The sequence below is a fragment of the Histomonas meleagridis genome (genome assembly GCF_020186115.1).
Source record: "Histomonas meleagridis strain 2922-C6/04-10x chromosome Unknown contig_92, whole genome shotgun sequence".
Classification (NCBI taxonomy): Eukaryota; Parabasalia; order Tritrichomonadida; family Dientamoebidae; genus Histomonas; species Histomonas meleagridis.
This window is the reverse complement of record NW_027150925.1, coordinates 34,816-151,760: the sequence shown is the minus strand read 5'-3', so window position 1 is coordinate 151,760 and position 116,945 is coordinate 34,816. Positions and strand designations below refer to the sequence as shown.

Sequence of the window (116,945 nt, the reverse complement as noted above, 5' to 3'; positions counted from 1 at the left end):
GCCTAATAATTTTTACTATAAAATTTTTTAATATTTTAAGTGTATATACTTGAAAAAGTAATTACAAATTTTCTGAAGGGACATCCCCGAGAGTCGGAACCACTCTATTTATATATATGGTCAGTTGGTTGTAACATCAGAACATGGGAAACATTACAATATATAAAAAATTCAATATTCAATTTAAACAAAGAAAATATCATTCAATCTTCAAAATTAATTATAAGTAAATTTGATGATATTCATCCATTCTCTTTTAATTTAATTATTGTTAGGATTACATATGCAATTATATTCATACGAATGAAAAATATTGATTTATATTTGGATTTTCTCAAAGAAATAAAAAAACTAGAAATGAACATTCATCAAGAAATTGATATTTTTGATATTTTGGACATTTTCTTGTTGGAGAAAATACACAAGAATCATATTATCTTCCTGCCAAAATGATTGAAGATAATTTACTTGATAAAAAAATCATTAAAAATATAAAACACTCAATTACTTTTAAAGGATATTTTATACAATACATGCCAAATGAAACAATTAAAGAATTAGGGGATTATAAATTTACTGAATATATTCAAAAAAATTATGAAGAGCTTAAAAAGAATGATTGGGAGCTTCATAAGAAATTAATTAAAGAAGGAGCTAATCCAAATGAAATTGCAAAAATAATTCGAAATGATGAAATAGGAAAACTTCAAGAAATATCATCACAAAATAATTTTAATTTTAATCAAACAATTCCAAAATCAATTTATGAAAGATGTTCATTTATTAATAAAGAAAATGTTACACTAATTGATTATGCAGCATTTTTTGGATCAATTAAATGTTTTAAATTTTTACTTTTAAATAAATCTAATATCGTAAGTACAGGCAAATATGCAATTGCAGGTGGAAATGTAGAAATCATTCATTTGTGTGAACAAAATCATTCATCATTTGAAGATGCATATGAAGCAGCAATTGAATTTCATCGAAATGATATCTTTAAATATATTTATGAGAATAATTTAGAAAAAATACAATCAAAGCCAAAAATGTCTGAAGATACAAATGATTTGATAGGTCTTTGTGTTCAAAAAGATAATTATGATATTTTAGCATTTTTGGAAGAAAAAGGAATTAATGTTAATGCTGATAATATAAATGAATCAGCAATAAATGGAAATTTATATCTTGTTAAATGTTTCCTTCAAAATAATCAAATTCCAAAAAATATTTTGCCATTTGCTTCAGAATCAGGAAATGTTGAACTTGTGAAATATATTTTAGATAAAGAAGGAATTGATGTTAATGCAAAAAATATTCATTTGAATAATTTGGAATATGTTTTAATAATTTTATATATGTTTTAATAATTTGGAATATGTTTTAATAATTTGAAATATGTTTTAATAATTTGGAATATGTTTTAATAATTTGAAACAGCACTTCATATGGCAGTTAAAAATAATAATATAGAAATAGTAAAATTGCTTTTAAATAAAGAAGGAATTGATGTTAATGCAAAAACTATTCATTTGAATAATTTTATATATGTTTTAATAATTTGGAATATGTTTTAATAATTTGAAACAGCACTTCATATAGCAGTTAAAAATAATAATATAGAAATAGTAAAATTACTTTTAGATAAAGGAATTGATGTTAATGCAAAAACTATTCATTTGAATAATTTAAAATATGTTTTAATAATTTGGAATATGTTTTAATAATATTTGACTGCAATTCAAATTGCTCAACAAAACGGTAATAAAGAAATTGTAAATTTACTTCATAAAAAATTATAATTCAGAATCTTTTTCTATAAACACCAAATCTTCATTTCCAATAATGAAGCATATATTACTAATAATCAAAATCAACTCGAAGATCAAATGTTCGCAGAAAACAAAAGTAAGAAAAGTATCAAAACAAAAATCAATATAAAAATACAAACATATGAAAATCATCAAAATTACAATATACATAATAATATTGTTACATATTAACAAATGTATTCACAAAGCAGATGGAAATATGAAAATACAATAATATATTATAAATTGCATTATAAGAAAAAAACTTCAAAAAATTGTTGATAACAACATGACAAATATCATGGTTGGATTTTTTATAATAATCAGTAGCAAGCGCATAAAATAGACATACTATTTACTAAAATAAATCTGAAAATTTTGATAATAATTTAATAGATTTTTTGATTAACAGCTACCTTTGTGAGATTATATTCTTGAAGGTAACAGATAAAATTCATTTTTTATTAAGAACTGAGTTAACTTTCCTGAAATATTGATTGCTTCCTAAATGATATTTATTTTTTAAGGTTTGATTTATTTGGGATAAATGCGCTTTTTCCCATACCTGAAATTTTTAATAAAAAATTGCATGGATAAAATCAGATTTACAGGTTATTAAGTACAACAAAATTTTTGGGCTTAAGAAAAGTGGCATTTTTGGTACACCCCCAGAGATATATCACTTTTACGGTTATTTTGGTGGGGATTTAACGGTCGTTTGGAGCCATTAGTTTGTTTACATTGTTATAACACAAGCTGAGAATGCGAAATAATGTCTTGGCAAAGTAAAGATTATTGAAAATGTTTCTTATTTTTCTGAGAACAATAAATCAATGAATTAAAATATTTTTTTTTTTATAATAATATGAGCAATTTTTACAATAGAAACATTCTTTAGAATAAGGCAAGCTATAAAAATATTTAACTATTTTTATAAAAATTGCAAGTGGAAAAGTTTACGAAATCATGAGCTTATAAATAGCATTTACCTAAATTTTTTTTAATTTATTTTGAATTGTTTCTTTCCATTAATACCATATGAAGACGTTAAGACATTTAGCTTTGGAAAAATGAACGGATTCACAACAGATTCTGTAATAAGTATTTTTATTCAATAACAGTAGTCAATATCGCAATTTCCGATTTCTTTTCTTCGTTGTCAACAAGTCCAAAGAAAGCTGCAAATCTTTTCTTTGGAAATGGAGAGATGATTCTCACAAGAGTTGATGCTAATTCAAGACCCTTAAGCCAAAGGTTTGTGGGCATTGCAAGTGTTTATCAGTTTTTAAAGAAAATACCTATAAATTCTTATTCATTAACTGATTTATGCTGGTTTCCTGAATTTGGGAATAGCAAAACAGATCGAATGATTAGAGTTAACATTGCAGGGATTTCGAAGGAAAATGTACATCAAGTTGAAGCTCCCTTTGAATGTATTTTCATTTTGGGTATCAACGATATTGAACAACGTGCAGGAATTCTGCGACTAGAAATGAAGTTTTATGGAAACAAATAAATTTATGTGTATATTATTTTTTTTTCTTATTCATTTAACTGATTTTAAATTAAAATTGAATTTCTAAATATTAGTGTTTGCTCTTTTTATATGTGTTCACTTAATTAAGAGATGAACATTTTATAATATGAAGGTATAAACATTTTATTTTGGCTCTATTCCCAAAAACGGTACTTCTCTTTTAAAAACGAAGAATCTAATTTTGTATCTATTAATATGAAATTACTTAATTTATTGGAGCACATTATATTTAATTTAAGAGAAAAAAAATCTTAAAGGAATTTAATTTAACATACTTTCTACACTCATCGATTCAAAATCACTACTTGAGATTGGTGTAACATTTATAATTTCTTCTTGCGTGTCAAAATTCATTCCAAAACTTTCAAGACTATAATTTATTCCATTATATACATAATAACCTCCTTCAACCCAAACTTTAAGAATAGCAGAAAGTGGAAGTGTAATATTTATTGTTGGTTGCGATTTATATAAACAAATAATATTTTGTACAAAATTGACTTTAGTACCTGTATTAGGATATACATTAAGCACTTCGATACTTTTTGTCGTGTTGAAATCAAATGTACTAAGTATTTTCCAATTTGTACCATTTCTTTGCGAAAAAACAGAATATGTCAGGTCTTGACCTGATTGAGATCCTGTCCATGAAATCATTTTATTATAATTATCCATTCTCATTTCATTTTGTTGTTAATTTGCTTTGATTTGCGTTTTGCTCACACTCTAATGAAATTATTAAATATTTAAATTATTTAAAAACGCTTGAAACAAACGAAGAAAAAAATTCCCAAATCAATACTAAAATACTAACAGTTTTTACAGACTATATAACTGAAAACAATAAACAAGAATCATAATATATAATTAAGCAAATGATTGAACAAAATTTAATATCTAAAATTATTACAAAAAACATGTCATCAATATATTTTGTACATTATAAAACAGAAGAAGAAATCAAAGCAATCATTGATAAGAATGATGCTAATCATCAGAATAAGTATGGTTTTAAAACTTTTTATCCTAAAGCAAAAACTTTTTTAGATAATTATAAAGACCTTTCAAAGAATGATTGGGAATTACATAAAAAATATTTTAACAGGAGTTAAAGAAGGAATTAATCCATTCGAAATTGCAACATTTATTCTAAATGATAATGTTTAAAAACTTCAAGAATAATCACAAACAAACAAAGTTTAATTATAATCAAAGAATTAAGCCATCGCTTTACGAAAGATGCTCATTTATTAATAATTTCAATGCTACACTTATTGATTATGCAGCATTTTTTGGATCAATAAAATGTTTTAAATATTTTAATATTAAATAAATCTAAATTAACAAACACAGGTAAATATGCAATTGAAGGTGGAAATATTGAGATTATTTATTTATGCAAAATCATTCATCATTTAAAAATTCTTAGAAATTTTCAATTGGATTTCATAGAAATGAAATTTTTAGATATATTTATGATAATAAAATAATAATAGTTAATAATTTAGAAGAATTAAAAATGAAATGCATTTTATTTTATAAATATGAAATATTTACTTTTTTACAAAAAGAAGGAATGAAAATTAACAATAAAATGGTTTATAAATCAGTAAGAATTGGAAATATCTTATTAATTCTTGAACATGAAAGAATGAATGTAAATGCTTTTAATTATATCTAAATGCTGCCAAACAGAAATAGTTAAATTACTTTATGAACAAAAAGTAATTGATATCAATAAAAAAGACATTTATATGTTTTATTTTAAAATTTATTTAAATAATATAATATATCATGATGATATTTGAAAATCCTATAAATATTTTAAAACAGCGCTTGAAATGGTAACTTCAAATAATCACTAAGAAATTGTTAAATTGCTTCTTGACCTTGAAAATTAAGTAAAACGTGAAAATTAGCTAACAAAAAAAATTCAGTTTTAATAGAGTAAAAAAAAATATTTATTCACATAATGTTATTTACAAATATTTATTGCTCTTCAATTGTTAACATATTCCTTATTTCTTCAAGCAAAGAAGCAGCTTCTTCTCCTGTAACTTCAATCCCATTTAGTAAATCAACATCACTTAGTTGTTCCTTTGTTTGTTCGCTTGTAACTTCGCAAGTTAAACACCTATACAATGACTTCATGAATTCAAATACAATTTGTTCATCAACTGTGCACATAAAATCCAAAATATGTGGAATGAAGAAACCTGATCCAACAAGAAACTCAACAACGCCTTCATCACAGTGAATACAGCTTTCGGTCATACTAAGTAATATTAACAATTTATCATCAAAAGGCGCTGAAACGAAAACTCGACTCATTGTATTAAAAACATCGTTTTCCAAAAGTGATGGAACAAGGTGTGGACAGTTTGTAGCAATGCTATTTACAACATGTATAGAAGCACGGCTAATTTTAGGATCTGGATCTTTAATATATCTTACAAGATTTTTTAAACTAAGTTTTTCATGGAACTCTTCAATAGGACCTTCTCCTCTTGCAAGGGCTTGATAAAGAACACTTATGATAAGAAGAGAATGGTAAAGAGAGGTTTCTGTAGTTTCGTGGAAACCAAAAAGTGCTACATCGAGAACGTTAAATGGCAAATTGAGTTTGCATAAACTTGGGGTCCCCCGAATCAAAACATAAAAACCGCCAAGAATATCTGAATAAGTGGAAGCGATTTGCCTTGATATGAGCTCTGAGAATGAAGAGACGAGAGTCATTTTCAGTGAAGGGGTAAGAATATCTGTACGGTACGCAATACGAGAAAGAAGCCAAGAACCAGATGATTCACGTATTCCATCATCTGAATGATCGATTTCATTAAATGCAACGTCAATTATTTGATCAAGAGAGCATGATGCAATTGATTTTGTAGAAATAAGGTTCCCAAGGATATTAATGGCTGATTCATGAAGATCTTCTGGAAATTCAGGCAAAAGTTCGCATAGGAGAGTTGGAAGATTTAGCTGAACAAAAAGCTCTGAGATCTGGTATGAATAATATGTGAATTGTTGAATTGATTTAAGAACTGTTAAGAAAAGTTTATCATATGTGAAAATTTTAAATGATTTTTCGATTACATCATCATCACTAGCATTATTCATTGAAGCCAGTATTTCGGTTAAAGCTTGCGGAATTTCTTTTGAAATAAATAATTCAGAGATTGAATCATTTGTTGAAAGATTTGCTTCATTTGAGATATCTATAATTGACTTGATTAAATTGGGTTCATTGGGAGAGTTTCTCTTGAAACACTCAATAAAAAAATCGCACTTTGCAAGAAATGCTCCAATAATTGGATCAGGAATTTCTTGGCCAAAAACATATTCTTTTTTTTCTATTTCTTCATCCACAGACGTAATAAATTTTTTTTTCCTAGAGTCATATCTTATTTTATTTGGTTTCCTTTTGTATGCAACATCCATTTGTTGATGATGAACGTTTATTATTTTTTTTCACCAAAATTTGAAAAAAGTCTTAATTCTGATGATGAATCATTAAGTAAATTTCCATTTACTTCTACAATAGCTTCAGCTGGTAAAAAGAAATTAAAACAAATAATGAATTTGTTTCATTCTTCGCAAATTCACAAAGTTCGTTCGATTTTTGATGGCGATGATATTTTACTCAGAAGAGAGCCTTGCCTTTAAAGTGATTCTTGATTGCTGCAAATGGCCAAATGCCAAGCTTGCCATCATTAGAGCATGTTGTGAATTGATCTTTGACAACACGAATTCCGAGAATGATATTGTTGTGGATACCTTCGCTCTTGGTGACGGCCTTTCCACCGAAAGCAGCAGCCTTTGAAGCGAATCCACTTGATGCTGCTCCTGATGCCTTTTCACGAATTTCTGGGATATCAATTAATCCAAGATCAGTCCAGTCATCTCCTTCCAAAACAAAGAGACGTGGAGCACAATCGAACCCACCACCAACTAAAGCCTTATTGCTGATAAAGCAAAGGGAAAGTAATGGGAGACCATTGATATTATGTTGTCTAACTGGAGCATCCTTCTGATCGATTTCGCTGGCTTTGATGAATCTAATGTATGAATCTTGTGAGGTAAAAGCTATCCATTCACCATCTGGAGATCTTGCTGTTGCATTGCACCATCCTTGGCATGAGTATGTTTGAAGTGCGTACTCCAATTTCTTTCCTCCGCCACTTGCCTTCTTAGCTTCTTTGTCGTCAGTTGTGAAATATGTCATATGACGATCAGTGCAAGAGCAAATAACATGTTCACCATCTGGCATGAAGTCAACTGTGAGTGATGTTGGGTGCTTGTGATCATATGTTCTTGATTGCCACCAATTTTGAGCTGCGTCGTATTGGCAAACACGTAATTTCTTAGATCCTGTTGCGCAAACAAACTTTGTGCCATCTGGTGACCATCTAACAAATGTAGCTGCTCTATCTAACTTAAGAAGAACCAATTGTTTCTTCCATTCTTTCTTATCATCAGATAATTTCCAAACGTAAGCATTACGATCATGGGAGCATGTAACAATTGAATCATCGACTGGGTTCCAGTCGCAGCTGCTGATGAGTTGAGTGTGTTCTTTGAGGGTATAAACAAGTTCTGTTGTTTTGCCATTAACCTTGTAAATCAAAAGATCTGAGGTATTGGGGCAAATAGCAACCATTGTTCCATCCTTGTTCCAGGCATGGCAGGAGATTGGTGCATCGCAGAAATCAAGGGAGTAAGCCATTGCAAATGAAGCCGACGGTTTATTTACTTTTTCTTATAAATTTCATGTAATGTCATATGAAATGGACTTTGTGTGGTGGTGAGGTTTTCAATTTTTCAAAGGTTAATATTTTACAATCATGAAGACAGTAAGTTTTTATGGAAGAAATAGTATAAAAGCTTATTTAAAAACCATAAACACCAGATAAAAAATAAATAGAAAGCTTAGAGAGTGTAATTCGTATATGTTCTCTATAATATTTTTAGAGAAAAAATTTGTAAAAATGCTATTTCAATATTCCTATATTCTTTACGAAAAAAAAACTAGAAATCATTGTTTGTAACAAAATTTATTTGAGATGTCATTTGGACAATTATTTGAAGTTTGCAAAAAAAGAGATTTTTGCCAACAGAAATTTGAATATAACCGTTTAAAATGTATTTTACAGTTTTCTGTAAAAAATTAAACCTTAAAAAATCAAGTCGAAGAAATTTGTTTGTTTTAATAATGTATAATTTCTATTCCCTATTATATGCATTTGTGATATCCAGAAAATAATGTCAATATTACTTAAAAAGAAATATATGTGATCAAAATTTTCTCAGCAAAATGGATAAATTTTACACATCGTTTACCAATGTACTTAAGTTGAGACTCATTTCATTCACCAAAAACATTGTTTTCCAAATAAATTCTGGTTTCACAGTTTGTACAGCAATTTTTCATCGACAAAAACTTTTTCAATTTATTTATCGCGTTCACATGTTAACATCTTAAAAACGAATAGAAATCTAATCTAACATTTATTCAAACATTTAATTTTTTTTTCCAAGTGAATTCCAATTGGAATCGCAATTTTATTTCTGTATAATCAATTGGAATTCGATGTTTTCGTTATCCAATGGTACATCTGGTGATTCTTCTATCATAATCTTATCCAAGTCTTTGACTCTATACTTGGAAGCAGCCACTTGTTCTTCGATTAGCCACAATGGCAATATCACTCTTCTGTTATTTTGTTCATTCGTATCAAGTGGATAAAACTCCTCAACAACAATCTCATTCTCATTCACAGATAAAATCGAAGCGCTATTATTACATCCACAATAATCACAATTACTAAAAATTGTATAACAGATTTCTGTTTTGAATGGGAGGTTAAATCCGTTTTGACACATTTGATGAGACCTTATCAAAATTTTCAATGAGTTCTCTCTCAAAAATTTCTGAAGAACATCTTCACCATAAAACGCGCCAACTCCGCGCGTGTTCGGGGCAAAGCCATGAATTGTAGGGCTAGGGTCACTCCACAATAAATCTGATATTATTTTGTCTTCATCAATATCTTCTATTTTTGATTTTTGTGAAAGATCTGTTATCGAATGTAAATCTTGTGATATCCCTCCATGAACACAAAAAATATGTTCGTTAACAATGGCAACAATTGGGAGGTATTGAAATAAGTCTGTGAATTCATGATATAGAATTACATTGTATTTTGAACAACATTCCCTAAAAAATCCATACATTTTTGGTATTATTGCGGTCTCATGATTCCCTCTAAGGAGATAAATAGAATTGGGATACTTTGCTTTGAGTGATAACAATAAGATTAATACTTCAATTCCAAATTTCCCACGATCAATGTAATCACCTAAAAATAAATACTTGGTATATGGTGGATATCCTGATTTCTCAAATATCCGAAGAAGGTCATCTATGTTTCCATGAATATCGCCGACTATTTTAAGTTTGGCGTTGAGATTTAAAACAATTGGTTCATCTTTTAAAATTGGTTTAACATATGAAACTAAATCAACGATTTTATCATAACAAATTAGTTTGTTGATAGGTTTGCAATTGCCAGTTCGCGATTGAAGAACCTGGTAAATTAAATCATTCATAATAGAGTCCATCATTTTTCTGATTTCAGAAAATGAAACACTTTATTTGAATTTTCTGAGGTGAATAATGGTTTTCTGAGCAAGAAGCATCGTTTTCAGAAAAACCTTTGGCCAAATAACCGTCTCACGATCTTCAGCGATAAAATTAGACAATTTATTGACAGTTATAGTTGTTTTGTGTTTTTGTGTGAAGAAACGAATTCGATTCGATTAAAGTCTTAGTACGAGAAAAAATCATGTTTTAAAATTTGATTGACAAATTTTGATTTATTGCTCAAATAAATCCATTTAGTATCCTTTATTCATTACCTTCTTAGTTAGTATGAACTTGTTCTTTGAAAAAAACTGTGTGGATACTCGTTAAAGCTTTTGTTCAATTACATATAACAAATTCAACTATTTTTTCATTTCAAATCAATTATTCCAAATAAAATTCCTTCAACACATATCTCATCTTAAAACAAACGCAAAGTTCATGTTTGAAACAAGAATATTCTAATAATGATTTCAATCAAAATTTTTTATTTAAATCCTTAGAATGGTATAGGATCAAATGCTTTATTGTAACAATTAGTTTATTATCTAAATTTTACAAGGCAATTCAGATAGTACATCACCTTTTCAGCGTTTTTTTTCTTTAAATTTTTGAAATCACAAATTTAACAAACGGTTACTCAAATTTATGCCACAAATTTTGAATTGTCCACTTCATTTTTCATTCAATTTCATATTTAACACATCAAAAAATCACATCAATTCTTTTTGTTTATTTCAATGTTTCAAGAATCGATTTCGCGAGTTTTTCATGGAGAAGTGTCGTGAACACGTAAACGCCACCATGTTCGAAGCAGTCTGGTGAGCTAGGAACGATTAATGATCCATCAGCACCATCAACTGCTTCACCAGTCGGCATGTTTCCATAAGCGGCATATCTCACCATCCAATCCAAGCGACTTTGATAATCAATTCCTAACGCATCTTCGGACCAAGCAGCATAAGCAGTAACTACTGACCAAACAGGCTCAGCTTGCGAAGCTTCTTTTATTCCTTCACCGCATGGGTTCCAAGCCGAGTCATAGAAGTAAGGATCATTTTCATATCTCGCTAATCCACTACCCAAGTGAGTTAATTTTGATACAATATAATTCAAATGACTATGAGCCATTTCGCCAGTAATCATACCAGTGAATATGGTTGACAATGTTGCAGATTCAGCTCTAGTGTCAGGCTCGAAGTTATCTGCCCATCTTCCCCTATAAAATCGCTTTTCTTCTTCGTCCCAAAGGTATTTAATTGACGCATCTTTAATTTCATTTGCGCGATTCACCAAAACTTCAGCTTCATCACTTGAACCGAAAACTTTTTCAAGTTTCGATAATGCGATTAATCCTCCATAAGAACATCCTTGCGTGAATGGGTAATATTGTTCAGCGATTGGTTCCTTTGTATGATGATCAGTTGATTCTTCCCACGGCGCTCGATCTGACGGCCCTAAGTTATGTTTGTACGCATGACTCTTTAACAGCTGTGCCAATCTTCTTGCTGACGAAAGCTTTTCTTTGACCCATGAATCATCGCCGAAGCATTGGTAATGATAATTCAGCGCCATCAATATTAACCCGTTTGCGTCATATTGCGGCTCAACAAACCCGACAACATCGCCTGTGATAGTGCTATAACACGTGTGGAATCCTCCTTTCGAGTCGAGTTCTGCTGTCATCGCCCAATCCATAAATAACTTAAACTCTTCGTGGTGCCCGGCAGTGTCGAGCATGAAAGCGGCCATTGAAGCGTCGCGCATCCAGTTCTTATACTCATATTTGACATGTAACGATGACGAAATTGGTCCGACTTTTGGGTTCTGTGAGTTCTTTAAGACTAACAACGACTTGTAGTATAGGTCTAAGTGGTCGCCTTCGATGTTTGGGATAATTCCAATATCATACCATTGTTGGATGACTGATTTGGTCTGCGCGATAATTGCGTCCATTCCGAGCTCTTTGGCTTCTGCTGCGAGAGATACAGCATCATCGATATTACGGCCGAAGCATCTGACTGATGAAATTGAAACTGCAGAATTAATGTCGACATTGAGTGTGTAAAGTGCGCCATATGAAACAGATGTGCCATTGAGCGACGTGGCTCCTTCAATGGTGCCTTTGTCTTGGAACATCTTAAGAACATTTGTATCAGATGTCCAATCGCTAGACCCAATTGCGACTGTGTAACTGTCAGATGGAACTAATTGCGAAATGACAATCGACGCGCGATCCGTTTGTTGTAATTTGCAGATTCCTTCTTCACATGTGGCAACCGTTTCACCAGCCGTCAATAAAAAGTCTAAAATTTTAACTTCGTGCTCTTTGCCGTCCGTTGATTGCACTGTGTACTTAACGGCGTAATATGTCGTGTGTGGGATATTGTATATTGAGCGGCGGATTGATATCGGGAGTGTGTTGTAGTTGTACGTTGTGTACTCGACCCAAAGTTCGCCATCGGCTTCTTGGACGCAGCCGCCTAAGTGAGTGCTGTTAAGTTTCATTGGATCGCCATAGACAGTTCCATCAATTGACACAGCAAATGAATCATCAGTTAATACACTCGTAGAAAGGTCATCGAATAAAACAACTTTCTGAACACCAGGACGATACTCTGGTGGTACAGTCCATGAATTTTGGGAGCCTGACCAGTAGCCAATCATTGTGTTGCGCTTGTCCCAGTTGTTGATCCACCAGCCGGGTATTGCCCGATCTGTTGCTGAGAGAGCCACAGAAAGGAAGAGAGAAAACATTTGACCTGATAATTCATCAACTCAAAGCGATCGGACTTTACACAGTATGAAAATGTAATTTTTGGATTAACAATTTGATATAATTATTTGATTATATGTTTATAAGGTATATAATTTATGGTTATTAGTTGTTTAAATTTATGTTCGAATATATTTGATGTATTTGAAGAAAAATCGATTTGATCGGAAATTTGGGAAAGCGGTTAATGAACTTCCAAAAAAAATGGAAACAGTTCACATCACCAAACAAAAGCGCATGTCAAATAGATGGCAAATTGAATTGAATTAGGAAATAAATAAAAATTAAAATAATATTTTATATATTTTATATTTTTTAATAAGTTCAATAAATAAATCTATTTTTAGACTTTAAATAATATGAATATATAAAAAAACAAGGATATCGCACCTTATTATTTCAGATTGATTGTCTTTCCCATTATAAATAAAGTATATCGAGATACGTTCAAATCAACTTTTATTGCATATATATGTACTTTATGATAAATAGTAATATTTTCTTGGAAACATTTTTCGTAATTTCACATTTTCTCCAAAACGTACATAAGAAATTCAAAGAAAATGTGTTCATAGATATTTGAAGGTATGTCATACCTCTATCTATGAAATAAGTTTCAAGAAATTTCGCTTCGAAAAAATTTTTTTGACTGCACCTCTATTGAACGTTAAATCATACCATTGAATGGGAAACAGTCAAAGTCATACTACAAAATACAGAAAAAATATTCGAATATTAAGGCATATTGAGGAAATTATATTCAATTTAAGTGAGGATAACATTGATGCATATGTTGAGTATTCATTAAGGTACTTTACTACTGAATTATCATATACATTTATAGTTATTACATGCAGAATTATCTATGCGTACTTTGTTGCAAAAGGTTTCGATAAGTTATGCCTCGAGTTTATAAAGAAAATGGATACAAAAATTAAAGGAATCAAAACAAATGTTAATGTTATCGATGTATTCACTAAACTTCTATTATCTGTACGTATCAAAAGAGACATTTTTGACTCTGTTCACAGTCAGGAAGCAGTTTATCTTCTTGAAAAAATGATACAGAGCAAAATGATTGGACCAAAAACATGCAAATACTTGCCAATGATATACTTTTCACATTATAAATTGCCTCAGCAAATTGACAAACTCAAACACAAACAATTTTACGGATACATTTTGGAGAATTACAAAGAACTTTCAAAGAATGATTGGGAACTTCATAAAAGGTATATTAAAGAAGGACATAATCAAAATGAAATTGCGAAAATAATTCGAAATGATGAAATCGAAAAACTTCAAGAAATATCATCACAAACAAATTTTGATTTTAATCAAATAATTGAACCATCACTTTATGAAAGATGTTCATTTATTAATGAAGACAATGTAACATTAATTGATTATGCAGCATTTTTTTCTTCTGTTAAATGTTTTAAATATTTACTTATGAACAATGCAAATGTAATTAACACAGGTAAATATGCAATTGCAGGTGGAAATGAAGAAATTATTCATTTATGTGAACAAAATCATTCATCTTTTCAAAATGCATATGAAGCAGCAATTATGTTTCATCGAAATGATATCTTTAAATATCTGTATGAAAATAGAACTCAAAATTGTAATTTAAGTGAATTAGGAAAGAAATGTATTTTGTATCAAAACTATGAAATATTTTCATGTTTAGAAAAGAAAGGAATTACAATCGATAATTCCATTGTTATATTATCGATTGACACAGCGAATTTGTATCTATTGCAGTATCTTTTCCAAAAGCATCCGAACGTTTCATTAAATTTTTTGGATATAAAAACAGTTTCTTACAACGAAGAACTCTTTAAGAACGTTACTAACAATGAGCGTATTGATTGTAACAATGTAACTTTTACTCCTAATGACCTTTTCGATGCTTCATACCATGGTTATGTTATTATATTTAAAATACTTCTTGCACAAGAAGGAACTGATATTAATGCTAAAGATAGTATTTACTTCGAATGTTTTATGTTTTTTTATATATTTTGGAAATTGTTTCGAATGTTCTGTACGCCGCTGATATTTGCATCGCAAAATGGACATTATGAAATAGTGAAATTACTTCTTGAGCAAAATGGAATTGAAGTAAACACTAAAAATAATTACATTTAACTAAAACATTTGGAAATTATATAAATCATTTAGAACGGCACTAATTTACGCAGCTATGAATGAGCACATCGAAGTAGTTAAGCTACTTCTTGAGTATAATGGAATTGATGTCAACGCTGATGATATGTTATATTTCGTACTTGTGATAATTGTTTCATTTGTTTGCTAACGCGCTTATTTACGCAGTGAAAAATGGAAATAAGGAAATAGTGAAGTTGCTTCTTGAGCATAATGGAATTGACGTCAATGCAAAAATCGTTTGTATGTATTGTTTGACGTTTCGTAATGTGATTTTTGGTACGTTCGATGTGTTTTGTTGTGCACTTGTGATCGCCGTGGAAAGGAATTACTGCGGAATTGTGAAGTTACTTCTGATGCATAAGGAAATTGACGTGAATGCGAAATGTGTAAATTTGTTTTATGTGGAGTTCGGCTGAAATGTTTGGAATTTGTTCGGTGTATTTAAAACGGCTCTTCGGTGTGCGAAATGGAATGACAATGATGAAATAATTAAATTACTTGAAGAGAAAGGAGCTATGAAATGAAATTTGTCGTGTGAAAGTAAAATGTGATATTTATTGCAAATCTAAAACATTTTTTTTTTCAGAATAAAAATATTTTTATCAAAAACTTAAACACAATGGAAAAACGCCTCCTGTAATAATTTATTTAGAAACGCTTCAAAAATATAAAAGATTTCGATATTTGTGTAAATTGAAAGAATTCATATAGTTATTAATTTTTGACACATTTAAATCAATTTTGTAAAAATGATGAAAAAATGGTGCACTTGAAAAAAAATTACTTATATCTATATTTTATTACTAAAAGCCACAAATAAATAAATAAAGAAAATCATTTTAACACATGCAAAGCTTTTCGAAAAAAATAATTGCTAGCAACGGAATTTCGTATTTTTTAACTATCAAATTCTGAGAAATATTTCTGAAATTTGGTCTATGCTATTGTTTTTTTAAAGGAAAATGAATCAAATTGATATTATGTAAGTAAACGAAAAATTATTATACATAAATCACTCAAAAACTTTTCGTTCAGTGAAACAAATACTTATCACAAAACATTAGAGTTAAAATTTAGTATGAGGTGATTTTTTTTAATTATTTCTTTTTTCACCAGATATTGCAATTATTACCTTCATTTCCTTCATTTCGGTCACTATCAATTGCTCCATGCTCGAGAAGCATCTGAATCAATTCAGGAGAGTAGTAAGGTGGCTTTCGTAGTATCATAATAGCAGTATTAAATAAACCAAATAAATACCAAATATTATTTTGAAACTTCAAATTATTTAAATGAATTTTAAATAAAACTTATGAATATCTTTAGCATTAACATCTATTCCTTCATGATCAAGAAGTAACTTAAATACTTTTGGATTATGGCTTATGGTTGCTTCAATAAGTGCTGTTTCAAACATTTTAAATAAATTCCAAATATTATTTTGAAAATCTAAATTATCAAAATAAATACTAAGTAAAACAAATGAATATTTTTAGCATTAATATTAATTCCTTTTTGTTGAAGAAGTAATTTAACGACTTTTGGTTTACCAAATGCAGATGATAACATGAGTGCTGTATCAAATAATTTAAATAATTTCCAAATATTAAAATGAAATATAAAGTTATTAATACAAATATTAAATAAAACTTATAAATGTTTGTAGCATTAACATCAATAACACCTTTTTCAAGAAGTAATTTAACAATTTCTATATTACCACTTTCTGCTGCATGTATAAATGGAGTATTAAATAAGTTAAATAATTTCCAAATATTATTTTGAATTATTAAATAATTTTAATCAACTTTATATTAAACAAAATAAATATCTTTAGCATTAATATCAATACCTTTTTCCTCCAAAAGTAATTTAGTTATTTCAATATTATTATTACAAACTGCACATATAAGTGCTGTTGAAAATACATTACAAAAACTCCAAATAATATATTAAAACAGAAAATATTTCGAAAAAACATTAAATAAAATTAATAAAAATCTTTATCATTAATATTATATCCTTTCTTTTGAAGAATATATTGAACCATTTCTATAGAATTATTTTTAACTGAAAGAATTAATGGTGTTCTAAATTAAACAAATAAATTCCAAAAACATTTTTAAAACTAAAAATTAGTTTAATAAACATTAAAACAATTAAATAAATATCGCGCATATTAACGTCAAATCCTTTTTGATTAAGGATGAATTTCATAAATTCAACATTTAAAGATTCGATTGAAAAGAACATGAAATTCTTTGGGATTTCTTTTCCTTCAATGAAATGCATTACTAATAATGCATTACCAGTTCTTGCTGATTCATTAATGATCATATTATTTATTTCCATGTTTTCGTTTTCTAATATCGAAAGATATTCATAATTATCATATTGAATACACTTCAATCCTAAATAAGTTAAATTTGTTATTGTTTCAAGTTGATTATCTGAAATATAATTTACAATTTCATTTTGATGGAATTCAAGTGCTGTTTCAGTTGCATCTTTAAATGATGTATGATTTTGTTCACATAAATGAATGATTTCTATGTTTCCACCTGCAATTGCATATTTAATAGATTGTAATTTTGCACCATTAGCAAGTAAATATTTAAAACATTTAACTGCACCAAAATATGCTGCATAATCAATTAATGGAACTTTACTTTGATTAATAAATGAATATCGTTCATAAAGTGATGGCTTAATGAATTGATTTAAATCGAAATTGGATTGTGTCACGATTTCTTGGAATTTTTCTATATCATCATTTCGTATTACTCGTGCAAGTTCATTTGGAGCATGTCCTTCTTCAATATATTTCTTATGAAGTTCCCAATCATTTTTAGATAGGTCATCATAGCCATTTACGAAATCCTCCTCAATATAACTAGTAGCTCGTACTGGTTTGCCTAGATTTTGTTTACGATGTACAAAATAAAATGATTGAATTTTATTAGTAACATCTGGTTCAACTAAATGATTTTTAATCAGTTGTTCAATGATATAAAATGATTCTTGAGTTTGTTTAGGTATAAGATAATTAGTAAATACATTAATTAACCTGTTGGAAGCGTCAATTTGAAATTCTTCTTCTTTAGCTTCAATTGATTTAATGTAATCAATATATACTTTAAAGTCTTTCCTTTGAGAAATAAAAGAAATTAATAGTATTCGACTGAGTGCATAGTTAAATGAATATGGAAAAAATAAATTAATAAGTTTTATTGTAGATTCAATTGAATCAGAAATATTACTTTCCTCTAAACCAAAAACAATATTATCAAGCGAATTTAATATATGAATGCATTCGCTGCTTGGAATTGATTCAACATTATTTGTGCTCATGGCTCGAAAATTTTCCCTCTCGAAAAAAATTTGAACCCGCAAATCTCGTTTCAATTTTGACGGAAACCGGGGAGTGGTGCTCAGAAATTTGGCCGGTTTTATCGCAGCAATTGAATTTGGCGTGAATTGTATATCAAAAAGTTCCATCGTCTTTAACTGGCACCAACTTAATTTTGGAGATAAATGTGTTTTATTTTTAGGTGATTATAAAAAATGACAACTTCTTTCCTAGTGAATACTCTTTGATTGTATCAGGAAAAGGCAATACAGTGATAAACTCGATTCTTTTTATATCTGAAAGTTAATATTATCACATAATGAATTTTAGCAACATAATTTTATATAATTTTTTATGTCATAAGCTTTATAAATTCATTAAGAATAAAAAATTCGAATCAATACGCTATTTATGCAATTGGAACGCAAGCCATTGATGCAACACCACATTGGTTGTTCTTGTCCTTGATCATACGGATGTAGCCATCTTCACCCCATGAAGTGCCCCATGAGTTACGAACGATCCAATAGTTTGTTGTACCTTCTGTTCCATAGCCAACGCAGCCAACGCCGTGATCGAGTGATGTTGATGAGCAACGTGTTTCATCATAGATACCACTTGAATAAAGTTGGAAGCTGAAGTGTGAAGCATCGATAGCAATGCATGTTGGGCCATAGTTTGTTACCTTAGCAGCGAGATCTTCTTCATCATATTCAGCAACTTCGACATAGCTTGAGATTGAACCGACAGCCTTTGATGCATCGAATTTGCATGTTCCTTGAACTGCCTTGTATGGATAATCATCTTCAAGCATGAATTTACCATCTTGGTATTTGATAACATAATCATATGCAGATGTCATGAGACCGCCATTGCATCCATAGCATGTTGTAACGCAATCAACAAGGTTTTGTTCGGATAATGAATGGAGTTTACCTGTCTTTAAGAAGTATGCGCCTTCAGCACCTTGGATAGCAGAGAATGCCCAGCATGAACCGCAGCTAGCTTGATCCTTGATATCATTAACAGCACCTTTTTCACGCCAGTCGAGGGAACCATTGGTCTTGAAGTTTGATTTCTTAGCTTTGCTAGTTTTGATTTGTGGAACAAATCCAAGAAGTGATTTGTATTCAGATGGTGTATAAGCAGAGAATTTGTTCATTGAGAGCTTGAAGGTAGAGGCTTGGTTGTGTTCTTGAACAAGACGTTGGTTGGCCATCCAGACACCAAAACGTGTTTGATATTCATCACCAGTATAGATTTGGTTGGTTGAACGCATCCATGAAACAAAAGATTTTTCTTCGTGTTCTCGGTAATAAGCTGAGAATGCAGCAGATAAGAGCAAACTTAACATTTTGTGAAGCAAAAAGCCCCTCAACTGGTGCCATCAAAATTTGAACCAAGTGGTTAACTCCCCTTCATTGAAAAAACAAACCGAAACTATTGAATTTTAGTTATGAAAAAGTCGGATGATATGAAGAATTATCGACACATCGTAATGATTTTTATCTACTGATATGGTCTTCTTTAAAGCTTAATAATTATCAACATTTAATTATTACATAAGCACAACATAAAGAGAGGATGAAAATAAACTTTATTATAGTCAAATTATGATACTACTAATAAATATGATTTTATTTACTATGAGAGATTTCATTTTAACTATTGCATCTAAAAGCCTGGATTTGTTAATTTATTACCAAATTGTGATTATTATGTTTCTCAACTTTTATCATAAATTTATCATTTAAATTTGGAATATGAAACCAATAAATTAACGTCAATATGAACATTCAAAATATAGGACAAATAATCGTTTTATCTGCCTTATGAATAATTTTCTTGAAATCCAATTTGATTATGCACAATGACACCACTTAACAAATTAGAATATAATATTTATTGAATTTATTTTTATTGACATAACTATTACTATTACCACGTTGTTTTCACCATTTCGTTGTACTTATTCAATGTTTTCAACAGCATTGAAATAGCCGAACAAAACACCGTTAAGCATTGAATGTCAGCCCCAGAAACGATAGAAAACAAATTTTCGTTACTTAACAAAAAGTGGTCAACAAATTTACCCAAACCGTAAATGTGTTTCACTTTTGTTGACAACAGAACCCACATAACGAACAAGTCGAAACTGATTTTAGTTTCCTCTTTCAAATCTCTCAAAAAGTTGATTGTGTACGATAGATAATATATCGTTATCGCAATTCCAGAGGTTTGTCTGATGTGGCCCAACGTATCTGCGGCTCTTTTTAGGAACTTTTGGACAAGTTCAAATCCAGCGCCGATCTCATTTTCGATTTCGGCTAAAATTTTTTTGGAATGTTCATCAATGACTTTTGTCACGATTACAGATCTTTTCCAAAATGTCTTTTCATTATGTAAAAACCTTTTAAGTGTTATGTGCTCTGTCATCCGATTAAATAGTATCCGTGTAACTTCGAATTGTTGTTCATTTGTTAACTTAATGATGTCTGTTAACGTTTCGGCCATTGTCGTTACATTTTTGGTAGCACTTGTAAAGATTTTTGGATCAGTTATAAACAACGCGCTGTTGGACATTGAGTTCTTGAATGGTCCATTGATATCGGTTTTAATCATCGCGGTTGAAATTGCAATTAATATATGACCTTGGACATTAGCTCTCATTGTTTTAACTATTTCTAACGCCGAATTTAAGCGCTGCATTTGTGTCCGTAATGAAGAAGTTTTATCTGCTTCATTCATAATCATTTGATTTCGTATATCTGCTGTTGATTTAATGTCTTTAAGTAACTTGTCGAATGAACTTATGTTTGATATCGCATGATATAACACTGTATCAAATCTAATGAAGTTTTGTTCAGGGACAAAATGATTTAATAACAATCGAATGTAACTTAAAAAAGATGGTACGTCATCAGAAGGAAACATATTTAATATTTTTTCAAATGACGGTAAGGCAGATATTGTGTCGCAAAAGAATTGCGCGTAATCGTCATTCGTTTTCTCGGGCAACTTGCCAGCGGTTATCACCGGTGAATTGCTCGAGAAAAGTGACGACCCAGATGAAGCGTATTGTTTTGCGCTTATTGTAATTTCTTTCTGTCTTTGGAGGACTATTCGGAAATGTTCATATGAAAGTTGGTTCTTAGCAATTACATTATCGAGTAATACAATCAATTTTTTTAACTCTGGACTAGCTACAATATCTGGTATAGTTAAAATGGCCTTATGAAGATAACGCAAATCGATTCCATTTATAATAATTTCCTTTTGGAAGTTCGGATTAGTACTTAAAAGTTCTTTTTCCATAATTAATGTAGTCCTTGGAATCTTATCATCTACTAAAGCATCAAGAAATACATTCATATCAATCGTGGCATATGATGGAAACGAAACTAATATCTTTTCTAGTGGCTGATAAGTCTTCGTCTTGAATAAATAACAATATTTCGATCGGAATACTGATGTGATATCATGAGTAGGCGACCATTCGGCTGTTCCTGGATTCCATGGAACTATGCCTAAGATCGATGGGTTATCAAGCGCTTGATTGATGAATGCTTCGAAAAATAGTAAAATGCATTTGTCATTTCCATTTTCGGTTTGCCGAATATATGAAAATAAGCGTGGTACTCCTGCAGGGAGAAGCTCTAGACAACGCATTAATGAGTTAAAACATAATGCAGCGTTATCACAAATGACTCGCCAATAATTAAATGACGAAAATAATCGGGTTTCTAAATCAAGTTGAAAGGTATTACGCATATCTCGAAGAGCTGGTAATGAGTTTAAGATGGTTATTACTTGGCTAAGTGAGTTTTGGAGATATGCAAATGACGAACAATTAAATAGATAGGATGTAACAAAGGATGTGAGTGGCTCCAGGCCAGAAAGAATATACTCAGGAGAAGAAAGTGGGCTCTTAAGAGAATTTGGTGGATCCTTAACTGTGATTCTTACATTTTTTTCGAATTGAATTTTTGCAAGCTCTATCAAAGTATTGCATAAATATTGATCTTCCTCTTGGCACCAACCTTGTTGGAATATACCAGTGAAGGTGGAATAAGCAAATCGTGCAATCTTTTGTGGATAATTTAATGTATAATAATAGATGCATTGAGCAAGAATTTGTGGTTTGTATCTGAGTAAGGAAAGGAGATTAACAAAATGATTTAGTTTGTTAGTTTCTATAAAAATTGGACAATATTCAAAAACTGAAAATTTTAGTCCTTGTAAGTATTGATGATATTTTAACATATCCTTCTTCTTTGAGATGATTTTAGAACGAACAATTGATAATAGTTTTAGTTCACATATCAGATTACCAATGCTTGAAATTATGTTCGAAGAAAATTGTTCCTGCTTTGAAAGTTGTGAATCCAAGAGTTGCTCAACAACAAATAACTTTGATTGGATCTTTGCTAATTTTTGAAGAGATGTTTTTTCATTGGATTCCATATTTTTTGCTTAATTGACGCCGTTCTGAAATGTAATCTTTCAAACAACAAAATTGTAAACCATTTACAAAAAATTCACTGAACTTTGTTCGAATTGCTGTCAGCATCAAAATCGATTATTGAGATAAGAATATTTTTACTAGCATTCAAATACAATTAGCAGAAAATATGAAAAAATATTAGCATTATTTTTGTGATCAGAAAATGTTTTTAGAGAAAAAGAAACTTTTGCTGATTATACTAACCGTTGTTGTAAAAAAATTCAAAATTTGACAACTTATTAACGGTTATGACGAAAATCAGACTAATATTATCTAAAAGTGAATCATTCTATAAAAGAATTTAAGTACCGTTAAAAGTAACGTCCAGAAAAAATGATATCTATGCAATAATTGAATTTATGAATCTTCGTCTGTAGCAAAGAGAGATCTGCATTTTGATGACAGTTTCATCTAAACTTGAAAGGATTGCGATGACCATTCGTCGTTTCATTGTTTTTATGCACAGAATTACATTAACTACAAAAACATTTCACATGTTTCAAACTATTTAATCAAGTGTTGTGTATCCATCGTCGTCATCCACAACTTCATTTTCCATTTCAACATTTGCAGCTGGTGGTGCATATGATACATTTTGTTGCTCATTTTGTACAATTTGTTTATGTTCCTTTAACTCGCGTTCGCTCTCCTTAATGGAATTGTATAAATTCGACTTTGCGCCCGTCTTAGTCACAAATGGATTCGGGCGCGGTGCATCGTCGTCGTCGCTTTCGTCGTCCGCGGGCAGCACAACATTCGCATCAGCATCGTCGTCATCGTCATCATCATCGCCCCAAAAGTCGTCGTCGTCGTCATCTGCAATTTCTTCCTTTTTCACTGTTTCATTATTAGTCTTTACGAATGGATTTGGCTTCGGCTGTTCATTATTTGCTTTAGCTGTTTCGTTGTTGGCTTTGACGAATGGATTTGGCTTCGGCTGCTCATTATTTGCTTTAACAGTTTCGTTGTTGGCTTTGACGAATGGATTTGGCTTCGGCTGTTCGCTGTCATCGTCGTCGCTTCCCCAGAAATCTTTTTCTTCGTCATCTGATTTATTATTGCTCGTAACTTTCTGCTTTGGTAATTTGTTTTCTTTTTCCTCAGCCTTTTGTGGTTTCACAAATGGGTTTTGTTTCGGCGTTTCCTTTTTCTCGCTCTCTTCGATGTGCGCACTGCTTCTTCGCGGCTTCACAAGCGGATTTGGCTTCAGAACTTCTTCGTCACTGTCGTCCAAGTGTGCACTGATTCTCCTTTGCTGCGTAATCGGTTTCGGCTTTGGCTCTTCCTCTTCTTGGCTTTCGTGATGCGCTTGTCTTCGAACGACTTTTCTTCGAATTACTTTCTTTTGCTTTTGCGGTTGTTGTGTTGTTTCTATTGAGCCATTTGGTGTCTGTTGTTGTTGTTGCTGTTGTGCTGTTTGTTGTGGATTTGCATTTTGTTGTTTGTGGATTTGTACTGGAACTTTTGGCATGTGCGATGCAGCAGTCTCTGGATCAATGAAATATTGTGCTGACGATGCGTAGTCAGCAATTTTGACTTCGAGATCGGATTCAAGGCTTTTGAATAAGTTGTAGTACATGCGCTTCTTGGATGAAATGAGTGGAAGATTTAGCCATGAGGCTATCATAGATAAGCCTTGAGATAGTTTAAGACTACCTGGGACATAGAAGTAACGACCAATATATTCTCGAAGTGGAATTGGAATGGTTGGATCTGAATTATCAACATCCATAAAATTCGAGAAAATAAGTATGGGAATGGATGGTGGGGCTTCCTTGAGAATGTTGACAGCAAGAGTAACAGTATCTGGAAAACGATGATCAATCATTATTATTAATCCATCAGCTCGTTTGAAAGTATCAATGGTAGTTGAGTCAGGGCAATCAAACTTTTCATGGGCGTCAACTGGGAGAAGAGCTTTTTCAACAACATCCCAAGATGTAATATTGACGTTCTCGCCTTGAGGAGTTTTCCATAGAAATTCTGTGGCTTCAAGGTGAGGAGTGGCTGTGTATTCTTCATTGAAATCAAGGCCTCTCATGCAAGTGATGAGAGTACTCTTACCAGTTCGCCTCATGCCACGAACTACTATCAATAATTCATGATCTGTTTTTGGGCGCACGGGCGCAGGCCTTTGTACTGATGGGTTACTTTGAGATTGATTTGGAATACTAGGTTTTTGTTGCTGAATCCCAGCAGCAGTTGATTCTTCGTTTCCCATTATAAATAAACGGTCGTAATGATCGTTCAACGGAAATATAAAAAACAAATTATTAAAATATAAAAAAACATAAATCAAATCATTTTACGCCCATGCATAAACATTACTTCCTTCTTTCCTTTAAAAAAGGTGCACTAAAACCTGAAACAATAATAAATGTTACATGTTTAAATTGATTGATGAATCCAGTTTCAAAAAAAAAGTAATTAAAAAATTATTTTATTAACATCTGTATATTGTTTTTTGGTTGCAAGTCCTACTGGCGAAGAAAAAAAACCATTAATAACAGAAGTGATATTGGAAAAATTGTTAATGCGACATCAAACCACCTATTTTCTTCTGTATTTTCTAAAAGCATTTGAAGTATACTAGGATTTTTTTGTTTTTGTTCATTTGCATTATTTAATGGTTTTGGTAAATGCCGTACTTCTTGGTTTGAATCAAATGTATGTCCATATACAGGTGTAAGCATTTCTTCATCAATTTTGGAATTGCATATTGGACATTTATTATTATATTTTAAATGTCGTGTTATGCACGAACAACAAAAAATATGGCCACATTGCGTTACAACAGGGGACCTTAATGAATTATTGCATATTTGGCAGCACCATTTTTTCTTTCCCATTAGGTCTCCAAATGAAATTAAAACCGCTATTTCTTTTCAAAAAATGATCGTAAATTATTTCAAAAAGTCATAACTTTTTCAAAAAAGGACAGTTTAAAAAAATTAGAAATTGGTAAATTTACCATTTTGTACAAAGAAAGTTATTAATCTAATTGATTTATCTCTTAATTTCATTGACTGTTAATGATCTTTAAATTTATAAAAATTATTTTATTAACATTCAAAAATCACCAAAATTAAAATTATCATTAAAAAACAAGTTTTCCTGATTTTGCTCTTCGAAGGCATCTTCAAATCCATCAAAATTATCATCTTTGCCATTATAATCAATGAAAAAGTCTATTGAAGGTTCTTTATCTTCAAATGATTTGAAATCATCAAAATTGTCTTGGAATTGAAAAGGCATAAATTCTGGACTTTTAAGTTTGTTTTCCTTTGCTCTTTTTTCGTTTTTTGTTTCTTTATTTTGATCATCTTTTTGAATAATTTCTTTTTGTTCTTCTTCTTCTTCAGCAATGAAATGACATGGTACTCTTCTTTTTTCTGCATATGTTTTTGTATGAGAGAAACTTCTAAAACGATTCGGTCTCATTATTGTGAAATGATAACGTGAACCTAATTCATAGTAAAATCTTTAATATAAAATTGAATTGGACAAGATTTTGGGTTATTTTTTAAAAATTTTGGTATCTCTTGTTTTATGCAGAATAAAGAAAAAGTAAAGTTTAATCAATTTAGCGAAATACATTCAGATAAATGATAATCAGAATACTGGTAGCATTGTATTATGTTTAATATAAGCTCGAAATATAGTGTTAAAGTAAAATTATTATTGTTGTTCCCCAGTAATATGGCAATTTTATCCAAAAAGAGTTACACATTAAATATATAATTCAAGATATTTTATAATTCATGATATTCAATTTGAATTTGCTTGGCACGAACCAATGTTATTTACTCATTATACCATGTGTTTAGCTATAAATTTTCTTTCACATTTCAACACTGATAATTATTTTTAAAAAAGATTTATTAATTTAATAATAGAACATTTAAAAGTAGGGCTCATTGGAAAAAACAAATGTAATATAAAGTACTTAAAATGTATTTACTCTGCATTGAATTTAGCAACAGCTTTTCCTCCTTCTGATACAGCATGCTTAGCAAGATCTCCTGGAAGAACAAGACGAACAGCTGTTTGTATTTCACGAGATCCAAGTGTGTTTCGATCATTCATATCAACAAGACGGGCACCTTCTCTTGCAATACGTTCAAAGATATCAGTAACAAAGTTGTTCATTACTAGCATTGCCTTGTTTGAGATACCAATGTCTGGGTGAACTTGTTTAAGAACTTTGAAAATGTAAGATGAGAAAGATTCATTTCTCTTCTTATGACGTTGCTTCTTTTCTTTTTCGGTTTCAGCTGGAGCTTCTCCTTCAACGGCTGGCTTCTTTTCTGTTGGTGTCTTTGATGCTGGTTTTTTAGTTGACATAATATAAAAATGAAAAATTTTACCCGCGCTTCACCATGATCAATTTTTTCAATGCTGTCGTTTTACTCCTGCAATATTTCAATACATGCCAAGGGCGCCTTTTTCTGTATGAACCGCGGGAAAAAAATAAGTTCATAATTTTAGATGCCAGCTAAGAAAGGTGTTAAGAAAACAGCTACAAAGACAGCAGTTGATGGAGAACGTGCTCATCCAAAGACAAGATCAAGTCGTGCAGGTCTTCAATTTCCAGTAGGTCGTTTACATCGTTTCCTTCGTGAAGGTCGTTATGGAGATCGTGTTGGTGCAGGCGCTCCAGTCTTCATGGCAGCAGTTCTTGAATATCTTACAGTCGAAGTTCTTGAACTTGCCGGAAATGCAGCTCGCGATAATAAGAAGACAAGAATTTCACCACGTCACATTATGCTTGCAATACGCAATGATGAAGAATTGAACCAACTTCTTTCTAATATCACAATTGCATCTGCAGGTGTTGTTCCACATATTCACAAGGTTCTTCTTGGTCAAACAAAGAAGAAGGAAGAATAAACATGTTTTTCGCCTAATATAGTAAAAAAATTGGTTGATTATTTGTTGCATATTTTGGTTAACCAAAAGCAGCTTGTAAACATTTTCTTTAGAGTCAGAGTAATCAATTAGAAAAAGTTTTTGACTAAGAAATATTAAAAAAAATAATATGATAATCATTTATTAAAATTTGATACTCTGTATAACATAATGCTCAAATTACAACAACTTTTTTTAAAAGAAAAGAGAATTCTTATTTAGATTTAACAAGTAATTTGTTAAATGTTATTTTAACATATAACTGATTATATTGGTATGAATTCGTTTTCATTTCTGAATATAAAAATTTGTTTCCTTCAAACTTCATCTAAATTTTCAGTTTCTGTTTTAAATTGTTCTTCTTTGATCTGTTTTTGAAGCTTAAAGTGATAAAATAAGAAACCGCCTAAGCAACAAATGAAAACCACACCATTAGAAATATAGGGTGTTCAAAAAGTCATGACCCCCCCTCCTATCTCAATGAATAAACAATTTTAGATATTCTTGTTTATTTATGTGATATAGTATTCTCCATTGTTTTCTATTATCCACTTCAATCTTTTGATCCATTCCAAGAACACGCTTTGAAGCTCTTCAAAATTGACGTGTTCCCATGCCGTTAAAATTTGAGTTTTTAATTGATGTTTCGATTTTATCTCTTTATCTTCCAAATATTTTTTTAAATAACCAAATAACCAAAAGTCGCATGGGCTGATGTCAGGAGAATAAGGTGGGTGCGGAATGGATTTAAGCTTTATTTGATTTAATTTTTGTTGAACTAAATTTCCTTTGTGAACTTTACAATTGTCCATATGAATCATCATTTGATCTAAGTCCAATTGATCCTCATCCTCATTTGTATTTTTAATTATTTCTTCAATAATATTATCGATGAAATAGCGTTGATTATATTTTTTTGCCTTTTGGTAGAAAATCAATGCATAATAGGGAATTTCCATTGAAGAACATTGTCAGCATGATTTTTTTCACTGTCAATTTTCTATTCGGTACGGGTTGGCACTTCATCTCGTGATGCTGCATACATATAAGAACTTTGATAATTAAAATAAAACCATGACTCATCCCCAGTCATTATATTAATGAAATTTTTTCTTTTCCGCTTTTTTCTAATATTTTTTAAAATTGATTTTGACATATCGACTCTTTCCAATTTTTGTTCTTCCGTCAAATCATGGGGGACCCATTTCCTAGTGAAGCGCCTCAACCCCATGTCCTCATAAAGAACTTTTAATACAGTATTTGGAGTCACTGATAATTGCTTTGCAATTAAGCGGGCTGAAATAAATGGTTGCTTTTGAAGAATTTTTGAAATTGGATGAACAAGATCAGATGGGGGGTCTCCCCGTACGTTCCTCATCAAGGCATGAAAAGTCACCATTTTTTTTTTTTTTTCACCACCTTTTGACTGTACTTATATGAACTGTATTATTTCCCAAGACAGTGAACATTTCTCTGTATATGGCTTTGTATCTTTTTCCTGAGAGGAAGAGAAATTTAATAATGAATCTTTGTTCGACGGCATCCATGAAAAAAAGTGACGGTTCTTCTCAAATTTTTTGCGTCACCAAAATTTAAATTAAATTTTTCTCGATATGCAATTAATCAAAAATCACATATTTCACATATATAAGATCTTCATTAACTATATTTTAATATTATATGAATATTTTATTTATAAACTAATCACAGCCCATAATAGGAGGGGGGGTCAGGACTTTTTGAACACCCTATATTGTATGAATGCATGACTAACTTTGTGTTTCCTGTTTTTTTAAGCAATGTAGCTCCAACACAAATCAATACCATTTGAAGCGTAATATTTATAAGACTTAAAATAGGTTTTCCAATTACAATTAAAAACATACATATTATAATTGAAAGTGCATTTAAAAAAGAAGTATAAAAAGGAATTGGTAAAATTTGACTTGCATAATTAATTGCTTCTTCTGTATTTAAAAACAATTTAATTATTGCTTTGGGTGAAGATACAACAACAACAGTAAATAAACCAACCCAAATAAATGAAAATAATAATGTCCACCCTAGTAATTTATAAATTCTTTCATAATTTTTGGCACCAAATGCATAAGTAGCACCAGAAAGAAAACCACAAAGGAATATACTAACAGCAGCTAACTCAAGAGAAGAAAGAGTACTATATGTTGAATACATAGAACCAATTAGATCACTATGATCAGGATCTGCACTTGTTAATGACTTTAATATAATTGACGGTGGAATAATCGCATATAAAAGTTGTAAAGCAATTGGCAATCCAAGTAGAATACCTTTAAATGTTTCTTTTATTGGTTTCTCTAATAACATTTTAAAATTAAGCTTTAATGAAAATTTGCCTTTATACATAAGTACAAATAAAATTATTGATAAAAGTATTCTTGAAATTCCAGCAGGATATTTTAAATATTTAGATGTTGTCTTAAATCCAAATACAAATATAACAGTAAGAATTATAGTAATTATACTTGTTGCTATACCAACAAGACCGCTAAGAATTGAGCGTCCAATGCTTTGAATATAATTTGTTTCTGCTACAATTAAAGAATAAAATGGAAGTAAATAAATAACTGGAAGAACATATTCAAATGAATCTTGAAGCGAATCACTAGGGCAATTACAAAATTTAAGGAATGGCTTGATAACAAAAGCATACCCAACAGCATAAAATATAGATAAAACAGTTGTAAAACGAACAACATCATTAGTAAGTTTGGCAGCTATATCACGTTTCCCTGCTCCGATTAATTTTGAAGAATAAGCAGTTATTGCTTGTCCAAAAATTGTTCCAAACGACGTTGCTGGAACAACACATGTAGATGCGAAACCTATTATTTCTGTTACATCTGGTTGAATATTTTTAAGTCCTTTTGATATAATTATCAAATTTACAGACTCAATTGCTGCAGAAACAAGAGATCCAATCGCACCTAAACTTAAAAATAATAATGTTACTAAAGGTGAATGACCTGTGAACCTTTCGTTTTCTTTTTCTTCCTCAGTTTCCTTATGTTCAACTGAACTTTCATTTTCATGAAGGGGCTCGTAAATAGACATTTTAGATTTGATTTGTGAAGTCAAAGACCACCGTAATAGCTACCCATAGCGTAATTCAAAAGGTTAATTAAATCATTGAAAATTAAAATATTCAGAGGAACACCACTTGTTGTTTAAATCCGGTGATAATTGAATTGAGTTATTTTGTTTTTTGGTAATTCAAAAACTTCTATCGTATTATGTCAAAAATTTTTTGCCATTCAAATTTGATTAGGTATACGCAAATAGAAGGTTATCATCCCAATGATTAGGAATTGCATCATATGTACGAAAAATAAGTTACCATAAAAGATTCAATTTATGAAGACAACCTAAAATATGTTGATTCTTGAATAGTAAAAAAACTAGTAGTTATTGCAAAAGCATTCTGAAAACTCTCTCAAATTTATTTTTTTAATGATGAAGAATCAACATATTTTGATATCTTTATGCAGACATAGTAACAAAAAGACAACAAAACACTGATGGTATATGTTACTGCGATTATTATTTTCTATATTTTCTTCAAATATGAAAAATAGAGGCAATAAATAAAAAAAATTATTGCTTTGGATGGGGCTCTTTATTTATTTATATGATCCTTCGAGGTTATTATGTTTTCTTCTATTCGTTAGCAACTCTTCCTTCCGCAGGAACGAGATTACTATGTTTTCTTCGACTTCTTTTCCTTCTTCGTTTTCTGGGACTTTTCGGTTGGCTTATTTCTTGATGTACCTCTTCTGATTTCTCTTCTTCTTCCACGTCTGTTTGGTTATTCGGGATTTCTCCTTGAAAGCTTTCTTCTTCGATACTGTCTTCAATTTCTGTTGATGTTAATGATTCTTCGCCTTCACTTTCATCGGTCTGGACGCCTCTACCTTCATTCACGTTACGATTCCTTGGTTGTGGGTTGATAGCATTCCAGAAAAATTTTCATAGAATGAATTAATGTACATTCACTGCATCTTTTACATGTTTCTGAAGTAATGATTTCATTATTATTACATAATTTTAAGATATCCGAATAAGTTTCGAATGGTATTGCTCCAAGAGATGAAATAACAATGATATAGTATTTAACTTTAATTTGATAAGTGTCAGTAATATCTTGAATCAAAGTTTCATATTTCTTATTTTTAATGTAACGACTATAATTTAATGAGTTGGAAATCTCTTCGTCTGGTAATGTGTTAATGTTCGAGATTTCACCATAAGGTATAGTTATTTCGATTATATTAAGATTGCCTTTTTTGTCATCCAAATACCATATGTCTGGTTTAAGTCTTTTAGATCTATCAGGTAAATGAAAGTCATTAATTTTAACTTCTTGTGATCTATGGAAAATAAATTTAGATTTATTTGATTTTTCGATAGATTTAATAATAATTTCACCAACATCATTGTGTCTTCGAGTATATTTGGAGTATTGAGGAACACAATGATTTAGAATATGTTTCAGTGATTCAATCTCGTTTTGGTTTCTACAATATGGGCAAATTTTGGATGTATTTGGATTCTTTTTACTTAAAATTTCCTTAGTAGGTAAGTTATTACATCTTGCATTGATACAAAAACGTTGAATACTATCTGAAGTTTTTCTTGTATAGGTACCGAAAAAAGAGTTAGAGTATTTAGAGTTTTCAAGAGTAAAAAAAGAGTGACCATGAAGTTTAAATTCTTGAAGTTTATTAAGATGACGTTTTTGAAGTAACGTAATTAACGATCTGTTAAAATTATTGATCGAGTTACATTCAATAATTTCATCATTATCAAGATTCTTCATGGAAAGAGAGTTATTATTAAAGTTGATACCTATATTTAATTTACGTGATGCATCGATTGCTCGAATGAATAAATTATTAGTTTTATTCTCTGATTCTTGTGCTATTTGGTTTTCATATTCAGTGATATTGTTAAATCTTTGAGGAACTTCTGAGATAATTATTCTTCTAAAAATTAATTTCATCTTCTGCCATTTGTTGTATGAAGTGTTTGACTGTTTCATTTTTCGAGTAAAATAAAGATAAATAATTTTTAATTTGTAAATAGAGATATCTTTCTTTAAGAGAAGGCCTTCCAAGTCCTCCATCTTTCCAATTACAATAAAAAGAAATGTTTAGGTGTACTATTGCTTTTGATATGATTATTAATTAAGTTTCGAATTATTTGATCTAAGTGTTTAAGTTTTGTAAGACTAATTTGTCCATTTATCATAATAAAATCTAATTGTGGAATTATAAATCGTTTAAGAGCATCTAATTTTTGATTTAATCTTAGTTTTGATTCACCAATTAATTCGATTTTCCTTATAACTTCATTAATAGTTCGATCTGCGAATTTCATACGTTGTCTTTTTAGTAACTGAAATTGCTGAACCTAGATATTGAATATTAGCTAAAACATCATTATTTTGGATTGGGACATTATTTATAATCAAAGGTTCTTGTAAAGGAATTCTACGATTACCATCTAAAATGTATGAAAATGATTGGCATTTTTGTGGTGCTAATTGAATTTTAGCATAATTACAATATTTTGTTGTAGTATTAATTAATTCTTCCATTTTTTTCTCGTTCATCTGAAATTAACATTACATCATCTGCATATACTTGGATTCCCATGTTAATATTATCATTTAATTCTTGAATATAGATATCTGTTCCTTTTCGTTCTTCATTAATCTTTCTAATTAGAGGTTCGAGACAAAGATTAAATAAAAAGAGGCGATAGAGGGCATCCTTGTCTAACTCCTCTTCTTATTCTAATATCATTTGATTTGATTCCATTGATAACAATGTTTGTGGAAATATTTTGATACATAGAATGAATAATTTCGATTATATTATTGTTAAAAGCCTAATTGTTTCATATTATTAAAGATAAATTTATGTGGAATTGAACCGAATGCATTAGCAAAGTCTAGAGTTGTAATAATAATATTCCTATTTTTCCTATAAGCATCAGATATTAATTCATTGGCTGTGACTGTATGTTCAGTGCAACCATTACAACCTTTAATGAATCCTTTTTGTTGTGGTGAGAAAATATGTTTTGATTTGTTTACTATTTGAATACTATCTGCTAATAATGTAGTAAAAATTCTGTAAATTGTATCTGAAATACTTATTGGTCTCCAATTCTTTGGTATTGATGGGTCATCTTTTTTGAATATTAAAATAGTTTTGGATTGTTTCCATTGTTCTGGTATTTTTTGAAATTTAATAATGTTTTTTAATAATTAGAGATAATAAAATTGCTGTATTTTTTGGATTACTTTTCCAAACAGAATTAGGAATTCCATCTGGACCACATGCAGATAAATTGTCTTTAATTTTAATTGTATTAATGATATTCTTTTCATCTGTAATATAATCAATAATAAATTTGTTGTCTTCATTAGATAAAAGTTTAGGTAGATACCATGTATCATCTTCTATAATATGTTCTTTATTAGCCCATTCATTATTAAAATGTTTTTCAAGTTGTTCGATTGGTATATTACATGAAGGTGTTGTATTGGCTAAAAGTTTCCATCGGATACATCTTTTAGGATCTTCATCATAAAATTTACGTAGTTTTTCACTTCCTTTTATATCATTTGGGTTTAATTTATCAATATAATTTCTAAGTATTGTTCTAATCCATTTAAATCTTTCTTCACGATGTTCTTCGTCTTCATTAATTAAATTATCTATATCTTCAACTGATCGAATATTAAATATGTTTTTTTAAATCATCTTCACTAAATTTACTTAATGATTTGATTAAACCTTCTTTAATATTAGCAATAGCATTTAATGCGTTTTGGTTATTGTTTAAATCTTCTTGATGTGCATTAATAATATCTATGATTTTATAAATGTAATCAATAATTTTATCGATTTCAATAATTTTATTTTGATATAAGTATAGTTTTTCTTTTCTTATGATTTGTTTCTCATCGTATTTAATATTTATTTGATTGAGATTGGGGAATGTATTTGTTAATAGCTTTTGAATTCTATGTGTTGTTTTAATTAAAAATCCATCCATAATGTTCCATGTAATGTTATCTTTGTCTAATAAGAATTTAGCTTCTTTGATAATAATATTTTTTAAATAATTCATTGATTTTCGGCTGAATAGATTTTCGCTTTGTGCTTTGTTTAATCTTTTGAAACTAACGTTTTGATTTCGATATTTATTTCTCCATTTGTTACATTTGTCATTATAAAATTGAAGTTGGTTATTGTTTAACATTTTAACTGTGTTTTTGGTATTATGATTTAGTTGTTTTTCTTCTTCAATTACTGATGAATTAGATTCTTCCCTGTTTTGAGTTTCGATGTTTAATGGATGCAATTCTTCGACTTCTTGAGTTTCTGATTCTTGTTGACTAGTTTCTGTTATGTCTTTAGTCTCTTCTTGATTTATAGTTATATGCTCATTATCTGAAGAAGATTCACTTTGTTGTTTTTCAATAGAGCTATCTTCTTCTGAATCTTTATAATTTTGGCTATTTGCGATTTCAATTTCTTTTAGTGAACCATTGATTATTTGAATTTCTTGGATATTATTTGGTCTAGAACCTCTTATTGTTTGTCTTGAATTGATATGAGTTTGGGAATTATGAAGTCTCATAGCTTGGACTGAACTAACTACTTGTTCCCACATATTGTACATTTAAAAACAATCTCTAGGTCTTAATAATTCATAAATTGTAGGTAATGTAGTATTTTTCTTTAACATAACTCATAATTAACCCCCAAAAAGGGCCTGCATCTTTCCCCGCCATTTGAGGTCCTAATTTGTTATAAGTATTATTTGTATGATCATATTCATACCACTCAGTATCTTTTTCTAATAAATATCCAATGATTTCTGATGATAGACAATTGTGTTTTTGATATTGTTCTTGATGAGTATTGAATAAATGTGAATCAATTTGTTGGTGATGGTTGGTTCCATAATTGCAGTTATGATATTTACAACAATAAATATAAGGTTGTGGGAACCAGTTCCTCAGAATCATAAGCTGAATTAAATTAAGTTCCATTCTATCAAAAAATCTGAATAGTTGTCAAAAACTGATTGGTTGAGCGTATCAATGTATTCTTTAAGTTGCTTGGTATCTGTGATTGTTTTGAGCTTGTTAATAACTTTATTTGAAATATCTTCTTGTTCATTGACTTTATCGACTGTCTGAATGTTAACATTAAATTGAATCGGGTTTTTCATCGTCGTCGTCTTCTGGATTTCTAAGGAATTTATCTGTAGATTCTGAAAATTGATCGTTTTGTGGCTGAATCTCGCTGCTATCCGTCTCCTCAAAAGAAAATTCAGAGGAATCATCGGAATCTTCAGAATTTATAAGATCAGGGTCAGAAATTTCCGGTTTTCTAAGAAAAAGTCCTTTGAATAGTCTCACATTTGGAAGGTTTTTTGAGATGGTCAAAAGCGGTTTTATCAGCGGCGTAGATGATGTCTTCTTCCAAAGCTTCGGGGCTAAGTTTTGGAGATATCGAAGCTCCTAAGGGTGTAGAATGTGCGGGAGAAGGAGTAGAGTCAACTGGGGTAGGTAAAGTCAAAAGATCTTCTGAATCATTAGATGATAATCGATCTCGTGGATTTAAAATTCGTATCCCTCCTGGCTGAGGACTTCTGTTTCCTTCCTGCGAGCACGTAGCTGCATTTTCAGGGGAAAAAAACAAAAAATGATCCATTTTGCTTTGGATGGGGCTCGAACCCACGACCTCAGGATTATGAGACCTGCGCTCTGCCGATTGAGCTACCAAAGCCTGTTTCCCTCACTTTAATAATGTTATTTAGTATTAAACAGATACTTTTATTGATATTGAGCATCATCAAACGGTTTTGGGAGTTTGGTCATCCCTTTTGCTTAATGCCAACTCGCTTTAAGAAGTCAAGGAAACTTCGTGGCCAAGAATCTATGGGTTACGGTCGTGTTGGAAAACACAGGAAATCACCAGGAGGTTGCGGTAATGCAGGTGGTCAACACCATCAAAGAACTTGGTTCGATCGTTATCACCCAGGTTACTTTGGAAAAGTTGGTATGCGCCGCCTCCATATTTTCAAATGCCGTGAATGGGAACCAATCATCAATATTGACAAACTTTGGACATTAGTCCCAGAAGAAGTTCGCAATCAAGCTGCTTCTAAAAAGCAAGGCGATGCAGTTCCAGTCATTGATTGCGTTGCCAATGGTTATTTCAAGGTTGTTGGCCGTGGCGAGCTTCCACAAATTCCATTAATAGTTCGTGCCAAAGATTTTTCAAAGTCAGCCGAAGCCAAGATCAAAGCAGCTGGCGGTGCATGTGAAAAAGTCAAGTAAACGCATAACTTATATCTAATCAATTTATTAAATCTTTTTTAAATAATTTCCAAATAACATTTTGAGATATCAAATTACTAAAACATTGATGGTAATATCAATACTGTATAATTTCCGAATATTACTTTAGTATTTCAAATTCCATTGATAGACAAAATGTAAAGATTTAAACGTGCTCTTGTTAGAACACTAACTTTTTGATTTCAAGAACGATTAAAATGCATAGAAAACAAATGCCAGTTCCTCGCTGATCTAATGGATGGCCAACAAAGCATTAACGAATTTAATTTAAACTTATTACAAAAATTACAAAATATAATTATAAAGCTAAGTGCAGAAAATATGGAAGAATCTATCCAATCGACAATGAATTTGATTGATTTTGAATTACAACAATCTTTTATTATTATCATATGTCATATGGTATTTACATCATTTATCTCACGAAAAAAAGAAGAAGACATATATTTTCAATTTTTAAAAACTATAGAAGAAAAAATTAACTCCAAAAACAAAACAAAAATAAATATTTTTTCTGTTTTTTATCTATGTATTCTCAAGTTTAAAATACAAGAAACATATTATCTTATTGAAAAGCTGATAGAAAAAGAATTAATTAGTTCTAAATTATATTTATCATCACCATATTTTGCACATCGAATGACTCAAGAAGAACTTCGCACTTCTTATAAAGAATTGAGTTTCCGTGAATATAAATTATGTAGATTATTTTTTCACGATCGAAATAATCTTCAAGAAGATAATTGGAAACTTCAAAAAGAGTTAGTTCATAATGGAGTTAATCCATCAGAAGTATTAACAGCTATTCGAAATAATGATGTAGAAAAACTTCAAGAAATTACATCACGAGAAAAGTTTAACTTTAATCAAATTATTGAACCTTCTATATATGAAAGATGTTCTTTTATTACAGATGATAAACATCTTCCGACATTAGGTGATTATGCTGCATTTTTCGGCTCTATAAATTGTTTCAAATTCTTACAAATGAATGATCCTAATTTTACATGTAATGGAAAATATGCTGTTGCAGGTGGAAATCTTGAAATATTTCGTTTTTGTAGACAAAACAATTCATCGTTTTCTGGTTCGCTTAATGCAGCAATTGAATTCCATCAAAATGATATCTTTACTTTCCTTTATGAAAATCGATTGGAAAATTTAACGAATTTGGTAAGTGAATGTATAACTTATGATAATTATGAGATTTTATCATTCTTAGAGAAGAAAAATGTTAAAATTCCAAATTATATTATAAATGAATCTGCAAATATTGGAAATATTTTCCTTTTAAAACATTTCCATTTAAAATATAAATTACCGAATGAAATTTTAATTTTTGCTCTGAAATCTGGAAATATTGATGTTGTAAATTATGTTTTAGAGCAAAAAAATGTCGATTTAAATGCAAAAGAAATAAATTCTATATGTTTAAAGTTTGTTTTATAATTTTGATATTTTTAAATAAAATTTGGAATTGATTTAATTTGTTTACAACTTCACTCATTTTGGCTTCTGAGAATAATTACACATCGATAGTAAAATTTCTTGTTGAAAATGGTGTTGATATAAATGCTGCATCAATTTATTTATTTTATTTAAAAATTATTCGAATAATTTGATAATTGTAAATAATATTTGGAATTTAATATAAATATTTTTTAATGGACTTATTATTGCATCACAATATGGGTATATAGATATTGTTAAATTCCTTCTTGAACAAAATGATATTGATATAAATTGCGAAACTTTTTATTATTCTAATATAAAGTTTATTCTACTAATTTGATATTTAAATATAATTTATGGTTTTAGTTTTGATGATTTTATTCTGCATTAATATATGCAGCTAAAAATGATCATTTTGATATCGTTAAATTATTACTTAATCATGAAAAAATCGATATTAACATTAAAAGCATTTCTTTTACAAAGAATTTGTTTCTATTTATATTTTAATGTTTATCTAAATTTCATTTGTTACCTTTAATCATATGCTCTAAAGGAAATGTGGAAATTCTTAAGATACTTTTTGATAAGTTTCATATTAATCCAAATGCAAAATATGTTCAACAAATTTATTTAATTTTTCATATCAATATTTGGCGTTACTTATAATTTATTAAAAATTTACTTATATATTCATGTGGTAAAGATTCCACTGAAATTGTTGAACTTCTTCTTGAACAAGAAGGAATTAATATCAATTTTAAGTATGTTCTTTGATATTTGTTAATGTTTACTTTTAAAATTTGTTATAACAAAAATTTTTGGAGTTACTATCAAAATATTATAACAGCATTAATGAAAGGATGTATGAAAAATAAAATTAATAATGTAAAATTACTTCTTAATCAAGAAAACATTGATATAAACATTATGAACATATATTTATTTTATTTAAAGATTCATAATATAATTTGCAATTTCAAAATAATATATAAAATATATTAAATATATTTAAAAATGCTTTAATGATGGCGTGTGAAAATGGAAATTTGGATATTGTTAAATTACTTCTAGTGAAAGGATGTAAGAATATTAATGCTAAAGATAATTATTTTATATATTTTGTGTTTGTTTAAATTAAATAATGTTACATATAAATATTTGGTATTTCATTAATGATTTTACGACTGCGTTTATTTATGCATCTAAAGGAGGTTCATTAGAACTTATAAAGTTTCTTATGGAAAATGAAAAAATTAATATAAATAATCAAAATATTCATAAATATTATTTGACGTTTAATTAATCAAATTTTTATTTAAATTAAATATTTGGAATTATTTCATATAATATGAAACACCACTTATCTCAGCAGCATCAAATGGTCATTATGATATAGTAAGCTTTCTTCTGGAACAAAAGAAATTAAATATTAATATTAAAAATGTTAAATATTTATATTTCGAAATGATGTTTAAAAAGAATAATTGGAATTTCCTTCGAATATAAAAAACAATTTTTATGATTGCAGCAGAAAAAAATCAAATTGATTTATTAAAGTTACTTCTTCAAAATAAGAAAATTAATATTAATACTAAATCGATATATTTATTTTATTTGATGTTTCTTATAAAAATATAATATTTCATTAAATTGTATGGGAAATATTTAAATTATTTAGTACTGCACTTATATTAGCAGTTGAAAAAGGTTTAACTGAAATCGTGAGTTTACTTCTTGAACAAGAAGGAATTGATGTAAATGCAAAAACTATTTATTTGTTTTATTTTTGGTTTGTTTTTATGATTTTATCATGTTTCACAATGATATTTAGTAATTTTTCCATTTGTTTGTAACAGCGCTTATTATCGCATCTCAAAATGGTTATACAGAAATAGTTAAATTACTTCTTGAACAAGAAGATATTGATATTAATGCTAAAGATATTTATTTGTTTTATTTAATATTTATTTTAATAATAAAGAATTTCAAATGACTATTCGAAAATTATTTTGATCATTTAATACAGCACTTATAATAGCAGCTGAAAAAGGTTATATTGAAATAGTTAAATTACTTTTAGGAAAAGAAGGAATTGATGTTAATATAAAAAATTTTTATTCATTTTATAAGAAATTTATTTTGATAATTTGAAATTTTAAAATAATATTTGGAATTTACTTAAATTATTTTTCACAACACTTATGATAGCATCTTTATGCGGTTATACAGTAATAGTTCAATTACTTCTTAATACAGAAAATATTAAAATTAATGCTAAAAATATTTTACAATTTTTGTTGATGTTCATTTTTATAGTTTAATGTATTATAATAATTTTTGATATTTCTATAAATTACCCGAAACAGCACTAATGTTAGCATCAATAAGAGGTCATACGCAAATTGTTAAAATGCTTCTTGAACATAAGGATATTAATGTAAATGCTAAAAATGTTAATTTGTTTTATTTTTAGTTTAATTTATACTTTTTTTATTTATAAATTAAATTTGGAATTTTTTTAAATAATTCGAAACAGCACTTATGTACGCAGCAAAACAAGGTTATTTAGGTGTAATTAGCTTACTTGTTGAACATCCTGAAATCGATGTTAATGTTACAGATGCAGATTTAATAAATTTTTTGTTTTTATTAATTAAATAGTGTTTCAAAATTATATTTGGAATGCATTTGAATTATATAGAACAGCATTTACTTATGCATCTCAATGTGGTCATCCAGACGTTGTTAGTTTATTAAAAAAATATATAACATAATATGAAAATTAATATAATATAAATAATATAATAAAAAACATTTTAATTATATTTATGGTTCTGTGAAATTAAAGTATTTATTCTTATCTATACTATTGATGTTTTCTTTCACAATTCAATGTGAAATCATTGTGGAATATATCTTATAAGTTATCAAGCTTTAAATAAAGTTATAACTATTTTGATTTCAGACATTTTCTAATCGAATCTAAACTACCATTCGAACCATTTAAAGCAATACCATTAAAGATATATGCATTAAAATGTTTAATATACTTGAACCTTTGTCACAACGGATTTGTTTTCTGCATATGTCAATGCATTTAATATCATTACTATTCATGAAATGCGTTCAAATTGGTAAAAATTAACCTTCGATGTAATCATTATTATCAAAATCTTTTTAATGGCTTTTTATTCAGGAAATTCTCGAGTCCATTGATGGTTGATAAATCTTTACTTCGACATTTCCGTATTTTAAGTTGTTTAAATTCGGTTTTATTCTACGTCATAGTGGAAAAAATATGATTAGCAATAAATCAACTTGAACATATGTCTGATGTTTTAATGATCTTACTAAATGGTATTAGTAAAATTAATTATTCTAATGTTATAGGTACAATAACATTTCGAATATATAATTCATATAACTAATTGAGTACTAATTTCACTAAGTGAAAACCATTTCAGTCTCAAAACACTGTATATCTCCTTCCAACATCACATAGCAAAACATTAAACATAATACATATTCTTCATAATATAACACAGTCATTCGCAATTCATTTCGAATTAATATTAAACATTATGGATATGAATTCATTTATTTATTCATCCTCGTCTTCCTCTTCGTTTGTCGCCTCTTTCAGCATTACGAATCCGTGGAACACCTGACCCGTAATTGGTTTATATCTTTTATTAAAGTTCAAGTCTATTCCTGACAATTGGTTCAATGTAACTCTCGACGGGTTCTTTAGCACTTCTATTTCGTCATCTTCGTCCTCTTCTTCTTCTTCTATTTCCATTTCCTTCTTAATATTTTCTTCTTCATTTGCAGCCATTTTCTTTGTGATTGATAACACAGCAGCTTTACCGAGTTGAATTTCTTCTTTTTCGCTATCGAACGACGGCGGGTTTGCGTATAACTTTCGACTTCCTCTACTAAGTATTTCCCAGTCGACGATGTTTAAGTTCTTATCCAATCCGATTACTGCTGTTGGATGAAAAGCTAAAGGCAACATCAATGCCAACGGGTGCCAATAAAAGTAATTACAGAACAAAGCTATAGCAACTGTTGCGAGAACAGAATTTTCGCCACGTAATGAGTTACAAGAGATCACCACGTTACGTCCGCCAGCATTTAATATGCCATAAGCTAAACACATACCAAAGACTTGTAAATCATTTCGTTTCTTTGTGATTAATTTCCTTAGATATGCTCTGAACTCTTTCGTATACGGAACAGCTTTATCACTTTGCTGTTGTAATACCATCGCCATTGCGATCATTGCGCTTTGCTTGACGAAGTCTTCTAAGTCATTAAGTAATGGCTCGAGTATATTAATAGCTTCAGTCATCCCTGTGCCTGCACAAGCTATACCTAACGCTAAAGCTGCGCCACTTCGTACATGTGGATGATAACTTTTCGCTAATAAGTCGACCATTCCTGGAACTTCTTTATAGCTTCGTGATAATACAAATCCGACGCCTATAACTGCAGCTCTTCGTACGTCCGGATTTACGTCACTTACGGCTAAATGTAATAATCGTTGTAACGCAGTATTAGATGCAGTACCGACATAAGCTAATGCTGTTACCCAAGCAGCACTTTCACGCATTAATGGAATACGACTTTGTAATAACCTTTCGACTAACTTTTCACTCTTTTCTTCTAAGCCATACATCATTAACGCTAAGCCCATTGCACAACCTCTTGTGATTTTTTCATGTTCTGTAGTCGACGCTAATTTTTCTAAATCATTTAATTCGTCACATTCTCCACATCCTAACATTATCATTCCGATTGCATAACCTGCCGCTTCTCCTGCTTCTGGTGATGGTGATAGTGATACTTCTTTAGCTATTCGATAATACTCTTGGTTTTGTGACCCCATAGAGATCAAACCTAATGCTAAACATCCGCCATGTTTAACTACAATCGATTGTGAGCTATTCATTAACGTCGTTATCTTGTCGAGTACTGTTTGATTCCATGTATAATTTGCATAGATTAATCCTAACGCAAATAACCCTCCGCCTAATGCATATTGTGGAGTTGATTTATTTAAAAAGGATTGAAGCACTTGTAACGCGGCCTTCAAATGTCCAATATGAATTGCTCCGACTGCTGCTATTGTCATAAATAATGCCCAATTCTTACCAGTAGAAAACCATTGTGTATTATTACGATAAAAGTTATCATCACCAGTGCCTGCATACATAAATGAATAAGCCATAATTACTGATGAATGAACTAACATGCGCGAATTATTTAATGTGTCTTTTAGTGCAACAATTACATGAATGTCTGTCTTGTTGTTCTTGAATAAAAATTGTAAATATTGATCTAATAATACTTGACGACAGATAATGTTCTTTAACGTGTCGAATTCGGGATCTTCTGGTAATGAACTATTAACTTCGGAAATGAATTTTTGTGATGCATTCTCAGCTAACTCAAAACCAATTTGATACGCTAATAACGTGTGGTCATCAACATGACTTTGAATTAATGCAGTAAGGAGATCAGCAACACTTTTTGGCTTTTGAAGTGCTTGATATAATTGTGATAATTGAAACTTGTTACAATGACTTTGGGCAAAATTAACAAATTCTTGAAGAAGTTGTTGTCGATATGATGAATCTGCAACTGTGTTCATGGTTAAAATTATGGCATGTCCAACTAATGATGGTTGAAGTTGAATAGAACGTTGAACATAGTCTAAAAATCGTGTCTCAATGGCTATGCATAAGCATTGTGATATTTTATTTTGTTGAATTAAGTCATCTAATAAATTTTGGATAATTCTTTTGAGTGCATCTAGTGGTGTTTGACCCGAATTAATAAGCTTAATATACTCTTGAATGGATTGGGATACAACTGTGGACGTATATTCGGATTTATAAGCAGGATTAAATTCTTCTTCTGCTAGTATGGCATAATGAACAGCTTCTGCAAGATTACCTAAATGATAAAACATACGAGAGACAAGTAATGCTGCATTTTTATGTGCTACAAAACTTTGATCTTTTGCAAGTTTTATCAAAAGTAATTCTTGGTCAGCAATTAATGGCCATTCATTCTCCATAATTTGATGAAGCATCTGGAGACCGTAAATCCTAAGATTAATATTTTTTTCATTCAACATTGCAAGAAAAGCAGGTGCTGATCCCCACATTTTTTTTAGGTAAACGAGTCAAACAAACTTTCTCAAAAAAGTGTTACAGAGAAACCGTTAATATAAGTAAAGTTAACAAAACACGTTTAAAGTATTCAAAAGTCATAATATTTTTATTAGTTATTAACAAACAAAGGAATACACACTTAAAATTGCAAATTAAATCAATTTCCAGTGGACCGGGATTCCCAAAGAAGTGGAAGATTAGTAGTAGATGGACTTGTTGCGGAAATATCTGATATTGTTGTTGTACTCGTTTTCTGTTCTTCTGGCCTCTCAGTGAATTGAACAAATGCCTTTATTAATTTTTGATGACTGTGATGATTTCCTTCAATTCTTCTATACAAAATGTCTTTGATTCTGAGCCTTTCGTCTAATAACACATTTTGGATTGATTTCCTTTTTTTAGCCAATTTAGAAAGCTCGCCTGTTGGATTTTTTTCTTGTATCATATTCTTATTTTGATGATATATGTACAAATGATCTTCATTTTTTATTCCATAAAACAAGAAAGAAAATGCTCGTGATAAAATGATACCATTAAATATTAGCTGATGTGAATCTTGAATATTAAGAACATCATTAAGTTTTCCTATGTTGTCATTACCGAAAACTTCTATTTTTATTTCGGTATTCGATGGCATATCATGAACATTAATCTTAATCTTGTCCATTTTTGATGAATGAAGTGGTTGATCAACTTCATTTTACGTCGGATAACTTTTGAATGCGTTGGATTCATTTGAATTTCAAAGAAGCCGTTGCAAACAACACAATCAATATGAAAAAATAACTGCTAAGAAATCGATGTTCACTATTGAAACAAGTTTTTCAAACCAATTTGTGTTCAAATTCGAACCCACCACAGAAATTTGGGTTTTTTATAGAAAGACGAAGAATTTATCTGAAATTTCAATTCGTGTAATCAGCAGATTCCATAAACAAAAACGAAACATTGCTCAGTGGTCTTTCTTGGTGAATTTTATCTTATCATGTAAGTCCTTAAAAAAATTCGCCTTTTAGGACAGGACATTATTAAAAATGATAAATGAAAATATTATTTTAAAACATAAGTTTGTTTTGAAATTTAAATCTACAAAATTATTTTTAGAATAAAAATCCAACAATTTAATTTTTTGTTTTTTCTCGAAAGACACCTTCTTTAAATTAATAAGCAAATAAGCAGATTTTAAAAAATATTTATTAACAAACAAAATCTATTCAAAAAAGGAACTCAGGATGTAAAGTTAAAAAATGGACTGTCTGTGTGTGTGGCAATTGGTGAAATTAATAATAAAACTTTAACTTGGAGAACAAGATTTAGAATGTCCCAAAGCGTAATAATTAATGAAAGTGCTTTGTTTATGGTTTCACCAAACCTAATAGCAACAATGGCATAGCCAATTCCAATTATGCCGCTTCCAGGAATTCCAATCACAAAAAAGAAAAACACGAAGATAGTAAAAAATTGAAATATTATCAATGCCTTATTTTTTGTGCCTTCGCGTGCTGCATTGTAAATAGGGAAATATTGTCCATAAATTAGTGAAACTGGACATATGATTAAAATGAAAAATGAAAGAATTATCTCGCGCCATCGGTAAATTAAAGATGAATTGATTTTATTGGAAAATATTTGAGCTATAAACATTAGAAGTATGCTGAAAAAGAAGGAGAAAAAACTAATCAAGCAAAACTTGACTGCATATGAGTATCTTTTTGGAATATCATGTGAAATGTTATGATAAACAACTGGGAAGAAAAAAGGGAAATTTGGTTTTCTACTTTGTTTAATTTCTGAAACATGAGCTGATATATCTTCATCAACTAATTCACTATTAAATACAACAGGATCAATAGACATATCAAATGGATTTGGTAGTAAAGACTTTTCGCTTTCAGGTATATTTTCAGTCATTCCATAAGTTTGGTGTTGGGGTACCCCTCGAGCAGGTCAGCATGCGATAATTTTTTAGCAATTGAATAAAATCATCTGATCAGAAACAATTTTTGTAGTTAAGATGATTAAATACTATGAGCTCAAGTTCATACGTTTTTGTTATAAAATTTTCTTAGAAATGAACATTAAATTTCAATTTCCATACATGAAAATTTTTTCCAATAACTTTATAAATCCATCAAATGATGAATAGCAATTACAAGAAAATAAAAAGTTTCACATTTTCTATAAAAGAAAAAATTTATCAACAAATTAAATTTGATTAAAATTAACAAATGTTCATTTATTGTGCCTCTTTACAATGGTCAATCAGTGGCTCCATCATTGATCTAAATGCGTGCATATCATATATTGTCTCATTCGAATTCATCATTGGTATCACCAATGGATTTCCATTGAATGAGAACCTCACATAATATTTCTGATCCTTTTCGAATAGCTCAACAGCTATATGAGATGCGTATGGTGGTACAGAGTTAACGTTCTGTCCTAAAGCGGTTAACATTGCAACAACCGACGTATCGTGTGCTGAGTGAAGTGCGAACTTCACCGGTGAAACTCCGGAAAGTGCCTCATCGATGACGCGGAAAATTTCCCTCATTCCAGTGGAGAAAGCAATTCCACGTGTTTTGTTATTATCACCGCCGTAAGCTCCAAACATAAAGCTACCAGAAATGGTCCGACATTTGGAAATCATTTGAGAGGTAACACTTGGACCTATTTCACGTTCATCACATGATAATGTATTGACCCAATCGCAAACTTTTTCAAGAGAACTTCTGTCGGTAATGCTAATGTCAAGATATTTGCCTAGTTCGCCAAACATTTCTTGTCCTTCTTTAAGTTGATTCTTAAATGAATCCGTATTTAAAAAATCTGTTTCGAGTTGCTTGATTTCGGGACAATATGAAGAGGATGGACGGAGAACATCATAGGTGGATCCAATAATGACGGATATTATTTCATCTGGACGGGCTGGTGGATATAAACCATTAAGAAATGAAATTGCACTTCTGTAGGTACGATCATATGTAGTAGCTCGAACAAACATTTCATCTGGATTGATGTAGTCGGTACTAAGGAATTTCTTGTCAACCAAATATTTTCGATATGATGCGCCAAGTAGTTTGTGTTGATTCATACCTTCTAAAGTGAGTTCGCCCACAGCACAACTTGGAGGATAATCTGTTAAACGAGGATCCATTAGATGGCGAATTCTTCTTGGCTTGTTGAGATTTGCAACGTTTATACGGCCTGAAACGGCATCATCTGAATCGCAATTCCATTGGCCTCTTTGTGTCCGATTTAAGAGGGCATTTAATGGTGATCTAGCACCATGACGAGTTAAAACTTGAATTTGAACTAGCTTATATCCTTCTGGCGGTTCTGGTGGAGTCGATGTTGATGCTACACATGTTTGATCAAATGAAAACGCAAATGACAACAGGAAGAAAAACATCTTTGCAAAACGGTTATAAAGAATTTTTCTGTATCGATAACCGTTGATCTAACGGTGGTTAAAATTCAACATAAATAAACGTTTTTTCATGGATTTGCTTTCTCAACTCAATGCAGCGTTTAATGAAAAAGATAAACAAATTGAAGAATTAGAAAATAAAATTAAAGGTATTACAAATGAAATAGCAAAAAATATTGATTTGATCCAACAAAGGGATGAAGAGATTTATCGATTAAATGAAGCATTAAGGCAAGCTAAACAACAAAACGAAGCATTAAAAAGTAACGAAGAAAAAATAGAATTAAAAACAAAACGAATTGAGGAAAGATGTCATGAACTTGAACAAAGAATATCAGAACATTTGATCGAAAAAGAAAATCTTCAAACAGTTTTAAACACATCTAAATCAGAATTAGAATCTACTCAAAAACAATTTCAAGAAAACCAACGGAGACTACAAGAAGAAGAATTTAAACGAAATCAAGAATTAGAAGAACGAAAAAATTCACTTATTTATTCAATACAATCCAATGAGCAAAGTATATTAGAGCTACAAAAAGTTGCCAAGCAAATGCGTGATACCGTTTCTGGAATTCTAAATGAAATGTATTCCAAACATAATTTAGAAATGAATGAAATGAATCAAAAAATAAAAGAACTTGAAATTTCAAATGAAGAATTAATTGAATCATTACGTGATGCCCAACAACGTAATCGATCTGAGATCACTGAAAGGGAGAAACAACTTCAAATATTAATGGAACAAAAAGCGCAAATTCAAGAAGAAGAAAATATATTAATGAAATCGAAATATGAAAAATTAATAAATGAAATTGAAACAAAACAAAAACAGAAGAAAACACTTGAAACCGAAATCGAAGAAATTATAACATTACGAAAATCACGTGAAGAGGTGATAGAACAACTTCGATTACGATATGAAGAAATCGAATTAAAATCGAAGAAGCAAAGAGAAAAAATAATGAAAACAAGAAAAGAGCAGAAACAAGAAATAAATTCTCTTAAAGAAAAATTGGAACAAGCAAAACAACTTGAAAAAGAACAACAACAAAAAATACAACAACTTCAAACATTAAAATTTAATGGGCAGAAAGAATATATTAAAAATAAAGAACTAATCGAAGAACATAAAAAGAAACTTGAAATAGAAGTTAATAAAATTAAACAAAAAACAGAAAACGCAATAATAAAACTTCATGATGCAGAACATATATTAGAAGAATTAAATGAAAAAGAATTAAACCTAAAAAATAGAGCAAAATCAGCTGCTGAAGAATTACAGAGACAACATAACGAAGCTATGCGAACAAAGAAAATTGTTGATGAAAAGAAAGCAGCAATAATTGAAATAAAAACAAATATCGCAAAGATTCGCGCGGAAAGAAAAATGAAAATTCAACAACAAAATAAAATAACAGTTGTTGAAATGCCATCAAAACAAAATAATGAAATAAAATCTGCAACAAACATCGAATCTGTTTTTGAAATTCCAAATCCTTCAACAGATGTATTCGAGTTATCGCCAATAAGTTCAATGAATGTAAAAGATGACGACTCAAATGATGAAGTAATTAATGAGTTAAAATCTCAATTGGATGAAATGAAGGAAATTTATAATACATATTTAAACCAATTAAAACAAAAAACAGAAATTTATGAAAAGGAAAAAGAAGAACTCGAAGAATTAAAAGAAAAAAACATTAAACTGAAAGAAATGAAAAAGGAAATGGATCAAATGAAAGAAGATATAAACAAAATGAGACAAGTGAGACATATGTAAGTTTGTTTATGTATTAAAATATAGAGTTAATAATCATTTAAATGTTTTTTCATATATAGAATTGCATGATCTGATAAATTGTTTTAATAACATTGAATTGTAATGTTAAATTTTCATAGCTTTATTCATATCGCTTATAAGTATGCGCCAAATGCATTGCTAAATATACTGTATAGTATTGAGAAAGGTTATGCGTTATAATAGGTCATGTCACGATATCACATGATTTTTATAAAGATAGTCAAGAAAAGGGATATTTCCGATACGCAAACTATTTGGCATCTACTCAACAGTCGTCTCCATTTGATTTCATTTCCTCATTTTTGGCAATTGCTTCTTGTAGTATCTGATTAAACTCTTGTTTTGTTGTGGCGTTGTTTAATTTGTCGATATACTCTTGTTGCAAATCGCCCAAATTCTCCAACTTTCCGATGTCTTGTTGTATCGTTTCTTTTTTGTCTATTTTTATTTCTTCATTTTGTGATTGCGCTTTTGCAACAATTTCATTTAATTCTGCTACTGATTTTGCATTTGTTATTTGCGCAGTGTAATCCGCTTTGTTTTCTTCACCCAAAAACATTATCTCATCAATTTTATTCTTTGCTAACGCTTTTTTTGCTTCTCTGTTTTTGTTTGATGCAGCTTCTGCACTTGAAACAATTTCATTTAATTCTTTTGGAGATTTTGCATTTGAAATTTTCGTAACATTATCCGCTTTGTTTTCTCATCTAAAAACATTAATTCATTAATTTTGCTCGATGCTTTCGCTTTAAAATCACCAAGGAAATCGTCGATATCAGAAAATGCCTTTTTCCCACATAATTGAATTGATCCCAATTTGTCTCTGCATTTTTCGTATTTAATATTCTTTACATTATAAAATGTGTAATCACCAATAGACGTAACGCCTTCTTCAACCTTAAGATCTGTAATATTATCAAAGAAGTTCTTCCACGGAACAAGTTTTTCACTTTCGAAATTGCGCATTGGACCATTTCCTTTAATAGTAAGAAGCCCTTTCTTCAATGTCCATCTAAGATGCTACCAGAGTCTGTCGCTTCCATTTGATATAATATTAGCTTAATTTTAGGTCCAATAAGTTCATGTTTCTTATACTTATAGTCATAATCAGTCATTGGTAAGCCCCAATATAATTCGCCACCAGTGTATTTATATTCCTTCTTGTGATATTCAGCTTTGATTCCCATTAAGAACAATCCTTCTCGTGAATTTGTGCTGTCGAATGCATACCAATCTTCCCCAAGATGGACCCAATTGCATGCGTGTTTACTTGACGTCTCTCCAATTACAGAAAAGCCTTCAACGCCTGCGCGATTGAAGAAGAGTGTTGCTAGAGCTGAGTAGCCTTGGCATACAGTTTTATTTTTGAAGAGTGCTGTATAGACTGAATTTCCGTTTTGAGGTATCCCGGCATATTCAACATTATCACGAATCCACCACCACAAAACAACTTGTTTTTCGTAATCGGTGTGTAGATCATTGTCAGCACAATACCCGGTAAAATTACCTGTTGCAAACATTCGATCAACTTCTTGACGAGAAATACGTTCATGGTCATGAGAGAAGCTGTATAGCCCATGTTAATTGTGTAGTAACCTGGATATTGATTATATTGATGTTCAGGTTGGAACCACTGACTCGAAAGTGTCGAACCATTACCAGATACTTTTAAATAGCTATAATATGACAAGTCAACTTGTTTCATACATGCGATTGAATCATTATATGCTCGTGTGAAATATTCTTTCCAGTAATCTCCGGCAACACAAAAATCTACTCCTTCAGGAAGGTTTGTCAATTTAGCATGCTCTTCAGGAGTCATAGTGAGAGTTATTTTTACATTCATCCTCCATGTCACCAAGTTTCGAAGGAGAAATTCTAAAATTTCATCATACCGATCATGTATATAGTTCAGAATGAGAAAATTATTTTATTCTTCGCGGCCTAGGATGTCTATTGACCATAAATCTTCAACAGTATAATTAAGATTTATAACAGAATGAGCATGTGTTGGAAAAATTATAGATGTGAATATTATCATAAGAATTTTCGTAATCATAGTCAGAAACAATTATAAATTTGAACAATCTCGATTAAATTGGTTTCAAATTCTGAGGTTTTTGTGAGAATTTCTTGACAAACAAATTTTGCTGGTAGATCTAGCGTTTAGATTCTGAGACCATTACTAAAAAACAGTTTTTGTGTGCGAGGTTTTCGTGTGATCTACGGCTAATTTAAAACAAGAAGGAATTGACATTAATGCTAAAGATATTTCATATAAAATTAATAATTTTTTGTTTCATAATCATACTTTATAATTATTCAAATTATTTAATATAGTACTTATTGAAGCAACTCAAAAAGGTTATAGATATATCTGGAATTTATTTAAATTATGATACACAGCACTTATTTGTGTATATGAAAACGGTAATTAAATTACTTCTTGTACATAAAGGAATAGATATTAATGCTAAAAATATTTCTATATTTTATTTTGGTTTTATTTATGCATTTTTATGTCTTTGAATGTTATTTGAAATTGTTTAAACTATTTAAATCTGCGCTTACAATGCACTTAAATTAACTAAATCAGGTTATGTAGAGATAATCAAATTGAATACAGAACGCAAATAAACCGAATTTTAAATGTTTCAAAATGTATGTTTCATTTTCAAGAAAAATAAATATAACAAAATATAACAAAATTTTCTAAATTAAATCAACTTTGTTTATATTTTTCAAATTTTACTTAATGAATATTATGTTTTTATTAATTCATGTCACAGTACATGAAAAACTTCAGAGTACTTTTCTCGACTTAACAGAGAAAGTATTTGATACAAATCTTGAAAAATTTACTTCAATAAATTTTGTTCAAAAAGTTTATTAACTTTGATCGTTGTTCAAATTATATAGAAAAATCATCTTTGAATTATCTTTAATTATGACAATGGCATGAATTGGTTAATTCGATTTAAAAAGTTACTAAAACTTATTCAAATTATTTATTGCATTATCATCGATGAAGAATTTGTTTCTGAGCCTTGTCAATGTGTTGCCAATTTTAATAACTTTGATTGAATATATAATGACAATATAAATTTAGTATGGTCATATATATTTTTTTGTTATGTAAATTATCTGGAGAAATTAAACTCGAAGCAAATGTAAATTTAACACTAGGTGAAGGGAAAGGAGGTGTACATCTTCGATGGGGTAACAATTCAAAACCCGACCACATATTTTATAGAATATTTCAGAAGTCCTCTGAAAATGATGAATGGCAAACTGTAGGAACCCACAAAAAAGACACATTTATTAATGTTTTGAATATTTATCCAACAAACAGCACAGAAGGTCAAATAAGAACGACTGCGAAAAGTTTCCCCACTTATAATGTTACAATGAGTTTTGCAACTGATCCAAATGGGCAAGAATATATATATCCTAAATCTGCCTCACTAAAATCATGGATGGAAGGAGGTACTGTTGATGGGATCAATTTCTCACCAATAGGTGTTGATATCAATACGAAGCAGCAATTAATGAACATAACACTTAAATCAATTGACGAATTTGAAGTTACAATTAGACAGAATCCATCGTGGATCTATCAGTTTGATGTTATTGTCCATGGTTTTTGGGATGCCAATGCTAACTTTTCTTTATCAACAAACAGTTCAAATACCACAATAAGAGATTATATTAATCGAGGTTATGGATTCATTGCAGGTCATGATATTTTATGTCTTGCATTTGTTAAAGATAAAATTGAACCCACTAGTTTAATAGCAATAAGAGATCTGTTTGGCATTAAATTACAACCAATTGATAACGGTAAATTTATGACCATTTATTCAACAAATATATCAATACAAAAAAGAGGCAACATCCTTAAATATCCATGGGACATTGATGGTGAAATAAATACTACATATGATATATATAATACACACACAACAAGTAATGCAGCGATTGGAGATGTTTGGTTTTCATTAGGTAATACTGGAGTACAATTTGATGGAGAACTTAAACATAATTTTTATCTCACAACATATAATAATACTGCGATGATACAACTAGGTCATAGTGAATGTAATGCAACTGAAACAGAAATGAAAATTTTGGCAAATACAATTTTTTATCTTAAACAAAGAATAACTGAGGAAGAATTCGATGATTATTTATTTTCAAATGATGTAGTACCACCAAAAATAGGAAATATTATATTTGATGAAAATAATTATTTGGTTAAAATTAATGCAGAAGATTATGGATCAGAATATACTTATAAAGTTTGCGCTTATAATGAGAATGGTGATTTGATTAATGAATCTAATAATGTAACTGTAAATGTGATCACAGGAATTATGAAATACATGTATATAATAAATGAAAACGTAAATTGTAATATATCGGAATTACTATATGAAACATTTGATGATAATATAAAAATAACAAATAATGAAATTATAAAACAATTGTATGTTCATGTAGCAGCTGTTGATTGTGCTGGTAACATTGGAGAAATAAAGAGCTTCCAAATGCCAATTATATCTACAAAAACATTCACTGAATCAAATTCTTTCACTAAATCAAATACATTCTCTAATTCAAACACATTCACTCAATCAAATTCATTTAGGAACTCAAATACATTTTTTAATTCAAACACATTTACAAAATCAAATTCATTTAGTGACTCAAATACATTTACAAGATCAAATTTATTCACTGAATTATTTTCATTCATTTCATCAAATGCGGTTTCAGAGTTTTCACCTGATTTTACATTTTCTTATTCATATTTGATAACATATTTAATATCAATTGCCAAAACATTTTTCAACTATACATATATGTCAAATTCTTATACATTTACTTTTATTGGATCTAAAATTACATATTTTAATACAAAGTTTATATACTACAAATATACTATAATATTTTATACCACATATTTTAGTTTTTATTCCGAATTCTTTACCATTTTCCAACAAACATCTCTATTAGCAAACAAAAGTAAAACAAACGTAATTATTATTTCAATTGTAGTTGCGATTTTAGTTGCAATTATAATAGTTATTGCATTACTTTATGCATTAATTTTCCATAATCGAAACATAAAACACACTATTGAAAGTGAAATCACAAGCGAAGTATCTGATCAACAAAATGTTGAAGTTTTGAGTGATTTTACTAGTAAAGTGAGCGTGCATAACATTGAAGAAGATCCATTTGCAGCTGATTTCCAAGAAGATAAAAATGTGAATAATAACATATTTCATTAAAAAATGTTTTTTATCATTCCTTCGAAATATATGTCAATAAACATTTTTTAGTGTGAAAAATTTGTTTATTCTGTTTTAATAATGTACCAAAACACATTTTTTTGTGACGTTGATTCTAAAAGTTTTGTTCTGTCAAAATGTAACAAACTCCAAAATAAAGATGCTGTATTCCAAGTATCATTTTACATTCTGAATAAAGGTCAAAAGAAAAATTCAATTGTATCTTTTTTCATAAACGCAAAATCTTATCAGATAGAACAGAAATAATATATTTTGACACCACTTAAATTCTTGATCACGTGTTAATAAAAAATTTTATATCACATTATTTAAATTCTTAAAAAAAAAATAACTTATAAACTATAGAACCGTTTAACACTTAAAGTCTGTATCTGCATCGATTTTCAGTGTCTTCTGGAACGATTTATACAATTCTTCAACCGATCCAATCAACTTGTCCAACGCCTTTTTTATCTCAACCTTGTAATCCTCATTTTTTCCCTGTCTATTTTGTGGGAAGAACATCAAAAAATTCTTCGAAATTTGTTTTTTGTTCAAGAACTCCTCAATGAACTTAGCGTGCGATTCATAAAACGTCAAATGTTGTAACACCGAAATCGGAATCTTCAAGTTCATTGGGTTATATTCGATCAAACTTGATACCATATAAACGATGAATAAACTTTCAGATTCGATATTCGATGTATCCAAAATAATTCTCATGACTTTTAATGCTAAGTTATAATAATCATTAACATTTGAACATGCACAAAATTCCAAAATTTCATTTTGATTAAAAACTTCGATAATATCATTAAATGAAATTTGATGAATATTATCATCCAAATTATTCGGGATATTATTAATCGTAATAAAAATATTTTCGAACAATACTCTAAAAAACTTAAAAATTCCAAACTCAGTCGATATCATATTAAATATCGAATTCAACAAGTTTGATATATATTTCGATGGATTTATATGGAATTTTAATGAAACGATTTTAAAGAACCATAAAAATTGTTTAAAAAAGCTCAAGTTAGACTCAAAGATTAATATCAAGAAATTATATACAAAGTTATTCTCAGAGTATTTCAAAAACAAAAATAAACACCAAGGCAATGAAAATCGATTACTAATTATTAACTTTTGTTTTGTTTTTAAGTCGTTTAAAACTTCTTTTAGAAAATCTTCTTCAAAAAATTGTGTTAATAATATTAACATTGTTAAATGAAATACATAATGATCAGCTAAAGACATAATTTTAGTTTTGATTGAAAAGAAATCATTTTTCGTAAATAAATCATTTTTACAAAAATCGAAATTTTTCGAATCATTTAATTTCTTATAAAAAGTATAAAACAATAAATTAAAGTTATTCCTTAACATATTAATAATTACATCAGTTTCGGCTTGACAAAAAAATGAAAATCCAAGTTCAAGTATTAATTCGTCGTTATTATTTTGTGAGAAGTTTATTACTTCATTAATAATTTCTTCATCAGCAGTTTGAGTGAAAATGATTTTAAAGAATTTCCATAAAAATTTTCGATATTTTATATCTTCTTCAGGAATTAATTTTAATATATTTAAAGGATGTAAATATTGTATATATTTAGAGTTTGTTGCTATAATGTTTAATCCATATTTTGATATTAAACATTGATATAATTCTAAATTTATACTTTTCCAAAAATTTAAATCTAATAAATAATATACGAAAAAATGTATTTTATATTCTTCTATTTTAAATGTATCAAATAAATTAATGATTGAAGGAATTACTGTTTTATCATAAGCATTCGGATCAACAGATTTAAATGAATTAATATAAACATTTAAAGGATTTATAGAAAATATTTTCTTTTCAAGTTTAGGTTGGATATCAAGTATATTCTTTATTAAATTCATAATAAAGATAAATGAATTTGGCGTTTTCGTTTTCTTTATAAGTTTTAATAATCCATTTTGTTCAATTAATGTTTGGAATATATTTGTAGCTTGTGAACATATATAACCTTTCGCATATATGAAATGTGATGTTTTTTGATTAACTAAATTCGACAATATTTGATCCTTATGTTCAAATGGTATCATTTTTAATTCAAGTTGTGCTTCATCACCAAAATTCATTGATAATGTTAATCGCGCTTCGATTTTAGAGATTGATATTAAATCATGTTCCAAAATGTTATGTTTAAAGATATATATCGATGATATCATTCCATTTAAGTTATGTCCGAAAATTGCTTTTACTTGTTGATCTTTAGGGAATTCAAATGTGGACAAATTTGCTTCTAAATATTTTGCACCACCTATAGCTGCTGTTAACTTATGATTAAAGATAGAAGAAGCCAAGAAATACCATTTTTGAGTCTTTAAGAATTCGGGTGATTCAGATATTAATTGATTATTTATATATAATTGAAGTTTACCTTGATTAACCTTTAAAGAAAATCGTAAATTATTTGGGTTATTACTATTATTATTTGAGTCATTTATATCATCAAATGTAAAGAATTCATATAACGTTTGATTAGAATGTGAAAAAGAATCAATACAAAATGATATTAATATTGCATGTCGACCATTAATTATATAAGTCGGAATACCTTTTATTATAATACCCGATTTTTCTTGACTTAAGAATATAAATGCACGAGGAAATTCATATGATTCACGTGTAATTACATTAGTTAAGATCATTTTAATTTGTTCATCTGATTGACTTTCAATTAATTCATTAAATACAAATGGTGGAAAGTTCCATTGAAGCATTGGCTTTAAGATACTTAAGAATGATGAAGTTATTGTTGTAACATTATGTTCAATAATATATTGATAAGCAAATCGATAAAATTCAGATCGATATACAGTTAATTGATTTTCGAATAATTCATTCACTGCATTAGCTAAAAACCTAAAAAGAATTTCATGGAAATTATCATTCATTGTAATATAATGTGCTAAACATATCCCATCAACATTAGTAATTAAATGACGCGATATTGGTATATTAGTTCCATCAATTAAAATCTCTTTATTAAATATTAAATATGTAATTGATTTAATTAAATTAGGAGTGATTTTAATATTATCAAAACTTTCAAAATCAGTTTGATAAAAACGAACTGAATTTAATTTCTTTTGGATTTCAGGAAATGTTGATAACGAACCAATCATATGTATAATCGAAAAGACAATTCCTTCTTTTTCAGGATCTCTTAATATTGTTAATAAATTCGAAATATGATTCGAATCAACAAACAATGATAACAAATCAATGTTTTTATTCTTAATTATTTCATCGAAAATAATTGGTAATTGTTGAGCAATTTTAATCCAATTATTAGAATTCGATTTATAATTCGATAATATTCGAATTATAGTTTGAATTAAGTTATTAAATATTGTTGAATTATTAATTCTTCCAATAGTTTTTAATAATAACTTTAATATGAACTCATTCATTTCAAAATCAAATAATTTCCGAAATAAATTTTCTACAAATATTATATTAACAAAAAAATAATCGACAATTATATCATTTTCAAATAATTTTGTTATTAAATAATAAAATCGTTTTTGTGATACTGTATTTCCATGAATTGAATTACTATAAAATGTTAATGATTCAACAAATGATTTAGATGGGAAACATTCAGCAAAACGAACACTATTTTCTTCATATAATAAAATCAAAACAGAAATTATTTCATCACATATAATAATATCATTAAATATCGATGCTAATTTCTCAAATAATACATAAGCAATTTCATCTGATAATTGATATAATTTATATGTTAAATTATATAATTCAAATCGTGCCAAATATGATAATTCTAATTCTTCTCCATTATCTTCAATAGTTAATATATTTGGATGGAACAAAAATGAAAAATCTAATGAATTATCAATTTTAATATTTATATTCGAAAATATTACAGATATTTCATAAATAATTTCAATAATTTCATTTTTAGTTTTGTTCTGATTATTAATAAATTGTTGCGCAAAACTTAATACTGACTTATTAAACTCTCGATCATTTATAGCATTTAATAAGTTATAAAATAAACTAATGCTTGAAACTATTGATTGATTAACTTGATTGTTTGATTGGATTTGGAATTTCGGTAGATTTTCATCATAAACAAATGGTTCGCCTTCTCGAAATGAATAATCAAAACTCATGTTTTCCCTTATAACTTTACGACTTAGAATCGATGAAATATCATGTTTTATTGTCTTAGGCTCATAAAACTTTTGGAAACTCCATAATGGATATAAGATAATTGAAGCACATAAATCACTCATAACAAAAACAGAATAAAAATTCTTGTTTTTGTCCCATAAAATTAACCTCTCAAATGCAATTAAGATGTTGTTACAAAGTAATTTTAAGATGTTCTCATTACATGGAATAGTAGATAAGTTATTGATAATTAATAAACAATCTTGAATGAAATGTGAAAAAATGTCGTTCTGAGGAATTGCTAAAAGACCATACCCATAGATAGTAACCTCTTCTAAAAATAATATAATATAGTTATATTCATGTTGATTTAATTGGGAAATTCGTCGACTTAAAAATTCAAAGTAACAAACGGTCAACTGAAAAAGTGACTTCCTGACTGCTAAATTATCGTGAGTACAAATCTTGGGTTTTATGGTAATTGCAAGAGAAATGTTGAATTCTTTAAGTTTAGGATGCTCAAAAATTGATGCATCAAATTTACATTGTGGAAGATTTAAAATAAAATCATTTAAAATAAGATTTAAATCTGAAGATGTGATCTCTAAAGCCAATCTTATAACAGTAATATAACGATTGGTATCAATTAATGAACAAGTATCAATGTTTTTAAGTATATTACGAAAGTAAACAATAAATTGAATAAAAATACGTATGAAATAGGGAACAAGAAATTGTGTAGCTTTGTGGGTTTTGTGGAATAAAATATGTTTATTGATATCTAAGAATTCAACAAATTTAATTTGTGTTTCTGTTAAACTTTGATTTAGTTGAAAGATTTCTATAACGCGTTCTTCATTGTTCAAGTCACTTCTTGATGTTTTTTTCTTGGAAAGTGAAGATTTGGTTGAATATAACTTTTGGCAAATAAGGGCAAAATCTGGATCCAAATTCGATGTAGAAATCCACGAATCATTTTCTTTTGCCGTGAGATATTTAACCCACAGTTTTAAAGTCGAATAGTCTTTTTTATCTTTTCTTCTCATTATTTGCTATCGGGGCACCCAAAAAAAATTGATTTTCCAAGGAAAAAAGAAAAAAAAAAACAAGACTATTAAAACAATTTTTTTTATATGTAACAACATTAAAAAGAAATTTAAAGAGTGCGCTATTCATCATTTGTTGGATTAAAAAAATCAACAAGAATTTTAAGTTGTTCACTAGGTTTGAGAGGAAACTGAGACCACGAACATAAGGGTGCTTGTAGCGATGGTGAATCCCATGGAATAATTTCATCACTTTCACATTGAGCAATTTCATCTTTGGTAAAAAATCCGTCTTGGGGAACAAACTGCGTACTTGCATCTGCATGTTCTACATTTTCATTTGGTGGATCGATTTTCTCTTTATGAATGGATAGACGTACCTTTTTTAATCCTGCGGACATTTGATGTGAAAATAATCTTTATCGCTTAGATAAACTTTGTGGAAGCAATAAAAATAGTTTTACAAAACATCAATCTTCCAATACATTTTTGAAAATAAATTTGAAGGAACATGTGTATATTAATATTTATCGCAATTTTGATATTAAATTTAGAAATTCTGATTTTATAATTATTTCATTTTTGAAAAAGAAAAAAAATGAAATAATGTAAATATTATAAATGAATCAGCAAAAATTAGCAATATATATTTTGATAAATAATATATATTCAGAATTTTAAGATAAAAATGTTGGCAAAATTTTTTTTCGTGATCGTTAACAATTCAATTAATATTCAATTTTCTAATCGGCAAGAAATGGTTTCATATAACCAAAGTCCTCCTTCACATAAACATGATATTTTTCGTAAGAAATATTTACAGAAGGAATCATAGCTAATATTTTAATATAGGAGCATAATTACAATACTTGCGACTAAAGAATTTTAAGGGATTTTCATGATAGAACATTCCCCGCCAAAAAAGTGAACAATAACCGTTGGTTATACCCCACAAACGAAAAAATCGACAACTTTTTCATCAAAAACCGCTGCCGTTTGACCTATCGTTGAATGAAGACTTTGTCCGCTGTCCTTTCATGTGGTTTCATTTCACTTCTTTCTAATGGCTGAAGACGAAGTTCAAACATTAGTTATCGATAATGGTTCCGGTATGTGCAAAGCTGGTTTCGCTGGTGATGAAGCACCACGCTCAGTTTTCCCATCAATTGTTGGTCGTCCAAAGTATGTCCAAACAATCGCAGGTGGTCAAAACAAGGATACATATGTTGGTGATGAAGCATGCGCTAAGGCAGGTATCCTTATCCTCAAGTACCCAATTGAACACGGTATCGTTACCAACTGGGACGATATGGAAAAGATCTGGCACCACACCTTCTACAACGAATTACGTGTTGACCCAGCTGAACACCCAGTTCTTCTTACAGAAGCCCCAATGAACCCAAAGGCCAACCGTGAAAAGATGATCCAACTCCAATTCGAAACATTCAACGTTCCAGCATTCTATGTTGGTATCCAAGCCGTTCTTTCCCTTTACTCATCAGGTCGTACAACCGGTATCGTTTTCGATGCAGGTGATGGTGTTTCCCACACAGTTCCAATCTACGAAGGTTACTCCCTTCCACACGCCATCATGCGTATCAACCTTGCTGGTCGTGATCTCACAGCCTACCTCCAAAAGATCCTCAACGAACGTGGTTACACCTTCACAACATCCGCCGAAAAGGAAATTGTTCGTGACATCAAGGAGAAGCACGCATATGTTGCTCTTGATTTCGATGAAGAAATGAACAAGGCCGCCACAACATCCGAATGCGACATCTCATACACACTTCCAGATGGCAACGTCATCACCATCGCCAACGAGCGCTTCAGGTGCCCAGAACTTCTTTTCAAGCCACACTTCAACGGCTTCGAATTCGAAGGTATTGACCAAACCCTCTTCAACTCCATCATGGCATGCGATATTGATGTCCGTAAGGATCTCTACGCTAACATTGTTCTCTCTGGTGGTACCACAATGTTCGAAGGTCTCCCAGAACGTATGGAGAAGGAAATGGTCCGCCTCGCACCACCAACAATGAAGATCAAAGTCGTCGCTCCACCAGAACGTAAGTACGCAGTTTGGATCGGTGGCTCCATCCTCGCCTCCCTTGCCACATTCCCACAAATGGTTATCACACGTGACGAATACAACGAAGCTGGACCAGGAATTGTTCACCGCAAGTGCTTCTAAACAATATGAATTTTCAAGTTTTATTTGTTTTATCCCACATGATACGTAATTGAACTGTGGTAAAGATCAAAAGTTTTCAGAATAATTTGATATCCTGTCGTGTGTTAAATGAAATGATTGTTGTAAATATTTAATTACTTTTTGAAAATTAAAATTTTGATATTTATTATGATAACGCAGAGTTTTAAGTTTTTTCCATGTTGTTGAAGAGAAAATCTTCTGACAATATTTTCATTTGAACGATAAATTATTGAAAAATTCTCTCCGTAAAATGATTGGAATCCACTTTAGATTTTTTGATTAGTAAAAACTATTTAATATATGATATAAATTAAATATGTACTCATTTGGTAAATGGAATTTTTATTAATATATGAGTTAATATTATATTTATGCTTTACATAAAGCAAAGGAATTTGTTTATCATTATTATCAATTTATTTATTTTTGGATGATCAGGTGAAGATGCTTTCATATGTACCGTATTAAATAATATGAATAATTTCATAATATTATTTGAAAACATAAAATATAACATCTAAATTTTTTTTTGGAATGATCATCATTTGTTTTAGTTTAATTTAATAACTGTATATTAATTATCTAAAATTCATCAGACTTCCTCCCTAACTCAGTTGGTTAGAGTGTCAGACTGTTAATCTGGAAGTCGTGTGTTCGAGCCACACGGGAGGAGATTTTTTTGTTTTTTTTGTGGATTGATTCATTTCTTTGCTTTAAATGGCGAAAGTTCTTGTAACAAATCCATTTCCATCTCATTATCTTCAAGAGCTCCAAAATTTTGGCTTAGAAGTAACCCACAAAACAAATTTATCTCATGAAGAACTTTTGAAAATAATTCCTAATTTTTCAATTTTATTATGCAACTTAACCGAAATCACTGAAGATGTTATAAATTTAGGAACAAAACTAAATATTATTATACGTTGCGGTACAGGTCCTGGCAAAATTGATATCAAAGCTGCTTCAAAAAGAGGAATTATTGTTTGTGATACTCCAAATATGTGTGATGATGCCATAGCAGAACTAACTCTTGCCCATATATTAGCTTGTAGTCGGTCAATTGTACAAAATACAGATCATTTAAGAAGAGGTGAGTGGCGACAAAAATTTTTTATGAACTGTAATGGTCTTTCAGGTCGTGTTGCAGGTTTAATTGGCACTGGCAATGCTGCAAGAACACTTATTAAACATCTTCAATCCATGAATATGAAAATCAAAGTTTGGGATAAAATCGATTCCAGCTCATCCAACAATATTCAAGGCGTTGAGTATGTCACTGACTTAAATGACATTGCCAAAACATGTGATGTAATTTCAGTTCATATTGATAATTCAAATAATTCCAATTATCATTTGATCAACAAAACTTTTTTTGATTTTGTCCAAGAAGATTCTATATTTGTTAACACTTCATGCGCTAGCGTTGTAGATACGCAAGCTTTAATGGGTGCCGTCGAAGAGAAATATTTACTCGTTGGCTTGGACACATATGACGAAGAACCAATTGCAACAAACGCTGACTTTTCGCTGACAGAAGTTGCCGAAATAGCATCGAGTGCGACATGTCATATTGCATCATATACTAAGCAATCGTTCGAAATGATTGCAAAAGAAGCGACAAAAATTGTTGTTAATTTTGTTAAATATGGGAAAATTTTAAATCAAATAAATTCGGCAATTGTTAATCAGCAAATGAAAAACATAACTTTAATGATAAGACATAGTGATGCACTTGGAAAAATCGTAAATTGTTGCACGGAAAATAAAATTAATATTGTCGAGATTAAAAATTCGAATTTAACAGAGAACGAAGATATTCAAAATTGTTTGTTAACAATTGATGAAAATCAAATAGACTTCCAAGAAACTATCGGGAAATTGGAAGGAGTAATTGGCGTTGGAATAATAAAGCATTAATAAATAAAGATATTAGTTTACTTTTTAGTATTATGATATATTAATTCATTTCATTAAATGACATATTTTCAGGAAATTTGAAATATTTAAAAAGTATTTTGGAACTAGCAAATCAGCAATTCAGTCAAAGAAAAAATTATCCAGTCTTCGTTGTGCGACTTTAAAATATATAATATATTTTAACAAGTGAAAACAAGAAAACATTAATCACAATTTAGAAAAATTGTAGAAAAAATTAACGTTCTCTTTAGATGACGATCATAATCAATTCAAATATCTGGGTTCAGATTTTTAAAAAGTGCAAAAAATTATTGGCGGTTAGGTGCGGTTTGTTCGACTAATTATAAAATGCCCGAAGTTGAACAGGTCCAAGCATCAACAGACGAAATCTTGGTTGCTAAATTACGTGATAATGTTGAAATTTTATGCAAAGGAAATCTTGAAGAGCGAATTCAAGCAGTTGATTTTCTCATTGATGAATTAAAAAAGTCAACATCATCAATGGCTTCAGTTCCCAAACCCATGAAACACCTTGTTCCTTATCTTGATGATATGATCAATTCATATAACACATTTTCAAACGATGAATTTAAGAGGAAGTTAGCTGATCTTCTTTCCCTTCTTTCCATTATCAAAATCGAAACCAGTTATGATATTCTCATTTACCGTCTTGCTTGTCCCATTGAAAACATCGGAAGTTGGGGTCATGAATATGTGAGATGTCTTACACTCGTTTTAACTCGCGCATATGATCATCCCGAAGACGTCCCAGCAGGCGTTGATTTAAACCCATTAATTGCCCAAATTGCTAAATATTACATGGATCATAACGATGAACCAGATGCATGTGATCTTCTTCTCAATGTTGAAAAACTTGATGACATTATTGCTCTTGTTGATGAAGAATCTCATGTACGTGTATGTACTTATCTTTTACAATGTTATAATTATCTTCCAGATCCAGTCAATAGTCAAGTTCTCCATACTGTTGAAAAGATCTATGCCAATCTCCACAAGACTGTTCAAAGCATGGTTATTGCCCTTAAATTAAATGATCATGAACTAATGCATGACATATTCACAAATTGTACTGACGAAAGTGAAAAGAAACAATTAGCATTTCTTCTTGCTCGTCAATTAATAGTCTTTGATGACATGGATAGCGAACTTGTCGACATTGCGACAAACACAGAGCTCTATCGTCGCTTCATTGAAGTGTCAAACCGTTTGGGGCGGTCCAAACCGAAAACCCCCGATGATGTCCTTCAGCTTCAAGCCACTATTGGGAATCGTAATGCACGCCAAGATAAGACATGGCCAATGCTTGCCAAGTCCTTTGTTGCCGCCTTTCATAACGCTGGTATCAAAGAAGATTTGTATTATACCACAAACCGAGGTGATGAAAGTATATTACGTAATAGAGGAATATATCGATCGGTACCAGTAGCAGGCATAGGTATGTTAAACTTATGGGACATTGAAGAAGGACTTAATGTATTAGATAAGTATACTCGCTCAGAAGATGAAAATATTATAATGGGAGCCTTAACAGGAATAGGTATTATCTCTTCAGCAGTCCGTAGTGAGTTTGATCCAGCGATTGCACTTATTGGAGATTCACTCAAATCAAACAAAGACAATATCTTAGTTGGCGCCATCTTTGGCTTGGCCATGGCCTATGCCGGGTCGGTACGCCGAGATATCTTTGAATTATTACTACCATTATTACAGTCAGATAATCCCCGGATCTATTCATATGTTGCCCTAGCATCCGGCTTAATATTTGTTGGCTCTCCAGATGACGAAGTCTTAAATACCCTGTTAAATATTGTCACAAACATTGAAGATGACTCATTTCCATCGAAGTACATTCCATTATTATCGTTAGGCTTAGGCTTAATGTTTATGGGCAAGCAAAGTCAATGTAAGAGCATCATCCAATGCATCCAAGCTTCATCCAAGGACACCACTTTATCCAAATTTGTGCAAACCACAATCACAGCGTGTGCGTATGCCGGCACAGGTAATGTCCTCATCATCCAAGAGTTATTACGCATTTGCACGGGCGAAGATTCGATACAACACTCTGCAGCAGTCTTAGGCATAGCCATGATCGCATTAGGTGACTCAGTCAGTTGCCAAATGGCGCAACGAATGTTCGAGCACATACTACAATACGGCAAGCCAAGCGCGCGCCTTATGGTGCCCATTGCGTACGCATTGACATCTATCTCTAATCCTTTGCCTGAATTAGTCGACACGTTACACCGCATCGGCCATGACACTGACACTAACATATGCTGTAACGCTGCGATAGCCATTGGCTTGTTGGCCGCCGGCACGCAAAACAGCAGAGCGATCAATGTGCTGAGGGCATTAGCTTCGTTCCATAAGAGTAATCAGCAAATTGTTTGCTTGTTACAAATTGCTGAAGGTTTGACTCAACTAGGACAAGGATTAATGACACTCGCGCCGACTTATGGTGACTCAACATTGTTACATCCGGTCGCGTTGGGTTCACTTTTGGCTGTAGCATTCTCTTGCATAAACACAACAGAGCTGGTGCTGAACCAGGACCCGTTACTGATGTTCTTCGTGGCGCCGGCTATCGGCCAGCGGTTTCTGGTGACGTTAGATGAGGACCTTAACGTCCTCCCGCTGCAGGTCAGAGTCGGTACAGCTATAGACGTAGTGGGTCAGGCAGGTAGACCAAGGACTATCACGGGATTCCAGACATTGGATACGCCAGTGATATTGGCATCGGGCCAAAGAGCAGAATTCGTGGACGAGACTTATGAACCATTGTCACCGATTTTGGAGGGATTTGTAATTGTTCGTAAGAGAACAAATAGCGCAAAAGAATGAATAAATTGGAATTTGATCAAATTTTAACGGTCTCTGCAAAAACGAAAGTGAATTTTCTTCGGATTTCTTCGGATGGTATTAATGAGACAAATTTTATGAACAAAAACGCAAAGATGTCATATGCAGACGGATGTTTATTGTGAGAAATAAGAAATAAAAAGATGAACATCTCCAAAAGTCCGTTGTTGGCACGACCGTTTATTTCTGTCTGGCCACTTTTAAAATGTCGCTGGCGTTTGACGAACGTGGTAACCCTTTTATTGTTATCCGAGACCAGGGAACAAAGGAACGTCTTAAAGGAATTGAAGCACTCCGTGCAAACATCCAAGCTGCTACAGCCACAACATCAGTTCTCAAAACTTCTCTAGGTCCTCGTGGCTTAGATAAAATTATTATTACTCCACATAATGAAGTTATTGTAACTAATGATGGTGCTACAATCATGAAAGAAATGGACGTAGAACATCAAGTTGCAAAATTACTTGTCGACTTATCTAAATCAATGGATAATGAAATAGGTGATGGTACAACATCCGTTGTTGTTCTTGCTGGCTGTCTTTTAGAAGCAGCTCTTGGTTTACTAGATCGTGGACTTCATCCATTACGAATTGCTGAAGGTTTTGAACGTGCATGTGATATAGCAACAAAAAGACTTGAAGAAATTTCAGAAAAATTAGAATTTACACCAGAAGATCACAGACTTCTTGATGAAGTATGTGAAACTACACTTAACAGCAAAATCGTCTCAAGATTTAGAAACGAACTTGCTGCCATGTCAGTCGATGCCGTCCTTCGCGTCGCAGACCTTAAACGTAATGACGTCAACCTCGAGCGCATCAAATTGGTCAGTAGGGTCGGCGGCCGTTTAGAGGACACGAAATTGCTTAACGGTCTCGTTATCGATAAGACATGGAGTCATTCCCAAATGCCACGTAATCTTGAGAATGCTAAAGTTGCCATTTTGACATGTCCATTTGAACCACCCAAACCAAAGACAAAGATCAATGTTACAATATCAACAGCAGAGGAATATGCACAATTACACAAACAAGAGCAAGAATACTTCATACAACAAATTAAGAAGCTTCAAGAAGCAGGAGCTACAGCTGTTATGTGTCAATGGGGATTTGATGATGAAGCCAATCATCTTTTATGCATGCATCATCTCCCAGCTGTTCGTTGGGTTCTTGGAGGTGATATTGAGAAGCTTGCCATTACCACAGGTGCCAGGATCATCCAACGATTTGAAGATATTGATTCTTCCAAACTTGGTACAGCATCAAAGATCACTGAATTATCATTTGGCACCAGTGGCGAACATCTTCTTCTTATCGAGGCAGCCGAGAAAGAGCCATGTGTCACATTTTTGATTCGTGGCGGTAACAAACTTATGCTTGCAGAGGCCGAACGTTCTATCCATGACTCGTTATGTGTTGCGCGTAACCTCATTCGCGATAATCGTATTGTCTATGGCGGTGGCGCAAGTGAAATTGCAGCGGCTGCAGCAGTGCGTAAGGCAGCAGAGGCCGACAGCACTATACATCAATACGCAATGCGCGCGTTCGCTAATGCACTCGAAGGTATTCCACAGGCATTGGCAATGAACTCCGGACTCGCGCCAATCGAAACAGTAGAGAACGTGAAGAAGATGCAGGCAGAGACAGGAAAGACATCGCTCGGAATTGACGCACTGTTTACAGGTACAAATGATATGAAAGAACAGAAAGTTATTGAAACATTACATGGAAAATCAGAACAATTCATTTTGGCAACACAAATAGCGAAAATGGTTCTCAAAATTGATGATGTTATCGAAGACATTCCACTCTAAACACAAAGAATAATTGAATTTTTGTTTTGGCTTTTTACCGATTTTATCATTTTCGTGTACATGAAAATTTGTGTTTTTATTGTTGTTCTAAGTAACAATGCTTATTTAATATTAAGTAATGTTAATTTAAATTAAGAATTACCAAAATGTATTCGAAATTAATCGATTTTTCATTTACAAGTTGATTCACCGGATTAATCCTCGTGATGGAAGGAAAAGAGGCAGAATATGCTCACAACAGCACACTCATATGACTACTTCACATTGAGATTAAGCTTTGTGATCTTTTAACAAATTTATGTAATGATAAACTGATTATGATCTCACATAGCCCAAAAAAACTCAATATAAATAAACTCAAATACCCATAATTATGCAATTTTGGTTGATCTTTTTTTTAAACTTTGAGAATATTGGTGATTTTTTGTGTTTTTCTTTACCAAGAAATTGGTGGATAGGGGATTAATCCTGTTACAATACCTTTGTGCATAAGATGCTGTATTACAAAACAGTAATGAACATGATAATCTCAAAACGTATGCACATTCTTCAATCACATGAAGCTGTGATGATGTTTCTGAAGTGAAGGATTTACAAATGCTACGTAATTTATAGAAGACCTTTAGTAAAATTCATCAGTTACAAGGAGCGGCTCGTCGGAATCGGTGTTTTTAGCTCTTCGGGTCTTAATCCTATACACAGTGTATATAACCACCGCAACAAGCACAAAGCCAATTACGCCGACTCCGAACATCGTTGACTTCAAGTTGTCGTTTTGCTCGCTTTTGCCGTACCTGCCATAGTTTAGCGTGGCCGTCTCCTTGTCGTCGTCCTTTTCTTTGTCGTCTTCGTCATCGTCGTCATCGTCGTCATCTTCATCACTTTCTTTGTCTTTTTGCGTTTTTTCTTTGTCCTCTGCATCATTTTCTTTTTGCTTCTTGTTGATTTGATCCTGTTCTTTGTCTTTATTATCTTCACCTTCTTTATCTTTCTGCTCTTTCTGTTCCTTATCTTTATCTATTTGTTCATTTTCCTTATCTTCTTTGTCTTTCTGTTCTTTCTGTTCCTTATCTTTATTCTCTTCATCTGTTTTATCTTTCTGCTCTTTTTTTTCCTTATCTTTATCTATTTGTTCATTTTCCTTATCTTCTTTGTCTTTCTGTTCCTTAACTTTATCTTCTTTATCTTTCTGTTCTTTCTGTTCTTTCTGTTCCTTATCTTTATTCTCTTCATCTGTTTTATCTTTCTGCTCTTTCTGTTCCTTATCTTTATCTATTTGTTCATTTTCCTTATCTTCTTTGTCTTTCTGTTCCTTATCTTTATCTTCTTTATCTTTCTGTTCTTTCTGTTCCTTATCTTTATTCTCTTCATCTGTTTTATCTTTCTGCTCTTTCTGTTCCTTATCTTTATCTATTTGTTCATTTTCCTTATCTTCTTTGTCTTTCTGTTCCTTAACTTTATCTTCTTTATCTTTCTGTTCTTTCTGTTCTTTCTGTTCCTTATCTTTATTCTCTTCATCTGTTTTATCTTTCTGCTCTTTCTGTTCCTTATCTTTATCTATTTGTTCATTTTCCTTATCTTCTTTGTCTTTCTGTTCCTTATCTTTATCTTCTTTATCTTTCTGTTCTTTCTGTTCCTTATCTTTATTCTCTTCATCTTCTTTATCTTTTTGTTTCTTATCTTTATTCTCTTCATCTGTTTTATCTTTCTGCTCTTTCTGTTCCTTATCTTTATTCTCTTTATCTTCTTCATCTTTTTGTTTCTTATCTTTATTCTCTTCATCTGTTTTATCTTTCTGCTCTTTCTGTTCCTTATCTTTATCTATTTGTTCATTTTCCTTATCTTCTTTGTCTTTCTGTTCCTTATCTTTATCTTCTTTATCTTTCTGTTCTTTCTGTTCCTTATCTTTATTCTCTTCATCTTCTTTATCTTTTTGTTTCTTATCTTTATTCTCTTCATCTGTTTTATCTTTCTGCTCTTTCTGTTCCTTATCTTTATCTATTTGTTCATTTTCCTTATCTTCTTTGTCTTTCTGTTCCTTATCTTTATCTTCTTTATCTTTCTGTTCTTTCTGTTCCTTATCTTTATTCTCTTCATCTTCTTTATCTTTTTGTTTCTTATCTTTATTCTCTTCATCTTCTTTATCTTTCTGTTCTTTCTGTTCCTTATCTTTATTCTCTTTATCTTCTTCATCTTTTTGTTTCTTGTCTTTATCTTTTTGTTCATTTCCTTTATCTTCTTTATCTTTCTTTTCCTTATCTTTATTCTCTTTATCTTCTTCATCTTTTTGTTTCTTGTCTTTATCTTTTTGTTCATTTCCTTTATCTTCTTTATCTTTCTGTTCTTTCTGTTCCTTATCTTTATTCTCTTTATCTTCTTCATCTTTTTGTTTCTTGTCTTTATCTTTTTGTTCATTTCCTTTATCTTCTTTATCTTTCTTTTCCTTATCTTTATTCTCTTTATCTTCTTCATCTTTTTGTTTCTTGTCTTTATCTTTTTGTTCATTTCCTTTATCTTCTTTATCTTTCTTTTCCTTATCTTTATTCTCTTTATCTTCTTCATCTTTTTGTTTCTTGTCTTTATCTTTTTGTTCATTTTCCTTATCATCTTTATCTTTTTTATCCTTTTGTCTCTTATCTTCTTTATCTTCTTCTTCATTATCTTTTTGTTCATTTTCTTTATCTTCTTTATCTTTCTGTTCTTTTTGTTTCTTATCTTTATTCTCTTTATCTTCTTTGTCTTTTTGTTCATTTCCTTTATCTTCTTCACTTTCTTTGCCTTTATCTTTTTTATCATTTTTCTTGTCTTCTTCTTCATTATCTTTTTGTTTCTTATCTTTATCTTTTTGTTCATTTTCCTTATCATCTTTATCTTTTTGTTCATTTTCCTTATCTTTTTGTTTCTTGTCTTTATCTTTTTGTTTCTTGTCTTTATCTTTTTGTTCATTTTCTTTATCTTCTTCTTCATTATCTTTTTGTTTCTTGTCTTTATCTATTTGTTCATTTCCTTTATCTTCTTCTTCATTATCTTTTTGTTCATTTTCCTTATCATCTTTATCTTTTTGTTTCTTGTCTTTATCTTCTTCTTCATTATCTTTTTGTTCATTTTCCTTATCATCTTTATCTTTTTGTTCATTTTCCTTATCATCTTTATCTTTTTGTTTCTTGTCTTTATCTTTTTGTTTCTTGTCTTTATCTTTTTGTTCATTTTCTTTATCTTCTTCTTCATTATCTTTTTGTTTCTTGTCTTTATCTATTTGTTCATTTCCTTTATCTTCTTCTTCATTATCTTTTTGTTCCTTATCTTTATCTTTTTGTTCATTTTCCTTATCATCTTTATCTTTTTGTTTCTTGTCTTTATCTATTTGTTCATTTCCTTTATCTTTTTTATCTTTTTGTTTCTTATCATCTTTATCTTTTTGTTCCTTTTCTTTATCTTCATTGTTATCTTTTGCTTTACCTTTTTTATTCTCAGTTTCTTTATCTTCTTCACTTTGCTTACCTTTATTTCCTTGATTTACTTCTGTTTCATTTTCTTTGTTTACTTCTGTGGCGTTTTCTTTGGTTATATTTATTGTATTTTCTTTACTTACTTCTGTTTCGTTTTCTTTGGTTGTATTTGTTGGTGTGCGTTTCTTGTTGTTCTTTACTGTTTTCCTTTTGCTTTCTTTACTTACTTCTGTTTCGTTTTCTTTGGTTATGTTTATTGTATTTTCTTTACTTACTTCTGTTTCATTTTCTTTGGTTATGTTTATTGTATTTTCTTTACTTACTTCTGTTTCATTTTCTTTGGTTATATTTATTGTATTTTCTTTACTTACTTCTGTTTCGTTTTCTTTGGTTAACTCTGTTGCATCATTTTTTTCATTTCTTTTATCTAATTGATTTGTGCTTTCTCCATCTACTTCCGTTGTGTTTTCTTTGTTTAATTCAATTATATCTTCTGTTGTTAAATCTGTGATGGTTCGAATCCTTTTTCTTTCAGGTAATTGACTTTTACTTTCTCCGTCTATTTCCGTCATATTTTCTTTCTTTATTTCAGTTGTATTTCCTTCAATTTCTTGCATTTTTTGATTATTAATTGTTTCTGTTGAATTGTGTATTTCACTATTGTTGACTACATTTACACTAGCATTTCCATTATTCTCTTTTTCCACAGTTGAAATTATTTTCTTTTTATCAAAAACATTTTGGTTATCGTTTTGTTGAGTAGAAGTTTTATTTAATGGGTAAGGCGTTTTTTCATCTGAAGAAACATTTTGTTGCAGGATGAAAAGAACTCCGAACAACAACAACATTGCCTCGTGCCTGAATATATAAATAAACCTATCAATTCATTCAAAAAAAACTTCCATTTTATAACCGTTAAAATCTGTGGCCACAAAAGAAACCAGAAATGGTAATAATTTATGTAGTTGAGAATCATACAATATGGGTAGGAAAGGATCAGTTTGAAAATGAAGAGCTTATTCATTTTTCACAACGTTTTATGGAAGAAACAGGAATAACTCTTATTTGGCATCACGCTGATAAGTATTCTAGTCCCCATGCTTATGTTCGTTTAAACCCAGGTGAAACAGTCGTCCCAAAGAGTTTGGCAAATATATGTTGTCAAATTTGTAAAGATGGTTCAATTGAAGGTGTAAAGCATCCTGCAATTGATGTAGTTTACACACCTGCTTCCAATCTGATGAAAACAAAAACTATGAATCCTGGTCAGGTTTCATTTCATGACAGGAAGAAAATCGGTGTTTATAGAGGAGTAAGAAAAGATGCAGCAATTTTAAAGTCACTTGAAAAGATTTATTCAGAAGCTTCAATGAGTGACTTAGAAATAGAACTTCAAGACATTGTTGCCAATAAAAAGAACAAGAGTAAGTCCAAAAAACAAAAAGAAGATTGGGATGATTTCGATGATGATTGGGGAGATGCTCCAGCCAAGCCACATACTCAAAACAAAAAGAAGTCGGGTCATATTGACATGTTTGGTGACATACCAAAGGCTGAATTCAATCCAAATATGGAAGATGACTTTATGTAATAAAATCACAATTGAGTTTTAAATTGTCTTTCAGGTTGCGTTTTTATTTTTTGTTCTAAGAAATTGTTGTGAATACTTTAAATAAATAAAATGAAAAATTATCAGCATTTTAAATTTGAGGCACCCTGAAAGTAAATAAACTTTTGAATAAATACACTTTTTAATAAACATCTGATATAAAATTGAATCAAAACTGCGGTTTGGTCAACCCTTTTTCATCATGACAGCCCACAAGACACTGCGCATGAAACGTATCCTTGCAAAGAAGATCAAACAAAATCGCCCAATGCCACAATTCATTAGACAAATGACTGGCGTTCGCCATGTCCAAAACCCAATGCGCCGTCATTGGAGACGTAGGAAGTTGAATATCTAAAGGGAACTAAACATACAATTTTTCTTTTTATAATACCTTTTTTTAGAAACATCTTATTAAAATTTGCTAAATTTATTTTTTATGATGATATCAGAATTTAAAAAAATTAATGTACAAGAAATATGTGTTTATTGAAGTAACCTTCTTTGTTCGTTAAGTATTTCTGTGAAGTTTTCGACAACGTCATCATCCCAATCGTCAAGATAATCACCTTGTTGTGCATTTGTTATTTCAGGCTTAACACCAAATCCTACCTTGAAATCTTCGAATTCGTCATCATGTTGGGTATCGAAATCTTGAAATGTATTTTTCTCCTTTTGTTCAGACATTTTTGAAAATGACCAACTATAAAAGTGTCATTGGTGACTTTTTGTTCGAACAAACATAGTTAATTACAAAAACGTTTTTTATGTTTTGCTAAGATAATTTATTTTTTCCTTAACATTATTTAATTTTAGAAAACCTTTTTTTCCAAAAGAGTTGAGTATATTGCATAACAATTTACATAGAATAGTTTACACAAAAACTGATCGCTCTTTTTTTAAAATATGTTTTTGGAAGGAAAAATATGAATCAAAATTTTCGGGGCGAAATGGAAACTTTAACATCACTTGAATAAATAATATTTAATTCAAATAAAGAAAATATTTCTTATGTATCAAATCTTATGATTCACAAAAATATAAAAATTACCCATTGTCATCAAATATGTTGATCATTGAAATGATTTACATAAACGATATCTTTTGTTATGAAAATTAAAAGACTGTGATCTTTTATAGGAAATAAAAACATTAGAAGATCATAACAAAAGCATTTCCAAAACATATATTGTATTGGCAACAAATGTAATGTGTTTGCCTTGAGTAAAACTGCATTTATCTTTGATAATTCTAATTCATTGTTTTTTATATGGGAAAAGAAACATATTAACGTACAAAAAAGACGATAAGCCATTTCAATTTACCTGGTCATATGAAAACTTTAATTGAAGCACCTTCCAAACGAAGAACCTGATCAAAGTCACATAACTTATTCAGAAGAATTAGTAGAACATACCATATTCAACGGATCTCCAAAACCATTACCAGCTCCATTTGATTTAGATGATTCTACTCCATTATCATTCGACTTCAATTTAGATAATTTTCAAAGAGAATCCATTAAATCTATCAATACAGGATGCACTACAGTTGTTGTTGCAAGCACTTCAGCCGGAAAATCAGTTGTTGCATATCATGCCATAGCAAAATCAATAGAAAAAGGTAAAATGGCTATATATACAGCGCCTGTTAAATCGCTTGCAAATCAAAAATATGTAGAGCTTTGTGAAAAATTTGATGATGTTGGATTAATAACAGGAGATGTAACAACCAATCCCACTGCTCAATGCTTAGTTATGACAGCTGAAGTTCTTCGGAATCAGCTTTTTACTCAATCACCTAATATATCACAATTTTATTATGTTATTTTAGATGAAGCTCATTACATTCGTGACCCACAAAGAGGATTCATTTGGGAACAAATCATAATTCAATGTCCACCAGATGTTAGGTTTGTTTTACTTACAGCTACTTTACCAAATTATTACATTCTTGCGCAATGGATTTATTCAATCAAACAAACACCAGTTCATTGTGTTTATCAACAAAAACGTCCAGTTCCACTTCGTATATATGGCTTAAGTGATAATAGCCAACCAATTTTACTTAAAGATGGAGACTCTCCCCTTAATCACAAAGAACTTGCAACACTTTGTGACTTCAAGTACACTAACATTGGGTCACCATATCAAATTTCATCGCTTCCCAAAGATCCACCATATTATATAATTTCCAATCATGCAAATTTACTGGTATCCAAAGGAGAGATGCCACTTCTTCTCTTTTGCTTATCACGTAAACGCTGTATGAAAGTTGCGAAGCATCTTGACGGCATTCCTGATAGCATTGATGCGTTAACGTTCTTTGATGCAGCCTCTGAAAATTGGGAAAGTGACGTTCTGAATTCAAAGCAATTTGAATTTATTCGAAACTTAGTTTCGCGTGGCATTGGTGTACATCATAGTGGTATCTTACCAATCATAAGGGAAACAATTGAGTTATTGTTTTCTACTGGTAAATTAGTAGTTCTTGTAGCTACTGAGACTTTTGCATTAGGAGTTAATGCACCAGCACGATCAGTAATGTTCTCATCAATCATTAAATGGGGTGGAACATCATTTAGATCGATAACGACATCGGAATTTCTACAAATGGCTGGTCGAGCCGGTCGAAGAGGCTATGACAAATATGGAAATGTATATATTTACATACCAGAAAACACAGATCCTAATTTGATCTCAACTATAATTGGTTCGTTACCTGAGAAACTTATTTCCCGATTTCGAATCACGTCATCATTAATTCTTTCATGTATATCGATTAATATTAACACCTCCGAATTTATATCGAAGTCATTGTTACTTTATATGAATCAACTTAAGTTACCATATTTAAAGCGGAAACTTGAACAAATCGAAGATGATGAAACTAATGGAAATAATAACATTAATGAGTTTGCTAAAATGCTTGAACAACTTAAGAAAATTGCGTTATCACCACAATACATTAAAAGTATACTTGTGCCAGGACGACTTCTATATATATCATATAAGAAATTAACTTGGGGATGGTGCTCATTAGTATCATATGAATCCAAAAGTATAACAGTAATTACGACGGCAATTAAAAACGAAAATTATCAAAATGTTCCATCGAATGATATTTCGAATTCGTTTATTATTACAATTAAATTCCCAATAAGTTCAATCATTGCAATATCAGAAATTATCATCAAAAATCCAATAACTAACTCGGGAACAAGGTCATCATTTTTGATTAGTTTAATTAATCGAATAAAATCAAAATATAATAATAACATTCCATTGCTAAAGTTTAAGTCATTGATACAAAGTCAATCATTAAAATCTTTAATAAAAAAATTCGAAATCATCGAAAAAAGTTTGGCTAATATAAATAATTTACTTGATATTTGCGTAAAATTTAAAAAGCAAATTTTAATCGAAGCTAAAATTAACGAAATTGTAAACCCTTCATTTAATTTCATAATAGAAAATTACTACAAATTGTTTACTGAATTAAATTATATTAATGATTTAAACGTTCTCCAAATTAGGGGATTAACCGCTGTTTCCTTACATATCGATGACCCGTTACCGGCGGTTGAATTGTTGTTTAACGGTTTCTTCATGAATTTGGACCCCATCAAAATTTGTGTTGCGGTCGCCGGTTTCATTGAATCGCCACCAAAAGTGAAACAACAAATTTCAACCGTCGTAATTGACTTGTGGACTTCTATGAAAAAAAGTTTAGAAAATTTGAATACGAAATTGCAAGAAAACGGTTTGGTTAAATTGGGGTGCCCCAAAAAACGTTATTTGCAATTTGTATATACGTTTTTGTTAAAGAAATCAATAGCCGAATCTATAGCAAATATAGATGGGTTGTCTGAAGGAGTTGCAGTAAGAGCTTTAAAAAGACTTAAGGAATTGTTGATACAATTTGGTAATGCAGCAGTTGCAATGAAAGTACCTGAATTAACTGAAAGGTTCCAAAAGGCAGTGGAAAAACTTGACGAAGGTGAAAAGTTTGATGCTTCTTTGTATAAAGTAGAATAGAGTGTAATCTTTATAAAAATGTTTTAAAATAAATGGTATTTCTTATGTTTTGGTTTGAATTTCTACTTATCTTTAGTTATAATAACATTTTTAATTCCCATTTTTTTTTTTTCATTATTATTTTCAATTTTATGTTGTTGAAATATTATTCCAAAATTAATTTGTAACTCATCTTTAAAGAATATTTTGCACAAATGACATAACTTTTTAGCTTATCATATGTGTATTTTTTTACATTCTTCGTTTATTAAGTTTTTAATGTATGTTTAAGTAAGTTATATCTAAACTTTTACATGAATAGTTACACCATTTTATATATTAACCATAATACTTCGGATCCATTTTTTCGATCAATTGAATTGTGCGAACTTTAGACTTTCATTAAAAATTTGGTTCTGTCTTGAATGGATAATTTCTAATGAATGAGTTAAAATTTCCTTAAAGAAAGAACATCATTCCCTCTGAAAGGAACTATGTATTCTCGAGTAACTGTAATTGATTCTTTCTCATTTGCATGTACATAAAAATTCCACATCAAAAAGTATGAGTTGCTTCATTAAAAAATCACTCCAATTCTGTATTACACATTTTCAAATGCTTTTATCAAATAGTATTTTTCAAATTTTCAAAAAAAAGTTTTAATTGTAATAAGCAATCTTGACACAAACATTGAAATAAGATTATTGTCTTAAATATTTCCTTGTAATGAATTGTTCATATTCTTTTATATCAGAAAATCAGTTTATTATTTACTTTCAGATTTATTTAATACTTATTTAGTCATTCGTTGTCAATATTAGTTCTCCGTTGAAGTCAATTGTCGAAAGGATGAGCTGCAAATTCTTTGCATGGTTTGTGTCTTTCTGTGTTAAAAGGAAGAATCTATATGGAGGTGCCTTCTCTTGGAGTTGAAACACGCTTATTGCGCTTTTCTCCATAAGTGACCGATCACAAATGCGGTTGTCAAGATCATTCCATTTGACCTTATCGTTTGATCCTTGTAAAACCCAAGACTGTGGGCCTCCGGCCTTTGGAGGCGCTTGGAGTTTGTACGATGTCATTGATATTTGAATAAATGGAGGAAATTCAATTAATAAATTTGCATTTGGGAATGGTTTGGATTGGAAAAAATCATTGGGATTTCCTGAAAAAAGATTAACTAACTTGAAGTTTGGTAATTCCAGCGCACAATTAGAACTAGCAGTGATGATTTGATTTGTCATCGGATTTTCATATTCGTGTCTTCCACCACCAGTTGCAAGTAGGTAAATAATGTTTTCAAGTTCCGTGTTTATGACATTGCTGGGATTGAAAATTGCATCAATAAATTGAATTAATTTATCTTTTCCTACAATTTTACTAACAAATAGATAGGATCGGATTTTGGTAAGATTCTGTTCTTGAATTGAAATCCAACCACGAATGATATCGACATATATATCATCAGGAATCCAATCACTATCTTCGAAAGTTTCAATTTCATCAAATGATAACTTATTAAAATCAAGGGTTTTGATTTTCTCAACTCCTTCTTCGACAGAGATTTGATTTGACTTGACTTTTTCTGATATTTCTTGAAATTGTTCGAGGATTTCCTTGCTCATTTGCTTGGCATGTCAAAACCGCTCATCGGCCTGAGAAACCGTTTATTATGCTTCATTACAATTTTTTCTGCTTCATAATGAAATTTTCTATTTTTTAATAGGTGGATTTATAAAACTAACAGTATAGTTGGCGGTGAATGTGCATCTAACCACAAGAACAACATTATATCCAATTTCATTAAATAATATTTAAGCAATTGCTTTATGATAATGCTAAAGATTAATTTGATTTTAAAATTTGTTGTCAAAAAAGCACAATTTCGAAATTAAGTCGCTAGAGATTTACCAAGAATGAGAAAACGCAATTTGTTTAAACAAATTTATATTGATTGACATTAAATAAATCATTACTTATATTTAGGAATAATTTATAGACATGTAAACATAAATTTATTGTTCGAATTTAGCCAAGTTGAACACGAGAGGTGCGCCTTGTTGTGTAATTGATTCTATTTTGACCACTCCATTTCTTACAGTGCACAAAGCTATGTTTGGCTCGAATTCATTCTGTATACATGTGTCCAAACACTTAATGAAGAGATGTCCCGTTCGTATGATGAGAAGTGCCTTATCCAAATTTATAGGAAGAAGTTGGCCTGCTAATTCTCTAATTCCATCAGACCATTTCTTTTTGATTATAGTCTCCGCCATAACGCGTATCATCCTTCGATGCCCATGCATGTCACGTTTTGTGATTCCGATTTCAAGTGGAATGCGGACCCCTTTGTTTGCTCTTGAGTCCATTTCTCGAGCAAAGCCAATTTCAGATAGAATCATTGCACCGGTGCAAAGTGATGTACAATACGAAAAAGTGGCAGGAAACGGTTCGCTGTTTGGCGGCTTTCTCAAATCGACAATGATCTTACTGACGACCTCCTTGAGTGCATTAAATTCACTAAGATCACGACCTTCAATGAGTTCACAATAGACATTAACGAGTTCGTCTAAAAGATAGGCGAGTGATGCATCATAAACTATTGGTTTTGAACCAATTTCCGAAAATTCAGTGATCTCTTTCTTGAAATGTGCAAAAGTCATATATTTGGCACGCTGGGCTGGAAGAACTTTCTCTAAATTCATTGACCACCTTGACATCATTTGGAGTTTTTCTTTCCTGAGTTGAATAGCTCTTTCTATGAGACGATTGACGATTATGGGATGAACTAAATTTGGATTTTGTGAGTATGTTTCGAGAATTAATGTACCACCATTCCCATAAATAGCACACATCTCTAACTGTATCATCGGTGAAGAAAACGCCGTGCTATCTGCCCCATTTGTCATAAAATATCGAAGTGCATTTGAATTTCTTACAATTTCTATGTCAAGCATGCAATGGCGGTCTTCTATTTCTTCGAGAGATTCATTAACTTGAGGTATTATAGCGGTATGTTTCCGAGAATCATCGCTTTGATATTCGCATGCTATCCAATCGTAATTGCATACACTTCCATCGTTTTTGGACTGCCCCGTTTTCAGCGGTTTCCCAATAGGGTACTCCAATTTTGTGTAGCTTCCTTCTCGTGAATTTGTTTTCCAACCAATAGTAATAGGTATGTTTAAAGGATCAAAAATTAATCCAGGAAATTTAGCAGATGAGTATTGTAGTAGTTGACAAAATTTTCTGAGATCATCTGGTTGATATCTTAGAATTAATGGTATAAATTCATCCATTCGATTTGGAATACCACGTAATCTTAAAAATTCAAAAATCCATTCAAATTCTACAAGATCTTGTTTTGGAGAATCATTAGTTGGTGGATCAGGAAATTTAATTCTAGATGGTATCATAAAGTTAGTAATTCTAGATGCAACAGGATTATTGGAGGAATGAATTTTATTATTTAAATTTATATTTTGCTTTTTAAAGCTTTTGAATAATTGATGAATAGGATAATTAGAATTTAATATTTTTGTAGCATCATTTTTTGTAATTTTTTGATTGAAATGAGAATACATATCTTGAAGTAAATTATAACAATATTGATGATATTTTGAATGATTAATAATTTCTTGGTTCATGTTGTTTGACACTTTTTTGCAATCATAACGGTCGCTATGGAATAATCGACCAAAGATTGTCAATAGTTATTGACGGATAATAAAACAATGGATGATCTATCTCCACTTCTTCAGCACGAAAATAACTTCACATTCAAAATTGTGTCAATTATCTATAGTGCTCTTATAGTTGTATTCTCAATCTTTACATTATTTTTTTCAGATCTCAATATTTTATCGAAAAAATCTTTTCATTTAATTTTTCCTTTCTTTACCAACATTTTTGTTGAAAATGATTTCCCTATGTTTGCTGTTAGTACTGTTTTAACATTTCTATTATTCAATATTTTATTACAAAGTTGGGAACTTAAAACAATTATTCTTTATTCTTACATAGTTTCTTTTTTATGCAACACGGTTATTTTCTTCATACTTTTTTTGTTTAGTCCAAGCATATGTCAAGTTAATGGTGCTCTTTCTCTTCTTGTATCTCTTTCATTTGCGACCGTTTATGCATTCAATCAAAAACTGAAAATATTTGGGAACTTTACAGCGCAGCCGATACACATTTTCTATGCTGTTGGAATTTGGGTAATTTTATGTATTCGAAGATATATTGGAACAATGCTTTCAGGTGTTCTTTCTTTTGTTGTTTCTTATGTTTTCTTGAGCAAACTCCAAAAATTCTTTGGCTTCCCACGAAATGAAAATTTCACATTGAAGATGTTATATCAAATTCATAAAGAAGATGATGAAGAAATACTTCAACAGCCATCAATTATAGATTCTTTGGGATTGGCACAAAATCAAAATCTATCTGAAGCTGAACAGAACAGAAGACTTAGAGCATTACGTGCAATAGAAGAAAGACTTGAATCGATTTAATATGAATTTTATTATTAAATAAAAAATTTTTGTGTTAAGAAATTAAATTAATAAAAAAAATAAATTTTTCTTTATTCTATTTATAAAAATGAAAATATGAAAATATTTTTTGCATTTTTTATTTTTAGCTGATGATATTTTACCTTATTGGACCTAATGAATCAGATAGGAATATATTTAATACAGCACTTATTCTTGAAACTTCAAAAGGTTATATAGAAATTGTTAAATTACTTCTTGAACAAAAAGGAATTGATATTAATGCTAAAAATATAATTTATTTTAATAATTTGATGTTTCAAAATAATATTTGGAATTTATTTATGACAGCATTTATTATAGCATCTTGGAATAATAATACAAAAATAGTTAAAATACTTCTTGAACAGGAAGGAATTGATATTAATGCCAAAGATATATATTTGTTTTATTTGATATTTTTCTTAAAATTTTGATGTTTTTTAAAAGTTTTTGGAAATTAATTAATTTATTTGAAGCACATATTATTGCAGCTAAACATGGTTTTGCTGAAATATGTGAATTTCTAAATATAGAAGTAAATGACAACAAAAATAAAAAAATTGTATACAATTATGTTAATTGATGAAGCTTCACTGTTAATATATATATATATATATATATATAATTAAAGCAATTTTTAAATAAATTATCTTTATTTAAAACAATAGTTTATCTATATGGATTATATCATCCTTTGTGGGAAGAAACTCAAGAAAACCACAAACCAGCTAATACCTTTCTTGTATTTAATGCTGCTTTTTAGCATTAACCAAGCAATTATTTGTTTTGATGCACAAAACGTATTCGTAAAAGAATGGGATGTATATGAAGGAACATCTCGTGAAATTCTTTATTCTTTTGAATTTCATTAAACAATTTCCATATGGAAAAGTAACGAAAAGCAAAAATTAATTTCGACAAGAAGACTAACTCATGTTTTGGACAATTTGAAATTTCATATACTTCTGAGAATTCTGGAAATTTCATTACAAAAACCAACCAGTTTTTCTTTTGCAACAGATGATTTTTCACAATACTCAACTAATTTTTTTATATTCCAATTACATTTTCAAAGTTATTTTTATTTCAGAAAAAATTTTTGAAACAACAGTAAGCGACGTGAAAAATGAGTCTGCAGATTGTTGAATTTGCTTCTGAACCAATTGAGGAAACAAAGATTGATCCACTATTTGATAAAATGCGTAACAAGATGTTAACAATATGGATAAAGGGTATTATAAGGTAATTCAAATGTATTAATGCGGAAAATAGTTTTCATGAAAGTGAAATTATTTAATTAAAAAAAGCTCCTTTAAATGCAAAGTCAAACACATTTATTACAGAAAATTTGGGTTTTAGCCGAATCAACAAATCTAAGTATTTCAGTTTTCAGAGCTATCTTCCTCTTCTATTGCCAGGATTTCCATTTCTCTGGATTCTTTATAAAGTGGTGGTACAGGTTTTCCCTGAGTATAAAAATCTTCCCATTGTTGTACTCTCAGCATTACTTGTTCATCTGTTACTTCGGCAATCTTCATTGACATTCCCATTTTTTGGTTATGCTCAGGAGAGTTAAGGTGTCTGAGGTAAACTGTAGAGTTTCGAAAATATAACTGACAAATTGGACATGAAAATTGACCTATTTTAGAAATTGGTACATTTTCACCAATCATTTTTACTTTATTAATTCCTTTGTTAACATCAACAAATGTAACGTGTGGTGCTAAACTTGAAAGTTGATCTGGATCAACTTTTTTTACTGCTAATGCTTCACGTTCTTTCTTTTCTGCTGCTTCTTTTCTTTTTCTTTCAACAAATCTTCTTTGAAATTCTTCTTCATCCCATTCATATCTTCCATATTCATCTCTTCTTACAGACATTTAATTTTAAAAAGAAACGAGGGGAAAAACCGAAACAAAGCCGTTCAAAATCATTTCATCGACACAAATAAAAGTACTGAATTTTGGAACAATTTGTGAGAAAATATAAGCAAAATTTCAAAGAGGCCGGCCAAAGCTTTTATTTAACTTTTATGCCTGCAAAAGGAAAGGCTGCAGAACAGCAGAAAGTTAACATAACATCATTTGCAAATGATGAAGTATTGAAAGCACGTGTTGCTACTCTTGCTCCAATTGAAAAGGAAGTTCATGAAAACTGGGAAAAGAATCATACATTTGAAGTTGATGCTCCAGTTGAACCAGTTGACCATTCCAAAAAATTCTTTGTTACATTCCCATTCCCATATATGAATGGTCGTATCCATCTTGGACATCTTTACTCATTTTCAAAATGTGAATTTGCAGTTCGTTATAACCGTATGAAGGGCAAATACTCATTACTTCCATTTGGTTTCCATTGCACAGGTATGCCAATTAAAGCCTCAGCAGATAAACTTGCTCTCGAAATTGATAATGGAATTATTGTAACAGGAACAACTGGCCGTGGTTCCAAAGCAAGTGCTAAAGCTGAACAAGGCGTCTCTCAATTTGACATTCTTCGTCATATGGGTGTTCCAGAAGAAGAGATTCCAGAATTCCGTGATCCAATCAAATGGCTTAAGTATTTCCCACCTCTTGGTATGGAAGACCTTAAAGCTTACGGCTCAGCTGTTGACTGGCGTCGATCTTTCATCACCACTGAGTTCAATCCATACTTTGATCATTTTGTTACATGGCAATTCCGCATTCTCAAACGTCTTGGATTAGTTACATTTGGCAAACGCCCAACCATTTGCTCAATTAAGGATCAACAACCATGTATGGATCATGATCGTGCAAGTGGCGAAGGTGTTCAACCACAAGAATATACACTTATTAAGCTTCAGCTTGTTGATCCAAAGCATATTGATGAACGCTTTGGAGATTATCCCGTATTTCTATTAGCTGCGACATTACGTCCCGAAACAATGGTTGGCCAAACAAATTATTGGATCAAACCTGGCGTCAAATACGAAGTTGCACGATCCAAAGATGGCAAAGAATTATATGTTTGTGGAGCACGTTCATTACGTAACTTAGCAGCTCAAGAACTTGTTGAAAGTTTTGATCCATTATTTGAAATCGAAAGTGATAAATTCCTTTTAGCCGAATGCACACACAACACAATTGATCATAAAATCAAAGGATTACCACTTCCAGGAATTAAGATGAACAAAGGAACAGGCATTGTTACATGTGTACCATCTGATGCACCAGCAGACTATAAAGGAATCATTGATCTTCAAAAGAATGCTGAATTACGTAAGAAATATAATATCAATTTAGAAGATGTTGCTGACATTAAGCCAATCTTAATCATCACCACAAAGAAATATGGCGATTGTACAGCTAAGGCAGTTCTTGATGAACTTAAAGATGTTAAAATGCCAATGGAAGAAAAACTTGAAGAAGCTAAACAACGTGCATATAAAGAAGGATTTTATCATGGCACAATGATATTAGGGCCATTTAAAGGACAAAAAGTTACGGAAGCTAAAGAAAAGGCTAAACTTAAAATGGTTGAAGAAAACGCAGCATTAACATATTATGAACCAGAAAAAGAAGTTATTTCACGTTCAGGTGATGAATGTGTTGTCATGAATTGTGATCAATGGTATATGGAATATGGCCGTGAAGATTGGAAGAAGAAACTTACTGATTACTTCGACAAAGTTAATGTATTCCATGATGAAATCCGTGAAAAGTTTAAGTCCACATTTGAATGGCTTGGGCCACATGCATGTTCACGTCAATTTGGATTAGGTACACATATGCCATTTGCGCCCGAGTTCCTTATTGATTCATTAAGTGATTCCACTATTTATCCTGCGTATTATACAATTGCACATTTATTACAAGGATGTATCACAGGTGCAATTCCAGGAATCGCTAAGTTAACGCCCGACAAAATTAATGATGAATTCTTTAATTGCGTCTTCTTAAATGGGCCATTACCTGAAGGAATCCCCGAAGAAACAATGAAAGTATTCCGAAGAGAATTTGAGTTTTGGTATCCATGTGATGTCCGAGCATCTGGTAAAGATCTTGTACAAAACCATTTAACAATGTATTTATATAATCATATTGCGATCTTTCCAGAAGATAAATGGCCATTAGGAATCCGAGTTAATGGACATGTTAAATTAAACAATGCGAAGATGTCAAAATCAACCGGAAACTTCTTAACAGCAGTTGAAGCAATTAACATGTTCTCTGTTACAGGTGTACGTATTGGATTAGCAGATGCATCAGATGGTAGTGATGAAGCTAACTTCGATGGCACTGTTGTTAAAAGCGCATTACTTAGATTACAATCATTTACTGAACTTGTTAAAAATCCACCAGAGAATATGCATGAAGGTATCCAAGGATTTGCGGATGAATTATTCGACGCAAGAATATCGAAGGCTATAATCGAAGCTAACAAAGCATACGAGAAGATGATGTTCAAGGCAGCACTTAAGTCATCATTCTTCGAGTTACAAAACTTTTGGACAGAATATTGTGGAATGTCAGAGACATCAATTAGCTCAACATTACGTCAACGTTACATTGAAACATTTTTACTCTTATTAACACCAATCATTCCTGAATACACTGATTACATTTGGACTCATGTCCTCCAAAAGAAATCGGATATAGTTAACGAGAAATTCCCAGAACCTAATCCATTCAAACCAGATTTGTTCTACATGGAAAGGTTATTAAGGAAGACTGCTGATGTAATTAAGTTTAGAGTTAGAGCATTACGTAAAGCTAAAGGTTTGAATTCAGCTACAATATTTATAAGAACAAAGTTTAACGAAATTCAATTACATGTTTTGTCAATTTTGCGTAAGCATTTCAATGAAGAAGAAAATAAATTTAATGAAGAAGAACTTAATAAAGAAATTAGTGAAGACCAAAAATTAAATGAAATTAAGAAGTCAAGTAAAAATGGTGCACAACAATTCATGCCTTTCTTACAGTTTTATAGAGCTTCTGTTCCTGAATTCGGAGCATTTTTGTTACAGGATACACCAGACGTAGATCAAAAGGAATTGTTCTTGTCAAACAAGAACTGGTTCTTGAGACAATTGCCGGGTTATAAGTCATTGGACGTAATAAACGTAGACGAGCCTTTCGAGGCGCCTGGCTTAGATCAAAAAATTGCTTTACAAGCACAAGTTTACATGCCTACAGCCGATCTTTGTTCAAAGCCAAACTAGAAATAATCAAATAAACAAAATCTAAACTAATAACGTTTTCATTTTTTGTAGCGAATTAATTCCTAAAAACGCATTGGGAACATTTGGAAAATGCTTTTGAAAAAAAAGGCGAATTCTGGTTTTACTTGTTGAATATTTTTTTTTTAAGATTTCGATCAAACAGAGCTCTGATGTGAGGTCATGTGATTTACTGAATAGTCAAAAATTCTTTGAAATATTTCTATAAGCATTTGATTTTTCTATAGGATGAATTTCTTTTTTCATGCTAAAAGTTATAGGAATAAATGGAAGCCCAAGAAAAGGATGGAATACACACATGGTGGTAGAAAAGGCTCTTGAAGGTGCTCGTGATGCAGGCGCCATCACAAAGCTTTATCATATTTCTGATTTCAAGATTCAACCATGCTTAAGCTGTTTAACCTGTAAAAAAACTCCAGATTCCGCGGGGAAATGCGCAATTAAGGATGATCTTACACCACTCCTCCAAGAAATAAAAACTGCAGATGCACTTGTTATTGGATCCCCAATATATTGGAGCCATATTTCATCTTATCTCCATACTGCTCTCGAAAGAATGTGGTTCTCCAACTTGAGATACATGCCAGAACATTCTTCTCTTCCAAAACCAATTAAAACACTTATGATCTATACAATGAACGTAACACCTGAATTATCAAAAGAATTTCATTATCCAAAATATTTTGATGAAATCAAGCGAATCAATGAATACATGTTTCGCGGAAAATCCGAAAGATTATGTGTATATGATACTCAACAAGTTGACGATTACTCTAAATATGCGCTTACTGTGTTCGATGCTAAAGAAAAGGAAAGAAGGAGAAAAGAAGAATTTCCAAAGGATCTTGAAAAGGCTTTTCAACTTGGACGAGAATTAGTAACTAAAAATTAAATTTTCTTTTTTTTTTTAACAATTTGTGCAATATCTTTTAATATGAAATAATATTTAAATTTTGTTTAAAATAAAAATAATGGTAATCGTAATTGATACCAAATGTGACACTTGTGTAGGCGAAACGAAAATTTTATTACTCTTTACCAATTCATACATTCCCACAATTAAATTTCACAGTTGTGGGCCAAATGTTTGCTCAACTGAACGAATCATATGTATTTTACATAAAACAATAATTGTTTCAGGCATTATTTCTCTTATAGCTAATTCCTGTGATTTTAATCTATCGACTATAATAACTTTTTGTAATCCATTTTTATCATGTCACTTCGATTTCTTTATTTTTGCAATTGATCTAACCAATCGATGTTCAAATCTTCTTGTTTGTACACATCCAACATGGAACAGATCTATCGGAATTGGAATTTATATTAAACTTTATCATGCCGAATGGCGATGATATAGTCGATGTATCATATGAATGTGACGAGTCGCAATATGTAATGTGTATGTTATGAACCATTACCTTAGAAAAAAATGGAAGAAAAAGCTGAATTACTAAAAATATTGAATATTTTTTAAAATAGCATGATTAATTGTAATTGATCAAAAATTTTAAAAAATTGGATAAACAATGAGAAACTTTATCTAATGTAGATCAAGAATTTATGATATTCATAGAGTTTAAATAAACCCACCCACAAACCGAGTTGTAATGAATTTAGAAAAATTTAATATTTTATTGATTTTTTGAACTAAATATATTAGATATTTATTAATATTATATATATATATATATATATATTAGGTAACTTTAAGCTATAATATTATTCATTATTTGGATCTTAATATTAGACAAATAAGGGAAAAATGTATTTTTCGCCGAGAAAAAACCGATAATTTTTCATTATTTATAAAAAGTTTATTTAACAAGATTAATACAATAAATATTGTTGGTAATCAAATAATTTTATCCATTATTTACACAAGAAATCGTTAATTAAAAAAATGATGTTTAAAAAAGTGACAAAAAATATTTATTTTCAAGATTTATCCAAAATAAGACAGGTTCAAAAGATTAGCATAAATAAATTTAAATTATGTTATTAATTTGTAATTTGTTAAACTTGGAATAAATTTAATATATTGATTATTGATCGAAATAAAAAAGGGTTAAATTTTTAACATTTTTTTTTTTTGATAACCTGTTATCTGCTTTGAATTTTTTATTATAATTTATATACATGATTAACATGAATAAATGCTTTATATTTTTATATGTTTGGGTATTCATACTTTTATCAAAATATAAAAAAAATCATTTTTATTAATAATTTATTTTAAACGTACGGAACCAACTTAATTGAATTCACAGCTGTAAAGTAAATTGGAATTATTTTCATATCAAATCAATTTAATATATGTTAAAAAGTATCTCATCAATTTTTATACTGAACAAATTTAATGTAAATGAAAATTTAATAAACTAATTTCCCGAAATTTGTTATTTTGCGATACTCAATTTTTATCTGGTTTATAGGAATTAATTAAAGATTTACAACTCCCTGAAGGCATTCAAAAAGTGAACAGTAAACCAAATTTCTGTTTTTTTGTGTGGGTGCGCACTCGAAAAAAAAAAATGGATCCACTTGAAGAAATAATAATACATTTTAACCAAATGTTGGAAAAGCACCCAGTGACGGAAAGTAATGTTATGGCAACCAAAGAAGTGGATGCTGAAAGCTATTTAGAAAAACATTTTTCCAAAGTATTACTTGTTATAAAACATTTTAGCAGGAAAAGAATTGATAGCATTTTGCTACTATTTTTGACGCAAGCAGAAAATATTCTAAAGAACAACGCGGGAAAAGATTGGAGATTCCAAAATTTATTTTCACTTTCTTTATACTATTTATTGGCGAAACAATCTTGTCAGTATTATAATGATCAAAATATACAAGCTGATCCTACAGATGATTCTATAAATCGTTTAATAATTAACCAATCACTTACAATTTTTGGAAGTGAATTTTCAGGATATGCAAAATATATTCGTAAGTTCTTCAAATCATTTCTTGTTACTGTTGGATCTATGTCTAATGAATTATATCGAGCTTTTTGTTCTAGTTTAATTTCAACAATAGCCACAAAAACATTCTCCACTCATCTAATCCCCATCAAATATCTTGCAGGAAGAGTTGACAGAATTGAACCTCTTATTGAAGAATTACTTCAAATTACTCAACCAATTATTAAAAAAAAGCAAAAAGATTTCTGTGAAATTTTACGTGATTCCATACTTTTTTCATGTAAAAATGATACTCCAAGTTTTATACAATTTTTAGACAAACATAATAATATTGAAGGAGCATCACATTTTTTTACAATTGTTGATGATTGGAGTAAAGAATCCAAGGAAATCAAAACATCATTTTTATCCACACAAATGGCATTACTAATTTTACAACCAGCAAGAATCAGTGGATGCCAAGATCCATTTTTAGATAAACTATTGAAAATTAACGAACTCAAGGGCACCCCAAAGGATGCATTATATACTACGATATTATATGGCTTAAAATTCTTATCATTATCACATAATCATCATGTATTAAATGAATTTATGAGTCAATTTTATAGTATAACGACCAATTATTATATTCAAGGTAAACATTCAATTTTTGGGAATTCATTATCATCCATTGATTTTCCTACATGTGTTTATTATTATAATCGCGCATTTTTTTCGGAAAAAATAATACCAATTTTAACCACGAATAAAACAGAAGGCATTATATGTTTTTGTAAAATTGTATATAATTTATTACGTCAAATTTCACAAATATCAAAAGTACAAATACCACATTTAACTATTGAAGATTTACAAATATTTGTACCAATAATTATAACAATCTTTGAAAAAGCAGTAACAGATCAACAATGTTCCACATATTTTTTATATTTGTTAAAAGGGTTTCAACTTTATCCATTATTTTTTAATCATTTAATATTTACACAAGAGAATATATTAAATAATTTAACAAAAATCATATCAAAACATATTGATTTTCCAGCTCAACATTTGTTTATAGGCTTTTTTGAGAATTCTTCATTTGATATTACTGATCATAATGAATCATTATGGGAATCGATTAAATTTATTATTGATTTCTTAATGGATTATTATAATTCTATAGGCTTATATAAGCCATCACAATTTTCTAATTCTGTTCCAAAGATATTTTTAAGTGCTGCTAATTTCTTACATACATTTTTCCAATTACCTAATTCGAGGAATATTCCAGAAAATAGTTTACCAAATATATATTCAATTGTATCAAATTTAGAAGCAATTTCATTATTATTTTTCGGCCCTTCTAAAAAACGAATTCGTAACATCGGTAAAATTATATTATCTAATTTAATTGAAATTGTAGATACGAATTTACCTGATTTAATATTTCCTGTCGAAAATTATCAATCATTAATAGCAGAAGTACGAAAAATTCGTACATTAACTACAGGTCATCAATGTATTCGTAATTCATTAAGATTATTACCAACAATTTCCGATGGAATTAAAATCGCTTATAATTATATATTTAAATATTTCATATCATTAACATATAATATTAATTCTTCATTAATAGATGAAGAAATGAAACCAAAGAAAAATATTCCTTTAACTAAAGAACAAGTTACTAATGAATGGATTGGTATTTCTAGTGTATTATATTCATTAATAGCTGTAGAAAAAACGAAACTTTATTCAGTTACTAAAAGTATTATTAGTGATTCTGGTGATTTAACTCAAATTTTAGTATCTATGATACCTATCTCTTTACATATTAATCATTTTATGCCTTTTGTTACATATTTATCTTCATGGGTATATTTAATACGTAATGAGCAAGGTTTAAATGAACAAGAAAAAGAAAATTTAATTATCTTTAAAAACATAATGAAAATTTTTAAAGGAATTTTAACACAAAAACTTTGGGAACCTCAAATGATTAAATTACAAACATTTTCTGATTTTTCATTAAATTTAATGATATTTTCTGATATGGTTACAGGTGAAGAATTCCGATTATTATATTCACAATGTTTAATAGCATTATATAATTTATTAAAAGAAAATGATTTATATTTATCACCAAATGTACGTAATAATATATCAAAAACTTTAATTGGTTGGTTACCAAGTTCAAATGAACATTCTAAACAATATGTAACTACTGTACAAAATGCTTTAGCTTCAATGTTAGATAACTTAAATTTATTTGATTGTATTGATAATTCTTTACCTACACCAGCTAAAGAACAAGCGAGTTCTTTATTTATGTTTTATTTCGCAGCAATTAAATCACGTTTAGATTCAATAAATGATCAAAATGTTATAGAACTTGTACCAGTATTAGCAAGTTTATTAAAGCAAAATATGGATATAGGTATGGAACATTGTTTATCAATGGGATTTGCAGAAAAGGATAAAGTTAGAGCAGTATTTATGAGTGCTTTAGCTTCTGTCTTTAAAGTCCCAGAAGCTAAAATAGTTGAAGCAGATAAATATCAAAATTTAGATTTAATTGATATATTATTTGATAATGGATTCGAAATAATTGAATTTGTTTCTAGTTTAATACCATTTTCTAGAGCAGAAATATTTGCTAATGCATTATTAGATGCTTCGATTTATAAGAAATGTCAAGATAGACTTATAACTAAAATGATAGAAATCGAATTAAAAAATGTCGAAGAATCTACAAAAACTACATTATTTAGAGGTAATAGTGTACCTGCTAAAGTTGTAAGTTTATATCCTCGAATTGTAGGTACTGAATGGATGAAGAATTTATTAAAACCGATTTTTAATAATATAATTAAATCGTGTAATGAAGGTAAACATTATACAATTGAAAAAAGAAAACTTTCACCTAATGAAGACATTGAAGAAAATCGAATTAATTTCAGGAATTTAATCAATGAAATTATTGATTCAATAGATCAATATACTAAAGATTTACCAATTGGAATTATTGATGAAATACAATTAATATATAAAATGGTGTTTGAAAAATATGGAAATTTTGTTTTCCAAATATTAAATGGGTTTTTCTTTTTACGATTTTTATTACCTACATTTACTAATCCTAAATTTATAGGTTTTACTGACGATTTATCAAAACAAGTACAAAACACATTATTAGATACTTCTTCGTTTTTAATGGCTTCTACATTAAAAGGTGATATAGGTGAACGAGGTCAAGATTATCAATGTTTTAATGATTTAGCACAACAAGTACATAAAACATTTTCACAAATGTTCGAACGAATTATTAATATTGATTTAATTGAAACAACACAAAATATTCAAGTGAATGAAATAACTGTACGGAAAACTTTACATGCAGAACTTTGGCCTGTACAACAACAATTAATTAAAGCAGTAAATGAAATGAAAGATGAAACAATCATAAAAAATAATATCGAAGGATTATTAAGTAAAATCCAATCGATGGGTCAACCTAAGACTACAATTCGACCACGATGTAATACTATGGCTAATATTAAAGATCCACAATCGAATAAATTAACAAATCTTTTAAACATGAGTTTCACAGAAGATCAATTAGAACAAGTTTCCGGATTTTTCATACCTGAAAGTCATAATGCTAATGATGGGTCATTAATATATTATTTATATACTTCAAAAATTGGTAATATTACTAATACTATGATTATACCTTATGTAATTTTAAACGCTTTAAATGAAATATCTGATGATAAAGTTACTATTGTCGTATTTTTAGATTCTTTCGATGAAAATAAATTCCCTACTGCACAATTATTAAGAAGTTTTGTCGAAATGAAACCTGCATTAAAGATTACTCGTTATATATTCTTTGAACCTAATCAAACATTTTCGAATTTCGTATCACGAAATCAATCATTATTTGATCAACAATATCGATTTTTCTTTATAAATGACTTAATAGAATTTAATGAAATTTTAGGTCCACCTTCAGAACATATACCAATTTCTACAATCGAATCATTAACTAAACCAAATACAATTTATAAAGCAATTGTTAATGGACAAAAAACTAATGTCCAATTACATCAAAAGTCAATACAATTTGTTAGTGAAATTAAGAAATATAAAACATTTGAATTCGCAACTATAAAAGTTTTAATGACAAGAGATATAGAGAAATATACTCGACCACATGAATATAAACAAGATTTAAAAGAATTTGTTGTAAGCACATCTAAAAATGTATATACGTTTTTATCACCATCAAATTCTACATTATATGAAGCTATAATTAATGTTACACAAAGAAGTTTAACTTTAGATAATCTTAAAGATAAAGTTAAAATCGATTCTTCGACATTACAATGGTTAATGTTAAATATGTCATTCTTAAGTATGATTAATGATCATGTATCAAGTCATTTAAAAAAAGCAGCAATTGATTTAATTCAAGCTGTTTATACATCATTTTCTTTTAAACATAATTTTAAGGTATTAAAAGCACCGAAAGAATTAGTTCCGGAAAATTTATTAGGTTATGTTAAATCTTTATCTTATGATGTGGCGAATAATAATCCGAATTGTTATTATGAGTTTTTAGTTGAGTATTTTAATATTTTCGAATATATCGAAGAAAGAGTTAAACCAATTTCTTTCATATATTTAGAGCCTTGGATTAAAAATTGGGTTAATAACATAAATTCACATGTTGAATTCATTGATAATTTTATTGATATTTATAAAACTTTACCAAATAATTCATCAATATTTTCGAATATTATTTGGCATCAATTTTCTTGTAATGAGAAAGCTATTGAGTTATTATTCGAAAATATATTTAATCGTAATGATGAAACATTAATAGAAATTGTGATAATTTTAGCAATAAATAATAAGAAATTAGTAACTAAAATATGGTTAAATATATTACAAAAATGTTATGAAACTTTTAATGATAAAATTTTATATGTTTCGAATATAATTTCTTCATTGTTAGCAAATCATTCATTTAATAATGAAGATTTGAACATATTAATATATTGTTTAACTAATATTCGAATGATATATCAAACACATATTTTAACTAATCTAAAAAGTTTATTCTCAAATGTATTACATTCATTAATATTAAACTCGAAACAAAATGTTGAAATTGATTTTCCAAAAGTATTTGAAATATTTATAAATAATGATATATCTCAATCTAAAACTATTGCTATATTACTTAAAAATTTAATAAATGATAAAGAAATATTATTCAAAAAACATATGGAAAACATTGATAATACACAAGACATATTACAAATTTGTAATTCTTTAATTTTCGCTGCTGCTTTTAGTACTGAGTTAGAAAATGAGAAAATTATTAACAAGTCGATAAAAATAATTAAAGACTTTAAAGAAGAAATAATTTTAGTATCCGTATGTGAAGCATTAAGTTTAATTGATATAAAGAATGAGGAAATTGCATGTAAATTATATTTTTTAAGTATTTTAATTCTTTTTAAGTTAAAAAACCCTTCAACATTAAATTTGATTGTTTCTTCTTTTAATTACATAAAAGATAAATCAAATATTAATAAATATATTTCAAATGATATTATTGATGTTATTAATGATCAATCTAAACTTGATTTTAATGAAAACAATTTTTATTCAATATTAATATTATTCGGAGCTTATATTAACTCAATTGATATGTTTTCATCTTTAGAAAAATTTGTTAAAAATGAAAACGAAAATATTACAAAAGTTTTCTCTTTGTTGTTTAAAGATAAATTAAACGAAAATGAAGAAAATATAATTTATGACTTCAAGAATAACAATGGTAATGTCGCTGTTGCTTTATTACTTTTGTTAAGATTCGCTCCTAAATCAGCTTTGAAAAGTTATTTGTTAAATTGGATTAATAAAGATAGTGCACCATTTCGTTGCTTCGATGTTAGTGAACAAAACTTAAATATGTTGACAAATATAAATAGTCCGTATTTCGTTGCAACGATAATAAGTGCTCAAACAGGTAAAAGATCAAATTATAAAGTATCTCCTTTGTTAATGGCTGCGTTAGAAGGTAAAACGTTCGGTATTAGCGAAGGTGTATTCAATGAATTAATTAATAAAATTTGCAATTAAGGGTTTTGTGTAATTTTTCAAAAAATTTTCGGAATGTGAAATGAAAAAATGTTTTCAATCAAAACACAAATGACATTTATTTTTGAATGAAACGAAAATTGACACAATGTTCCATACGATTAAAATGATGTCTAAAAGTGAGACATACTATTGACAGAGTTTGTTCGACTAAAAATTGGACCCCCCTAAGTTGACCAAATTTATTAAATCTTAATGGCCGATATCCTTGATAATAGCGATGATTTGTCATTTTCTCAAGTACCAACCAACCCTATACCAACAGAAACAACACCGTTTTTAAGCAATCAGAATGAAAATCAACCCAAAAGTAATTCAAAGTTTTCTTTAGATTATTATAAAAATTTTTTCGATGTTACCACTCAAGACTTCGTAGATAGGATTTTTGCAGCAGCTAATCCAATGGGAACCAATTTCTTGGGATCATTAAATAAAAAAGATTTGTATGGTCCAATCTGGATAACAGCAACAGTATCATTTCTCACATTTGCATTTGGTACAATCAACATTTGGATTAAAGACAAATCTAATTTTACATATCATTTCTCATATCTTGTATGGACGTTTATCATATTATGTGCTTTTGTTTTTGGTTCACCATTTCTTATATGGTATCTTGACAAAGTTCATTCTCCACAAATAATCAAAATGATAACATTATTTGGATACTCCGTGATTTATTTAATCCCATCCTCTTTCATAGTCATCATTTTCAGATTTCGAGCAAACATAATTTTTTCAATTGGGTTTGCGCTGTTGGGTGGATACTCTATAGTAAACAAGATGAAAAACAGAGATCAAATAACAGTAAATGGGCCAAAATCTGATCTTGTGGCCGCAGCTTTGTATGTAGTTGCTCACGTTATTGTTCATTTAATATGTTTTGCCTAAATGTCCAATTTATTTTTTGTTTTTTGCAAAATCAACTTTGAAATCGAAAAGTGACATATGATCATATATTTATGTTTTAAATGTGCTGCTCCGAGGTCTGTAGCTAGAATCTTTGATCGGTAGAGCCTTAAAGTTCATAACAATTTACTGTTACCATGTATGCGATGTGTGGATCTTGAAATGAGATTTTCTAGTTCGCTGAGATTTTTGCGTTGCAAGCTCTAGGCACTACAGCCTTCAAACCGTCAAATATTTGATTGAAAAAGTTGGCGCCGATAAAAATGCACTCGATTATTTCTGTAGCTCGCCATTTTATCATGCGTGCGAAAATGGATATTTTCGAATAGTTAATATCTTGCTAAAAGCAAATGTTAATGTACATCAGTATGAAGGTGCATCATATTCTCCTTTATTAGTAGCATGTAAAAACGGACATTTTGAAATCATAAATATTTGATTGAAAAATGCCATGCAAATCCAAACACTTATAACACAGATGGTGAGGCGCCTTTGAAGTTTGCTTGCTTAATCAATAGATTCGACATTGAACAATGTTTAATCACCAATGGCGCAGATCAATATTTGTCTGATCGAAATGATACGATTCCTTTACAATTCGCTTGCGAAGGGAAATGTCTCGAAATTGTTCAGTATTTAATTGACATTGAAAAAGATAAGAATAAAAAGAATAAGCTTCTAATAAAAGCAGTAAAAATTGCTTGTTCAATTGGATGGCTTCAATTTTTGAAGCAAGTTTTTGAAAAAGAAAATATTAATATTCACGAAAATGGATTTACTTTTTTACATTTAGCTTGTTTGAGCAAAGATTTGTCAGTTGTTAAATATTTGGTTCTAAAAGGTTTGGATAAAAATGCTGAAAATAATGAAGGAAAAACTATTTTGCATTTTGCTTATAATTCTCTTCCAATTATTGAATATCTTGTTGAAAATTTAGGTTTGGATGTTAATGTTGAAGATAATAAAGGAAATTCTCCTTTGAATTATGCTGCTAAGCATAGGGATTGATCCATTATTTTGGATAAAAAGCAATTTTACGGTTATTTAGACATAAACAAACCATGTGAAAAAAGATATTGTTTGACAAAGTCTGTTCCATTTTTCATTAAACCGATAGTAATCAAGAATTTAAACGTTCAAAAAAATCCCTTGTTCAGCAAAATACACTAAATTTCTGGGGATGCCGAGTATCTATTCATGTTGAACAAACGTAAAACCACTACTTTTGAATATGTCAGGTGCATGATTTGAAAAATATTTTTCAAAATCACATGATCTCAATCTGGGTTCTTAATCCAATCTATACGTTTCTAAAATGTTCAACAACTTGAAGAATTTTGTATGTAACAACACATTTATTCCTTTATGTTTGTAATGTACAATTGACATACATTTTTTCAAAGTATGATATATTCATTTTGATTCATTTTCTAGCAACAACAATAGTTAGAAACAGTATCGTTTTTATTATTTTATATTTTTTCACTCCAAAACTATTCTAATCTATTTATTTTTTTGAACACGTAAAACATTCTAAATTTTGAAGAAATGCATCTCATTAATTAAAGCTTTATTTTATATTAAAATAAATCAAGTTAAATCTTTTTCGAAACACAAATTCATGATGACGAAAAAACACAAAATCTTTTTTTGTTCAAGAAATTAAAGATAAAGAAAATAATTTATCGAACAATTCTAATTCTTTGTTAACACATTGTAGATGATTATTTTTATTCATTCGTTCACTTCAGTTCATAAAAAATTGTTGTCAAAACGGAGAGATTTGTTTAACTTTTATAAAACTTCCATTTTTATACAAACAGTCAAATGGAACGACATGAATTACACATCAAATTTAAGCTCTAATTCAGCTCTATAGCACGTATTCATTATCTTATTTAAAAGTGGTCGCGCTGCATTATGAGCATTTCTTTTCTTGTTATCATTAAATGTTGCTTAAAAGGTTTTAAGGGCAAATTGAAAAACTCCGATAAAACAACAATTTTTTAATGTTTAACCGTGAAATTTTTAACTTTTGTATTGGCCGATGCGTATTTGGTACGAGTCTTCAGCTATATTTCAGATTGAAGCATGAAAATCCTTCATTTACTTGTCGTTTCGAATCTAGCAAAGCAATATAGAACTGACACAATGTTAAAGGCATCATTTTTCCCCCAAATAGAAATATTAAAGATATCAAACAACAACAACAGCAAAGAGCTGACTCATCCACACTATGCAGAAGTTCCAATTTTTCAAACTATGAGAAAAAACTTTAATATATTTATCAATAATTACAAAGTTTTGATAAACCATTTATTTTTAACCCACATGACTAACAGCAAATGTGCATCATTAGGGCATGATAATTATGATAACAAGCTTAAATTTTTCAAATCAGATTTTCCAATTGTTACAAAAAGATACATTAAAACCAGGATAATTGTTAAAAAAGATATACCCCTGCAAGCCCTGGACAAATCTCACGGTTATGCATCTGTAATACGTTGGGGATTTTCATGCTTTTCCTTTATTCAAGAAGAGGGAACATCCAAATTCAATGTTTTACTTCATTTAACCGTCTTTTTTTCAATGATATTTCCAGTTATTTATATCAAATTTTATCAGAAAAATACAATTTCAGTTCAGAAAATGTTAACGACCAAATATACATTGAAAATAAAAGATAAGAAAAAAACTGAAAATATTTTTGTTTATATTTTTGTAATGTTTTTCATGAACTCTTATCAAATATATAGTGAAGATAATTTAACAATTACAATCATAAATTCAAATGAATTTAATGAAATTTCTCAATATAAAAATATAGCAAAATTTATAATTATCAGTGAAAATATTTATGCAATTCCAGGTGATGCATTTTCAGAATGGCCTTCAGTCGTTTCAGTTAATTTTGGTAATTCAGTATCAAATATTGGAGGTAATGTGTTTTCGTCATGCTTAAGTTTAGAAACGATTATATTTGGAGAAAATGTTACAACGATTGGTGGTGGAGCATTTTCATTGTGTTCATCAATCAAAAACATTAAAGTTCCAAATTCAGTATCAGCAATTGGAAATTATGCATTTTCATCATGTTTTAACTTAACGATATTAACACTTGGATATGGAATAAGAGAAATTGGAGTTTCAGCATTTGGGAATTGTTATAATCTTCAATGCATTTATTATTATGGAGATTCAGAACCAGATATTGGAGTAAATGCATTTTATAATGTATCAACATGTGTTATCACATATCCAACATTCAAAGACAAACAATTTGGACAATTAGATGTTGTTATCGAATCCACAGAAGGAATATGCAAATCACTTCCAACACATTCATTTAGTCAGTCGAATACACTCACACAGTCAAATTCGTTTAGTCAATCAAATACATTTTCTAATTCGAACACATTTACTGCATCACTTCAAAGTGATATTTCATTATCATTATCATTTTCATATACATTAACAGTTACATTATCAATTACACATTCATTAACTATTTATGAAACAAAAACGAAAACATTTTCATTATATATAAATCATTCGACATTTTCATATATTGAAACAGAATTTATTTATTACAATTACACGATTGTTATTTATTCGACTTATTGTAATTATTATTCCAATTTCTTTACAATGTTTCATACTTCCAATGAAAATTCGCCAAATGGAATTACGACAAATGCTTTGATTGGAATTATTTGCGGATCATTTGCATTTGTTTTGATCATTGTTGGAATTGTTATATTTTTAGTGAGAAGTAATAATAAGAAAGAAAAATCGAATTCAAAGTTACAATTTAAGGACACGACAACGTCAAGTACAAAGCAAATCGAAGAAGTAAATAGTTTAGTTGAAGATATTGCGAAAGAAGATGAAGACAATTGGCTATGAATAAAATGTGTAATAATAAACATTTTTTAATTTAATTTTTATATGAAATTATTTTGTTGTTGTATAAAATAAAATGAAATCATATTAACGATAATATCGTTTTGACTTTTTAATGATTTTAATTTTTTTATATATATATTTTAAATTTTGATATATAAAAATTACTGACTTTTAATATAACAAAATTAGTATTGTTGAACAACAAAAAATAATTTTGGGTTATAAATACATTAACATTAAATGATGAACGATTAAATAAAATTGGACTATCTTTTCTTTACTTTGTTTCAATAATCTTAAAGCCAAAAAATATTATTATGATCAAAGATGCATTGAAAAGCATTAGTAGATGAAGAACTTCTTATGTTATGTTTATTTTAAATAAAATAATAAACATAAAAACATGAAATAGCCTAATGTTTTGGTTGTTCATTAATTTCTATTTCCAAATAATTGGCAGTATTTTGGTTGATCTCTACATGGAGCATGCTAATAAGTAAATAAACTATAAATGATTTTAAAAAGTATAAAATTATTTAAGAAATTATCTTGTTCTTTCTTTCAAGAAATAATTTAACAATTTCTGTGGAACCACTTTGAGCTGCCAGAATAAGTAGTGACCAAAATAAACAAAACAAATACAAACATCATATAAAAAACACCAAAATTGAAAAAGATACTCCAATAGAGCAAAATAAGCATTTGAAGCAGTAATACTTTATTGGAAATATTTTTGTAAGAGGTGTTGTATGATACCTGATGACATTTCCTCTAAATCCAACAAAGTTCATTTCAAGCTCAGATTTTCTATGTTGTATTTCAATGTCTTCATCGATTGTTTTAAATTTATATTCATAAATATATTTAAAGATGTTATTTCTATGAAACATAATTGCTGATTCATATGCACTTTCAAATTTAACATGATTTTGTTCGTAAAAAATGAACAATATCAAGATTTCATCTTGTAATTGCATATTTGCCTGTATTATCTATTTTAGCAACATTTAATAATAAACATTTAAAGCATTTTATTGCCCCTAAAAATGCAGCATTCTCAATCAATGAAATATTCCATTTGTTAATGAATGAACAAGTTTCATATATTGATGGTTTAATTACCTTATTATAATCAAAATTATTTTGTGGAGATATTTCTTGAAGTTTTTCGACATTGTCATTTGGGATTTCAGATTCATTAATTCCTTCTGAGATATATTTCTTATGAAGTTCATAATCGTTTACTGTAAGTTTATCATAATAACATCACTATAAAGTGTAAATGGTGGATAAAAGATCTCAAAGAATTACATATTACAGTCTTTTTGCTGGCTTCATTTACTTAATGTAAGTTGCCTTGCAAAGTTGTTCCTTTTGGCCAACTTTGGACCTGTCTCTCGATTTTCCAATAGCAACAGCCATACGTAACTTTCCTTCTCCAATGCCTAAGAACTTTTCCAGACCTTTTGTATTACCCCAAAGTAATGAGCCAAGGCATAAGGTGTCCAAACCAAAAGCACGAACAGAACCCATTATTGACATGCTAATGATTCCTGCATCGATATCCTTGAAAAGTGGATCAGTAGCTCGTTCATTTTCCACCAAGAAGATAACGCAAGGAGCATCGCCTGTGATGACGTTTGTGCATCCATATTCTTGAATTCGTTTGTTGAAGCTATCTTGCATGTTTTTATCCCACGAGTCAAAAATGATCTTTGTCGCTTCATTAATCTTTTGCCTGTTTGTTACAACTAGGAGGTCAATGTCTTGATAATTACATGCAGTTGGGGAAGAAAGAACAACTTCAATGATTTTTTGAAGATCTTCTTCAGGTATTTCATAGTTTGCATCAAAGTTGCGGTAACTCCTTCTTGATCTTAGTGCTTCAAGAACATCCATGAATAAAAATGAATAAACAATAAATCACATCACTCATGTGGGAAAATATCGTAACTTCTCAATTATTGGCATGTCACTTCACGTCAATACCAATTCAAAATTCAAAGAACTCACAAAATTTGATAGTGTCCACTTTTTCTTAATCAACGTCAAAAATATCGTTCTGTGGGATCGAACAAAAGTTAAATAGAAATCCAAAATAACCTATCAGATTAGCATCTTGAAAAGTAATTTAAATATTTGAGAATGTTCAACAGTTGTAACTTAATTGATGATATAAAAATCAACTTAATTGAAAATTAAATGAAACAAAGTATATATATTAGTTTTATTGAATGAAATATCAAGATTAAGCTTTTTTTCAATATATATTAACCGTATTTAAATCTTCTATATGATATTATACAATAATTTTATGCATCAAGTGTATTAAGAACATTGAGTATTATTAAACTTTATATGTTTTATATTGCAAGCAAAAAAAAATATTAAAATTGATTGAAAAAATCTAATGATCATATTTCAAAACAAATTTGTTATCATTGGGATATTAGAAATGCATTATTGTTTAAGCAAAGAAAGTATTGCAATCCTGCTGGTGAAGTGTCTAGCCGATAGAGAAATTGACGTCAATTAGCAAACGATTGTTTTCTATTCAATTTTTGAATTGCTGAATTTCAGTATTTACAAAAAATTTAATTTTTATTCAATAACAATATAATGACAAAATGTAACATTAGAAGCGAGCCATGTTATAACTTACATTCCTTCCAATTTCGGCTGCTTCATATCGCATAGATATCTCTCGAGCATCACAAGCATATTGTCGTTCTTCTCCTTCGTCAGCTCGAGCCATTCTTTCCAATATCTTTCGTGCTCTCTCATTTCTTCTCTCATTTTTGGTACCCTATATGACTTTATTGGCGCGTTATATTGGTCAAGAACTTCCTGTAACCTTTTAGTGTATTTACGACTTATTTCTTTCCTTCGCATTTTATCTTTTATTTCTGCTTTTCGCATCTCTTCATGTTTTTTCTGTTTCTTTATACAACATTCTTTCTTAAGCTGAGATGCTCGAGTAGGTCTATCACTAAATAGCTTGTCCTTATACTTCTGATATGCAAGCCGCTTAAGACGAAGTTCTTCTTGCGCTTGGATGCGGCGGTTCTCCTCGGCTTTTTCTAAACGTTCTCTACGGTTTTGATCGACGCGCTCTTTTTCGTGGGAAAAGTAATCGTTGAGAGCTTCGTCTTTCATAGCCTGTTTTTGAATCCTTCTCTGATCTTTCCGGTAGGCTTTTTCACGGCGCTTATGGATAGCTTCTTCATTACGTTTGTAGATTTCTGGAATATCTTCAGGTATTAGTTCTTTCGGTATGTACAATTGATTGAGCTCAAATTCTTGGTGTTGTTTCTCTTGCATTTGTATTTGTTTTTGCACTTGATTAGATTTTTCAGTTTCTTTAATTATTTGTTTGATTCGCTGATGAAGTGGTTTAGTTGCTAGCTCTCGATGGATTTCGGAAACATTACTTATGTTAATTTTTCTTGGTGATTTTTTCTCCACAGGTGGAACATATTCTTCTTTGGGAGATGGGGTTTTTTTAGCATAATAAACAGAAGGAATATGGTTTTTAATTGGTTTTCTTTGAAATTTAGGATATTTAGATATTGGTTTGTCTTTGGGATATTCATAATCTTTTGTCTGAATGACAGTATAATCATTCAAATCGTTGGAACTCGAAGAAGAGCTGGTGTTATCGCTACTATCATTGTAAAACACCTCCTTGATGACATCGATTGGAATATCCCCTTCTTTCTCCATGGAGCGCGCTAAAACCGTTTAAAATCCAATAATGCCACTTTTTGAAATTGAGAGGTTTGGAAGTGTCATTTTTTGATCGGCTTCGGTGGAAATATATTTCAAAAGTGGAATAATTGATTGCAAAAAATAAGGATCCTTGTAATCAATGGTATTAATTGTATATTTATTCAACTTCATAAGATATAATTGACAAAACCATATACACTATAAAATATCAAACATTTTTTATGCACAATTTTTTCTTCTTCAACCTATCAATGATATTTTTCTAAAAACAATTTTGAGTTTATTGATGCGTTCTATGATTTTTTTGTTGAGTAATGAATTGGACAAATTGAAGCTCAATAGTGAACAAATTGAAAAATCTTTAATAGACAAAATGAGGTATATGTATATAAATATTATAATTCAAAACAAAGCTTCAATGAATGACTTTCTTATCAAGTTCGACAGTTTTTCATTGTGTTTATAGATATCATATTACAAAACAGATTTACTTAAATATCGTATAGTATTGAGCCGCCTCATGGATATCCATTACGTTCCTTGTGTAACTTCTCCAAATTCTAAGTTAACTTTTTTGTTGTCATCTTGTTATCTTTTTTATTTGATAGATAATTTTTAAATGTAAGAATACCTTCCATTACTTACACTTGATCTTTAACAGGAATTTCATTTTGTTGTTGAATTCTTTGTTTGAGGCTTTTGATTCTATCTATCGATTGAACATCAAATTGTAATGTTTCACCTTTTACAGTATTCTATTGACTAAATATGTTAGTGGAGATAAATTTTTTCATGTGTGTTCTTAGCTAAAATAATTAAATCAAACTGTAGAACTGTTCTAAAATTCGGAAAATGTTTGAAGTATTCACAAATATTGTGGAAAAATATTTAATTTCGATTTCACAGGATCATTAAACACAACAAAAATGAAAGAAAACGTTTAAATATTTTTATATTTTCCTTTTTATAGATAAAACAAAAGTTAATATTAACTTTTATGTTACATATTTCACAATTTCACCAGACAAATAATCGTCGGTTAATTTTTCTAATTTTTCTTCAGACAAAAACACCTCAAACCCATTACCAAATCCAATATTTTCATTTCCGAGTAAGTCCACGTATACAGATGGCACGTTATACTTATATTGATATCTTTTATATCTACATAACAATAAAACATTTGAATTTTCTATATTTAAAGCCAAAAAAAGATGGAAATCATCATTTGAATTCGCATAACTTTGAAAATATTTACTGGTTAATATATTTCCATCATCCAAACATATGTAATATTCTTTTATATCCGACAAAATTTCTTGACATAAATTATATGGCTCTTTTCCTAAATACAAAAAATTCTTTGGCAATTTAATAAATTCGAATTTTTCAAATGTATACTCATTTCTATTATATTTTATTTTATATCTTTTACATAATTTTTCATTTGTTAATTCTATTTCCCAATGAATATCTTCTTCATAATTTAAAACAAAATACTCAGTTAACCTGATGCGTCTTAAGAATAAATTTAATTCTTTATCATTAAGTTTAATTATATATTTATTTATAATTTCATGAAATTTTGTTTCAGGTGAATCACATTTTATTAAATCGAATATAAATTCTTGGAAAATTGAATTCGGTTCTATATTAAACTCAGTGTTTTTCATATAAATAACTTTCAAATTTAAAAATAAGTTTCGTGCTAAATAAAAATATTTTTTATTCTCTAAACATAATACATTTGATCTTAATCGAACTTCATAGATAATAAACACACTACAAAATGATAAAAATATTTGATTCATATTCACAAAATTTTTCTCAAATTCATTCACAGCATTAATAACTATTTCATTATTCAAATCATTTCGATTATCAAGTTTCGGTAGAGATAAATTCCTAATAAATCTATCAATAGGACATTTAAAGTTTAAACATTTCGAATGCATTAAATGTGTACATAATGTAAAACATTGGATTTCATTAGCAACATAATTATCATATTTAAGAGGTATAGAAGACGAATACATATAAAGTGGATAACTTAAAATTTCGTTTTCATTAATAATTGTTTTACATAAACAACATTCATCAAAACCATTTCCGTCAATTTCAAAATTATTTTCTTGTTCAAATTGTTCCATTTTTGTATTAAATGAATTTAAAATTGATGACTTTAAATTATTTATTTTATTATTCGAAGTTTTCGTTTCGTTATTATTATTATTTGTTTTAGGTATTTCATATGATATATTCATTTGTTCAAGTGCATTTTGTCCAATTATTCCTAAACCACTTATTAAATCGACAAATGATTTTTCGGAATAATTTTGGAATTGATATTTTTGGTACATTAATGATTCGAAATCATTTGGAATTTTTGTAGTTAATTCTTCAATAGTATTAATTTTAATTGTATTTTTTATAATTCTATTTGAAGTTTTAGTGTAAAATTTCGATGTTGTTAATAAAAGATTTATTATAAGTTGATTTATTTCTTGTGAATTTTTACATAATAAAATATAATATTCGATAGCTAATAATGTCGGAGTGAATAATAACGAATGCAAATCCATTCCATATAGTTCATCATTAAATGGTTTAAAAGGCATTAATTCATTTGGATATTTAGAGATATATTTGGTATAAATCGACAATATTTTATTTGATTCATAATTCGGTGATAATGGATCCCATAAAGTTTTCGACTTTAACTTAAAATATATACCATTTGGGGATTGAGAAGAAGTTGAAATTTCGTCTAAATGAATTTTAACAAATTTAAGGTTTACATTTTCATCGCCTTTAAAAATTGATTTCAATGATTTAAATAATTTTTGTTTAAATAATAACTTTGAAATTATCTTTTGATTAGTTTTTTCTTTTTTGTCATTAATAATTTCTGATCTATCAAATATTAACGTTGAAATGAAATGTATGAAAATGAAATAAATTAAATCATTTTTCTCATTATCATTATCAAAAATTCCAATTGTATTAGCAATAGTTTTAATCATTTTTTCTTTATCTCGTATAAATCCAATACAAAATTGCATTAGTACAAACAAAGGAGAAAATATATCTTTTCTTTTCATAGTTAAAAATTTTTTTAATCCAAAACAACTTCGTAATATTTCATGATAACATAAATCCATTGATAACAAAACACGTTGTACATTTATAGAAGTCATTAATAAAAAGTTATCAATTTCATCATTAAATATATCATTCAGAATTGTTTTAATATTTTCTTTCGATTGCATAAACAATGACTTTAATGTTACATATGGCATAACAAAAAGAGAAATTGAAGCGCCATCAAATAATGAGTTCTTCGAAAATGATTCATCCATAACATATATTTCTTTAAAATATTTATCATATTTAATAAGCGAATCTTTAATATCCAAATTTTTGATTTTTTCAATTCTTTCATTAGGATCAGTAAATAATTTTACTTCACTAAAGAAACCATAATGAATAAATGAATTAAAATCATTACTTTGTGAATCTTGGAAAATGTTTGTGAATAAAATGGCATTTTTATCTAAAAATATATCGATAAGTCCATCTAATAATTGTTGAAAATCTTTACTAAAATATTCACTCGAAAGAAATTGCTCTAAAATGTGAAAAGGTATACAATAATAACAAAAGATTCTCCATCTGCATATTGAGTTTTGATCAAGTGAATATGATAATTGTAATTTTTGATATTTTTTAAACTCTTCTAAAATGCATTTACAAAAATCAAAATTATATTTTTTGGAAATCTCAACTAAAACATAATTATAAGTAAAATGAAAACCTAAATTTAGCAAAAAATCTCCTTCTATCTTCATGTCATAAGTATATTGATAAACATCAAGAATTTTATTAAAATACGCATGGCCAAATTCAACTTTAAATAAAATATTGTTGACAAAATGACCAAAAAAATCCATAAGTACATCAACAACATTTTTTTGAGAGATGAAAAAGTGATCAATAATACTATAAAACACATTGTATTTGCTCATTGAAGTGATTATTAAATTTTGATATTTATCCCCAATTTCACAGAATTTGATCAAAAATTTTAATATTTGAATTGAATTAAATGAATACAATTCAAGAAAGTATGGAAGCTTTGATAAAGCAGAATCAAAAATTTGCGAAAGAAGTTCTGATATTGATGGAGGAATTTCAGATTCTTTCTGGAAATCATGAATATGAAGTTTACATGCACCTGATGGCTTCCATTGATAATGGTCACCACAATCACAATTCCCTATGCAATTTGTATGAACAAAAATCGAATGTCCTTCATGGTTACCATTTAAATAGCAATTTAAACAAATACATCCTCTATCATTATTGGCGCAATCAGCACAATAAATTGATATTCGTGGTTTAGGCCATGCTTCTTGACATTTTGAAACATAAGTATTTGCACATAAATAATTAATAAGATCATCAAAACTAGTGAAATTTGAGTGTTGACATAGAATAGATTCAAGATTTAGGATTGGATCGTCTATTGTTTTATCTTCTTCGTTGCTTTCTTTCATTATTCTAAGTTGAAAACGATCACTATTCTAAGAATCTTATAGAAGAAGAAAAACACAAATTTTTTTAATTTACCTTATCGCTTATGTTTAACTTAACAAATAATGATTATTAATTCATTCGATTTACTAATAAAATTTAAGAAAATAGCACAATAGACGAGATTTTTCTCAAGGGAAAAAATCATCCTTCAAAATTGAATTATTTTGTACGTTAAGCCAACAGAAAAGTGCGTATCACTTTTAATAAAAAGTGGCATTTTTTGAGCTAAATACGATTAAAGCCAATTCAATAAGTATTAATAAGAAAATAAATTTTTTGCTATATTTACCCCTTTAATGCGAATTTTTTCTTGTGGTTTCAATAAGATATTATTACATAATTATAATTTTAAAAAGAATATAACAACTCTTCGGGATGTGTATGGTCGTCAATTTAATTTCATTTGGAAACGACTCCTAAATTAAGAGTAAGGGTATTTTGCATTATTAAATTTATCATAATATAAAAAAAAATGAACCTGAATGAATTTACTTCAAATTACTTTGTTAACTGATGGATATTGTTTGTTACTTAGGATTTGGATATTTTTCAATTCCATCAATTGATAGAAGTGCGTTGTATATATCTTTGTGTCCATATATATATGCTTTTTTAATCGCTGTACTATATAATTTATACAAATATCAAATATAATTAATAAATTATAAGTTAACTAAATAAATATTAAAATAACAGAACAAATATCTCTCGCATTGACATCAATTCCATCATTTTGAAGTAGTAATTTTACAATTTCTGTATAACCTTTTTCAGATGCAATTATAAGTGATGTTTTATATGTTTTAAATAATTTTCAAATATTATTTTGAAATATTATTTTATTAAATTAAATTTTATATAAAACAAATAAATATCTCTCGCATTGACATCAATTCCATCATTTTGAAGTAGTAATTTTACAATTTCTGTATAACCTTTTTCAGATGCAATTATAAGTGATGTTTTATATGTTTTAAATAATTTCCAAATATTATTTTGAAATATTATTTTATTAAAATAAATTTTATATAAAACAAATAAATATCTCTCGCATTGACATCAATTCCATCATTTTGAAGTAGTAATTTTACAATTTCTGTATAACCTTTTTCAGATGCAATTATAAGTGATGTTTTATATGTTTTAAATAATTTTCAAATATTATTTTTAATCATTATGTTGTTATTAAAACAAATTTTAGATGAAACAAGTAAATATGTTTAGCATTAACATCAATTCCATTTTGATTTAAAAGTAATTTAACTAATTCGATACGAGATTTTTTACAAGCAACCATAAGTACTGTTTTAAATGATTTAAATAATTTATATATATTATTATGAATCATCAAATTATTATGAAAACAAATTTTATATAAAATAAATAAACATCTCTAGTATTAACATCAATTCCTTTATGATTTAACAATAATTTAACCATTTCAATTTTATTTTCTTCACAAGCAATATAAAATAATGGATTAAATAATTATAATAATTTCCAAATATTATTTTGAAATATAAAATTATTATAATAAATTTCATATAAAACAAATAAACTTCTTTAACATTAACATCAATTCCTTTATGATTTAACAGCATTTTAAATAATTCGATTTTATTTTCTCGGTAAGCAATAAAAAGTGCTGATCTAAATAATTTAAATGAATTTTAAATATTATTTTGATATAGGAAAAAATAATTAAAATAAATTTGGAATTAAACATATAAATATTATCTTTCGCATTTACATCAATTCCTTCTTGTTCAAGAAGACATTTAATAATTTCTACATTGTTCTTATTAGTTTCATTATATAAATAAGCTGCTATAATAAGTGCTGTTTTAAATAATTTGAATAAATTCCAAAAATAATTTTTAAATTTCAAATCATTAAAATAAAATTTAAATAAAACAAATAAATATCTTTAACATTTACATCAATTCCTTTTTGATTAACAAGAATTTGAACTATTTCTAAGTTGCTATTTGCAGTAGCATAAATAAGTGCTGTTTTAAATAAATTGAATATTTTCCAAAAATAATTTTTTAACATTAAATATTGATAACATACTTTAGTTAAAATAAATAAATATCTTTATCATTAACATTAGTTTCTTTTAATTCAAGTAATATTTTAACTGTTTCAACAAAACCTTTTTCACATGCATATATTAGCATTGATTTATATAATTAAAATGAATATCAAAAACATTTTTGAAACGCCAAAAAATAAAATTGAACATTAGTTATAAATAAATATTTTTAATATTCTTATCAAGTCCATCCAGTTTGCAAAGGAAACGTAATGTGTTTACAGAACCATTTATTACAGCCAAATAGAAAGCATTTTTAAATATTTAGAATAATTTCCAAATTTTATATTGAAACATCAAAATATTAATACAATATTTCTATAAAATAAAAAAAACATCAATAGTATTATATTCTAATCCTTTTTGTTTATAAAGACATTCGACTGTTTCTAAATGGTCATTTTGAGCTGCATACATAAATGCTGTTCTAAATAATTTAAATAATTTCCAAATATTATTTAGAATTATCAAATTATTAAAATAAATTTTAAATTAAACAAAAAAATGTCTTTTTCATTGATATTAAAACTTTCGTTCTCTAAAAGATATTTGATGATTTCTAAGCAGCCTTTTGTAGCAGCCCTAATAAATATATTACAAAATAATTCAAATAATTTCCAATTATACTTTTGAAATATTAAATCACCACAATAAACTTTATATAAAACAGATAAATATCTTTAACATTAATATCAACGCCTTTTTGTTTAAGAAGTAATTTCAACATTTCTACATTGCCATATTCAGATGCATACATAAGTGCTGTATTAAATATTTTAAATAATTTCCAAATATTATTTTGAAGCATCAAATTATTCAAATAAATTTTATATAAAACAAAAAAATATCTTTAGTATTAATATCAATTCCTTTTTGTTCAAGAAGTAAATTGACTATTGTTGAACGACCACAATCAAATGCATACATAAAAGCTGTTTTAAATATTTTGATTAATTTCCAAATATTATTTTGAAATAGAAAATTATTAAAATAAATATTAAATAAAACAAATAAATATCTTTAACATTAACATCAATTCCTTCTTGTTCAAGAAGTAATTTGAATATTTCCATATAATTTTTTTCAATTACATACATAAGTGCTGTATAAAATAATTCAAATAATTTCCAATTGCTATTTTAAAATATTAAATTATTTTAACAAATCTTATTAATAATAAATAAATATCTTTAGAATTAACATTAATTCCTTTTTGATTAAGAAGTAATTTAACTATATTTATTTTGCCAAATTGAGATGCTAAAATAAGTGCTGTTTTAAATATTTTATATAATTTCCAAATATTATTTTGAAATAGAAAATTATTAAAATAAATATTAAATAAAACAAATAAATATCTTTAGCATTAATATCAATTCCTTTTTGTTCAAGAAGTAATTTAACAATTTCTGTTCGAAAACATCCAGATGCTTCAGTAAGTGCTGTATCAAATAAATTAAATAATTTCCAAATATTATTTTGAAGCATTAAATTATTAAAATAAATTTTATATAAAATAAATAAATATCTTTAATATTAACATCAATTCCTTCTTTCTCAAGAAGTAATTTAACCATTTCTGTGTTTCCTTTTACAGTAGCTTTTATAAGTGCTGTTTGAAATAATTTAAATAATTTCCAAATATTGTGTTGAAATATTCCGAAATTATTAATATAAATTTTATATATAATAAATAAATATCTTTAATATTAACATCAATTCCTTCATATTTAAGAATTAATTTAAATATTTCCAAATCATTTTTTTCAATTACAATCATAAGTACTGTAAAAAATATTTTTAATAATTTCCAAATATTATTTTAAAATTTCAAATTATTGAAACAAATTTTAAATAAACCATAAAAATATTTTTAGTGTTAATATCAATTCCTTTTAGTTCAAGAATGTATTTAATCATATCTGTATAATTATTTTGAATTGCAATGAAAAGAATAGTTTGAAATATTTTAAACAATTTTCAAATATTTCAAATAATTTTTAAATATATAAAATAAACTCGATATAGAGTAAATAAATATAATCTTTATCATTTATATCAATACCCTTTTCTATAAATAGTTTTACTATTTCTAAATTATTATTTTGAGCTGCATACATAATTGGTGTTACAAATCATTTAAACAAATTTCAAGTTTTCTTTTGAAACATCGTATCAAAGAAACGAACATAAAATACTCAAAATATATATCACATGAATACATGTCAATTTTTTCTTGATCAAGAAGTAATTTGGCAATTTCTAAGTTACCTTTCATAGCAGCATATGTAAGTGCTGAATAAAAACCATTTAATAATCACCAAATATTATAAAAAAACATAATATTAATTTAACAAATTTCTTATAAATAAATTAAACATCTTTTACATTAATATCAATTCCTTTTTGTTCAACAAGTAATTTAACTATATCAACATATTCACAAGCTGCAGCAATAGTAAGTGCTGGATTAAATATTTTATATAATTTCTAAATATGAAATATGAAACGTCAAATTATTAAAATAAATATTTTATAGAATAAAATTAACACCTCGAGCATTTATATTAATACATTCTTGATCAAGAAGCATTTTAACAATTTCGATTTGACCTTGTGAAACTGCATAAATAAGTGTTGTATTAAATTATTTGAACAAATTCGAAAAATTAATATTTAATCCAAAACTATGAAAATAAACATAAAATAAAACAAATAAATATCTTTATAATTAAGACCAAGTTCATTATTTTCAAGTAAAAAACTTAAAAGATCAATATTTAATACTTGGCAATCAGCAAATAAAAAAGTTGTCATGATTTTAATATTATATGATATGATTTTCTTTTCAAATATATAATGAAATATATCATTTTGATAATATTCATATGCTGCTTCATATGCACCTTCAAATGTTGAATGTTTTTCTTCACATAAATGAATGATTTCAATGTTTCCTCCTGCAACAGCATATTTACCGGTGCTTGTTACATTAGCATCATTCATAAGTAAAAACTTAAAACAATTAATTGACCCAAAGAATGCTGCATAATCAATTAATGAAGCCCATTTATTAACAAATGAATATCGTTCATAAATTGATGGTTCAATCTTTTGATTAAAATCAAAGTTTGGTTGTGATGAAATTTCTTGAAGTTTAGTAATTTCATCATTTCGAATGATGTTAGCAATCTCTGAAGGATTAACTCCTTCTTTAACATATTTCTTATGAAGTTCCCAATTATTCTTCGAAAGTTCTTCATAGTTTTTATTGAAATAATCTGGAAATGCTCCTTTTTGATTTCTTAATTCTTTAATCATATCATTCGATATATATTGTGCAAAATAAAGTGAATAATAATCTTTAACAAAATCAGTTGATATTAATTTTTCTTCGATCATTTTCTCGAGAAGAAACTTAGATTCTTCTGTATATATATCATGAAGAAATTTCGCAAATGTATTAATCATATCATAACTACTTAGGTCGTTTTCTCTTTCTTTTTCTTCAATTTCCTTTACGATTCTAAAACAAAGAGTATAATCTTTATTACGTGAAAGAAAATATGAATATATAAGTCGACTGACAGAAAGATTAAAGTTAAGTGGATAGTATTCAATAAGATTTAATAATGTATTAATAGACTCATCGATATTATCTTCATTTATTTCAAGGATTATTGCTTCAATTGACTGATATATTTGCGCCCATTTAAAAGAAAAAATTGGTTTGATTTCGGTGCTTTGTTCGTTGCCCATTTTTGAAGTGAAACGGTTGGCTTCGTTCAAATTGTATTGAAAAATATCGTTAACACAATTTTGATGAAAAGTAATTGTGTGATTCAATAGGTGAAAAATTTGTGCAAAACTGTTATCTTTAACCTCATTGAAGAAGGATTTTTAAAGCATAAGGATCCTTATTCTTTAAACATTCAGTCAGCATTTCAAATTATATTCATTACTTTGATTTTGGCTTCATTAAACCAATGGGCAAACTCATCAAATGAATAAATAAAAAAAATAATTTTATTTATTATATCATATGAATATTGCTTTTTTTAGTGATGTTTTTTTGTGTTTTTCTTGAATTAAAAATAAGAAATTTAAAAATCTTTTTTTTTTTTCTTTTTTCTTTTTTGAATTTCGCACAAATCTTACATTCCGTTTGAAAAATGAATTCGGCTGAGTAATATGAGATGTTCAAACAGAAATTACTTAGAGGTTCTAGTTTTCAGTTATGTTAATTCGAAGACACAACTTCACCGAAAAAGAAAAACTTCGTATCTTAAACAGCCTTGATCTGTTCGAGCTAATTAATTGTGACCCAATCCCCAGAACTAGTACAGAATATGTAATAAGTATCGGAAAGATTAAAGCTACTGATCAGTATGTAAAAATGAAAAAGGCACTAAGCATGAGCGAATCTGTTTGTCTAATTAATGAATTCAAGATTT

The 116,945-nt window shown here is 29.2% G+C and overlaps 28 protein-coding genes across 28 annotated transcripts; 10 read left to right on the top strand and 18 right to left on the bottom strand.

Moving 5' to 3' along the window:
* Positions 1 to 5,337: 5,337 nt before the first annotated feature.
* Positions 5,338 to 6,789, bottom strand: GO595_009653 (uncharacterized protein; the record flags this gene model as incomplete). Its single annotated transcript, XM_067923362.1, has 1 exon — positions 5,338 to 6,789. The coding sequence occupies one exon, from the start codon at positions 6,787 to 6,789 to the stop codon at positions 5,338 to 5,340; it is 1,452 nt and encodes a 483-aa protein (XP_067770181.1).
* Positions 6,790 to 6,991: 202 nt separating this feature from the next.
* Positions 6,992 to 8,074, bottom strand: GO595_009652 (actin-related protein 2/3 complex, subunit 1; the record flags this gene model as incomplete). The annotated part of the gene is made up of 1 exon (XM_067923361.1): positions 6,992 to 8,074. The coding sequence occupies one exon, from the start codon at positions 8,072 to 8,074 to the stop codon at positions 6,992 to 6,994; it is 1,083 nt and encodes a 360-aa protein (XP_067770180.1).
* An 836-nt stretch (positions 8,075 to 8,910) lies between these two features.
* GO595_009651 (Ser/Thr protein phosphatase) lies at positions 8,911 to 9,969 on the bottom strand (the record flags this gene model as incomplete). Its single annotated transcript, XM_067923360.1, has 1 exon — positions 8,911 to 9,969. One exon carries the CDS (start codon positions 9,967 to 9,969, stop codon positions 8,911 to 8,913), a length of 1,059 nt encoding a protein of 352 aa, XP_067770179.1.
* Positions 9,970 to 10,723: 754 nt separating this feature from the next.
* Positions 10,724 to 12,748, bottom strand: GO595_009650 (Carbohydrate-binding family 6 protein; the record flags this gene model as incomplete). Its single annotated transcript, XM_067923359.1, has 1 exon — positions 10,724 to 12,748. The coding sequence occupies one exon, from the start codon at positions 12,746 to 12,748 to the stop codon at positions 10,724 to 10,726; it is 2,025 nt and encodes a 674-aa protein (XP_067770178.1).
* A 5,952-nt stretch (positions 12,749 to 18,700) lies between these two features.
* On the bottom strand, positions 18,701 to 22,755 carry GO595_009649 (Clan CA, family C1, cathepsin L-like cysteine peptidase; the record flags this gene model as incomplete). The annotated part of the gene is made up of 2 exons (XM_067923358.1): positions 18,701 to 19,664; positions 20,495 to 22,755. 2 exons carry the CDS (start codon positions 22,753 to 22,755, stop codon positions 18,701 to 18,703), a joined length of 3,225 nt encoding a protein of 1,074 aa, XP_067770177.1.
* A 548-nt stretch (positions 22,756 to 23,303) lies between these two features.
* GO595_009648 (rab-like protein 6) lies at positions 23,304 to 25,016 on the bottom strand (the record flags this gene model as incomplete). Its single annotated transcript, XM_067923357.1, has 1 exon — positions 23,304 to 25,016. One exon carries the CDS (start codon positions 25,014 to 25,016, stop codon positions 23,304 to 23,306), a length of 1,713 nt encoding a protein of 570 aa, XP_067770176.1.
* A 1,736-nt stretch (positions 25,017 to 26,752) lies between these two features.
* On the bottom strand, positions 26,753 to 27,139 carry GO595_009647 (Histone H2B; the record flags this gene model as incomplete). Its single annotated transcript, XM_067923355.1, has 1 exon — positions 26,753 to 27,139. One exon carries the CDS (start codon positions 27,137 to 27,139, stop codon positions 26,753 to 26,755), a length of 387 nt encoding a protein of 128 aa, XP_067770175.1.
* Positions 27,140 to 27,283: 144 nt separating this feature from the next.
* GO595_009646 (Histone H2A) lies at positions 27,284 to 27,685 on the top strand (the record flags this gene model as incomplete). The annotated part of the gene is made up of 1 exon (XM_067923354.1): positions 27,284 to 27,685. One exon carries the CDS (start codon positions 27,284 to 27,286, stop codon positions 27,683 to 27,685), a length of 402 nt encoding a protein of 133 aa, XP_067770174.1.
* Positions 27,686 to 36,153: 8,468 nt separating this feature from the next.
* Positions 36,154 to 36,477, bottom strand: GO595_009645 (uncharacterized protein; the record flags this gene model as incomplete). The annotated part of the gene is made up of 1 exon (XM_067923353.1): positions 36,154 to 36,477. The coding sequence occupies one exon, from the start codon at positions 36,475 to 36,477 to the stop codon at positions 36,154 to 36,156; it is 324 nt and encodes a 107-aa protein (XP_067770173.1).
* A 179-nt stretch (positions 36,478 to 36,656) lies between these two features.
* On the top strand, positions 36,657 to 37,106 carry GO595_009644 (60S ribosomal protein L27a; the record flags this gene model as incomplete). The annotated part of the gene is made up of 1 exon (XM_067923352.1): positions 36,657 to 37,106. One exon carries the CDS (start codon positions 36,657 to 36,659, stop codon positions 37,104 to 37,106), a length of 450 nt encoding a protein of 149 aa, XP_067770172.1.
* A 5,077-nt stretch (positions 37,107 to 42,183) lies between these two features.
* GO595_009643 (Proteasome/cyclosome repeat family protein) lies at positions 42,184 to 44,754 on the bottom strand (the record flags this gene model as incomplete). Its single annotated transcript, XM_067923351.1, has 1 exon — positions 42,184 to 44,754. One exon carries the CDS (start codon positions 44,752 to 44,754, stop codon positions 42,184 to 42,186), a length of 2,571 nt encoding a protein of 856 aa, XP_067770171.1.
* Positions 44,755 to 46,997: 2,243 nt separating this feature from the next.
* Positions 46,998 to 48,173, bottom strand: GO595_009642 (histidine acid phosphatase; the record flags this gene model as incomplete). Its single annotated transcript, XM_067923350.1, has 1 exon — positions 46,998 to 48,173. One exon carries the CDS (start codon positions 48,171 to 48,173, stop codon positions 46,998 to 47,000), a length of 1,176 nt encoding a protein of 391 aa, XP_067770170.1.
* A 2,823-nt stretch (positions 48,174 to 50,996) lies between these two features.
* GO595_009641 (transglutaminase domain-containing protein) lies at positions 50,997 to 51,515 on the bottom strand (the record flags this gene model as incomplete). Its single annotated transcript, XM_067923349.1, has 1 exon — positions 50,997 to 51,515. One exon carries the CDS (start codon positions 51,513 to 51,515, stop codon positions 50,997 to 50,999), a length of 519 nt encoding a protein of 172 aa, XP_067770169.1.
* Positions 51,516 to 61,596: 10,081 nt separating this feature from the next.
* On the top strand, positions 61,597 to 62,727 carry GO595_009640 (actin; the record flags this gene model as incomplete). The annotated part of the gene is made up of 1 exon (XM_067923348.1): positions 61,597 to 62,727. One exon carries the CDS (start codon positions 61,597 to 61,599, stop codon positions 62,725 to 62,727), a length of 1,131 nt encoding a protein of 376 aa, XP_067770168.1.
* Positions 62,728 to 63,861: 1,134 nt separating this feature from the next.
* Positions 63,862 to 64,665, top strand: GO595_009639 (hydroxyacid dehydrogenase; the record flags this gene model as incomplete). Its single annotated transcript, XM_067923347.1, has 1 exon — positions 63,862 to 64,665. One exon carries the CDS (start codon positions 63,862 to 63,864, stop codon positions 64,663 to 64,665), a length of 804 nt encoding a protein of 267 aa, XP_067770167.1.
* A 348-nt stretch (positions 64,666 to 65,013) lies between these two features.
* GO595_009638 (26S proteasome non-ATPase regulatory subunit 2) lies at positions 65,014 to 67,530 on the top strand (the record flags this gene model as incomplete). The annotated part of the gene is made up of 1 exon (XM_067923346.1): positions 65,014 to 67,530. The coding sequence occupies one exon, from the start codon at positions 65,014 to 65,016 to the stop codon at positions 67,528 to 67,530; it is 2,517 nt and encodes an 838-aa protein (XP_067770166.1).
* Positions 67,531 to 67,753: 223 nt separating this feature from the next.
* GO595_009637 (T-complex protein 1 subunit epsilon) lies at positions 67,754 to 69,361 on the top strand (the record flags this gene model as incomplete). Its single annotated transcript, XM_067923344.1, has 1 exon — positions 67,754 to 69,361. One exon carries the CDS (start codon positions 67,754 to 67,756, stop codon positions 69,359 to 69,361), a length of 1,608 nt encoding a protein of 535 aa, XP_067770165.1.
* Positions 69,362 to 69,983: 622 nt separating this feature from the next.
* Positions 69,984 to 73,427, bottom strand: GO595_009636 (mucin-2-like; the record flags this gene model as incomplete). The annotated part of the gene is made up of 1 exon (XM_067923343.1): positions 69,984 to 73,427. The coding sequence occupies one exon, from the start codon at positions 73,425 to 73,427 to the stop codon at positions 69,984 to 69,986; it is 3,444 nt and encodes a 1,147-aa protein (XP_067770164.1).
* Positions 73,428 to 73,849: 422 nt separating this feature from the next.
* Positions 73,850 to 74,401, top strand: GO595_009635 (coiled-coil domain-containing protein 25; the record flags this gene model as incomplete). The annotated part of the gene is made up of 1 exon (XM_067923342.1): positions 73,850 to 74,401. The coding sequence occupies one exon, from the start codon at positions 73,850 to 73,852 to the stop codon at positions 74,399 to 74,401; it is 552 nt and encodes a 183-aa protein (XP_067770163.1).
* A 504-nt stretch (positions 74,402 to 74,905) lies between these two features.
* GO595_009634 (uncharacterized protein) lies at positions 74,906 to 75,106 on the bottom strand (the record flags this gene model as incomplete). Its single annotated transcript, XM_067923341.1, has 1 exon — positions 74,906 to 75,106. The coding sequence occupies one exon, from the start codon at positions 75,104 to 75,106 to the stop codon at positions 74,906 to 74,908; it is 201 nt and encodes a 66-aa protein (XP_067770162.1).
* A 941-nt stretch (positions 75,107 to 76,047) lies between these two features.
* Positions 76,048 to 78,456, top strand: GO595_009633 (DEAD-box family helicase; the record flags this gene model as incomplete). Its single annotated transcript, XM_067923340.1, has 2 exons — positions 76,048 to 77,392; positions 78,296 to 78,456. The coding sequence occupies 2 exons, from the start codon at positions 76,048 to 76,050 to the stop codon at positions 78,454 to 78,456; spliced, it is 1,506 nt and encodes a 501-aa protein (XP_067770161.1).
* A 776-nt stretch (positions 78,457 to 79,232) lies between these two features.
* On the bottom strand, positions 79,233 to 80,060 carry GO595_009632 (F5/8 type C domain containing protein; the record flags this gene model as incomplete). Its single annotated transcript, XM_067923339.1, has 1 exon — positions 79,233 to 80,060. One exon carries the CDS (start codon positions 80,058 to 80,060, stop codon positions 79,233 to 79,235), a length of 828 nt encoding a protein of 275 aa, XP_067770160.1.
* A 390-nt stretch (positions 80,061 to 80,450) lies between these two features.
* On the bottom strand, positions 80,451 to 81,851 carry GO595_009631 (uncharacterized protein; the record flags this gene model as incomplete). Its single annotated transcript, XM_067923338.1, has 1 exon — positions 80,451 to 81,851. The coding sequence occupies one exon, from the start codon at positions 81,849 to 81,851 to the stop codon at positions 80,451 to 80,453; it is 1,401 nt and encodes a 466-aa protein (XP_067770159.1).
* A 2,498-nt stretch (positions 81,852 to 84,349) lies between these two features.
* GO595_009630 (Zinc finger matrin-type protein 2) lies at positions 84,350 to 84,847 on the bottom strand (the record flags this gene model as incomplete). The annotated part of the gene is made up of 1 exon (XM_067923337.1): positions 84,350 to 84,847. The coding sequence occupies one exon, from the start codon at positions 84,845 to 84,847 to the stop codon at positions 84,350 to 84,352; it is 498 nt and encodes a 165-aa protein (XP_067770158.1).
* A 152-nt stretch (positions 84,848 to 84,999) lies between these two features.
* GO595_009629 (leucine--tRNA ligase, cytoplasmic) lies at positions 85,000 to 88,152 on the top strand (the record flags this gene model as incomplete). Its single annotated transcript, XM_067923336.1, has 1 exon — positions 85,000 to 88,152. One exon carries the CDS (start codon positions 85,000 to 85,002, stop codon positions 88,150 to 88,152), a length of 3,153 nt encoding a protein of 1,050 aa, XP_067770157.1.
* Positions 88,153 to 88,414: 262 nt separating this feature from the next.
* On the top strand, positions 88,415 to 89,062 carry GO595_009628 (flavodoxin family protein; the record flags this gene model as incomplete). Its single annotated transcript, XM_067923335.1, has 1 exon — positions 88,415 to 89,062. The coding sequence occupies one exon, from the start codon at positions 88,415 to 88,417 to the stop codon at positions 89,060 to 89,062; it is 648 nt and encodes a 215-aa protein (XP_067770156.1).
* A 14,347-nt stretch (positions 89,063 to 103,409) lies between these two features.
* On the bottom strand, positions 103,410 to 103,970 carry GO595_009627 (nitroreductase family protein; the record flags this gene model as incomplete). Its single annotated transcript, XM_067923333.1, has 1 exon — positions 103,410 to 103,970. The coding sequence occupies one exon, from the start codon at positions 103,968 to 103,970 to the stop codon at positions 103,410 to 103,412; it is 561 nt and encodes a 186-aa protein (XP_067770155.1).
* A 759-nt stretch (positions 103,971 to 104,729) lies between these two features.
* Positions 104,730 to 105,794, bottom strand: GO595_009626 (uncharacterized protein; the record flags this gene model as incomplete). The annotated part of the gene is made up of 1 exon (XM_067923332.1): positions 104,730 to 105,794. One exon carries the CDS (start codon positions 105,792 to 105,794, stop codon positions 104,730 to 104,732), a length of 1,065 nt encoding a protein of 354 aa, XP_067770154.1.
* Between the last annotated feature and the right edge of the window lie 11,151 nt (positions 105,795 to 116,945).